Source organism: Sparus aurata, chromosome 4 (assembly GCF_900880675.1).
Source record: "Sparus aurata chromosome 4, fSpaAur1.1, whole genome shotgun sequence".
Lineage (NCBI taxonomy): Eukaryota > Metazoa > Chordata > Actinopteri > Spariformes > Sparidae > Sparus > Sparus aurata.
Window position 1 is genome coordinate 10,640,618 of NC_044190.1, and position 115,669 is coordinate 10,756,286.

At 40.1% G+C, this 115,669-nt stretch overlaps 3 protein-coding genes across 6 annotated transcripts; 1 reads left to right on the forward strand and 2 right to left on the reverse strand.

The window, feature by feature from the left end:
- Positions 1-20,150: 20,150 nt before the first annotated feature.
- Positions 20,151-21,606, forward strand: LOC115579981 (high choriolytic enzyme 1-like). Its single transcript, XM_030413768.1, has one exon. The coding sequence runs from the start codon at positions 20,347-20,349 to the stop codon at positions 21,148-21,150; it is 804 nt and encodes a 267-aa protein (XP_030269628.1). The 5' UTR covers positions 20,151-20,346; the 3' UTR covers positions 21,151-21,606.
- A 3,513-nt stretch (positions 21,607-25,119) lies between these two features.
- Positions 25,120-67,860, reverse strand: mctp2b (multiple C2 domains, transmembrane 2b). 3 transcript variants are annotated; one of them, XM_030415271.1, is made up of 23 exons: positions 67,729-67,860; positions 55,199-55,768; positions 51,785-51,838; positions 50,317-50,434; positions 48,249-48,391; positions 47,696-47,772; positions 46,766-46,880; positions 46,560-46,592; positions 43,953-44,123; positions 42,050-42,180; positions 41,053-41,239; positions 39,675-39,768; positions 39,479-39,581; positions 39,229-39,331; positions 38,935-39,036; positions 38,259-38,333; positions 36,897-37,016; positions 32,763-32,876; positions 30,213-30,254; positions 27,936-28,045; positions 27,679-27,788; positions 27,079-27,176; positions 25,120-26,142 (listed from the first exon to the last, which is right to left on the reverse strand). In XM_030415271.1, the coding sequence occupies exons 2-23, from the start codon at positions 55,724-55,726 to the stop codon at positions 26,095-26,097; spliced, it is 2,676 nt and encodes an 891-aa protein (XP_030271131.1). In that variant the 5' UTR covers positions 55,727-55,768; positions 67,729-67,860; the 3' UTR covers positions 25,120-26,094. The 3 variants fall into 3 exon arrangements, with proteins under 3 accessions (XP_030271131.1, XP_030271133.1, XP_030271132.1); XM_030415273.1 differs by lacking the exon at positions 51,785-51,838; XM_030415272.1 differs by lacking the exon at positions 46,560-46,592.
- Positions 67,861-70,146: 2,286 nt separating this feature from the next.
- Positions 70,147-114,347, reverse strand: LOC115580894 (myocyte-specific enhancer factor 2A-like). 2 transcript variants are annotated; one of them, XM_030415626.1, is made up of 12 exons: positions 114,229-114,347; positions 107,379-107,494; positions 91,783-92,191; positions 91,054-91,241; positions 86,953-87,156; positions 79,072-79,206; positions 78,421-78,628; positions 78,057-78,110; positions 76,966-77,126; positions 73,070-73,184; positions 72,590-72,692; positions 71,373-71,697 (listed from the first exon to the last, which is right to left on the reverse strand). In XM_030415626.1, exons 4-12 carry the CDS (start codon positions 91,105-91,107, stop codon positions 71,373-71,375), a joined length of 1,359 nt encoding a protein of 452 aa, XP_030271486.1. In that variant the 5' UTR covers positions 91,108-91,241; positions 91,783-92,191; positions 107,379-107,494; positions 114,229-114,347. The 2 variants fall into 2 exon arrangements, with proteins under 2 accessions (XP_030271485.1, XP_030271486.1); XM_030415625.1 differs by lacking the exon at positions 91,783-92,191 and having other exon boundaries at positions 70,147-71,697.
- Positions 114,348-115,669: the final 1,322 nt, after the last annotated feature.

The following is a 115,669-nucleotide window of genomic DNA, read 5'->3' on the forward strand; positions in this document are numbered from 1 at the left end:
CCACTGTGTTTCTGTAAATGAGGTGAGGTTATCTATCTATCTATCTATCTATCTATCTGTCTGTCTATCTATCTATCTATCTATCTATCTATCTATCTATCTATCTGTCTATCTATCTGTCTATCTATCTATCTATCTATCTATCTATCTATCTATCTGTCTGTCTGTCTGTCTGTCTGTCTGTCTATCTATCTATCTATCTATCTATCTATCTATCTATCTATCTATCTGTCTGTCTGTCTATCTATCTATCTATCTATCTATCTATCTATCTATCTATCTGTCTATCTGTCTATCTATCTATCTATCTATCTGTCTATCTATCTGTCTATCTGTCTATCTATCTATCTATCTGTCTATCTATCTGTCTATCTGTCTATCTGTCTATCTATCTATCTGTCTATCTGTCTGTCTATCTGTGAAGCTATCTGGCTGGCTTTTCTTCTCTTTTCTTTTCTCAGGACAAGCTCTTTTCTCCCTCCTTTATTTCTCTTCCTTCCCTGTCCCCAAATTGCCCTTTTAATCCTGTTCGTTGTGTCTGACTGACATCACGCCACTCCGGCTCCTGGCTCTGATGTCTTCAAGCTGACGGTGTGAATCAAGAGGTTCCTCTGGCTCCTCTCCGTCACCTTTAACCTCCGGGGCTGCCCTTTCCCTGACACCGGCTCAAGAGACGGGGGATATGATGGTGGCGAGCTGCTGACGAGCTGCAGCCTCAAGCCGTCAAACTGGTTTGATTTAATAAAACTTCAGGGGGATTGTAAATGGCAGAGCAGTTGTCTTTAAAGGAACATCCATTTCAAATGCTATTTGAATTTTACTGTTTTAAACTTGGCTTTTTGTTTTGGGTCATTTTGTGAATAATGCACATTTAACACTACGGCAGACTCAGCCACAGCGAGTGCCACGCCTCAGCGAGCCCATCTGATGCTCATGGAAACAAATTCTTAAAAGCAGTGAATGTGGGAGGAAGCCTGCCTGTCTGCCGAGGAGCCCCCTCGCAAAACATTTCAGCGACCAAGGAGGGGAGAGAGAAAAAACGCACCAATCAACTCAAGGACTGTACAAAGAGCGGTCTGCGGTTGCTAAGAGACAGATGCAGAATAACCTCCATGAGAAACCTGACCATGACCCTTCCTCCTCCTCCTCCTCCTCCTCCTCCTCCTCCTACCCAATTACTACAGAACATTAAAGCCCACCTCTCTCACATTAAAGCTGAAAGGCAGTGAGGTGGAGGGGGGCGGGGTTTGTTTTAGTAGTGGTAAGAAGCTGCACAGAAGACTTAGGATTACTCCCGAAAGCAAAAACAAACCGATTTCATTCCTTTTTTGCACGAGAGAATGAATCTGGCCTGGTCGAAGCAGACATGATGCGTTGACGTTGGTGCGTTTTAAGCAGGCGGGCGGAGGGGCGGAGCTTGGGATGGATAAGAAGGAGGCGGGGGCGGGCAGAGGGAATCTGTCAGTGGGATGAGAGGATGAAGATTTGACAGAGAGGTGACAGAGAGTTCAGTTTGTACGAGGCCTGTCGATTAGTGCGTTTGTGGCTGACAGGTGGAATCCCAGGGGCGCGTCTGTCACTGCTTCCTCTGCCAGGCCCAGCCGCACCACCACCATAGCAGACACCCATGGGCGGGGATATGCTACAGACGCAGAGGCACCTCATTGGCTCCTGCGCCGGCAACCCGGCCTCCCAGTCAGAGCCTAGATTAAAGCTTTATTGTGCACAGAAAGCAGGGCGAAAGTCATGTTAATCCCCATTTAATACAACGCTATCAGTGATCTGTTTTTACAACATGATCGAAACAGGCTTTCTGGTACAGCTTTTAATCTGACATGTGAAATAGTATTTTTTGTTTGTTTGTTGCAGCAGCACACGTGACTCTGAAAAGCACAGTGGTAAGACGGCCTCTGCTGTTGCTACGAGCCATTAAGATGCAAATCTTCCTTTTTGAAAAGTTTTGAAAAGCTTTTTTCTCTTTTCCTGGATTTATTTATTTATTTTATGAAAAGGCAACTGGGGCAAAAGGGAAAATCACACTGCGATGAAGAGAATCATGCCAACATTTAAATCAGACATGATAGCAAATTCAGATCAGACCAGAGACACAAGTAGGCCACGTGAAGTCTCTGTGGGTGTAGTAAATATCAAAGTAGCACATCAAATGTCACTCACTCAAAATGTCCAAGATACAGTCAGACCGTCAGCGTGTGACTGATCAGAGCTGTCAGCACAGAGAGCTCACTGATTTAAAACTGAACCAACTCTACATGGAAAGAAGTTTCTGGAATAATCACTATGACTGTATGAGTTGTTGTTCGTGTGATGGTGGAAGGAACCAGGTGCATGTATTCAACTTCTACACAGTGTGGAGATACTTGTATCTGAATATTTCATACTTCTCCATCAAGGTCCAAAAGGGTGATATTACACCTCTTACACGCCACATTTGTCTGACAGCTTTAGTTACTAGTTGATTTTCAAATGAAAGTTTTACAAAGAACACTCTTCCACTTCCACCTCCTTCAGGCTTGTGACTCTGTACGAGCAGCAGCGGCCTCCAGTCTGAGGAAATATCACTAAACTACACTTAAAGGAGCTGCAGTGCGGACCTTTTAACATGTTTGTCATTCTCAGTGAACCTTGTCACATTTAACAGTGATTGAATGTAAAGTACTGTAATTCACTACAATTCTGAGGTACTTTCATTGAGTATTTCCATTTTCTGCTACTTTATACTTCAACTCAACTACATTTTGAAGACAAATATTGGACTTTTTACTTCATTTATTTGATCATTAACTAGTTTCTCAGCAGAACGATCACATCAAAACCAAAGTAGCACATCTTCAAATGTATTTATTTTGTAGGCAACCGGGCTAAAAAAGCAATGATTCAGAAAATCAGAAAAATGCTGAATATCAGATCTGATAATCAGGCCAATAATTGATCGACCCAGATTAAACAGTATAAACACATACTGAATATATACTTTCCTTTCACACATAGTTTTGATACTTGACTGCATTTGAAATGTAATACCTTTCAGTAATTTACTCAAGTACTACTTGTGTTTCATGCAGAGTTCAAAATGATCTTTAAAGAAGTCCAAAACACAATAAAGATCAGACCTTTGATTTTTATTCTCTCTTGCTCGGCTGACCCTCTCACAACCCCTCAGACTTATCACCGGGTTCTCCGAATGTGCCTGACCCCAATGTTGGGAACCTATAGACTAACCTAAATCTATATGTGCAATAAAGTGATGACAGCTGGCTCCACCTCGACCAGCCACATCAGTTTAATGCTTCATGTGGATTAATGCGTCAGTATAAACAATCTAACAGTGCAATATACATATAATATGTAAAATAATATCTATATAGACATAATAATCCCTCAGTCACAGGGACAATAGTGATTCAGACAGAGTGAGAGGGTTCAGGGGCGAAATTATCTTTATTACTACCAGATCTAATACAGTCCTTCAGCGTTATGTGGTGTACTGAATTCAGCTGTACATGGTTAACATTCATAGAGAAAAAAAACACAAGAAAAACGTAATGTTTGAAATGATTAAATAATCACACACTGAGTCAGAAATTACCTAAATGTTGACCATTTGCATGTGATGCCTATGAATGTTTAAAACTAACATCTTATATCTTATAATATCTCATAATATCTTATAATATCTTATATCAGCTATATATATTCTGTAAATTGCCATTCTGACAAAACCCTGCCTTTTTCTTTCACACAGATTCCATCAGCCGGGTTAAACGATGTCCTTTTATGTGCTTTTCTGTTTTTGTCTCATGGACCTCGGGAAGACAGAAAGTCAATTGATGTTATAAGAATAAACCTCAGATATCTGGAGGGATTGTTGAAACTATGAAATGAGCATCTCATTGACAGGGGACGATGATGCATGTGGACGTCTGTGGGCAATCATTGCACAGCCGATCACTAGTGTACTTGTTCCCCATGTGTTTGTCGTTGCCTTTTGTGCAACATTGTTCTCAACAAAGACGGATAGACTTTGATTTCCTTCTTAGCACTTCTTAATCATCAGTGATCATTCACGGGTCACAGGAATATTGTCCTTGTGCTGTGACCTTTGACCTCCTGATCTCATGACTACTGCTTGTTTGTTGTCTTGCTGATGGTGGATATTGGGTCACAGCGGATCAGGGAATCACTGAAATTCCTCAAGATCTACTCGAGTTACGTAAAAGTTGTCAGTTTGTGTTAGTTTGCTCTCTTTTTCCTGAGCTATGCCTCGGAGACATGTGGGGTGGGGGATGGGACACATGGAGCCCCAAGCAGCCAGCTGAAAACATGTTGATCTTTAGGCCACAGGTCATTTATATGTCTAAAACTACACAGAACAGACAGAGCTTGAATTTACTAAATAAAAACAGAGACAATTTCTTGACAAAAAAGTTCCAAAGCCTCCATCAAAGGCTTTATAAAAAAAAAGTTAATAGACACAATACAACAATGAATCCGACTCACTCTTTTGAATTTTGATCATGAAGGATTCCCACTGTTCTATTTTGACTTTCCCTCTGATTTACCTTTTTGCGAGACAAACAGTCAGCATGGTCAAAAATGAATTATGGCACAATGCACCTTTCACAGCAAGTCATTCACATCAAGTCATTCTCGCAGAGCATCAATCACCCGAGATTTTTATGAGTCATACTTCCCAATTTTATCATCACTTAAATGTGTCTGAAAAGTCTCATTTGAATGGAGAAGTTTTCAGGGTCGGACTAGATGAACAAAGTCTGTTGAATGTAGACAAAACTTTTAATCAATCACAAACATTGTTTGTATTAAGTTATTGCTGGTTTCCAAGGGGATGATCCTGTATTTTCCTTCTTTGACACATGCGTGTCTTCCTACTGAATGTACTACCAGACACTTTTAACTTGTTAAGGAACAGCGTCAATGCCAATATATGACCTGTTAAAAGTTTTCTACTTTTATGGGATTGATAAGTCATACACTTAAAACTACTTTTTATGGCAGAGTGTTGATGATGAAGGAGAGAAGCTGCTCTATAGTCTGGAGCTACAGCACTAGAACAAAGATTACTTTGCCATATTGAAACAAATTGAACTTCCTGGTAGCTGCTTTGCTGGCACTATATTAACCACCGTTACTAAATATTACATTTTTTGTTCATTCAATGTTAGTTAATAGTTATTTCCCTTATTTATTCATTTATTTATTGAGCTATTGTAAAGGTTTAGAGACATAAATACAGCTTTGTAATGCCTATCCAGATAATGCTTATAGATGAACCATACAGTGTGAATTAAAGGTCCCATATTATACTGTTTTTCATCAATTTCGCACAGCTGTCAGAGGTCCAACAACACTGTATTTGAAATGCCTTGCCCCAAACCCATCTGTGGTCCTGAATTTCAGCTGTCTAAAAGTCGCTCTACTGAGCTCTACTGAGAGCAGGCTGTTTCTGTGCCTGCACCTTTAAATGCTAATGAGCCGGTCTGTCAACGCCTGCTACACGCCCCTCTCAGGGAGAGGATGCCTCTTAAGTTAGCGGTAGCATGCCCTAATGTTTACGGTGAATGTAATGCTATGGCATCAGTATCGAGGCAAAGCCAGCTTTGTACTGACCCTCGTTACTGAAGCAGTCCGATGTAAAGTGGTTAGCACACACAAACAAACTTACACGTCCGCAGCCGGCCCGTTGTCATTAAATATGAAACGCAACCACTGTCTCTTCTGTTGTTCTGTAACTGGGACAGAATATAGGCACTGATGTTGATTTTTACAACCAACAACAGAGTAATTTGCGTGTCTAGCTCTGAGAGACGACATTGCAAAACACTGCTAGCTTACCGCTGGACACACCGAACGTCACCACGGGGATGAACGCCCCCCTCTCGGATATCTCCTATCATCGCACAGAGGAGGACGGCCTATTAAAAACGTTACGTAACGAAAGGAGCTGAATCTGAACAGCCTGTAGGAGCGCCGTTTTACCAGTGGGTGGGCTGCAGAGACCATGCAGGAATCAGAAATCAGAATCAGAAATACTTTAATAATCCCAGGGGGATTTGCAGGACTTGTTTGCGTGTTTTTCATAGTATGGGACCTTTTAACATTTACAAAGTTTGATAAAAAACAGTTTAGCAACTTTACAATAAACGATTGCTTAATAAATGGTGTGTAAAGCCTTTCATTGTTAACAGTCAAGTAACAAGAACTGAAGTTTAAATGTACTATTCATAATATGTTTATATCTGAAGTACACAGTATTTTTTAACATTTACAAAGTATTATAAAACATCAGTTGCAACTTTACAATAAAGAATTGTTTCATCATTTGTTCACATGATGATGGTTATTACAAAGATTAACTGCAGCTTTAAGGTGTCAGCACATAAACAGTTACATGTCTATCGAAGTTTATCAGCATACCTTTTAATATAAGAAGCAGTGTGAAATGTAATAAAATGCTCATGCCTTTATAAAAAATTTTGAACAACTGAGTATAAGCCAAACCTGCCTACATGATTCTGGTTTTCTCCAGTAAATCTTAAGTCATCCCTTGACATGTAGAGAGGTTTCACCACTAATGACCATACTGATATCAGACTGTTATTGGGGTAAGCGGGTATTTTTTTACACAATTATTTGTGTATTTTAAGGGGAAATTTCTGTTTATTGCAGCCTGAAAAGGGATTGTAACATGGGAGGAAAATCAACAGAAAACTCAAACTTTGCATCTCCAGATGTGTCTGAGTGCAAACTCAGGCTTCAGCTACTGAGCTGACTTGTTGCCACATTGGTTTACAGACATTACATTATTTTGGTATTTAGAGTGCTGTCGGCTTGATCTTATTTAACATAAAGCAAAGGACAAATGAAATACTTTTAGGTTTATAACTGTAAAAGCAGGTGGAGGTCAGGGTTGTTGTCTGCAACATTAAAACACTGAATTGATAGATAGTATTTAAAGTAGTCTCTGAGTGGCTATGTCTCACATTTATCTTTAGTTAGCACAAAGGAATACTTCAAATGTAAATACAACTTATGCTATTGACAAAAAGTCCCGACCATTCTGCAATGTCAAACAAATGGAGGAAGTGAATCTTAATCCAAAAACTAGCTGTTTTGCATTTGGTTGCGTGCAGAGAGTCCCTCCATTTGGATGTGTTATGTAATGGGAGGCTGTAATCTGTTATATAATAACAGAGTAAGTGAAATGCACTGTACTTAAATTGGTGGGTCCCAGGATTTGTCTTTATCTCACAGCCAGAATTGTTTGCTCTCTCTAACATCTGTAGGATACCGAAAACTAAAGTTAAAATGAAATATTGCTTACACAAGCTTGAATTAACCCTTCCCTGTGTGGTTGTAGCTTCCAGGGCAGCAGAGGACACGGGGTGAGATATGGGTCACAGATGTTTTTACACAATCCACACAATGTTGCTGCTATCAATTAAAGGCAAACATGCCCCCAAAACAAAATTCATTGTCAGGAAAAACAAGTTGTAAAAGGCTAAAAGAGAAATATTTTTTTCCACCCACTGCTCCGTGCGTTAGACCCTCACAGACCTCGTTCTGTTCTTCTCTGTGTATGAAGGACTGAACCTTCCAGAAACAGAAATAAAGAAATGTATAAATGGTTCAAAACATTTAATATGTCATTGAACACACACAAAATGTAATAAATGAAGGCACTGAATATTTTTCATGAGAGCGGAAAAATGGCCTTAAAGTGAAACTCTCACCACAACATGAAACTTTGCTTGTAGTATCACTAACCCTTTACTAAAAAGAAGGTTTTTGGACAACTCACGTTAGCAATAGCACCTCCGGCGTCCGCCGTCACCGTCCACCATTACTCTCCTCTTGTTGGGTCGTACTCTCTTTAGTAAACTCTGTGTAAACAAACATTGGGCCTCATTCATGAACCGTTCTTACGAACAAATTTGTTCTTAAGTCCCACTTACGAAGATTTTACGAAGATTGTGGCATTCATGAATTTTTTCTTATCTAGGATTTTTTCTTAGGCAAGAACAAATCCTACGAACACTCAGGAGTACTCTTACGCACATTTCAGTGCCGAAATGTTGGCATGGTTGTGTTTTCTTCTCTTGTGTAGTTCAATAAAATGCAATATTACAGTGATAATTCTGTCATATTTATTCATTTATTTATTCATTTCATATTTTTGGTAATTTACAAAGAATTTAAATTCTAAAATAAATTAAATGTGCCAATGATTTAAGATAAATCAAGTAAATTGGAAACATGCCATCAATTAGTAACCCCCCCACCCTATTTATACGTGGCATTTCTCCATCCAACGCCCGCAAAACAATGGCATATATATTGCTCCTGCGGCTTTCATCAATGTAAGAACACAGCTGCGAACAATTCTGAGGCTTACGAACGAGTTGGTGAATCTGACGTAGGGTTTTCTTAAGGAACCTCTTAAGAACACCTTAAGAAAGAATCTAAGAAGATTCTTAAGAAGATATTGGTGAATGAGGCCCAGTGTTCTTAATGCTCGTGTTCATGTGTAGAGACCCTGGTGACACTACGAGCAAAGTTTCATGTTGTGTCGAGCCTTCTTACTGTTTTAAACATAGAGATTTTGATGCTAGCGTAGAAGTGCCCGCAGCACCCCATTGAAAATTAGCTTGCCCGAAAACGAAACTAGAGTAAATCTTAAAAGTGCCTCTTTCGTAGTAATTATGTTTTTACACGAAGGTTTGACTCATATTCAATCACAAATAAAGTCTTGGTTGCTTTCTGGTGAGAGTTTCACTTTAAAAAACAGAATATGACAAAGTTGGCTCAATGCAGTTGGATGTTGTGGTTCACAGCTGTCGATCAAAAGACTGAAATATGTTGTCAGAGAACCTGATTTAATACTAGCTTAGACTAGACGTACTTTTTGCTCTTGTTTAAGTTTTGCTTAAGTTTTGATTTGGCTCGCAAGATGTTTCTAGTGGAAATAAAAATAAAATAATTAATAAAATGAAAAATGTAATATGGTTTGCTGTGTATGCTTCTTGTGGGGTAAAATATGCTCTTTAAATCCCTAATTATTAATTATTTTTTCATAATCCGAGCACAACAGGCAGAGCAACACTTTCATATGCAGGAAGTCAGTCAATTTAGGGAACATGTGATTTTAGTACTACAGAAGCCCAGAGAGGCAAATGAAAAAAATATATATATTATTATTTTTTCAGACATTTCTTAAATCATAAACTCAAAAAAGAAAAAATATTTAGATAACAGAAAAATGATCACCATTTTTAAGAAAAAAAAATGTAAGGGCTTCTGTATACACGTTTGGTTGTCCCCATTGTTGATATATTTGCCATCATTTTTGGGATTAACCTTTTACTCTTCAAACTATCCAAAATGAATGAAACATGCTCATTACATTTCCAATGTCCAAAACTGATATTTAGTTTGCCATTCCACATATATCATATCATCAAAACTGCTCCAGTAATGGCTTAATCCATTTTTTATTAATCAATAGATTCATTGTTGTTGGTTAAATGTTTTAAGTTACTTTTATTCTAACATGGCTGTAAAAAAAGTTGCAGATCATTACTGGAATCACTTCGTATGAATAACTGTAATTATATGTGAAACCCGTCATTTAACAGTTCATCGACACTGACACGTTTTTGTTTTAGGATTTGCAACATGAAGATGAAGTGAGTGAGAAGAGAGTCCTGATTTTGTGTCTTACACAAGAGAGAAAAAAAGGAGGTGAGAGGAGAAGGAAGAGAAGCTCTCACACTGCAGATGGTCTGTCAGCTCCATTCAAACAGCAAAATACAAACCGGTGCTGTTTCTTTCACCTGCATGCTGCTCTGATGATGAAATTTTGACTTCATCATCCACAGAAACTTCATGAATAAATATCTCTTTTCACACTGAGTCAGTGGGGAGAGGTCATTTCTTCCTCATCTCACTGAATCACATTCTGTCATACACGGTTTGAACCGTTTGGTGTTCTCGCTGTTTCTCTCTGCTGAAGATATTTTTGGCTCTCGAACGTGGCGAACACAGTGCTGCACAGAGAAAGAGGGAGAGGGAGAGAGAGTGATGGCTGTCAGAGGGAGAGAGAGAATCACAGAACTCCCCCGGCAGGCACTGTGTGAGATCTGGGGCCCTGGGGCCCTTTGGATGGCTCACGCTGAATGGGTGCCCTGGCGAGGTGACCAGGCTCATTGAGAACAGGTTACGAGGGGAAGGGAATGCTTTTGCTCCACGTTTGGCCCCCTGACCCACTGTCCAACGTCTGCCTTGGCAGCTTTGAAACCCAACATATTTATTTGCGACGCTCTGAAGAGAGAGGGTGGAGCGGCTGTCAGAATAAAGTCATCGTCCTGCTGACAGCTTCATCTGCTGTTGAAGGGCAGCTATGACAGGCGCACAATGTCGCTGCGCCGGCCAGCCCTGGGCGAAGGACTGTCATATGTGGACACGCTGGGAATCTAGCAACCATCTCCCCTTCCCTCCCCTCTCCCAAGCTCCCTTGATACGCCAGAATTATTTCTTTGGCCCTGTTAGAAATGTTTTTCATCTCCGTGTACAAGGATGTCAACTGGGTAACATATGGGAACCCTCCACCGCTCAGCATCAGTGTTTGCTTTTGTTAGTTTTCTCATTGTGTGTTATTGTGTGAGAGAGAAAAGAGAAACGCATCTATAAGCTATATTTAAAATCTACATACGAATGCATGTAACTAAATACATAAAAAATATGATTGTATCTGTTGCTGATGCACCAGTGTACCTTTACTTATATATTTGTTTTTTGATCCTCATATAAGAAATCAACTATAATAAAATGAGTCTCTCACACTGACCAGATAACAACATGCTGTGAGTCTACAGACATCAGATGAGCAGGTCTGTACATTCTGGCTGCTCTGCTGAGGGACCGGCTGTAAAACGTTCCCATGATGTCTCCTCTGCACACAAAGACACAGAATATCATAATCACGCGTTAGTTTAGAGTTTAATATCTGGAGGATTATTCACTAGGAATACCATATTCTTTTATAAAATATATCTTATATGTTCTCACAGATTAGATGAGATGCTCTTTTTTTGCCTTCCAGTTTAAGTAGGTTGATTGATGACTCAGAACAAAATGAGACTTATAACTGGACATGTAACTGACAAGGACAAATTAATCACATTATTCAGGGTTTATATGTAAATGCTGGTGACCTGTGTGAAGCAGAGCTGTGAAACACAACTGAAGTTTGGGGGAAAAAGTCGAATCAATTCTGATCGGCTTCTGAAAGATGGAAAAAGGACTTCTTACCGGGAATGATTGTGGTTTGTTAATGAGCAGAACTACAATGTTTGTTATAGGTTCTTTATTATTGATTGTAATTGTAATGAGAGTGGACACCAGACGTTTCTATCTGTCACTCCAAAACTGCATCACGACATCACTGCATTTTCCAGAACACATCCCAGATCCAAATCTCTTATTATGTTCTGCAAACACTTTCATTTACACTTTGGTCACCCATTAGTAAACATATTATAATAACCTCATTAATAAATGTGACATTTATAGTTAAATGTATGTTTACAATACTTTGTAAATGTTCAATAAATACTATGTAGTTCATCAATAAACATTATTTAGATGGCCAGTATAAAGCTGTAACTGATGATTTAGAAACATTTACATTTGATGATAATAAAACACTTCATTATTTATGAAATAACTATGAACCACACTTTAATTAACTATACATTTTCCATTTAATAATGATGGTTTTATAAAGTGTGAACAAGCATATTAGAAAGTAATATTCCACATTACATCTGTGCCATTAAAGGGGCACCATGTAGTTTTGGAGATGTAAATATGTAGATATTAACAATATTAATGAGTTAATAATACCAGCTCAGAAATATGTTTTTTTTTCTCCATAAATGAATAAACAAGCTGTTGTCAGAGGAAAATAAGGTTCCCAGAACACTGTTTGGGGCTAGAAAGGTGGCTGGGTCCGCCAGATATAAACAAAGTAAAACAGTATAACACTGTGTACATTTGTGTCTGTTGTTTTGTTCCTCCAAGTACATTTACAAAATACTTGAAGCATCATTTATTTCTCTTTCCCACTAAAACACCCAGTTGTTACTCCTTTGTTCCCCATCGGCACGCTTTCTTGACACGTCCTTCATTTAACCACCACTAAGAATTAATCAGTATATTTGTGCCTGTTTCATTACATTACAAAATTTCACCATCCGAGGCCGTAATATAGTTACAAAAATAAAATGAGTACATGCTGTGATAAAAATGATCAGTGACAACATGGTAAGGTAACGATGTATAAGCAGAGATCTAAAATGACGTCCTGTGCAGGTAATTGCATTAGCGATGCTCTGGGTGGTGAAACAGCAGCACTGCGACCAGCTGGCGTCATGCTAATATGCACGGGGCACCCAGCATCCTCTCCTATCAATAAGCCATTATCTGAGCCGTGCCACTGACGGGCATCCTGCAGCCCTCTCTGCAGCTCAGACAAAGAGGATGGAGCAGGTTTTAGTGCTGGAATGCTGCCCATGTATGAGAAGTTGCTCATGCCACGGCGCAGCAGGGGTACAACGGCCCACACCAATGGGTGTTTCGATTAAAAATTAGCACTGTATTTAAAAAAATATATAATTTCCACTTAGGATTGGGGCACTGAAAAGAATCTTAAATGCAGACACACTCATCTGAGTGGCCTTCAACAACACCAGGCCACCGGTCTCACTGCTTTAAGCCTCTCGGGCTCCTCTGTCCTCCTGGTGCGGCCATATGCTGAAGTACTTCTATCAACAAAATTTCAGTAAAATTTCAGTTTGTATTTATAGTAAATAAATTAACGCTACAATTGAACAAACAAGGTAGTACAAAGTACAATGCTCTGTTGTAAAAATCAAAAACATGTTATTTAGCATTAACTATGAAATGGTATAGAATATTTTGATTTCACCAAATACTACAATTGTTTTGATGAGAATATAGTACAATTGTTATCATAATGTTATTTTAGATCAACATTATTAAATGCAGGAAAAGAAAAAGAAATAAAACAAGTCCCCATCTACTTCAGTTGTTTAGGATAAGCTGCAACGCTGTTTTCTGTTAAAAATCCAGAAATGTTTTGTGGACTACCAAACTTCACCTAAATTGACATCGGGATGGGGGTGAGGAGATAATTACTGAAATTGTATTTTTTCAGTGAACTTGTCCTTTAAGCTCTGAAGTTACCCCGCAACAATAGAGCTCATTCAACACTGTGTCACACTGCAGTACAAGTTAAGACAGGGTCTACTTTTTTGCGAGGCGAGACAGTGTGTCCTCTATATTGCTGCAATGCTACCGGATAACAGTCGGTCCAACCTAAGAGAGAAATAACAAATGGAAGCTGAACTCTACATACTGCCATAAAATAGCTGGAAAAGAAAAAAACCCCAAAGAGTCAACTGTGTCCAAACTCTTTGTGGCATTAATCGCCCCCCGTACCCCTCCCGGAATTTCACCACTGAGTCTCTCAGCACCGTCTCCACCATCAGCTCGAATTACCGTCCACCTCTAATTGATATGAACAATAACAGAAGAAAGCTTGTTAATGGTGAACATAATTGTCCCAGACAAAAGGCCAAACACTGCAAATCACACTTTACAGCAGGAGCGAGCAGAAGGCGACGTCTGGGCTGCAGCCAGTGAGCGGGGAGAGATATTTCACTGCAGATATCCATCTACCACCTGAATCACATTTCATTACTGGGTCACCCATTACAACAGAACGGGGGAGTCCAAAAGCTCCACTTTCACAGCCTGATACTCAACATGGCATTGTGTCTGTTGGTAGATTTAATGTTCAGTGTACATGACATAGGCAACATAGTGATTTGTGTGTATGAGGAATAAAGGCAGTGTTTAAAGCATGTGTAGTAAAGTATCTGCCCAATGAAACGTTTTAATTCAATATAGAGACAGAAAGAACGTCTGAAAATCAGGAGAGGCAGACTACAAGGAAGCTTCATCACTGTCCACTTATTTTTAAGGATCTCCCATGGAGCCTCTACCAGTGTGTGCGCTGGCGTATCCCATTAGGTACATTGCATTGAACACTACAAGAAACAACTGCAGCCTGTTGGAGATGTTAAATGAGGTGGACAAGGCTTAAATCCTCCACTGCGTTGATAACTGGCTCACCACTCTCCCTCTTTTCTAACACGCTGCTGTGAGGAGAGGAGGAGGGTTAACTATCAGCTATAATGTGTAACTGAAGATCAGCTTCCCCCTCCGGCTCCGCTCCTCACACACCCACCTCCCCTTCTCCTCCTGCTGCACCCCCACCTCCCTCCTCCCTCATCCCTCCTCCTCCCCAGCCCTCCCTCCCTCCCCTCCCCTCCCTGCATCCCCTGCTGCTGTTGTTGGGGTGGTCTCTGCTTCTGCTGTCACCAAGCCGCTGGTCTTTCAGCCATCCTGCTCCCTTCTTTTTTTTCTCTTTTTTTTTTTTTTGCCGCTCTCTTAGGCGTCACAAGATTACTGAAGCAGTGCTGACATCTCTATCAGGCTGACCTAACACTCTGCCCTTTTCCTCCCTCCTCCCTCCAGCTCCTCTCCTCCTCCTGCACTCCAGGATCCATCACACTCTGGCTTGAGATGCTCAGTGCTACACATTACACACAAAAAAAAGAAAAAGAAAAAAAGAGGGGAAAACAAAAACACAGACAATACGGCAAAAAAAAAAAAAATATATACAAGTTTTTCCTCTCCAGCAGACAGCACATGAAAATAAACACTTTCCTGCTTCCAGCACTTGACAGTAATTTAGATAAGCTCGCTCTAAGTCTCTCTTTCTCAGCTCAGAGAGACATTTCCAGGAGGCATTTCCAGGGCATCCCAGTGCTTTACTCAGCTAACATATTATCTACTATGTAGCTACGATGTGTTTAAATCCAGACGGGGACATTTAACTCATATCATGCTCATTAAGAAAATGAATTTTCAAAAGAGGGATTAAATTACCACCAATTCATCTCTTATTCGACTGTCACTGAACAGAATATATTCTTGATAATGTTTTCTTTATAGCTCATGGCAATATTGGCCTGTCACTTAATTTGAATTATCTCATCATCCATTGGATAGTTTGTCATTAAATGTTATTAAGATATTCATGTCCAAACAACATGAATCCTACTTTAGGTGATTAGCTCATTTTTCCGAGAGCTCCATTATTTTGCTTTGTCTTGCTGCCCTGTCCAAAAGGATGTCAGTAATGTACTTTGCTAAAATGTCCTCAACGTATGCTGCTTTCTTTTGACCGGATGATTATGATAAACTTTACAATAATCAGTCATTTTGTAGTGAAATTAAATGTTTGACCTCTGCAACTTTCAGATCTTGTAAACCCACGAGGGTTTGGCACATTACCTGCGTGACGCAAAGATAAAAGAAATCATGAAGTGTTGTGTGATACGATCATGAAGCTGACAAGTGTGAAATGTCTCAACAACTTTTTGGATGGATTGTCCTGAAATTTGGTTTACACATTCAGGCCCTAGTCAGGAGAAATACTAATAACACTGTTGATGCTAAACCATGCATACTAAAGATGTTGGACATGGCCAACATTTAATCTGTACCTCAGTAGGTAGGGCGGGTCGTCTAGTGATCAGAAGGTCACTGGTTCGACTCCCGGCTGCTCCCAGCTGCATGTCGAAGTGTCCTTGAGCAAGATGCTGAACCCCAAATTGCTCCTGATGAGCGGGTGGCGCCTTGCATGGCAGCGTCCACCATCAGTGTATGAATGTGCGCGTGAATGGGTGAATGTGGCATGAATTATAAAGCGCTTTGAGCGATCAGTAGACTGGAAAAGCGCTATAAAAATGCAAGACAAACGTCACCTATTGTTGCTAAAGCTAGCAAACAATGTTAATATTGCTGATGCTAACTAGCTAACATTAGAGCAATACAGTATGCACCCAGCATTCAGCCACTCTTACTCTTTTTTCCACAAACTGGCAACTACCAAGATTGTGGATACCAGCGGTGGTATAATATTGGCGATTAAACCTCGTTAGGAGCTGCAACCAACTGTTAGAATTCTTACACTGAGAAAAACAAAACCCTCATTTTGGACCTGACAAACATTTTAAAATTACTGATAAAAAAATCAATGTCATAAGTGTAAAGAAATTATTTTATTCTGCACCTTTCTACAAGCTCTCTTGATGTATTTTAATTCTTTTATTTGTCTAAATAAAAATGTTATCGATGACCTTTAAATATTAGAATGCAAGATTGCCCCGGCAGCGTACCTCAGGATAGTACTCTCTGTTTCTGGGAGAATTTTAAACTCATGTTCTTTCAATGGAAATTGGATTATGATATAAACAGAAAGCTCAAGGTACCCTGTGGAGTTTTTGACCATCAGTAGCATTGTTGGGTAACATCATTCTTTCTTTCTTTCCCTGTTTTTTTAATATAAGGCTACGTGGGAGCCAGGAATGAGTCCTAAAGCCTGGTAATCATAACGAGTAATAATAAAGTCTGTGGTTTACACAAGCTGAGGAGATTTCCACATTCTGTCCTACTAACTGAAATACTTCAGTTCAAAGCCCACGTTTGGATTGTGAAGCATTTATGTGTCTTAACAAAGGTGGTTGCTAACACGACTACAGAGGCTGATGAACGTTGCCACTCTGGTATGCCGAACACACTCGTCCGTCTTTAACTTGTCGAACTGTAACTTCACAACTTGTAGACTGATTCATTTACAGTTGAGTGCATGTAATACAGTGCAGCGACATTATGCGACTTCAATGACCGCTATTCGTCTTTTTCTTTAAAAAAAATCATCAAAGTGATGTTCATCTGTCAGGATTGACCAAAACAAAGAGTTTATTCTCAGCAATAATCCACATTCCAGCCAGGGCAGTGCTGACTTCCAAGTTAGACTAAGAAATAAGTCGTCTCTGCAGCACTCTGCTCCTACTACTGGTTTCACTGATCACAGTTTGCAGCAATAATACAGTGAAAAAAATCAAATGTAGAACAACAGTACACTCACCATGGTAGTGACGACGAAAACATTTTGCAATTTGATATTTTACAAAAAGGGTTTTGCAAATATGTTTTGAAGAAGGGATTTTTCCAACACATCTGTTAGGCCTGAAGGATTTTGGTGAGTGTGTATATAAACAGTAACTTTCTGCACTAGAAATCTTCACAGACCACCTTTACGAGCCACAGCACAACTGTGTTTCAGGGTCTGCTGGCATTAAATGTGATGCTGAACGCGGCTTCAAAAAGAGAAGAGGAGTTGTGAGAATTACTTTTGGGAGTCTTGCACGCATTTTGACAATATGGCTTACCCTCAGACCACCAGTGTGCCAAAGTGAAATAGATATAGGGGCAGATGTAAAGCTGTTTACAGATCAGATTCTCTGCTCGGTGTTGAATCAAAGAGCGTGCCTTGTGATTTCATGCAGAGGATGAAAACATTCATGAAGCCCGAGCGACGCCTACCCAGCACGAGTGAGGCTGTTTTCTGTTTGGCTACATGAAATAGAAACAATGCCACGTATGTGTCCTTCAGTCTTGTTCTGTGTCCCTTTCAGCACACCCTCAGTGTTAATGATGAACAGTCTGAACGGTCCACCAAGGACAACAGCACAGTCCACTACACTGTTGCGTCCCTCACTGTGGCTTCAAAAGCTGTAAAACTGCACTTGTGCTGTGAGAGTGCACACGCACAGAAACACAAAAAATACTGAAATGTACAAACGTGAATCCATAGATCTGCATCTGTCTGTGTGTCTGTGTGTCTGTCACACACACACAAACACACACACACACACACACACACACACACACACACACACACACACTGACATATACATATATCTTTACATAATATATATTCAGTGGGGCAGCATGCACCGTATCCCTGTGGGAGCCCGGAGCAGCAGCTGTTCAGCCGTCTCTGACACCGATCTGAATCAGGCCAAACACAAGGTCTGCATTTACAACTGCTGTATGTGTTGAACATGTAATCGTAGAGCGATGAGAGCGATGTGCGAAGTCTTTTGGTCCTGATGTCGTGCATTGTTCTGCACCTTGTACATCAGCATGTATGGCTCCATTCTCCGCTGTCAGGACGGCTCAGCTCTGGCTTGAGAAAAACAAATTCCTGTAATTTTATTGTTCCGGCCGAATGAAGTGATTCTAATTCTGGTCTTTTCAGACATATGACCAGTTTCTCTTTTCATAAGTTATATTGAATTTCCCCGCGCTGAATGCTGCCTTTGCTCGCCGCCTGCATTCATCCAATCACCCCCCAGTGTTAGCTTTTGAGATTTGTGAGGGGAATGATTTTCATCTGCAAACAAACTGCTGTTCTTGATAGAATTCCTCCGCCGGTCCGGCCTGAGTGTTGTTATTAAGCAACCTAAAATGACACAGTCTGCAGGGGGGCCTGCCAGTGGAAAGATGCTGTCCATTAGCTGTCAACAATGACCACTGGGTCTACCCTCCCATGGGACTGGCAAGCAAGGCATCGTCTCATCCTGAGTCTGGCTGAGAGATCACACAGGCCCCATTGTCTCAAGCAGCCTGGGGTCTTATTGTAGCAGCGTCTCTGGGAAAGGACGAGCCTTCACGTCCGTGGCCTGTTAAAGAATGGGCTTTCTCCGAGCTCAGGCCATGAAAACTGTAAGGGATGAATCTGGGAGAACACAGAGAGGCTACGGAGTAGATTTGGAATAGGGGCACCCCTCCTTAGACGAGTTTGAGTCCCCATCCAGACCTCCCTCTCCCTCTCCCAGTGCTGACCTCCCTTCTCCACCTCTGTTTAATAATGCCTGGGCCTTGGTCATTATTTTGGGCAGATGGAGACGGGGGCAGGCAGTGAAAGGAGCTGGTGTCACTCCTGAGGAGAGGATGGTAGGGATGACAGAGAAGAAAAAGCGAATCAGAGAAAAGATCAAAAGCAGAAGCTCGCCTTTCACTCGCCTGAAAGCGCTAAAGAGGATAAGGAACGATCGGGCCTGGGGTCTCCTGTCCTCTCTGGCAATTAGACTCAGCTGATGGAGAGAAAGGCGTGAATGGCAGGGTTCAAGGCCCTCTCTAGGACTCACACAACGGGAAGGAGTTTTTTCCCCGACGCCTCCTTTATCTTCCTCTCCTTTCAGAGTGTCAGAAATGCAGCTGAAATATCTCTCCAAAAAGACAGCACAATCCCCAATGCCAAACCTTAATCACGGTGGCTGATGAGATTGGGGGGGAGGGGGGCATTCGAGAGAAAACACACATTCTTTTCACAATTCATCTTTACACTTTATATGAGGCCAGGATTCAAGGGAGGTGTAGTAGGTTTATATGTGATAATTAAATTGAACAAATTAAAGTCTATATTTTCACCAGACAACAGCGCACATCTCGTCCCAGGCTCATAGTTAGATTCCAGTGAAGTTGAATGTGTTTTAAAATGCATTACAGAATGAGTCTGAGCTGAAAAGAAAAAAAAACATTTATTTGACTTTGCCAGTTATGTTGTAAACAAAGAAACATAAAGAGAAGAAGAGAAGAAGTAGAAACATTCGTCAAACTGCAAAAAAAAAAAAAGAAAAATGAATGCCTGCATGCATCAGTAAACTGATGTTGCTGGTGTACCTCTGAGTGTCCATCATGGTTCTCTACAATAGCTCTGACTGTTTCATACAATTTAGTATTCATTTTTTTGACTAGAGAGCCTTCTCGGGCACGGCAACAGCAACACGTCCCACAGGAACCTATTAACATCCTCTACATATGCAAGAGTTTCAAAAGGCCGTCTATCATCCTCACAGAGGGACACGCAGCTTTTGCTACAACTTTAACAGCTTGTCATAAAAGGCGCTCAGGGGATTTCAATTACGCAGGTCATCGGAGAGTGAAGAAGCGGTATTTGGGTCACACAAATTTAATTTCAACATATAGTCTTTTGGTAAAGGTTTCTGGAAAAATGAAACCAGCCAGGTTTAGTGTGTCTAAGGAGCAGTGTGGCTCAAAATGTGCAGAGATAACTCTGGTGGATTAGAGATGTTTAAAAAGTAGGTTTGTCAGTGGAGTCCTCCCCTCAGAGGTTTATTTAGGCCTAGCAGTGAGGACCCCAACCCATAATCCTCCTGCAGACACACCTGTAGAGGAGAGTATAAAGAGCCTGGACTGAAGTGAGTCCCACATCAAGCTTCACAGAGTCTCTCCACAGCAGCTCTCCTCTGAAGCTCCACAGCCTCCAGACCGACCCTGAAGATGACTCCCTCTGCCAGCCTGCTGCTGCTGCTCCTGCTCGGCCTCTGTCAGGCACATCCTCTCCAGGAGGAAGGAGGCCAAGGAGAAGAAGAAGAAGAAGAAGAAGTCCCAGACACCATGGACATGACCAGCAGGATTCTGACCTCCAACAACGCCACCGATGAGATGCTGCTGGAAGGAGACCTGCTGGCTCCCAAGACCAGAAACGCCATGACGTGCTGGTCCCAGAGCTGCCTGTGGAGGAAAGCTTCCAACGGCTACGTGATGATCCCCTTCACCATGAGCGGTGCGTTCACCAGCTGGGAGAGGCAGAAGATCGACAGAGGAATGAAGGCCTTCCACAGCAGCACCTGCATCCGCTTCGTCCCCCGTCAGAACGAGTACGACTACATCAGCGTGGAGAACAGAGGTGGATGTTTCTCCGCTCTGGGCAGAACTGGAGGCAGACAGGTGCTCTCTCTCAACAAGCAGGGCTGCCTCTACCACGGCATCATCCAGCACGAGATCAACCACGCTCTGGGCTTCCAGCACGAACAGACCAGGAGCGACCGCGACTACTACGTCAGGATCAACTGGCAGAACATCGACCCCAACATGGCCTACAACTTCTACAAGAAGAACACCAACAACCTCAACACCCCCTACGACTACTCCTCCATCATGCACTATGGAAGAACAGCCTTCTCCATCCAGCACGGCAGGGACTCCATCACCCCCATCCCCAACGCCAACGTGCAGATCGGCCAGAGGCAGGGCATGTCCTACTGGGACATCATGAGGATCAACCTGCTCTACGGATGCTGATAATAACGCTTCTGATCCAGTTCTCATTTAGGAAAACAAGTGTCTGTTACACTGTCTTTAATATAAGCAGACAGCAAAACATACTGTTAGATTGAGTCAATGAATATGTGTAAACCTGATGAAAACTGATACTGTCTGTAATAAAATGTAAGCATGCGATACATTTATCTATCTGTCTCTTCTTATAGAACATGTGTTAATTATGCGTATGTTACTAACATCTGGAAAGTAGAAGAGCCATACGATTAAATGATTATATTCCCATTGAAGTTGGCTACGGGCTTAACCAGCAGTTCTCCTGCTCGGTCACTGAAAGTCTCAGGTGCTCAGACTCTTTGGGTGCACAGTGCAGCAATGCAGAAGATCTTTTTTTGCTTTGTGCACAACGGAGAACTCCCACCGAAATGAACGGAGCTCTGCCTCAGTTGAATTTTCTAGCTCTCAGAATACCCCTGTGGCTCATTCTTCCGTCTGAGATCTCTGTTGTTGTTCAAAAACTAATAAAACACATCACTGAGCCGCAATGTTGTAGAAGGCTCCTTGAACATGGACACTGTAGTTTATTTTACTTCAGTCCCACAGAGGCATACACTGTCCCAATGCAAGGTCAGTGATTTGCCAATTGTGAATACCCTCTACCTTCATCTTTCTGTTTTTACAAAATAGAAATCAGAATTGGAGATAAAAAATATATCCCCACATAGTGTAGTGTCAGCCTTAAAACCTGAACTTAGCTAGCACTGGCGACATGGTTGAAATAGCTAGCACGCAGATATGGATAGCCTAAATGGCTAAATAGATAGCTTAAAGTAATGTACTGAGTAGATATCTGAACTACCTAAAAATTATCAATGTTTACTAGTCAGCTAAAAGTAGAGATACATTGTTGTAATAGCTTGAAGTCAGAGACTAGATTAATGGTAGAATAGGGTTGTTAGCTAAAAGCAGTGACAGGCTAAATAGTAGCAATATTTAGCTAAAAGTCATCGATAACTGATGATAAATGGTTAAATAAATGTAGCTAAACTATTAGTTCGCAAAAGCAGTGACAGGCTAAGTGGTAGTTATAGTTATAATTATAGCTAAAAGTCAAAGATTATTAGTTGAATAATTTGCCTAAAGTGATGATAAAATGTTCAAATAAAAAAAACTTACCCTACAAACTAGTGATAAATGGTAAAAATGCTAAATAGTTGAAACAGAAATTAAAAGCAGGCCTAATCGATGGATATATGGTTGAAATGAGTAGCCAACAATGATGCATAAATCATTTAGCAAAAAGTCATAGATTAGCCTAATGGTTGCAAGATGTGACCAAACCAAAGCAGTTCAGGAAAATAAAATGTTGTGTTGTGTGCTTACAGTATATATTTTTATAACCACTGTATTAATTCCAACTGTACACATTTGCTTCAGAAATACTGCATCTTCAGGACCAGACGCATTTATCCAGAGCTGAAAATACCCCCAAATAAATGTGACTGCCTGTAGGTATTTAGGTCTTCTCCTGTTTGAGTAATGTTTTCCACAAACTACAGAGCCCAGCTGGAAATGATCAGACCAGCTTTCAAAAACTGACAGCTTCAGTAAATTATTTTGAGACAGTGCCACAGGCAATTTGGGACGTTTTATAATAACTAAAAAAGACATTTTTACAAGAGTTATCCTATAAGATAAAAAGAATAAATATTTAGATGTTTTTTTTCTTCACTCTAGTGCTGAAGTTTCAAAGAGAAAGTAAAACAAAACTCGAAGCAAAGGCCCAGTTAATACCAGTGCGGTGGTCTGTAATAAAAATCACTTTGCATGTCCCCTGTCAATCAGAGCTGTCGGCTGGTTTGGCCTCGGGCTCTTCTGGATCAGGGGCTTTGATGTTGGCTTGCTCCGGGACAACACAGTCGCCCCACAGCCTCTGGGCAGCGGCCCAGCTCGTACACACTGCGCCTGTGATTTACCTGGACCCAGACTCCCTGAAGGATTGTTAACACTATGGGGAGTGGTGGAGGGGCATGTGAACCGTCCACATGGCCAGAATCAAGCTCATTAGTGGAAGAAATGATTGTTGAATGAGGATAAAACAATTGTGAGAGGTCCAACATTCTCCAAAATAAGACTCACGACATAAAGGTTGATCACAGATAAGCTGCTGCTGCAGGACTGTTGACAACACATTTAGTTGACTAACACTTTTAATGGAATAGTCTGAAATTTTTGGCTCCATTCTTGCAGGCAGTTAGAGGAGAAGATCACTCTCATTCCACCCATTGCTCTGAAAAACCCTACTTCATTAAAACCCATTAGCAGTTTCACAGTTTCTAGCGAGAGGTTAACAGCACTGACGGTAATGATAATGACTCTCCTTAACTGAACAATTTGACGATAATTAACATCTCTTGTGATGAGCGGTGATATTTGGAAACAGGAAGACGTGAACAGATACCATCCTATCCTTGTGCGAGCAAATTGAAAACTCTGCTCCTCAACGCAATCTTGACAGTGTTTTGATTGGAACCAATCAGCTTCCAGTGTGAAGGTTAACATGTTCTGTACTCTTTGTCCATGAAATACAGCATACAATCATACTTGGAGTTCAGCGCCCATACAGTTTCTCCCCGCAGCCGGAGTTTGAAGGTGAAGTGCCATAGAAATAGACACAAAATGAGCGTGCTGTCAGTGTGGAAACACCTTCCTGCTTCCTTTTCTCAATGGTAATGTTTTATTCTGTGAACCAGTTAAACACTATGTTGCCTGTTAGACTCCTCCATCCCATCTCCACACTCAAACAATCTATAGTTATTAATGTCTTAATACAAACTGTTGATGGTTAATAATGGACATTCACACCCTCTGCAGCACCACAGTCTGCACACACACCCACACACACACACACACACACACACAGCTGAACAGGTCCGATATTGAATTATAACAAGTCTTTTGAGACCGATCAGACGCTGTATTTGTGCCTCATCAGAATGCATGTGCCACATCACATTAGTCCCCACGTGTGAACCGTGATTTTACTTGGTAATTTGAAGGGTCTTGCCGCCCTATACATATTCATGCTATCCTATAAGTGTCAGATTGAGATGTCCTTCCAGTGTCCTTGACAGCAGGTTATTAATATTGATACCAAAGTCAACATTATAACTAGATGAAGAGATATACAGGTCATCGTCTGCCACATTCTCCTCATCCTCGGTCCTCAAGACGATTAGACAAATCATCCAATTATTCCATATGGTGGAGCGTTGTATGTGCAGGACGTAACGTGTGTGCTGCACTGAGCGCTTAAAGGCTGTTTGGTTTATTTCTCCAGAGGTGGTGTTTTTCTATCTATTTGACTGACAATGCTGACATCTTAAGTATCTAATCAGTTAAATCTTCAAATTCTTTCACTGCATTTCATACAAAAGTGATGGGATTTTTATTGCATTTCATGAGAGCAGTTTTCCTCTAATTTTACTCACTTCTCATTTAAAAAGCTGCTGACTGAGAGCCCACGCGCTCTGACTTAAAAGCCATAAATCCCAGGGTATTACTCTGAACGCCAACATCTTAACTACTCCGATTCTCCAATCCCTAAATTGGTGCGGCTGTTGTTGCTTGTGGCTGGTTTTAAAATCCTCCTCCTGCTCCTGAGCAGTGTGCAACCCGGTACCGGAGGTTTGTCTGGCTGCTGTGCTTGATAGGATGCTGGCTGCAGGCAACTCGTCACAGCAGCTGAGAGGAGGTCGCAGAGGTCCTCCTGCTCGTGGCGACGCCCAAGGGCCATCAACACAGCAGGGATCCCGGGTGCCGGCGAGGTCTCACACAGCCTTGCCTCGCTTCATGAAAGCCTAATGAAGAGAGGGGCTCTGAAACTGTGCTGTTAGACGCCCACAATCCTGCAGCACGGGAGCACAGAGAGGATGAGCACGGCGTGCAGGGGAATTCAAAGAGATGCAGCACAGAGCTGAGACACAGAGGTGTGTGATTGTGTGCATTTATTACTGTTAGAAATGAGACACAAAGTCTTCATCTGTGATTGTCATCAATAAATAGATTTATGAGTACAGATCTGACCCCACTCCACTCCCCGGTACAGTGCATCCTCTATGTAGGATGAATGAAATAAAAACTAAAATGTAGGCACTTCTGATTGCTTGTACAAGTCCACATTGTCGCATTTGAGTGAAATCAGTCATTCAGTATGTTTGCACGTAGCTCTTTATCCATTTCAAAGCTAAATATAGGAAACAAAGGAAGTTCATGCATAATTTGCTTTTGTGATATGCTGCTGTAGAAGAAGATATGAAAGGCTGTACTTGGAAAAGAAACTGATACCTGACATTCATCATTATATTCAAATCCAAAAAGACCTTGCGCATAAAAATAGAAGTTTTTTCTATTATGACTCATACTTATTAAACTTACCCATTTCACAAATGGTGGATAATCCATTTCTGTATTAAAGTCTTCACATATGTTAATGTAAATTGTGTAAAAATATACATATACATGTTACATACCAAACCTAATATATTCAGTAGAATACAAAATGACACTACAGCAGGTTTCAGGAGGACACAACCTGGGGCAGGAATATAAAACAAAGCAGCTTCTAATTAATGAGAATAAACTGTACATACAATAAAACAACAACAATCTTTGGAAATATGACAAATTGTTCCAGAAGTGTACAGACAGACGTCTGTTACGAAATGTGGTGAAGTCATCTCTGCAGGATGCTCAGTATGAACGTCTTTGGTTGAGCAGACTTTAGATGTGAGGTGAGTGGTAAGGAACTGCACATCAGCACAGCAAACTGAAATTCAAACCTACCACTCACCATAAGACCAACAAAAAGTGAGACTCTTCAGCTCGTCTGGAAACAGTCTTTAGGAAGGAAGGAGCCCACAAACAGCAGCATCAGGTCCAGCTTACATACCGTCCTCTTACATTCTATGAGATTTTCTTCTTCCTGCTGCCTTTGATCTCACTGTACTGGACCTGTTGAAGAAACAAGAACAAAGTGTGAAGCTGCTGGTCTTTTTACCACCGGTGCACTACTTTTTACTCATCTCTTTATTCAAGTACTATTGAAGATCAAATAACATTCACGCCGATACATGTGTGCAATGAAGTACATTCACCACTGAGCAAATGGCCATCGTCGTCGTATAGAGAAAGAAAGAGTTGTCAGCACAGAAACCAGAGTTTCAACGTCACTAAATCCAGAGGCCCACGGGCATCGAAGGGGGAGAGGGAAGAGGCAAATGGGGTCAAACAGCTTGGAGAGAAAAGGACAGAGAGGGTGAGAAGGAGAGGCGACGTCGAGTGGAAAGAGAGAAGACAGGAAGGAGAGAAGGAGTGGAGGAACAGGAGAGGTCGGTCCACACTGAACACAGACGGAAAAGGAGGAGGGAGGTGAAAATAATAGTCTTGCTCATTTAAAAGTTCATACTCAAAAAATGTGTTCATGGACACGAGGCTGCCAACATCAATGCAAAATCCTGCAACCTTGATGATTCTTTTATAGAAATACTGTGGTTACTGTTACTATGAGTAAATGTAAATGACTCTATGAAACCAGCGACATTTCCTAACTTATTTTGTCTTGTTTTGGCGCAGTGAGATGCTGTGTGCTGACTGATATTTTGCTCCTGCTGAGGCTGGTGAGTTCATCCAGGAGACACCAGCCGCAGCAGCGTCTCCTGCCTCAGCCTGGGAACAGCCTGCGCTGCAAAGCTGCTAAGCAGCAGACCTCCACCAGGGATGTATCATGACCAAAACACAACAGAAATTATACGGGGCTACATAATTATACAGATGAAGCTAATTATACAGACAAGAGTGCTGAATGCCTGGGAGTTGTTTTAGTAAAATACAAAGCTAGCGGGCTCTGGGATTTTGGGCTTCCTGGCCGGCTGATCCAGTGGGGCTTACCTTCTGCACATCTGAAGGCACCCTCGTCAGGAAATCAAGCACCTCATTGTTGTCAATGCTGTATGGGTTCCGTAATTTCTTCGTGAATTTATTGATACCTAAAACAGAAATTCACACCAACATATCATTAGCGGTATTCTCTGGTGGCTGCGCTCTTTGTTTCCACACAAACAAATACCTGCAGAGGAGACGCATGCTGACCAAGAAATACAGCCTGGAGTACAGCCTTTTGTTCAGTTTATTGTTTTACTGTCAGCTTCCAGGCTGGAAGAGCTGCAACATTTTACACTCAAGTCATTCAGACAATAATCTTTTAACAACAGGACATGCTTCAATTCACACATCACTGACATTATAAGCATGTTAAATTATAGCAGATAAAGTGGAAGAAGTTGCAGCAGCTGGGAAGTAGTGGAGCACAGCACTCCTGTGACCTTGTAAATCTCGTGGATAATAGAGAGACGCTAAGAAAGGAAATACAAAGAGTGGAATCGTTTGATGGACAGGGACTTAACAGGGCGATGAGGCACTCAGCTAAAATGGAGGCAAACTGACACAAACATAACACAGTTTACATAATAAACAGCGTTAGAGACTCACCCCATATTAAAACTATGTAGCGTACAGGAATGTAGTATGTTAGGATTGTTGCGATGGCAAAAACCAGGAAAGCCAGACCGGACAGGAACGGCACCGACCAGTTGAAAGTGCTGACAAACCAAGATCACAGAACATCAGTACAAGTCACGACGACAGTTCAAATAATTTGATTAAATCTTCAGGACAAAGTACAACTTTATCAATGTGTTAATTGTAATCCACTTAATAATAGCATCAGATGGATGTTTAATTCTCACTTTTTAATTCTCTCCCCAAAACAGGCGATCTCATCCAGCAGGTTCTGAAGGGTAATGATGGTATCTTGGACCATGTGGATTTTCTCCATCAGCCCTCTTCTCTCCGACTCCTGCAGCAGAAAAAAAAAAGAACAGAAAAACTATTTCAGGATGACTTACCAAAATAAGTTAAGAGCTGGTGGGGAATTTTATCTGAGAGGAAAGTAAATCATTTTCAGCAGCTAATAGGAGAAGAATTTCATGTACTAATTTAAAAAATAAAAACTGCCTTAATGAATCTAATAAAATGTGGTTTGTACTGGTTGGAAATGATGGTTGCTATTATAGCGAGTGACAGGCTGTCAGACATGCAGCTCATTAAATTACTCTCAACACTCAAAAGTACCACCATCCCATCATAGATAATACAGATTAAACCCAGATTGGAAAAGAAGATGAGACTCTCATTCATACAACTATAAACAATAAGAGGGTCACCAAATCCAAAACATTTTAGCTTTACTCTTTCTTTGGATAAATGTTATTTGCCCTTTGTTAAATGCTGTGTGTGTGTGTGTGTGTGTGTGTGTGTGTGTGTGTGTGTGTGTGTGTGTGTGTGTGTGTGTGTCCTTGTGTGTGTCCTCGTGTGGCTTATCGTCAACCATTTTACACATTTTAATGAAAAGTTAAACGTCCTATTAGGAACTTTTAGTTTATGAAACGGTCTCAGTCTAATACTGATGTCTCTGTATAATCTCAACAAGAAAACAACACCATTAGCAACAAAACTGACTACATCTTTGTTGCTTTTCTTATAAAAATGCCCATCATTGGGTTTTTTATGGCAGAGCGTTGAGATAAATTGAAGAGTCTCACAAGCTGCTCTGTAGTCTGTTCCACCGTCCTCATCTTTTGTCCAATCAGAATCAAGCAACCACAATCAACAAAAATGAAAGTAGCTTTAAATTAGAAAACAAAAACATTAAATGTATTACATTACAGCAGAGCTACTATTGAGCCGAGTACAAAAATGTTTACGCTTATTTTTACCCCTTTGTACCCTTAAAACATTTATAAAAGAACTCTGAAAATGTGTCGACTCAACTAAACAACCACAGATCTTTTTAAGCTTTATCTGGGTGGCATACCTGAAACATCCCAAGGCCACAGGTTTAATCCCACACAGATTTATTATAATGACTATCCAAGTGTCTCTGAGAAAGACACCAGGCAGGTACTTTAAGAGAAAGTGGCTTTCTGAAGAGAAAGCTCTTCAGAATGGGACTGGACTTCACATTATGAAAGAGACGGGGTAACATTCTCAGGCTCGTCCAGATCCCTGGAGGAACGGACGGCTTTAAAGTAAACAGAGGAGACCAGACTCTCTGAAGTTCTCTGAAGGGAGAGCCAGACTCCAGACAGAGGCTTGGCCACATGTCCACATCAAACACAAGGAGACTGAAGAGAGGATGGGTTATAGTGGGACTGTTTATTGGCCAAAGTCGTGGTCTTCGTCACTATTTGATATATGCTGCTTACGCTTGGAAACGCTGACTGATTGCTGGCTCAGGGCCATCCAGACGTTGGGGACAAGCCTGGGAAAAAGAGCTGCAGAGGGGATCAAACCTGGGAGAGTCCAGATGCACAGTGACTACCGGCCTCAAAAAACCACATGCAAGACAATTTAAGTTCTCCTTAGTCGAATATCCATTATGCTCTAAACCACTTCAGCCATTTCAGGGTCATGTTCCCGCTAGAACCAGTGTGGGCACTACTTCACATCAGGCAGACACAGGCCATTCAAAAGGTCCACAATAAACTGCTGTCGTCCTGAAGACATATTGCAGCGGCTAAAAGCATTGTAACACTTTCAACACAAACTTTCAGAATGAGCTCTGAAAGAGGCATGTCTAAGTGCTGTCATTAGTTCCATATTGATGGTATTATATGGTGTGTTAAGCTCAGGGACTTTCCCAAATGGAGCACAACCCTCTTCCCCACCCCTCTATTAGCATATGAATGTGTTGTGACATGTGGGAGCGGGCTGGTGAGGTCTTCATTAAGCCCAAATGTCTTTTGGTAACCACAAGTTTACAAAAAGATACAAGTCGTGGTTGGCAGGAATCAAAATGCATTAGAAGACTTAGTGCTGAGTAAAGAGCTTAACAACAGAAAATCGTAGATCATCTTTGTCAACATGTAGGCTAACTTCTTTTCTATTCATCAGCATATAGAAATACTGATACTCAGTCAGCAATGAGCTGAAAAACAAAACAAAAAAACACCACAGGTACAAACCTTCTCATCGTCCTCATCCTCGTCTGCCAGATCCATGCTGGCCTGTAAAAAGAGGTGAGATCTGAGTGAGTCTTTATGTTATAAACGTTGTCTCATTTTGCCACTGGGACTCTGCCTGAACTCCAGTGTGCTCATTGGGTCGTCATCTAACAAAGTGCAGGGATCAGCGGTGACCCTGAGGTCAGCCTCTAAAACCACTCAGCGCTGCAGGACAGATGACTGACAGGCCATGTTGGCCCGTTCATAACAAGCCGAGGCAACTGAAGATCTATACCAGAATACGTTAAAGCATCAGTAATCAATATTACTTGTATGTAAAAGGAGTTCCTTAAAGTGACAAACCCACTGAGAATTGTCCCTCCTCTGCTCCAATAAGCACTTGCAAACATGTACTGTTTTGGTTCACTGTCACTGCTCTCACAGTTGTTTTTCATCTATTTTCAGCAAAAAGGACACTAAAAACCCAGATAACACTATGTGCTCAGCACCAAACAAAGAAAAAGTTAGCAAATAGCTTGTTAAAGTTGATCATTTAGTAATCAAACTAACTTTTTGTGTAGGAGTTTGCTGATAATAGAAAACACAGCTGAAAAGAAGACTTAATAGGGCCGAGCAATAGAGCATTATTATATCATTATATGAGACTAAATATCATTTTAGTTCTGAACTTTCCAGACTTCCCAAACGTGTTTTCATACTTACCTTTACCCACTTTACCCAATTACCTTCACATTACTTACTGCTTTATTATTTGGGAATGTACTCATACAATATTGAGGTATTTGGTAAAAATTATCATGAAGGTAATACTGAAATATATATTTTGTACGCCACATAGCCAAATGATATATATATATATATATATATGTTATTTTAAAGCCTTATTGATCAGCCCCAAAAGTGAATATTGAATATAGACAGCTCCAAATGAATGATAATGCTGCTCAGAAACTGCAGGAAGCCGTTTTATTGGACGTTCACCAAATCATGTTAAAGAGGGATGCGTGGTCACGTCCACCGCTTGGTCCTGCTGCCCCACATAGCCTCAAATCTGTAACATTTAAATATAAAAAATCGAAGGCCCTTAAAAACCTTTTTATGTCAGTCCTTCCTTTATGTTTTTAATTCTTTAAGCCCCAAGCCAATTTTCTAGGCCTCTGCTCGAAAATTGAATATCCATAATAAAATGAGTATATCTCTGCAACCACAAGGTTTATTTGACTACTTCGAAGTTTGATGTTTAGTTGTTTTTTTGAGTAGTGTTTGGGCTGTGTTTGGGTCATATAAACATGTTTTTTACACGCTGTAGCCCAGCTCCTGCTGTTTAATTTAATATCAAATATGACTATATTCTTTCATAATCAGTGCAGTAGTGGCTCTGTGGTTGTTCTGCATACTTTAAAGACCTTGGGGTTTGAACAGTTAATTTCCCGGTTTGCAGTGAGTAGCACATCAACTCTTAATATATAATACCTACCATTATTTTCTCCACAAACTTTATTTATGGTTATTTCTTATTCCGCTCTTGATATTTAATCATAAACTTAAGTTTTATTCTCCAGTCACTTGCCAGGCATAAAAAAGGGTTTCAGTGTCACATTATGGAGCCGTGTAAATCTGGTTGTGTTATTTTAAATTGTCTGATGTGTTTTACTATAAAGTATATTCACTAACATGCTTGTAGAGCTAAAACCATTATTCAATTCATGGTTTTATTGACTGTCAAATATAACCGCTAACTTTTTTGATAATTGATTGATGGTTTAAGTGATTTTGTATCATTGTAAATTGAATATCTTTGTGTGTTGGACAGTTGGAAGACATGCCTCGGACTCAGACACTCGAACTACTAAATGGCCATTTGTTAAAAAACAATTTACTGACAATTAATTAACTGACAAAAAACACTGACAATATGGTAAGTTTCTACATGGTTTTAAATCAGCACTGATTTCACATTATAATTAAGTACATTGTCGTCTGAAGGGTGTTCTGTGTATGTAATTTGCTATAACCTACAGTCTGTGTTAAACTACCATTACTGCAGCCAGTAAATACAGCTGCTACTCCACACTGAGCACAGAGCACATACTTTTTTCTGTGAAACAGTTGTCACAGTAGGAAAAAAACTGTGCGAATTGTGACCTTTTCAGATCAGAAGCCTTAAATCTTTCCTTAATTTGGCCAGTCACAACAAGAAGAGGGCAACAGACCAATTACAGTGATGAAGAGGCAGGATTCAGGACAAAAACTAGAAGCAGACTGAAAAAAATTAAGCCATGTTAGTGAGGGACAAGCACAGCAAATTATCTGTGGCTATTATCATATGCTGCATTAAGGCTATTCAGTGAGTTTTCTATGCTTATTTATCATGTGTTATTTTATTATTATGTATTATGTAGCTAGGTGCAGCTGGTTGCTATGGAAACAAACCAGCTTTTACAAAATGTGGCTGAGATAGCCGTTCTGTATTTTGTAGAGTGTGAATAGGAGCCAGCAGGTCACTGGGCTGAGGGAGAAGGAAGAAGGAAGGAGCTGCTCTGGACTCACCACATCCTGACTGACACGACCGCGGCGGATCTGGAAGTAGTTCCACGAGATGAGCAGGACCAGGAAGAAGGGCAGCATGTAAAACTCCCAGTACCACACTGTCACCATGAACACCTGCAGGCAGAGGGACACAGAGATACTGATTATATGAGCAGTGGTCAAGCTGATGAAGGCTAGCCTGCCTTTATCAAAGCCTTGTTTCCTACATACAGTTCTTCTGCATACGCCATGCGGGGCGACCACTCTGCTCAACTGGACTGAATCTCCCTCCATCCCCTGCATATGCATTGACATTAACCACATAAGTATAATTGCTCTGCCTCTCTCATCTTGAGTACATTAAAGCCGGCTGTGTGATTTACTGCAGCCACAGGGAGCCTGTGTGTGAATATGTCATTAAGATCCATAATGGCACTTGTGATGCACATTACATCCTTGCGTGGTCCAGGTAAAAAGGATGAGCGGATAAAGAAATATGGCTCATGATGTCTCAGTTGGACCGGCTAAACGGAAGTATAAAATAATCCTGTCAGAGAAGCAGCGCCGGCCAATATGGCAGCGAGCCACAAGGCGTGGGGACGGGTTTACAGGTTTTTATATGCTAATAAAAATAGAAGTGAACATCTGGTAAAGACATCACTCTCCTCTGAGGCACCAACTGACATAAAAGATGACAGAACCCCCATTCCTCCCCACCCCAACAGCTTTAATGTGCAAAAAGCCAAGCATGCTCTTGTCTGTGTTATCACAAGCCAAAACAGGGCCTGGGAGAGGAGATGAAACCAATTCCTCACTGAAAGGGTTATGTTTTATTAGTGAGGACTTTGTAATGACTGGGAGAGCCGAGACGGGGAGAAAGCCAAGTCACGCTTTGGTGGAAATGTATACTCGGCCATAAAGATTGTGATAATTACAGCCCATTTCAGCTTGAGAGGCATTACACAGTCTTCGACAGCAAAAAGGGGCTCTGGAAATACAATCCAGATCAGAGAGGGAGAAAAAAATGAAAGGCTACCTAATGTTAGAGGAGCTACTGAACTGGAGGGGCGCACATTTTCAGAATGCAGCAGGATTTCCACACAAATGCTCGGAGAAGGGTTTACATTGCAGAGCGGCAATCCAACAGCACAGAAACCACTGACTTCGTTTACTCTGTTCATTGTTTAAAAAAGTGATGTAATTGTGTAACTTTGCTGAACAGCAGCTCCTGCGGTCGCAAGTTACAATAATAGAATAATGCTGAATGCTAACAATGTAGTTTAACAGTCGCACAAGTGGAGAACAGTCATGAAGTCCATGGACCATAAAATCTACACAAAGTGTAACGGCTAACATTAGCCATCATAAGCTAAAGGTTACATGTAGCAACAAAACCACTCAATGTGCTGATTGAGCAATGATGCTTTTTGTTGCTTTTGAATTTATATTTTTGGTTGATACAGGGAGAATGATTCAGTTCTTTACATTATGTTTGTATTCTGACAGAATGTTTGCTGGCCCCATTTTGTTGTTGTTGTTGATGACGTGTCCCTCAGCTAACAGTAACATGAAACTGCACAACTCTTTGAGCAATGTGAAGATCGAGGAGTTGTTACTTTAATAAAACAAGACTTTCCATAATGTTGGTCCAGCCATTAGGTCCAATTTAAACTGCAAGATGTTTTTAGCAAAAAAATAAAGTAATCAAAAATTACATTAAGAGTTATAATAACATTTGTGCTGTTTTATTTTTGCAAGGTAAAATCCTATTTAAATATGTATTGTATGATCCCTAATAATAAATGATTTTTCACAGGCTGAGCACAGTGGGCAGAGAACACTTTGCACAAGAAATATCATTTTATTCTATTAGGCACTGATGTCAGCATTTACTCATTTTATCTCTGTTGTGTTTTTGTATTTTATTCTGATGTTATATTTTTTTAAACATTCTCTGGCACAAGAATTTCCTTCTGGTTTAATAAAGGTCTATCTGATCTTATGCATCTTAACAATACAATTCCATACAAAATGTGTTTGTTGTTGTTTTTTTCAAATTATATAGACAAGGGTTGTACAATCCTACATGGTTACTAAGGATTGGAAAATAAAGATTCTAAATAAAAAGATTAAATAAAAAAACTGAAACACTCCTTATAAGTTGATTGTGATAGATTTCTATTACCCAGATAAATGGGAGTTAGAATAACCCTCACATTAGTGACTCGGAAAAGCTTGATTATATACAGCTGGTTTTTGATTTGTTGTTTCACAGATATGATATCCTTCTAAAATTGAGGAGCGGTTAGTGATGCATGGATTGGTGACCAACTAAAACACACTAAACACCAACTTAAACAAATTCAAATTCCCTCTTGTGCTACTAACATGACTGTGCATTTTGTATTTCGTCCCACACTTTACATTTCAGTCGGTGTTATATGATCTGCCATGATCACTGAAGGCAATTAGTATTGGACAGTGAATTATTCTCAGAAGCCTCCTTTCAAGGTAGAGGAGTTCAAAGCCGTCGCTGCCGATGAAGAACTGTCACATAAAGGAAAGGAAAAAACATTTCCGCAAAGGGTCACATATTGTATATTTCATTTATAGTAAAAATAGTTGCTGACTCTGATTTCTTCTCTTGTGGGAGTGATGCTTTGGTATCTGGCATTATTTTTATTTTTTTAACTTTATTTCTAAGCAAGCCACCTTGTATAACTGGCAACCCCTCCTGTGTTCTTGGGGCGGTGTGGGATAGAACATTTGAGTGGATTTGAAAATAGGCAGTTTTACAGTACTCATGTTGTACATCAAAATAAAAACTTGCAAGTCATAAATAAGTTTAACAAGTCTCACCACCTCTTACAAAAAGGTGCAGGAGGGTGTATGGCAGTCGGCAGACTGTTTGGTAGATGGTCGCTCTATCCTGTTCTGCAGAGTGAAGCTTTGAATCACTCCTCTCATGTGGACATATTAAGCAGGCATTTATTTCTTCTCACTGAGGCTTGAAAAGGCGGCGAGCATTAGTGTGAAAACATGAGTACAGATGGTACTGTCTTTCAAACACTGAGATGCAGTGGGAGGATGTGCGTATGTGTGTTGAGAGCTTGTTCATGCTTGTATGATTTGTGCTGAAGTGTGTGCGTCAGAACTGTCAGGCAAAACAGCAATATTATCCCTAATAATTAACACAAGGAGGTATTCTTCAGAAAAAAAACGACAATCCAACGGAAGCGTACCATCACGAGGACCTGAGCATTTACTCTTCAATATTTTCAGTGCAAGCAGTTTCAGATGAAAGTGCACTGACCCCTGACTACATCTTGGACAACACACTCTTTGGGTTGTGAATCACGAGATTAAACGCAGGACTCAAAACTAAAGAGTGGTTTCTGCTCAGATAACAGCTCTGTGCTGCAGCTCCAATTTCACAGCAAATTGAACAAACAGCACCATTGGCTGGAGTACAGTATCTCTTTAGCAGTCTCTTGAGAATTTCCTTGGACACTGAGCAAAACTTTAGTGCCATCTACAGGAAACCAGCGGCAAAAACAAAAAGAACTTTATATGACCTCGCTTGCCTGCATAGTTAATGCGCAACTTGCTGTGTGCCATTTCAATCGAGCAAGATCTGGGAGAGAGTAACGTCAAAAAGATCAGCCCCCACTCCACTTTGCAGTTTAAAGACGAGTCTGAGAGGCTTCTCCTGTGTTTCTGTCTTCACACTTGCTTTACACTTGTATTCAACAATGGCCGGATGAAGAACAAGCCTTATCTCTGAAGAGCCTTTTAATTGGACTTCTGTCTGCATAATGGGGTCTAAATCAAACCGAGCACAGATTGGACAGAGGGTTAATGAGTTGTCAGGGAAGTAGAACAAAAATAGACTCTATCTCGACTCCACTGGGATTCTACTCTCTCCAGCTGAGGCTTAACTCTGCATTCGCGAGACACGCAGCACTGAATGCGTCCACTCCAACACAGAGCCGGGGCCAAGCCTGCGTTTCTGCTGAGCCCAACAGCGCATTGATTAAAATTCTCGCTGGGAGAGTTCAAGTAGGGGCTGGCCAGACTGCGGTTGTCTTCCGCAGCTCGGAGGGAAAACACAGGGAAATGCAGATAGCGTGTTGATAAGCAGTTAAAGCACTTCACCAGGAAGGCTAGCAGGCTCCTCTGAACGCTCTCCCACTGGAAGCAGCTTTTGATGTACTGCAGAGTCGACATGATAGCCCTGTACAGTGTCTGAACACGCAGCACGTTCCTGGCCAGAGCCTGAAACAAACACATTACAAACATAAGAAGCACATTAATATCAGAGTAGTTAAAATATGGACAAACATGCTCTAAAATGTTCTCATTGTATACAGGTTGAATTCTGAAAGACTTTCATTCGACCCAAACAGGAAACGACCAGTCAGCTAGTGAATTAGTGAGAGTAGCTGGTATGTTTTGGAATGAGCCAAGTGCGGTCAGGGGGCAAAAAATGTCAGTAATCTGACCTGATTTTGTCAAGCGAGACTTTCAACATTAAAACAGAAGGAAACCGTGCACGTTACGATCCCAGTCGTCAGTGTGTAAGCCAATTTTGGCGTACGAGAGCATTGTATTGTCTAACAACAATGGGTCTTTGTGGGAAGTACAGACAGTCAGGCACCCTGTCTCGCACCCTGTCTTGCACACTGTATATCAAACTAATGTAGCAGAAGAGTGGACAAGAACTCAGTCACAGTTGGGGTCAATTAAAACTCGATTCAACTAATTCAGGCGAGGCAAAGGCTTTGCTTTTGAGGTCGATGCTTTCGAGAGAAAAGCAACAACTGAAAAACTGCTCATGTTGAGTTCATAAAGAGCTAATTGATGGTAAACACTGCAACATGTGTACAACTTCTCTTCTGCCTCTCTCTCTCTCTTAGCTTCTTTTCTTGGAAATTTAAATCATCCATGCATCAGAGGAAAAATGATCAAAGTGCAGTGACCTCTGACCCCTGCCCTCTTTACTGACAGTTGCTTGTAACATTTAATGTTATGGTGTTTAATCATCATTCATTTTTGTTTAATCTGCCAATATTTTCTTGATTAAACAATTATTATAATAAGATCAGTTCCAGCCTCTCCGGAGCCTCAAAGGACAAGCGGCTATATAAAATGGATGTCTGGGTGGGATTATTGCTTTAAAAATGTCAATAGAAAATTTGAACCAAAAAAAAAAAAAAATCATAATATCCTCAGTCTTCACATAGACAGTTTTGTCCTACCAACCCAAAGACAGTCAGTATCTAACAGGCAGGTAAAGCAGCAAATCTGCTGATTCATTTTCTGTCTGTTAACTAAATCATTTTTGTACTCATTAATTTAGCTCTGATGGAGATGAAGGGTATTCCACCGGTCATACGTAAGGCGATGTTGCTATAACTACAATTCAAATTGTATGTAGCATGTGTGTCACAAAGGGTTTTTTGATTAATACAAAAAGACCCTGGATTATACTGCAAAAGAGTCAAAACTGTGTCAAACCTTTTTGGAAAATTTGGGGTTATCCTCCATGAATCTTCTCTCCCTCGGTTGGAAGGTTTTTATACTCGCTCGCACCTGAGAGGAAAAACAAGTCATGAGGACACGAGAAGCAGCGCCCAATATCTATATCAATAAACGTAATTTTCTTTATGCACTATGGCCTTTTGTACACATAAACAACATTTTAGGTAACTGAAAAAAATAGATGAAAATATAGAGAAACTCTGTTATTAGTATTTACAGCTGGATGGGTTTAAACTGAGATTTCGATGTTGCTTTCACTCCTGATTGGGTATTTGAGTTTGTACGTTGACAAAATGGATACATAGTAACATAGTCTTTGTTTAAAGAGACACAATGCTTCAGTACCAGCCCTGCTACCTGTAACATTTATAATAGAAACTGAAAGTAAGGATAACTAAATATTGTATCATAACACATTTTATTACAAACTAATGAACCAACCTCAGAGGATACAACCACAGCGGCACACGCGTGCCCAGTGTACAGTAATGGCCATGCGATATTGGTTTTCAAGTAATATTACTGTGATGAGAGATTTGTAAAGGAATGCTAAAATGCTAAAAGATCGTTTTTGTACCCGTGTACGTGTGGACTAGGCCTTCCATTGCCATCATGCACTCATCTCCTCTTTGCAGGCTTAACTTTTACTTACGGGGTTAAAAATAACCTCCAGCTCCAGAGTGATGCTCCCTTTCGACAGCCCACCTAAGTCTTCCTTCTTGAGCGGGTAGGTGATCTGCTGTCCCCTGCGGATCTGCAGGACAGAAAGGGCATCAGGTGCTGAACTCATCCATGAACCTGACCATCAGTCATGCTGGATTACATTTTAGCAAGTCTTCAACCCCCTGCTGGAGTGTTATCGCCTTCTTCACTTTAATTTAGACACAGAGTGTAAATAGATGAGTCTATTGTCTGCATGACAGACTCTGAGTGAGGTAGTGTGTACCGAGAGCAGGGGAATGGCAACTTTTCCCAGGAAGTCTGGCGCCTTGTCTCCATCCTCATCAAAGACATTCACCACCAGAACATCATGAATGTCTTTGACAGGGCTGCAGAGACAAACACAGAGGTTAGATACTCACAAATCAGCCCCAAAAATGACTAAACTGCATGTCCCAGTATGTTGTCATACAGCATACAATATGTGGTTCAACATACATAATGTTACATAAATTAGAAAAAAGAGTCAAGCTGACAGTGTAAAGACTTTGTTCCACTCCGGGTGGAGGCTCTTGTAGATGGTGTGGGTCTGCAGTCTGTCGTTCCCCAGCTCCAACACGCAGAAGGGATCACTCTTTCCTGTAACACGATGTTAAAACACTTTCACACTGGGCTCGCTCTTTCAAGTGTGACAGAATGAAGAAAGAACTTAAATCCAAATGTGTGAGGTACCGTTCAAATCCGCAGCCAGCAGATCTGCAGCCTTGATTACTTTGACTTGAAGGAAACCAACATCACGGAGGTTTTTCAGGGACCTTTTCAAACTCTGCAGGGACGGTTAGCAGACAGGAATGGCATGAAGATATGGAGAGATTTCAATAAGAAAACAGTCAGAGAACACCCACTACCATCGAAGAGCGAAACAATCTAAATCTAAATAATGACCTCTTCATGGAGGTCGTGTCTTCAACAGTATCTGTTTGCTTGTTGGTTCGTCTGCAGGATTACACTAAAACTACTGAAGGGATTTCCACAACACCTGGATGGAGGATGGGTCTCAGCCTGGAAAAGACCCCATTAACTTTTCGTATAGATCCAGATAAATGGACAGATCGAGGATTTCGAACATTGTGAGATTTTTTCCACATTTTCGTTAATTTCTGAGGAAATAATCTGGGGTATTTAGGTGGCTGGTATCCATGAGTAAGTACAAAAGGGGAATTGTGAGCCTTGGTGGAGGTATACACCCTACTAACAGCCATTCATGTCTGTTTTTAAGATGGCTGTGGATCTGCATCAAGACACAGTTAGTGACAGGCTATAACGGGGCACATGAGACGTTTACTTTTACAGCAGAAGAGTAAAAAGATTTTTAAAATGCCCAAACATGTTCCATCTCACGCTGAACAACAAACTTGACTTGACTGCTGCATGCTATCTTCTCTCTCGTTATATTCTTCATAAAAAAAAAAGAAACAGACGACCAGATTGGTGGTGGAGCAGCAGCTGACTCTGTGTGCCTCTCATTTCTGTATTTTTTCAAAAGAACTTGCCAACAAGTCCGTGCTTGCGATAGTATTGCCACCGAAATTCACTAATGTAGCTTTGACGGTTAATCCAACCATGATAGATTACTCATTTTAAGTTTCAAGCCACTGAAAGTTTTTCTTCCAAGTTTTTTGCATGATAAGTATTCAATGATAATGATAATACTGTGATAACAGGATGGATGGATCTAAAAACTTACATTTTGCTTTAGAAAATTGCTGTTGGTAAAACTTTATTGATTTTCAGGTGGACTAAACATGAAAAGGGAGTTAGACTGTAAAGCAATAGTATCTCCTGCACTGTCCCTCTCTGTACATCATCAAGTATGTCAAAATGATATGATAAATAATCTTCATACTTAGCCTGCTGTAATGGGCTTTTAATTGCATAATTTATCAAACTTCAGACTGAAATCTCTCCATCACCCGCTGCTTTTATATTTCATAATTAAGTTTAAGGGTTGACTGATAACTACTAATGAAAGTGTTAAATATACTGACACGTCAATTTGACGTGATGCATCCATACAGTACAGACAGAATACAGCAGTACGGGTACTGACGTAGTTCTCCAGCTGGTTCTTTTTCTCATGTGGTTCGTCGAGTGGTGCGGCACAGAGGTCAGAGATGGAGACGCCACTGCATGTGTTCACTGTAAGCAGGAAGACCAGGCGTCCTCTCCCCTGGTCCAGGGAGTGTGTGCACAGCTGCCTCTGATTGACAGGGACCCTGGACAGGTCAACTTCACACCTGTGCAAACAAACACATGCATACAAAGGATTTCACAAACTGTGTGCTAATGCAGGCAAGCACATGCAGGTATACAGTTGCAGTCATGCAAATGTAAAATGTACACACATCGCACAAAGACAAAAGCATCCGCACATACGGACGTAAGAGCAAGTATACTAGATCAGTTTCTAACAAACATTTTCACTGTAAATGAATCTTTTTATTATTTTCTGATCAACAGAGCGGTTGTTTGGTTTATTAAATGTAAGAACATGGTGAAAAATGTCAATCAGTGTTTCCCAAAGCCTGAGATGATTTTTCCACAACCATTTACAGTCATAGGAGAAAAGAAAAACATAAAATATTCAAATTTAAGTAGCTGGAATCAGAGAATGATCAAAATAGTTGACAAGAAATGTAAGAGTTGACAAATAATTCTTATTTTTTGTTAAACTGAATCTTTGCAGCTTGTATACGCATGCACGCACACGACCATGCATGGACATCTTTAAAATAGAACAACAATTTGAAGGCCGTATACTGAACAACTGACGGTTCACTTAAACACTTACAAGAACCGTTTCTTCACCTGACTGTACACACACACCTCTCACTGGGCTGACATTGGTGTTCGCTTTCAAATTGTTAGGAAAAAAAAATCCAGGCTGCTTTTCTCGAAATCTCCACTGAAAGTCAGTTTTTTCCTCTCTGGGTTCAGGTGTTTTGCAGCAAGGCGAATAATTTGTTTGAGACTCGTTCACACACTGGCTTTGAAGGGCAAGTACACACACACACATACAAATACACAGGTTCTGAATGTAGACTCACGTCCCCAAACACTCCTCGTTCCTGCGTCCTTCCTTGGACCAGAGCTCCACCTCCAGCATGTTATGACCGTCCAAGAACTGGTTCAGAGTGAACCTCTCTCTCCACTGAGGTTTGGAGACTTTGCAGTGATTCTGAATCGGGAACGAGGATAGAAAATGAACATTGAAAATACTTGATAAGAACTGAGGAGAATACTTAGAAATTCATGTTTGTGTATGGACACTGAGAGTAGCAAATTCAGATGACAGAAAACATTAACACCCTAAACATCGTGGCTCACATATATATTTCCCTCTAACCTGCATTCATCACCATTATCTTATAAATAATCTGCCACCAACAAAAAATTTACAAAATTCAAACCTTGTTTTCCATTTTCAGTGTTTACATTAGCACATTTTTCTTTAAATAACCAGAAAACCAGAAAACCCAGAACAAATAAAACTTAAATTAATGGCAAACAGCTTCAACACTGTCACATTGTGAACATCGACATAAGGCCAGCGATCATCATTACATACAGCACTTTGAGGTGCACAGTAGTGTGCCTTCATGGGAGGTTTTATGGGGTTTATTATTTCATTGCTAAATGAGCCGACATGAGTGGCCATATTCCCCCGAACATTTGCCTCATTTGCCTCTCTCGATGGTGCGTTTGTGACCTGCTCCATTCTCACATCACCAGGAAGAACTAACTAGATGTGTTTTTGACCAGGACTCACTGGTTGTCTCTCACATTTGACTAAAAACTGAAGGTGATCAAGCCGTCAGTGGTGGCTCCAAAAGTGTGGAACAATGTTCTTATATCCTTACACTCTCTGGTCTCTGTTGACGCCTTTAAAAGGCAGATAAGGACTCATTTATTCAAACTGGCTTTTGCTTTGAAAAGATTTTACATCTGAGAGATGTTTTTCAAGGCTGTTGCTACTTATCTTTAATTGTTTGTATCTTTTAATGTTTTTATATTTACCAGTGTTTACTCTTGTGAGGCACTTTGTGACCTTATGAAGGGCTCCAAACTTTAATTACTTTTTTATTTTTCCTGTCGAGTCACAATGGTCATTATCTTTTCTGTCAGTCAAATGTCTTAACCTTTTATAACATGTTTGTGGTTATTTCAATGGAACTTCACAGCTATTTTTTAGAAAATTAACCAATATGCAATATGTCTAGGTTTTTTTTTTTTTTTTTAGCATTTGTTGAATTTAATTTTCCAACAGACACGTGTGTGAACTGTTTGTTGTTTAAGCAGCTTCAGGAATCAGTGTTAGAAATTTCCATCACACATGAAGGAATAAAAAGCGATTACTGTCACTTTGAAGCTGCATATAGGGAAAGAAAAAGAAAAGAAGAAACGCTGTTTATTAGATCGTAGCTTTGATGTGTGATGGGTGATGCTGCAAAATAGCGAGATAATCATCAATGACAGTCGCCTCAGAGCCAGCAGCGCAAGAAAGAGAGCATCACTGTAGACATCGTGCAGCTGCCAGGATGAGCAGCGATTACAGCTACATCCTAGTTATCCATCCATAAGGACATTAGGGCCTCACATTTGTATTTCCAGATAGATTATAGTACTGCTGTATTAATTATAAGTCACTCTGGACATTTGAAATAAATAATTTCTAGTTTTAGAGATACACTTTTAGTATTTTGCAAAAGACACTTGCAAAAGGAGAGGTGATATGAGAAGAAAACAGAGGAAATACATGAGAATAGGGATTAAAGAAAGGGGTTAAATTATCATTATCATTTTAAAAGGTTCAGATTGAGGTGAAGAAGAAAAAGGGAGCAGGGGAAGGAGTGGAGGGGAGACGAGGAATTAAGAGTAACAAAGACAGTTCAAGAGGAAGAGGAGGAGGGGAGTGCAGGAGATGAAAAGCATTAGTCCTCCATCCAGTACCTTGCTTTTGTATGTCTGCTCTCCCAGTCTGAAGCGAACAAAGAGCTGACCTCCCTGAGAGTCCAGCGGCAGCTCCTGACCCTCGACCAGAGTCACTGACACAACAGAGGTCCACAGCTGACTTTTCCTCAGTGACTCCGACAGACGAAAGCTCTGAGAAATGCCTCCCGCCTGCAGGAGAGGGATTTGAAACAAAGGAGAGGGGTAAGGGGGGAAACACAGCTTTGGAATACAAATAGAAAACTTGCATGCAGTATTTAGAGATTTAATTCTTCAAGTCAAATTCTTTTTACATCTTTACCTATTATCTCCCTTTTCCAACATACATGCTTCGAGCTGATACAGAAAATACATTAAACAAAACAGAACCATGGCCAGAGGGGGATTTTACTTAAATACTGTCATGTATACTCAATGATATAAAGCTTAAATAAGATGGCAACAAGCACTAAATCAGTGCTGTGGATATTATAAAACGCATGATTGCAAGATGGCTGAATGTGACCATATTATCTCTCTTGTTCAGTGAAAAGAGACTGAAATTGTTCAATTAATTTCACTGAGAGATTAGGTAAAGCCTGCAGTAGCTACAATGCAGAGCAGTGCCTCTCTTCCATATATAATAGGGAGCCATACGCTCAGATAATTAGCTGAGCTTACATGAAGACACAGCGCTGTAGGGAGATACATTTAACCCAGATTCAATTAATGTAGACGAAGCTGTCACTGACGTCCTGTCTGACTCCGCACTGCTGCATGCATGGGCGCAAAATCCTGTCTTAATTAACAGGCTGCACAGAAAGCACTGGGCAGAGAACAGTAAGTATCTGCAGCAACAGGGGAACGTGCACTCAGCTGCCCCTGTTTCAGGTACACCCACTCAGTAATGCAAACAACCTCCAGACACAGAATCATGTGGAACTCCAGACAAATACAAAAGTTTTTTTTTTGACTAATCGTAGGAGTGAGCAAAGATGCCAGATGTGGTGGTTCAAGCATCTCAGAGAGAGTTGCCCAACTCATGCACTACGGAGGAGAGAGTGTACAGAAAATGACATGATAAGCACAAAAAAAGCATGCATGCAGCAGCTGATCTGTGTATAAACATTCTGCCAGAGAGAGGTCAGAACACAATGATCAGACTCTTTTAATAGACAAAGCTTGAATAGCATTTTTTGTTTTTGTTATTGCCGACAACTCGACTGAATAAACCCCCCCAAAAAACTCAAAGTCTGTACTCTGTGGTTCCAACTAATAACAAAAATATTTCTATTTTGAATAAATGGGGGGGCAATTATACGTTTAATTGTAAGGAGCTATTAAGAAATAACACATTCTTCCTCTTATAAATGAAAAGTTTAATTTGTAGCAATGAAAAGCAGCGTTGTACTCGATTGTTTTGCTACTGCAACATTAAAGGGCTGGTAGACCGATATCTGATAAATATTACTATTAGAACCTTAACAAGACTGTGTTCTTGGGGCTGATCTTGATATTACCAAAGAAAAAGATTCTGATATAGATTTCTGCCAAATACACCAACAGTTGTTGCAACAGTTCCTCAAATGTGGTTATGAAACAGTCATGACAAAGATATAAAAGGAAGGCAGGATATTTTACGGTTCAGCGGTAAACGTTATTGTCTAAACAGTGCAGCAGCGCACTGAACCGTGAACACTGAAGTAACACTTTATTCAGCATTAAATACTTAGTCCTACTTTAAAAGGCAAAATAATATTCAACAAAATGATTTGTAACAACAAGACAATGAATGTGGGACCAGTTCAGAATAGACTACAGTGCCCAAATCTATTGAGTTTACAGGTTTCAGATAAAAGTTGTGCTCTATAACACAGGAGAACAAGGTTGTTCAAGCTTGTTGCAGATGCGTACATTACAGCACAACATAACCATGACCTTGATGACTGAGAACCTTCATCAACATGTTTAAAGCCGTTACTCTGCTCATCCTCCTGACCTTTTCAGGGACGTATTTTAATACACCAACAGTAAGTTAGTAAAATCAATTATTGTTGGTTTTGGTCTTTTTGTGAGATTTACTGACAATATGGAGAATTTACTTCATCAGCAGACTTATCCTATAAAGTAACCTGAGGCCACAAATAGTCAAATCATGTTGTGTAGAGTCGGCAGTGAAGAAAGGACTCAAAAACTGGGCAAAAAGCGTATATTAGGTTACATTAGGTATCAGGTAGGTGTTCCTAATGATTTGTCAGATTTTATTCCTAATTAGGACAAACAATTTACTTTTAAAAGAATGTGGTGATGTGCTGCCCTCTTGTGGAGTGAGAGAAACCTAAGTACAGGTAACACTAGTGATCTTAACACAGTGTTGGTGTACCAGCAGACGCTGCAGCGGTTGGATTACTCTGAACTGTGGTGAAGGCGACCGTACCCTGAGCATGATGGGATGTCACACAGACTCATTAATCTAGAGTTAATGAAGGATCTATATTTCCCTTCCTACATTTCACTATATTTTTTAATCTGACTTTGATCCATTCTCTTGCTTACATCTTATAGATATCTGACCAAAGTAAATGTTACTTGGTGTCTGCTCAGTGTGTTCCCTCCATCATGTCTTACCCTAACACTTCGTTTTCGTATTTGGGGCCACCGCTGCCAACAGGAGCATGCATGTTAGGTGCAAAACAAAACACTGTGGTTAGTAGGACAAAGACAGAAACAATGGATGAGAACATAAATGTGTAATAAATACTGTACATGCATCACAAGAAACCCTACTGTGGGATAACATGCGGTACACAGACACATATGGGAGTTTGCCATACAGGGCCTTTTTTGCTGTCTCCGTCTCTGCGTGTCAAACTCATGTCCACCAGCACGACCCCCATGTCCTCCTCCAGGCTATTTGGGTCGTCCAAAGCCAAAGACAGCTCGTTGACTCTGAAAAAAGAAAAAGAAAAGCAAATATCAGCTTCAATCGTGAAGTTTAAACAGGTCGAGGTCAGAGATTTGTCATTCGACATTTGTTTTCTGAGGGTCTGACAGATGAATACCAGGACAGGAAAGCAGAACAACAAATATCTGCTTCTCAAAATAATGACTTGGTTATCTGTGATTTTTGCTTGTGAGATTCTAGTTTTTTTAGACTGAGAATAGAACTATTTGAATCTTTGATTGATGCGTCATGGGTCACAATATAATAGTTTATTTTCATTGTATTCTATTTTATTTGTAAACTTCTGCATTATTCATGTCTACGACTAGGATTCTCTCACATTTCACCTTACTTATCTATTTAAAAAAATAAAAAATGTGCATGATAATTGTTGGAGAGGGAGTCGGAGAGCAAGAACTGGTTTACTGTAGTTGTAATGGAGCAAACTTTCCTCTTAGTAACTCCTTGATTCGAACAGCTGTACATGAGAGATAAACTGGCCAGGTTGATAATCAGCCAATAAGGCACAAGAAATGTCTGTAGAGAAATACCAAAGATGTGTGTGATAAAATCATGAGGTGTGTCCCCATTACACAGTGTGTCCACCAGAGAGCACTGATGAGTTAAATGTCCAACTGCAAACCATCCAGATCAGTACATATAATGCCCACAATTCTTTAAAAGAAGAAGAAGAAGAAGAAGAAGAGCTCTTTGAAAGATACAACACAATACATTGTCATCAGCTTCAGACCTATCAAACATCAGTATCTGTACTTGTCCCATAAATATTCAAGCTGCCTCCAACACATTCTGCACTCACTTGTCAAACTCCAGATCACACAGGGTGACACTGGTGGAGCCCATGAAGTCATCCGTTGTCAGATCGCGGTCGTAGACCTGTTTCATGTCAAACATCAGCAGACAGTTGACACAGAGGGCATCACGGACACACTGTCCACTGTCTGTGGAGCTCACACACCATTATCAGTTATTTGTTTCTGTGTATGGAGTGCAGGAAGTGATCAGCTGTGGGTTTACATAAAAACATCACAATAAAAGGTTTCATAGTTGACTTAATTCACTGATGAATGTTCAGCTTGAGGGGTAAGGGGCTGAAACAACAGCTGGCTTGAAGTGAAATGCTGTGGTAGCAAACTCAGGTAAATAAACATTTAATTCATGTGTGGACTGAGTGCAAACACCAAAACACACCACACCACTAAGCTAACACATTAAAGCCGTTACTGCAGTGCTCCTCCTTCCTTTAATCAACCCAACAATCACACTGTCCCAAGATTAAATGATGACACACTAAATATAAAATAACAATAAACTTTCCAGGAAAATAACTTATTGAACTCATAGTGAGTCACCTTGATGAACAGTTTCTGGTTCAGGTCCTTCACAGGCAGGGAGAAGGTCTCGTTCCATGTGGGGTTGAGGTCTTTATAAACCACTTTGCTTTTGTAGAATGTTTTCCCATCCAATTTGAATTTCACATACGGGTCGCTGGTGCCTGAAAATGATACACAACATGAATCATTGTAGTTTAGATCAGTAACTGTCACATCTGGCAGACGTTCCTTACAGGGATCAGACCGGCGGGGGTTCCAGTACACACAGCTGCTGATAGAGACACTTTCTGCTACTCAGACTCAACACAACATGTTACACAGGTGTTAACTGAGCCTGATAACAAGGTGAGGGGATTAATCAGACTTGAATTAAGTGGTAGTCGATATATTTTGAAGCGGTGACAGGACTTTTGTTTTGTCTCCATCCTAAAGCAGAGCTGACTCATTGTGACTGAATACTAACGACACTCCCCTGAATCTCATGTCCAGACTAGGTTTCTAGATAACCATTCACCCTTGTCTCTTAATTTCTAGGGAAACTCGCCGGTTTCCAGCAAGAGTGAGGTCTGCTCAAAGTGTCATCTCTCATGTGTGTGAACAGAGGAAGTGGTTTTTTCCCCCGCAGCCGATGAGACCGCAGCTTCCTGAATTAAAAGCCAATCAGATTTCGGCTTTGAGCGTGGAAAGTGGCAGCAGCTGACAACTTTCTTTATGTCTGTCTAGTTATGTTAATGCTATCCTGTGACCACTATTTCACATGTGCATGGAACAGGTGAGGGTGATTGTAAAGACGACTGAATTCCTTTGATACTATCTGTTGTTTCAGTGTTTTTTACCCTTTAATATCTCATATTTGATGCTGTTATGTGAAATAATTTTCACTCCAAGGTAGACGAGGTACAGTTTGTAAATCCTATCCATTATGTCAGTTGACCAGCTGAGGGCAGCAGGCTACACAAGACAGTTTGGAGACCATCAGCTTCTCAGGATACACATCCTGTTTTTTGCTTTAATAACAGAGGCATTACATTACAACGCTTTTACACAATAAACCAGTACTGTCAATCAGAATACAGCTGTCAACATATGCTACGCCTGCAGTGTTCATAGTCTGAACCAACAGAAGAAATTAAGGATTGTTTACGTGCTGCTTTTAAAAGACAATAATGCAGTGAAACCAAATCCTCCCGCCTCTTGTTACTCCGCTTTCTTTCCCTGCATTATCTGAACCCACAGCCTGGTTGTGTAAATATGAGGCAACAAGAGAGGGAATATCTAATCCAAGCACATGCCCAGAATGAAAGGCCTGGCGTCATGAATGCTGGGTGTGGCTCAGACAGGTTCCAATATGTTGTGAGGAATCCTGCTCTGGCTGTCTGTGGTGTCCATGGAATCAATAACACAGTGTGTAACCAAACATACGCTTCTGGCCGTCTCACCAAGGCTAAACACACAAACCGAGGACGGTCCAACATAAAACACACACGGGCAGAGGACACAGCTTTACGTGAGCACGCTCTTCTGGGCACAAATGCTCTTTAAGTTGAGGTGAGTTCAGAAAACTAAACACAGATAAGAACAGATGAGATTTGACACTTCCTCAGCAACCTCTGTGTGAAGTCACACAGCACATTAAAGATTATAAATGAAAATGAGTGTGCGAAGAATAAATAAGTATTAATAGAAGCACTTACTCACTGGGACAGAAACGCACACGCACATGTTAAATGATGACATAGGTGACAAACTGTTAAACCATGTGTCAGAAGTAACAGGAATATAAGACCTACACTACACCAGAACACAGTATATACTACAGAGGACATAGTGATCTAAATAACACGGCATGAAAGCAGCTTCAGTTACACTCTATGCATTATTAGCCGTAGAGCTCATTAAACACTTAGGCAGAAAAAATTGTATGGACAGAAAAAGTTGAGCAACAAGCCGCAAAGAACTAGAAACTCTCACCACATGATTTTATGGTCTATTGTTTACATGTGGAATGACATACATCCTTATTTACACTTCCTTTTTGTCCTGCAGTATCAGGCACTGTGTGTTGCATTGCAGGCGAGGTTCTTACCACAGCGGTCTCTGATGACCAGATTGCGTCCTTCCTTCAGGTTGATGGTGAGCAGGAAAGACCTCAGAGAAGGTCTGGAGTTCTCTGCCACAGCGGAGGTCTCGTGTCCCATCTCACTCTGTACATACACATCAACACGTCATCAGTATCTAATGTAATACTGCTGTAGCACATCTGGTCACATCTGGACTTTCTGAGCATCTGAAACTCTTTATAACAACCATCACTAATAAATGGTTAATCTATGGTTGGTTCAACTTTAGTTCATAGTTCAGTCATAGTAAGTTATTAACAGCAGCAAATTAAAAAAGAAATAATTATTCAAGAAATGGTTAATAAAGCATTTCATTGTTTGTTAACAATAGCTATTAACTAAAACATATTTAACAATAAATCTACCATATATTAATTAGTTATTATTGTTTTTATAGATACCACATTATGCCACCACATAAACATGTTTTTTTATTCCAAAATTACATTGAAAATCAAAAACTTTTGTAAGATTTTCATTTAAAAAAACAAGATAATTTTTTTTTTCCAGACCTTTGATGCTACTTTTCTGTATCTGATAGCTTTAGTGCCGGTGTGTGTCAGCACCACATCTGTTGACTAAATAATGAGAGGCTACTCGGGGTAAAACAACTAAGCCGTCATCAGGGGCATTCTAATCGTGCGCCTGTTTATTATAACAATAACAATGATCTAAAATCACTTGTTGTGTCCACATTGTCCCAATTCCAACACAATCTACTCCTCAAAAAAGAAAGCCGTGGGGGGTCTTCTCAAGATCGTGACATGTGACAGAAAAAGGTTTGTTCTACTTTCATTGTCATTTCAAAGTCGCATGCTGGTCACATACTGGAATCTACTTATTATGTCTCTTACTCCTAATGTTGGATTCTTTTTTGTTGCGTGTTGACCATTTGACAGTGATGATGTTTTTTGATTGAATACAAAAAGCACAGTCTGTGGAAGGCTTTCTGCTGTTGTATGACGTCTATGCTTTGTGTCAAAGCGATGAATTATTTAATCACTATGAAGCCTCTCCTCCAAACCAAGCATCTTTGAGAGAATAAACCCCGGCGGCCTGGAATCATCCTACTCAGCTTCCCAACCATGACCTGCCTAAAAGCCATGATAAAAGACAAAAAGACACTGATTGCTGGACCACACACATTGCCTACTGTCCCATCATGACCTGAACACAACACAATAATCTGGACTTAAACCTCGACACGAGTGTGTGTCAGCTAAAGCACAATGCTGCTTTCTGCATGACACTTAAACACAAAACACGATCACAGCCACTTGACAGAAACATTCATTTAAACCACAGACGAAAGCACCACCTTCACCCACCTTTTCATCATGGTAACATGGTAAATGATATCAAAATGACATCGGTTCAACAACACTGAACCCCCATACCAACAATTAAATGCCCAAATTGTATGGCAGCACTTACATTTTGGGTGTCCTCGTCATTTAACACGTGACCGTTGAAATCATGATTATCATACTGCGGAGGCAAACATAAATGCATTCAAAAATCTATCATGTGAAACTGAAGAGAAGGAGCAAAGTCCCATTATGAAAAGAGGAAACGCTCCAGCCTGCTGATCAGTTAAAGGTTCAGGAACTGATCTCTCTTTGGTATTTCTACCACCGGCACAAATCCTCTGAGCATTTATTAAAAATTCCTGCATCCTGGGGACTGAACAGCATTAAACCACAGGACATGCACTGGTTCTGGAAAAGAGAAATCTGCCCTCTTTCTGCCCTATTGTCCACATCAAAGTATCCACAACTCTTAGCCTTTACCTCATTGTAGACTTTAAACCACGAGGGACTTTAATTGAATCTTCTTTTGGATCCTAATGTACAATGTGGACTGGTCACATGACAGGGAGACAGTGCATCTGCTTTTTTGGCAATAAAATGCACATTTACAAAAGACAGTGTTTAACAAATAAAGTCAACAAGGGTGATTTTCTGGTTTGTTGTGTGCCATATGTTGTTACGCGACTGTGACCGGATTAACCTGCTCTGCAGCCACAGGGAGAAAAGGAACTGCAGCGCCCCTGTTAACCCCCCTGTTCCACAATGTGACCATACACTGACCACTGTGTACTGTACACTGAGGTCGACTCTATTTGACTGGACTAGCCTGCAGTATTTCTATGGTGTGAAAGCACTGGTTGTTAAGCTGTTAAACATAGTGTTATTCAGGAATATAGAGCAGTATCAACTAATATAAGATTTATAAAAAGAGATTTTGAGTCACCAGCCTAGCTAGACACATGACAACCTCAGCATGATAACATGCTCTTGATGGCGATGCTAATGAGCTGATGTTAAGCAGGTAAAATGATGATGACGATGATGAGTATGTCAACATTAGAGCTGAACCTGATGACAATGTCGGCAGTTTCAAGGAGATTGATCATAAATCAGAATATCCAAAAGAAAAAAAATACAAATTTGACCTGATAAAAGGATGTAGCCTAAGTCAAAAGGTTGAGGGGCACCATAGTGCTTACAATTGATCCGGAGAAAGACATGAATGTGTGCACAAATTCCACAGCAATCAGTACTTCAGTTAACTCATTCAATCTGGTAGATTTTAGAATATTTCACTGGGCAAGTGATGATGGTTTAAATTTCACTTCCTTTAATTTTGGTAAAATACTCTCGTAGATTGTTGACATAACTTGAGAGCTTACTATGAGGGTGTGGTGCACCATCACAAGACAACACTCACTATCTGCTGTTGTTGTTTATCAGCATTTTTATCTCTGAAGAGTCGATGTGTCAATGTCGCCTCGTGCCCTCCCCAAATCATCATCAACAATGAAACCAGATAAAACATATTTGAGGGATTAACAAAAAAAACATTGTTAGAGGAAAAATAATTCAAAATTTAAATGAATTCTCGCAATTTCAAATTAACTCAGTTATTCTTTAATCAATGTAAGGAAAGCTGGAACCTGAAGACACATTGAAACTCAGCAGCAGCAGCGTTCATCTGAAGAGAAAGCAACTGCTCTGACAGCAGCTGAGTGGAATGTAATGTAGGTGGAGATTACATGGAAGCATCATTTTCTTTGTTCACAGTATTATCCACTGAAGAAGGTATTCACTGAACTATGAGCCTCATGTCAAATGTTCCACTGTGAGAGCAAACATGACTGTCAAAAGACAGACAGGACTATGATTCCACGTGTCTCTAGACTTTGTTCTGTATGTACACAAAGGTAATATTACATCACAGAAGGTATACAGACCCTGACGTCCAATCCAGTTTTATCTCATGATATGGGAAATGTACACTACTGTGATTTTTATTTAAAGACAGCAAATACTGTTCATATAACTAATTGTTTGGAAGAGCTTTCAACTGACCGAAGAAGTTTTATTATACTGCAAACGTAAAGTTCACCTCAAATGGATTTCCTGCCACTGATCCATGTCTTTGAATCTATTTCTTATGTCATGTATGTACTATGTTCTATGTATGTATTTTTCCTTTTATAACAATATGTCTGCCAGTTTTTTTTCCTTTCTGCTGTACTCAGGTCTCTCTTGCTAAAGAGATCCTAATCTCAAGTAGATTATCCGATCAAATAAAGGTGTATCGAGGTTTTATGTCTCAGTGTGGGAGTTATTGCTTCTGCATTAGTTTGGGTCCACTATGAGGAGTGCATTAGCAACTTGACTTGTAAAAGAATCCAGAAAATACATTCGAGGAGTAAATACATTTCTTTTTTACTTTATTGACAGTGATATGTTGTGGTTTCTCTCTTGTGACAACTGTACTTACTGTAAGTCGCTTACGACAAAAGCGTCTGCTAAATGTCCTAAATGTAAATGTACATGTACATTCTCAAGAATTCTCTACTGTCACACCAACAATGAACACATTTTATACAAGTTTATAGAGCTGCTCAGTGATGCAACATTTATAGAATTACTAAATCTGGTATAATACAGCTGTTTGTAAATCTTTGATTACTGCTCACTCACAAACAGCCTAATAACTACATCCTATCCAAAACAGAGAAATTTAAGAAGTGCACTAATAAATAAAAATGTAAAGTGCAATTGGAAATATCATGTCTTTTCTTACGCAAATATAAAATATATTTCTTAGGCAGGACAAAACTGTGTCCATCTTTGTCTTTGAAGCATAAAACTGTGTGTGTGCAAGACTTTCATTTAAAGGATGAAAAATATGTCCACAAAAAGATAAAGTAATATCAGTAACTCACCAAAATATCAGATGGCATATTTTAAATATAACCTTCAAAAAGAGCCTAATGTCTTAATGATCTTTTGTTTTACTCTTCACAGTTCAGTTAATTATCTATTATTCTCTGAGACTTCGGTGCACCAAGTAGCGAATGTGACCATGCCATCGTGGCACGCACATTCATTTCACATCCTTGTCCCTGTTTGAAGTGTCACAATGCCTTGGCAGTATAAAAACACTCACACAGTTTAGAGTTTGCCAAGTGTTTCTGTGGACTATTGGTTTTGGAAGTTCCTCCAATTACAGCTTCATCACAGCTCCTCCAAGTTAAACTTTGAACATCCTGTGTAAATACACCAGACACCTGACACCCGCCAACTTACAATAAACCAGCCAATTCTTTACATGTACTTTATCTCTTTGCCTGAGTTACAAACTAAATACAATAAAACGTATTCTACTGTCATGCTCACTGTTAATGATTCTACGATATTATTATCTAAGTAGGAAGCCAATAATCAGACAATGAAGACGTTTAACCTTGATTACATTATATAAAGCCCTTTGCTTGTGTTTGGAAGAGTGATGTGTCCTTTTCTTTGGACTGATGGTCAAATGTAGTGTTGTTACCTGTGAGCTGTCCTGGGAGGCGTCCACAGAGGGAGGCTCTGGGCTGTAGACGGTGATCATCTCAGGCAGGGCCAGCTCCTCAGCCTCCATGCCCCCGGCCGGTCGGTAGATCCTCTCCGGGGAACTCTTCTCCTCCTCACACAGACTGTTGAAAGACTCCTGGGAGGAAGCCCAGTCTGTGCTGTCCACAGGCACACTCAGTCTGTGTTCACTCCTCCCAGATCCTCCATCGACAGCTTCCATCCTCAGGCCACTCCCCCCTCCTGCCAGGCGTCTATCAGGCTTGACAAGTGGTGAGGAGGGGCTGCTGTAGCTGGGGGCATTGTACTGTTGGAGCGGCGGGCTGGAACAGACGTGAGAATACTCGTGCCTCATGTACCTTATGTCGGGCACCGAGGAGCTCATCCGATGGTCCATGGTGTGTTCTAGATGGACGGGAGACTTGCTGGAGCTCTTCTTGCTTCGCAGGAGGTGCGGCATCATCTTCTGGCGGAGATTCCGCAGCACGCCCGGCTTCTTGGAGTCCATGATTGATTTAGACTGTGTCTAAGATCTGGACATCACCGACAGCTGGAGTAAAAAAGAGACGCAAAGAGGACTCAGTTACTACCAACAGCTATCAGCGACAGTGAGCTGCAAATATTTAATGTCTCATTCTCACAATTCCAGACATTCACAACTGGTCGGGTAGTTCTCATTCTGACTAAAACCGTCTTCTGTTGCCAGGATGTAATAATTATAAACAAGCAAGGAAGCTTTTTCCCCCCTAACCAAGCAGCTTGCTCGGCTCAAACTTGCTTGGCGCTGTTCCGCTGCAATGGTCATGTTGTTTTGGGAGACGCTGACTTTTGACCTATTCAGAGGAAACCAAACTCTGCTAACTTCAGATTGAACATAACAACAGCCACAAAGAAACAGTCACACATTTTGGGAAATACACTTGTCCACTTTGGTTAAAAGTTAGATCAGAAGATCGATACTTTCATCAAGTACTTTAATGCTTTTTACGTCATTCCTAGAACATGTGATCAACCACAATGACCTTCATTCTCAGGGGGAGTCAGCTCTCACAGTGTATGCACAGGAAATATCTCCACCTGTTCTCAATAAGGTGCAGGTGCTTCAATGACAAATGCTTCAAAAGTGTTATATCTGAAAATGTGACCTCAGCTGTAATGTCAGAAACTACTGCATATAAACAGAAATCACATTATCAGCTCTTGGAATAGAATCAAAGGAGGGGAGAAGAACTCTTAAATGCATAAATAAAATAATAAATAATTATTGTACTTGTTACGACTGCACTATGTACTACCTGGGAGAAGAACAACTATAGAGATAAAGAGCATGCAACCAGCTGATTTTGTAATTAATAACTGTATTAACTTTGATAATGTCACCAGGTCTAATCTATAAGAATTAAGATAACAGAGCATGACATTTTTACTAGGAAAAGCAAAGGTGTCACTAATATTGTGTATCGTGTCTCGATAACTGCAGAGTGAGGCTGCGTGCACAACAATGTTGAAACTCTGTTACTGTACACATGTGCTTTTCCTACTGTTTCATTTCAAAACATTATCATATAAATTGCAGACGACTGTCCCTTTGTATCAAGCATGAAAGGAAAAGCCGAATATTTATTAATATTTATTTGTTTATATTGACTCATCAGTTGATCTGCTGCAGGATCTATAAACAGGAGATAAAATACTCAACAAGCAACACAAAACACAATCCAATCTAACCTTTCAATCTATCAAGGCTGCGAATGCCTGAACATTATCTGCATCTTTCACATGTGACTTTAGATTGTAGTGGCAATCTAACCACAAAACTGCCACTTCAGGGAATGTGAAGTCATTTCCAACGAGTTGTCGTGCAAAAGATGAGGTCTGCCATGACGTATGCGTTTTACCGTTTATTAAATGCCGAGAAAAACTATTTACAGAAAATCGTCTGTGTTGAATGACTAAACTGAAACAAACGTGTAAAAATGAAGGAAAACCAAAAACACTAACGTTATGATGTAACAGAAAACATCTCGGACGAACACACACGCACACAAACAAACGGTTGAAAAACTCTGTGGCCTCCGAGATCCTGATTCCCCTCTACCTGTTCACGCATCATAATTGGCTACAACAAAGATAACTCAATCAATATGAGAGCAGCAACAACAGACCATGTACTGTACACTTATTCCACATAAGCCAATATGTAGACACACACACAAGAAATGACACGCCGAGGAGGACGGCCGTAACACCCTGAACGCCACAGCCAGGCATGTGTTGTACTGTCGGTGTAGTGATCACACATCACAACATGCTCTGTAATTCTGTAGAAACTGGCTGGTGAACATGAATGGGACAATGTGTGTCTGACACAATGACAACAATTTTTCTCCAGAGATGACTTTGAGTACGGATGTTAGTTTATGACTTTTGGTTGAGTAATGTAAACTTAAAGCTCCTCCCACCTGCTCGTGTAATCATTCAGCGTCATCACATCGTCTTTGAAGGTGTTGCAAATGGTATTTACACTAATGCAGTACATCATGCTGACTTGTGTATGCACTAAAGCCTTTGTTTTGATTCATAATAGTAATTTACACTGGCAACACTACTATAATGACAAAACATGGAGGAAAAACTAGAGACTTACCCTTTATTATGCATTGTATTATAGGATCTAGGGCTAAAAAACTACATTCATACAAGGTATGTGCTCTGGCTGGACTGCTATTTAAGATTTAATCATAATGTGAGTGTTGCCTTATTTGGCCATCCACAACTCTGACCCGGGCTGACAGAGGATGCAGTTTATACAGTGCCATTAAACTGCTATGCTTTATACAAGGGCTGCCAGAGTGGAGCCCGCTGGCCTGAGCTGGCCCACAAGAAGGTTTGATTTGGCCTTCTTAGTGGAACAATTATCTAAAGATTTGTAATATGAAATGCTGTTCATGCAGTTTTATAATTTTTTGTAAGGGAAAAATGCTCTTCAGGGATCAACCAACGTTTTTCTCTGGGTCGAAACCAACACTTTTTATTAGTAATCAAGGAGATCAATGACTGATATCTAGACCCAGTGGACATTTGTAGTAAAAATTTAGTCATACAGCATATGCAGCAACACGTGCGCGGCGCTCAGCTAACATAGACCTGAAAAGGATCCATAGACATGTGACATCATGAAGACATCATACCAGCATTTTAATACAGTTGTAATGTCTCATGTACCACAGCAGCGATACAGACACCAGCTGACCTCTCGATTCTCACTCTCTCTATGCAGATGTGCTTAACACACCGAACACAGCCGTGTTATATTCATCTTTTAATAAAAATCCAAACATCAGCCCTCGTCGATGTTGTGTACATTTTATACTCTCTCCCACTCCCTCATTATCAAAAGCCAAGCAGATAATCAGTCCATCCCTAGTAGAGTGATTAACGTAAATCAGTAGCTCATGAGAACTTGGGTTAGGGTTAGGATCCAATACAATAGGTGTTTGCTTTCGGCTCATGATTAAGTTTCCGTGTGGGCACCCCTGCATTATAGTGTGCAGCTATTCTGTTCCCCTCCTCTTGATTTAATCACCAGTCATCAAATACACGGTGTGATTGAGGACTAATCTCGTTTTTGGAGTGCAGCCACTGCTTAATGGCGTGTCCTGAGGCTGTGTATGTGTTTGTGGCTGAGTCATCTGTTATGCAATGTAGCTTGCCTACTGCACAGTCACTCTTATTCTTTAAAACATGATCTCCATTTCAAAATCAAATGAACAAACCATCAGTAGACAAAGCAGAGGGGCATGTTGTGATGCGCCACTAATGCTTTAAGCTGTCATCTCTCTGAACGATCTCTGCATGTCAAACAGCAGCAGTACCTGCCCAGAGGAGCTGCTGCTGCTGCTGCTGCTGCTGCTGCTGCTGCTGCTGACAGAACCTGAATTTGTAGAACCTGATTTTCATAGTCCTCTAAGCCTCTTAGCAGTGGCCTTAGACCTTGTATTGTGTTTAACTACGTCTGATGACCTGCCTTGTTATCAGCTGCAGAGGGGAAGTGCAGGAAGACGGGGGAGGAGACAGACCAAGGCACAAGACCGGAGCGGGTGTTAACAGAACCCATGTCAAAGGGTGAAATTGAAAATACAGGTTGAGACTACAGACCAAGCATTTTAAAAAGTTACACTTAATTTCACATGTTGATAATAGAATATTTTCAGTAATATTTAGAACTCAAATGTTCAATCAGCATATTAGTATGAACAGGTACGTGTGAGCTGAAGTGGTTCGTCCAGCAATGAGTCAGTCCACAACCTCTTTCCACTACACCTTGTTTGGAGAAAAAGAGTGAACCAATGACTGAGATATCTGTAGCCCAGATTCATAATTCTCTAGCCTGACCCAAATACAAGGATTAGATGGTGGATGACTGAAAGAGAGAGAGACAGCAGAGGAAAAGGATGATGTCCTCTGAAAGGCCTGACTGTGGTCTGACTGCAGGTCTGTCTATTAGTCAAGTGAATCTATCATGAGCGACCAGTGTTTCCTGTTTCAACATGATCTGTGTTGAAATGGTCACAATATGACTAAAACTTGAAAGTCACGGTGAAATGAAATCCTGTGTCTTTGTGTCATTTACTCTGGTTACTGTACTGTAAAGGCTGAACATGTCTCGTTTCTTTTACTGCAAAACATTCATTTAGTTTTACTATTTTGGTGACTCATCTTGGGGCTGGTTGCATGAAACATCCAATGAAATGTGATTCTGAGTTAAACAAAGCATAAAAATGTGTTTGAGCAGAACAATTTTGTGTGTATTTAATATTTCAGCCGGGAAAAACTTTACCATTTCCAAACCATGTATTCAAGGTCTGACTTTATTCATTTGATACGTGTCCTTCTGAACTAACAACTCAACAGGTGGTGAAACTGCTGTATCTCTCTACTACTGCTGCACTGTATCTGCCAAACCACACCTGCTTTTGTTAAATTCCAGTCACATCTGACTAATTTCATTATAATGCTTCTTGTAAGTAAACCTGACCACACCCCGTTACAGAAGCTAGAGACACTCAACTTCACTTTCTCTTTATATCCACTGTGTGTAAAATGTCATGATTAAAGCATCTTGGAAATTACTCTGATTACACGTGATTTTGTTTGTGGAACAAAATCAGGGAAGTTAATGTTTTGCTTCCAGCTCATTTATCTTTTAGCGCTCTGAGGGCCAGACACACCAAGCCGACATCAAAGGAGGGAGCGCAGAGGGAGACGAGATCACGTCTGATAAAAGTGTTGCAAATGGCACGAGGGAATAGGCGGAGGTGAAACACAAGAAATTACATAAAACTGCTGAAATGGGCTTTTCCTTACTTACTCCATTTTTTTGCAATGATTCATTTAGCTACACAGACAGCCACAGTGACAACATACTATGTCAGTTGAAAAGCTGCAGAAAAAGTGAGTAAGTAATCTTTATTTATATAGCACTTTTCACAGATAGAAATCACAAAGTGCTTCACAAATAAAATACAACAAATAAAAGTAATGGCAAATAAAACACAATAAAAAGGAGAGGAGAACAATAAAAAAGCAACAAACAAACAGCAACAAGAGAGGAATCCTTCAGCTCTAAAACACTAGTTCAAACTGTACGCCCGCTCAAATAAAATCCTCTTTAGGTGCTTTTTAAAAGAATCGACTGAGTTCAAGCAGCGTGCAGAGAGAGGCAAGTCATTCCATAGCCGAGGTGCAACTGCTTGAAAAGATCAGTCCCCTCTAGTCTTAAAATGAGTGTGAGGGACCACGAGCAGCATTTGGCCTGATGACCTGAGACTACGGGAGGGAGTGTGGAGCTGGATCAGGTCAGAGATGTAACGGGGGGCTTGTCCATGCAGGGCTCTAAAAGTAAGGACTAAAATGTTAAAATGGGTTCTAAAATGAACTGGCAACCAGTGGAGCGAGGCTAAAACCGGGGTGATGTGTGCCCTTTTACTTGTGTGAGTTAAAAGTCTTGCAGCAGCATTCTGAACGGTTTGGAGACGTTCCAGCACCTTCTTATTAAAACATGAGAAAAGGCTGTTACAATAGTCCAGGCGAGACGAAATAAAAGCATGCACAATCATCTCCAGTTCAGGCCTAGATACAATTGTTCTTATTTTTGAGATGTTCCGCAGTTGGAAGAAACAGTTTCTGATCAGTTTTTTGGAGTGATGCTCCAAAGACATTGCTGGATCAAACTCCCAGATTCCTAAGGTTCTGTTTGACTGATGAACCTGGGGCACCAATGTGCTGCTTTATTAAAGGAACACTGCCTTCAGTGGCAATAATTACAATTTCAGTCTTTTCCGAATTTAACTGTAAATAGTTATCATTTAACCGCTCCTTAATACAGTTGAGGCAAGTTAATAAGGAGGTCAATTTGTCAAATTCAGACATTTTAAAGGAGCAGTACAGCTGGATGTCATCAGTGTACAGATGGTAAGACACATTGCTGAACTGTCTAATTAATTGGGGGGGGGGGGTTGTGTACAGTTTGGGTCATCATAATGTAATATTTTTACTTATGTCATAGGCTACTTAGGGAATTTAGGGAATGCTCTCACACAGCCATCGTGAACTCTCATGCATGGGCTTGGAATGAAGATTCATGTTGTAAAGAAATATTTTTATTATTTGTTTCAAGAGAGGAGTTATCCAAGTCAGAGTCCTGCACGGGTGAAAAATAATGTACTGTGTCGGACACAGATGCGGATCGGGTCCGACGCCTGAAGAGGCGGGTCGGGTTTTACGATTGCCATTTTCAAGGCGTCACTTATCATCAGTCATTATTAGCGACACAAATGATAAGCATTTATATTTCATATGAGCTCATTAATGTGTGCTTGCGCCCTCCCAGAACTCCCATTCCCCACGCTGGCTTACTTTCACTTTTAAAAATTGCGTCCGTCCAATTTTCCTTCGGACGTCAGTATCAATTTATAGCGGGTCGGCTCGGGTACGAATGTAATTTGTGCTACTGTCGGACAACGGGTCGGATGCGGTTATAAGTATGGCGGGTTCGGGTGGGTTTGCAAAATAAGACCCGTGCAGGACTCTGCTCTAATCCTCTAGCTAATTATCAAGCTAAATATCCAACATGCTAGTTAACGTCAAATACTGCGGTGGAAGACGACGGTAAAATATTTCCGTTCTCTAACACTAGATTTATTTATGCCTGCATTTTTAAGGTGTGGCGGCTTTTATTTTGCCGTGGCGGTGCGCCACAGTCAATTTCATGTAGAGGAAACCCTGGCCCAAGACTGAACCCTGAGGGACTCCACATAACAATTCAGTAGTGTCTGACATGACTTGGTTTGCATAAAGACTGAAGCTTCTGCCAGAGAGGTAGGAAGTAAACCTGTTTATCAAAATATTATGATCAACACTAGCAAACGCGGCCGAAAGGTCTAATAGCACCAGGACTGTGCATTCACCTGAGTCTGCTGCCATCTAAATGTCATTTGATACTTTAAGAAGTGCTGTTTCTGTCGAGTGGTTCTTACGGGAGCCAGACTGAAATTGATCATAGAGGTCATTTTTATCTAAAAAAGCAATAAGTTGTTCAGCCACAAAAAAGGCCAACAAGTGGCATGGGAGGTGTATACACGGACAATTCTAAAGGCACAGACGCTCACCGACGGACAGTGTTGGTCTACGGCTGGCTGTTGGCCAGTGTCTGGGCCCTGAGTCGCATAAAAGGCTGCTGGGGTTTCTGCCGAGGGCATTCTTGCTGCCAGTGTCTTTTTTGGTACTACCACTGGAGCTGCAAACTGTTTAAATCTACAAATACTGGCTTCAGTGGATCAACTGACAATTAAGCGGTTGCCCATTGTGACAAACCCACAAAAAGTTATCACCAAATCCAAGCCATTCCTTTCAGAGCTATGGAGTGTTTTAACATCTTCCAGCTCATCGTTTCTGTTTCAGCTGCTAGAGAAGCAAAAAAGCTCACTGTGCACAAGCTGCTGGCAACAACTGCACATAGCACTACAGTAACAAGAATTCATTACATTTTGAAAAAAAGTGCAAACTGTTTCTCCACAGAAAGATCAAGCTTGAAACACCCAACCTCATTACTCCAGAGACTATAAATCTACATTTCTATTGTTACTGCATTCATGACTGTGTTATACTTGACCTGGTTATCCAGAGAAAGAGCCCTGCGGTGAGCATCAGTCAGTCTGAAAACTGGAGACTGGAATGTCTTTCACCTGCCATTGCTGTGGCACTGGTCATGGCAGACGAACCAGTTCACCTGCATGGGCAGATCGCCTGCATCCCTTTTGTTGTCATCCCAGTTCATTGTTGGGTGTTTAACTACACAGACTTATGACAGAGCATCTCACAATCAACTTCTATTCTAGAATGAACAACTTTATAGGAGGCTGACAGAAATAAGGTCAGATATAAAGGAAATAAGAAGTAACCCATGCTGTATATGTCTATGGCTCCAGAAAGACCATGAAAAGGAAAATCAAATGAAGAAAAATGTTTTTATATTTTGGAAGAACTTGACAATGTGCATGCTTGCTACCCAACATCTACAGGAGTTATACTCAAACACTCTCTGAACTGCACTGCTTGATGGAACTGAGCTTTTTCTTACTGCACTCAACATCAATAATTAGCTCTGAAAAGTCACAATTACCTTCAAAGTCCAGTTATGATCCACCACATCAGTGAAAGGGATTTACAGAGAGCATCATGGGAGCTCAAAATGATGATAACAATGACCATGTGCACAGTACTACTCAAGTGTCACTAAGCAGGACAAAGCACCATTGATTTGACTATAAGACAACTGCGCTGTAAATAACGTGTGGTCCATTGCTCATAAACAAGGCAATGTGTAACCATGTAACCGAGGCATACAACCGCGTGGCCACACAGCTGAATGGGCCATGACATTCATTTCAACTGGCAGTCAAGTTAGTGGGGTCAGCCAGACTTAACCTGGACTAAACAAATGTAATTTAACTCAACTGACTGCACAGCTGGCCAGGTATGGTCACATTCCAATCTCTTCATGGGAAGAAATACACTTTCATTAGAGCTTTCTTTAAAAGAAAAATATAGTTTCTGTGCATGTTTAAAAGGCAAATTAAGTCCCTTTTACAGTTTAAACCTGGTGCAAGCCCAATCTGTGGACACATGAAGGCTGAAGGCACAAAGCCAGCCGAGTTCAAGGAGGCCCTGCAGACGACCTTGTCCAGTATCACCTCCATCACATTTTTTGTCATCTGTCTGGCTTTCTTACGTAAAGACAAATTCAGAGAGATGGCCAAGAAAAACACGATTTGTCTCCTTCCAGATCACGATAAAAAACAAGCAACCAAAAGGGCAGAGGTCGAAAAAACAGATGATAAACAATACCAGAAAAAATACAACATTACCAAGACCATAAATGCTAAATAAGTGCTTGTTGATAATAGAGAGTGACTGGTAACTAAAACTAAACAATATGGGAGCACGTCTCTTTAGTAACAAAACATTAAAAAAATCACAAAATACTTTTACTAATATGACATACATCAAATGTGAATACAAATCTGATGATTTTAATAATAACACAAAGTACAGTGTCACACAAAGCGGGTACACTTTCATAGAATAATTAATTAAGGCTGGGCAATATGTTGATATTAGATCAGTGTTATACCTAATGATACATTATCTTTTATTTGATATCACTGTATCTGGACATTGTATACAGTGTATACAGTGTATACAGTGATACAGTGCACGTGTAAAAGCTGCTTACAGCAAAGTGCAGCAACGTACCAGATTCTTCTACTTGTGCTAACACTTGCCTTTAGCCACCTAGTTGTTGTATCCACATTACAGATGATTATTCATCAAAATCTCACTGTGTTAATATTTTGTGACAATAATCACTAACACAACGTTTGTGCACCTGTGGATCAACAGGTGCACACCTTGTTGACCAAAGGTCAACAAAATCCAAACAAGAACTCCTGCACACTGTCCTCGGAGCTTGTTATTAGGAAAAATGTGATAACACAGTTTCAGCACACAGTTCTTTATCAGGTTATTTTACAAGACAAAAGGAGAGACGATCTTTAATAGGTAGGATGACCCACCTGCACCAATCAGGTCATACTAGCTCCAACCTAATTCATATCACAATAATCATGTGGTGTAACTCTGTATAGTGTGACTTGATTGGTCCATGTGAGTAATCCAACTTATTCAGGTCCGTCTCTCCTTTGGTCTTATAAAATGATAATGAAAACAACTGTGTAACAAAACACTGCTGTTCACTTGTTCCTAATTACATGCAAAGAAGACAGTTTGGAGTTTCTTGTTGTGGCAGTGCCAATAGTCATCCCAACAATATTGTTGCAAGAACAATATCAATGTGTTCGGTCAGAAGTATTCTGATATGTGATGATTTCATCCAGTCCTAGCATTTATTTAGTGTTTCTGAGGAGATATCAACATTTAGATATACACTCTGTGTCCCGATACAACCTTGAATATTGCAGTATTACTGAAAGGCCATATCTCCCAGGCCAACAATTAATTGTTTAAGTCTGTGTTGTTAAATAGCAATGACTGAACATTGATATCTCATGATTTCACTAATATACAATGTTCAACGATGACTAACAGGAAAAAGTACATGCAGACTTGTGCTGCCTAACATGGGTAGGCTATAATGACTGGGAGTATATGTATAAAATACACCTGTTCATAACTGGCTAATAAATGCTCTATTCAGGCAGGTTTTCCTTCTCGTGATGTTTCTCCACTATCCATAGATTTCTTATGAGGAGAGCCGTAACAGTATGAGTGGGGTCAAGTTGTGTCAGAGTCCAGTGAGGAATGTAACAGTAGTAAAATAACATGCTAATAGTCAACTTTTGTAACCATAAATTATGCAAATTAATTTGTTTTAATAGGCACTGCAGCAGGCTGAGGTATGTACTGATGACTATAAGACAATCATGCGTATACAGTTTTCTACTGTCAGTCTGAAATGAGGTCACCACCGTTTAAACAATACAAAAGACACAGACTTTACGTAACGCCGGACAGAATACAAATAAGGGATGATAGCGTTTTAAAATGATACTGGGTTAATCCCTTGTTGAACATTAAAGCCCTTTTGCAGGCCGGGTCCTCTAAACTGCAGAGATCTGAGTGATGAAGATGTAATGAAAACACATTTTTAAAAATATCAAAAAATTAAGACCACAGTAATTGTCACTCGGACAGCAGATTCCAGATATTCATTAACTGTACATCATAAGGAAACATGCTCATTTTTAAATACCTACTGCACAGTTATCTTCCCATATTAATGTCTGTTTTATAAGCTATTAAAACGGTAACAGTCACAATGACTTGATATGGCTTTTATGTTATTTCTCAGTTGTTGGGCCAAGTTGTGCAACTGCCTGAGACTCCTGTCTGAACAAGAAATGAGGTTATTTCCCGAAACTACTTCACAGTTTGATATGGGGCAAACCTAAAGCTTACTGCGGTAAACACACAACAAAAAGCTAAAATTACTGATGCATGAAGGAAAGTGCAGTGGCAGTGAACCTCTAACTTTAGCAACAGATCAAGTGGTCACAAGCTTTTGCATGCTGCCACAACACAACAAACCCCAAGCCAACAATATGCTGAAAGTCCTGTTCATCTCAGGCTCTGAGTGTGATCTTAACAGGTTTAAAGTGGCATCAAGGTTACTGACAGTGCCCTATTTAACTCATGCCATCAATATTGGTGTATAATAATTATATAACAAACGCTACTTCTCCAAAGTCATGCATGAAGTCATAAAAAACAAAAAAAAACAGAGCAGTAACACACTCCACCCTCTGTGTGAAGAGACTGTCTAAAAGTGACCGACTGCTACATCAGATAAAGGCACAGCAACCTCCTAATAATGAAGCCAAATGTCATCATCTCGTTTAAATGAACAGTATAATCGTATTATTGTCTATCAAGTCCTTCACAGTGGCCACCACACACACACACACACACACACTCCAACTGTTTAAAAATGACACAAGACTTGAGCAACAGTGGCAACTTCTGTGTCCTGGAGTGTGCACAGACTGTTTGAGCAGAGGACTGATGGGTGAACAACACCCGACAGCAATTCTACTGGAACAAGTTCTGTCTGTTTGCCAAACTCGACATGGGATTTTTTTTATTTCTATATATCGTGCTGCACAGAGAATGAACTGCCAGGTGTGTTTTAGGAGTTGACCTAGCCTCCATCCACACACATGTAGACAACATGTATGATGAGATATTCCCACGGAGTTAAAAGTAACCGTGAGCGGCTCAGACCTGTCAGCAGTCCGCCAGAGGAAATGTTTCCGGGCAGGAAGGAGGCTCACCTGACCAGCCCCACCTCACAGACCCCCGCAGGTAACTGAGCTAAACTTTCGTCACGTCCTTCTTCTCCTACAGAAAAAGAAAAGATGAGTTATTGTTTACCTTTCTCCCGCTGCTGAAAACCTCCGACGCTTGTTTCTCCTTCACCTCATGGCTGCTGAGCGCCAGCAGCAGCTCAGAACATCGACCGTGTGAAGTTGATCCTCAGACGAGACTTCCTCCTCTCAGCGAGCATCATGAAGGCACGCACACAGAGCCGCTTCTAGCAGAGGACTTTCACAATAAAAGCCCAGCCGGCCAGCGCGTGCGCCAAATAAAACCCACGAAAAGTCCAGAAAATGTACATATTTTACAAAAGTACATCTTTAAGAAGTTTATGTACTTGTAGGCTTTAATGGGGCTATTTGAAAAAAATGTAAAACATGTTTTAGTTGACACATTTTTTTGTAGTTAAATAGCGTAAACTCATGTTTAGAAAATATAACTACCATCATTTTATGGTTTCAATCAAATGTGTTTAGTACGTTTGTTCAACTCAACACTAATGCCTTTAATTTATTTTTAAAAAAAAGCTAAATTTCCGGTTTAGGTTATCACTGCAGCTAGCTTTACCGTAATGAGAGATCGGTATGTCCGATAGACGTTTGTTTGCCAAATCTCACAGTAAATCTCACCCGGCTATGTTGTGTTTTGAGTTATTTAATTCCGGTCACAGCCAGAACGATAATTGAAATACACTTTCCCCATCTGATACACTCACATTAAGGCGGGGAATCTGGTTTTCAGTCTAATGTGCACTTTGGACGACACAGATTTATGACTCAAACGTTTTATTGGCCTACACACAATGTTGCAGGTCCAGTGATGTGTAGCTGCAGCTGAGCAGCGGCTACCTGTGCACTTATACCTGAAGTTAATTTAACAGACACAATTCTAATCACATTGTGCTCCAAAAAGTGAGTCAGCTGTGTAATCGTGCAAATCTATTATGTGTGTGTGGATATTTTGACCCCATTAACATGTCCACCAGAATTATTTACAAAAAAGAAAAAGCTTTTATTTGCTATACTTGTTGTTAGAGCAGTCTTTTGTGGCTCACATAAACCTAATCCTAAATCTAACAGCTGTTTGTTCACATAATTTCCATCAACCTTGGTAAATTTAATCCCTCCACCCTGTAATTCTCCACCTCATTGTACAGGGTGAGCGAGAGTGAGACCTTGATCTATGTTGTATTATCTTTATCTGAATTTAAATTCTGTTGCACCACACCAGCATACAAACTCTTCATACAATTACTGTGGTAAGTTATTGTATTTTGTACCTTTTTAAAGAGCTGGTAATTTGACTAAAAGTATGAAGTTAATCAACAAAGTGACCCTGACATTACATATTTTTCCATTAGCATTTATGTTCTGCCCACTAACTGCATTTATAACTGCCATTACCAGCAACCTCTACACACTAATATCTTTTCACACTATAGATCGTCATCAGCCATCTGTTCCTCAACTGCCTCCGCTTCATTCATAGTTTACCTCCTGCCTCATACTCATTTAATTCTTGTGTGAGTTCTCTACCACATGCCACAGTTTATGTTTGCTCTGCTGTATACAGAATAAATGTGACTGAGTGAGTGCATCCTCTGTGAACTACATAGTTCCTGTCTTCTTGCAGAAGGCTATTACAGTCTAATTATCATAATAGCCCTTCCAGTACATTGGTGTGCTACCAGTGTCGGCCTTATTTTTAAACTTCCACTGTTAACAATTTTGTTTTTTTCCATTTCCTGTCTCATTCCAACATTCCCATGAACCAAACACCATGACGTCACTTGCAGTTGTGTTTTGACCGTTACTGTATCTTACTTATGCATCTGTCATATCCAGATACAAGACATTTTTTATGAGGCTGGTATCATTCAAATGCAACATTGCTTTTGGATTATTCTGATGACAGTGTATAATCCCAACATGTTTTCTTTCTTCTTTAAACGGCGTGCAAACTCTTTAGTTTCTTTGCTTTTAAGACCCCAACTGATATGTTTCCCCTCCACGCTACTGAATCACTCAGTGGAACCCCTGTGGTTACCTTGCAGCTTTTGCATCCGTCACCACATGTTTCATTTTCTCCACGAGTCATTTCTCAGCTCAGTAACACAACCGTTGAGTAAATTCCCATCACCAGCCTCATAAGACCTACTTTCTTCAACCTTTCACTCAAAAACTCTTCAAATTTAAACTGATTCACTGACCTGCAATCAGTCTTGTGTGTATTTATACATCGTTATCTGTGGTAGGCTAAGATTTATGAGTACAGTTTTTAATAATTAAAAAAATGCAGTAACTCAGAAGAATATACCTTCTAACCTTGTAAATATTCAACAGGGTAACTTCTGTTAAAATTTCATTGCCTGTCAGCTTCCTGAAATCTAATTCCTTCATTGTGCCTTCAAACACACACTAGAGGAAGTAACCTGATGTACAAACGCACAACCACACACACAATATAAGTACAACATTTGTAGTTATCAGGTGTGTATTTTTCTGTAGGTAATGTAACCGTATGTGAGTTTCCCTATGCACTTTATAAAGCAGATTTCATCTCATCCCACATGAGCCCCTCGATTCTCTTCCTAATCAGTTTGACCAGATTTATCCCTGCTGGGGATATCAAGCAAAATCAGAATTCCTTTTCATCTCTATCAGCAGCTTTGTCTTAATTTCTGAAAGGCTCAATGTTTTCATATTTTAAAAGACCTGGTTTTAAGACTGTGCAACAAAGCGTCCTTCACAAAACAGATAGTATAGTGCTTTGCAATTCTGGTAATCATCCACAAAAATATCCTTCTGTTAAATCTGGTGGAGGTGTCATGTTTTACCCAGGCAGATACAACAGATCAACAATATATAGTTACACCAAAAGTGATATATATTAAAGATAGTATATACAAAACATTAACGACATACTTCTGTAGTACATACAGAACAAGTGTCCATGGCTTTCAGTTTGAAATCTTGATGAAATATTGTCATATTCTGTGCACAATATAAAAACACACACAAACAACATAAGAACAGCATACTGCTTTGGCTGATATAAATAAGTGTTTTTCTAAAGAGGAAGGGCAGGGATGATGTGGAGGGAGTATTGCTTTCATGTTGGACTCATTCAATGTTTCAAACCCTGAGAAGATCAGAAATGAAATGGGTGACACCCAGTGGGAGACATGCAGAAGCACTTCACATCTGTACACATCTGTACTAACCGAATCATGAAGACAGAAAACTGACAGACAACATTCATATCACCTTTTCATTCTGCTGTGCACTGTACTACATCCCACTGGGTAAGAACATGACAGATTGTACTGCAATTGGACCCACATTTTCAGTCTGTTATGTTTACATGATACATATTTTGAAAGGATGGCGTGTTGTGTTTAAGTACCACTGAAGATCGTCAACAGCCATCTGTTCTACATCCTCAACTGCCTCCACTTCATTCATAGTTTGGAGGCATATTTTGAAAGGATGGCGTGTTGTGTTTAAGTACCACTGAAGATTGTCTGAAGGGTGATGAGATGAATCTGACTGATTTTCAACCCTTTTTCAAAAGTCTGACCAACAAATAAAACAACTAGAAGTATCTTAATTAAAAATAACACATCAATAAAACATTTCATTTGCATAACAGTGTCCTTCCTGTGTTTGCCCTGGTATCGTGTCATCATGTGACCGCGGGCTTTATGTCACCCAGCTGTCCATTCGCATTCGTTTGACCGTTGGACTCTCTGACCGAGTCACGGGGAGCAGATGGAAGTCCGGCCGCTGCTGCTCCTCCCGGTCGCTGCCACCCTCGTGGGAGCTGCAGGAGGAGCTGATGCTGTCTGCAGGGGACCTCCCCATCTCTACTCTGATGGATGAGGAGGTGGAGGAGTGATGGTGAGGAGGAGGAGGGGCATGAGCCTGGGTTATGTATCCTGATTGGCTGAGGTGGTCACGGGGCGGGGAGATTGGCTCAGCTTTGATGTTGATGTTGTGGTTAGTGTTGATGGAGAGATTGGCTGACCTACAGAGAAAGAGTCAGAGCAGGAGAGTGTTTACGGTCTTTGACTGTGGAGTGAAGGCGCCACCTAGTGGTGAAACTTAACAGGTCCGCACACAGAGAAGATGGTTTCTCTGTGGTTGGCTAATACTGAAACCTGTCCTGTGGTAGAGTAAAAGTACATTTACTCAAGTACTGATATAAAGTACTTATTTCAGCTACTTGTACTTTACCTGAGCTTTTTCATTTTATGATACTTTATGATTCCAAGTTTATACCATTAAAAGGCACATATTGGACTTTTTAATCCAATTAATTTATTGGAGAAATTATGAGTCAAACTCACATTTTAAATATAAAACACACTGTATAATGAGATCATAAAGCATGATCTATTTTAGAGATTTAATAATACATTTAGTGGAAATTACCTTCATAATCATGGTTTCATTAGTGTATAATCACCTGAAACTAAGAATGATTGTGTTTTCATTATTTTTTAGCCTTTTAGATCCACAGAGTCCAACAGTCTACAGGTCCTCCTCCACAAAGTCTGCAATGTTGCCCTGCAATGTTTCTACAGTAGCCCAGAACAGACAAACCAAACAATGGTTCTAGTGACGGCTTTTGGGTTTTTGCTTTTAGCGACCACTGTAGGGGAAGGTGAAATAAGGGGTATTCAGTTGGTCCAATCTGCCACTTAATCCTACACTGTCAAGTTGTTTATTTACTTCGTTCTTTATGGTAATTAAAACGAAATATTACCAATTCTGAAAAACCCCCCTGTTCCGTACACTCTACATCTCAGGTGCTTTTTAAAGTAGCGTACATAAATATGTTAACTACAAAAAATGAACAATGGTAAAACCTGTGATCACTCATGAAGACAAATAAGTTAGGAAAGTCAGATATTTACCCAAGTGAGCTCAGCTGGTGTTGCTGCCATGCTGTCATGGAGCCCAAGGAGGAGCCTGCAGGGGAGCTGAAGCCCGACAGCTCTGCACTGTTCAGGGAGTAATCTGACGAAGAGAGATGACATCATAGCACACAAAAAGCATTAGACTGGGACATGGAGTCAACTTCAATATCATGCTATAAAGCTTCTTCTTTGCTCACATACCCCAGAATGCTGGTCTGAGGATGCATAAATATTGGCATTGGGTGATCATTTTGGATGAAAATAATCAGATTTATAGATACTGATGATCCTTTTTATATCTTCTACATCTGTGTATTATTTCAAAACATATATAGATCAGATATAGCCTTTCGCACACAAAATGTCCATCAATGCTGCAAAAAAGGAACATTTCACTGTCTATTTTAGCCATATTGGTTCCTCAAGGATTATGCTAATGACAGCGCTGCAGGACGAACCCAAATAATCATCAGGTACCGTTATTGTAGGCGGAGTAGACCAGACTCTGGTGAGGCAGACTGGGTGTGGTGATGGAGACCACTGGGGTGGACAGAGGCTGGCTGGACTGACTGCTGCTCAGCCTCTGGTTACTCTGAAAAGAAATAAAAACATATACAGTCATTCTTTAGTTCATTCTTTAAATTTTCATCTAAATCCATCCCATTTGTTGGTTTTCTGTGCTTGTTTTCTGTGCTTGTTATTTCTCTGGAAGCCCGCACAGAGAAATACAAGCAGTGAATAATCTGTGAAATTAAGAAGCTTCTCAATCTGGAACTCAAGTCTTTTCCTTTCTAAAACTATTCCAAAGCAGTGACCCCATGGTTGGGCCTCCAAACAACCTGTCCTAAATCCTCAGACCAGTCATACTGGACACCTGAACATAACTTGTGATGCCCCATTTCAACCACATGGTGTCAGTATAAATATACGTTTCCATGGAGTATTTCAACAGAGAGCACAAATTGTCTCTTGAAAACACTTAACAGTTGATGGATGTTTGAAAGTCAGTGTCAGTGTCTTCAGTTCATCTCTCAACAACATGTGTTAATGTGTTAATACCTTTTTAAAGCAAAGATCAATCATCGGTCAGTATTTCAAAACATTGAAGGCCAAGTTTGTAAAACAATTCTTGAAATTAAAGTAGTTTGTGAGATTTTAGTGTCTTGCACTTAAACTGGCAGCAGTCTTGCACAATCAGGCCTACTGCTACAACCTACGTGCCAGTTGACATGAGTGACAGTTTTAACAATTAATTAGAAAACCACTTAAAACCAGCAGGCCAATAATTCTTCCAGTTTGTTTGGCACACTTTATATCTGCCTGGTAATCAAAACTCTGTAACTTGACACAATTCTAACAGTAATTAAATGTTTGGTGTTGTTCCTCTCTGGGTGTTGGCATTCCAGCTTGATATTGTCAGCAATGACATCACCCTGAATGAAGTCATCCAATGCTAAATGTGCACACACACTTACACACACCCACACACACACAAAAGACACAAAGACTCATGCAGACGTTGGGTTAACCAACCAATCCAGGCCAGGAGCTAAAATGTCATCAGCACTAACATCGCATAGTGTTTCCTTCCTCTTTTCCTGTGTTATCTGTACTGAGTTGCAGCCAACAGAGAAAAGCAGACCTGCTCAGTTCTTCATTGATATTTCTTTAAAGAAACTAAATGACCAAAATTAAAAAAATCTGCAATCTCAAAGAGCTGTTTTTGGCTGTTTGTCCAAATCTCACAGCGCACACTCAGATGCACACACATGCACAGAGGAGGAAGTGAAAGGCAGTTTATAAGTAATCAAACGGATGAGTTGCTGTCTGACCACGACTCAACATCTATTGCTGTAGTGAGTGAAAAGCAGAAACATGTCGTCATCTGGGCAGCTACCATCTGCTGGTTTAAACATGGTGGAAATATCAACATTCTATTGCTTATGGTTTTGTTGCATGCTTCAGCTGCATGCCACTGTCAACACACAAAAGCTGGCATTTTACGCTCAGACCACTGAACAAGAACATGTGAACTGCAAACTGCAAACATAACGACAAAAAGTGTCATCCAGTAATCAGCAAATACCATGTCAGGAACTTTTAACTGAACATCCTTCACCTGCTGATTTTCTGGTCTCCAATGTTCAACGAGGGAAAAAAACATCTCAGATTGACTAGACTAGTGGGGCATTATAGTGATGAACTCATTTCTGCAGAAGCAGTGCTGACTTCTACAGGATCACCTGTCATTTGGCATAAAGTGCTTTCAATATGTAGTTCATTTCTAACTTGTCTGCAAATTCTCAATATAGTCAGAAAATCCTCTCCTTATTCACAGAAAACTGTAAATTAGGGTTTTTGTTGTTGTTTTTTGGAATACTTTGGAATAATATCCAAAATAATTAAACAACATTTCCTCGATGGCTGCACTTCCACATGTGTGTCTATAACAAGAGCAATATGTAACGTTAACCTTTATTTAAATGGAACACTACAAAATCTACTGGGTCCCAAAACAGCTGAATAGTGCAGCCGCCTGGTCACCATTAAAAACATGGGGGAAAACGCCTCAGTTTCCATTGTTTGCTACTCGTTATATCATCGTTATACAGCATAGTGTTGGCGGGGAGAGCAACAGCAAGAGAGCAGAGCAAATCAATAACTTGAGTTACCCAGCACAGATGCTGACTGTACAATCTGAAGGAAAGACAGACTGGAAAAGCTCTGAAGACTCCCTCTACACTCTGCTGAGCACGGAGTCACTTCGCCAAACCACAATCTCTGTTATCATGCATCTAATCACCCAAACCTCTCATACTGTTCACTTGCCGGGGGTCCTACTTGTGCCAAAATTTGAGATGTGAGTAGTATGTTACAGCATATTTCTGCATTTGAGTTATAGTGATGCTGTGCCTAAATCTGACTTGAGCTTCTACAGAGAACCTACTTGACTTAGCTAAAGGCCTCGAGGTACTTCACATGGAAGTCTTCCACAGTATAAAAGACACAAGACATCCCTGTGATTACCAGTGGTGACCTCAACCTTTGCTGGCTTCACAGTCTAACAAGACACTTTTTTTAAATGCCACAGCTAGAGTCATAAAAATAGAAGATCTCTTTTGTGTTAATGGTTAGAAGAGATTCCACTCCAGTGCTGTGAGCATTATATTAAGCAACATCAGTTATCATGTTGTTTTGTTATTGTTGTGATTAAGTGTTTCCTTCATAACAACACATTATACATAATTACTCAAATTAGAGGAAAGAGAGCAGGAAAGCAAGCCTTTTTTGGCAGGGCAGAATTGTTGACTGATAAAATAAATTGAATATAAGCATCACAGTGATGGTTTCTAGAGGAGATTCTCAGCAACTAGTGCAACCATTTCATGGGCAGGTCTCTCTCTTGTTAGATCCTGTCTTATAACACACGGACACTGGCTTTTGACACACATATTGTCAGTTTGTTATTATTATGGTAGGAATGTGCTCAAACTTTCATACACACATATGAAATGCATTCAATTTGTTTGTAAGGCCTTAAAGATGCACACAGTGCATTGTTGTGAGAAACAATGAGCGTAAACAAAAATCTTAGTTTACATTAAAAACATAACAGTGCATGAAGAGAAATGCTGGTTATGTCATTGATAATCCATGCCAGGAAGACAATTCTTTAGTTAGAAAAGCCATTCTTTGCAAGTATTGATGTGTGTGTGAGTCTCCTCCTCTTCAAAGGAACAAGGATTTCATGGATTTCAAGGATTGCAAACTCACCAACCATCTGGCCCAGATGGTGTCAAACAAATTGTTCTGAAAAACTGCTGACCAACTCTGTGATAAGCTGCATCATCTATTTACCCTGAACTTGTCTGCTCTGGTTCCTAATAAAGTCAGGCATCGAAAGCTATATGGCCTTTTGTGTCGTGCAAAAGCAGCTAAGAAGTGCAAAAATGTAAAAATAAGAATTTTAGAGCTGCAATGATTCATCTATTAATAATCAACTATTATATAGCAACTTTTTTGAAAAAATCAGTTAATTGTTTTTTTTTAGAATTTTCTAAGTAAAACATTTAAATAATTTCTTGTTCTTTTACTCCTATATGACGAAAAAAAAAAAAAAACTTCAGGCTGTGGATATTTAAGGACGTCATCTTTGGCTTTGGGAAACAATAATTGACATTTTTCACCCTTTTCTGATATTTTATCGACCAAACAACTGATCAATTAATCGAGAAAATAATCAAAAGATTAATTTAAAATGAAAATAATTGTTAGTTGGAGACCTAAACAATTTCAGAAGCTTGTTCTTAGGCAGTGGCTGTGCATCTGCCAGTTTCTTCTCATGTTGTTCTTTACCACACACACAAACTTACAAGTGCTTGCATCATTCCTTTGGACTGAGGCACGACCACTCGGAGGTCTGTCTTTCGGCTGTTGGGGACCAGGCTGTTCCCAGGAGGTGGAAGAGGAGGAGACTTGGGCGGTATGATCTTCCCCAAGCTGCCTCCACCAGGTGAGCCCACATAACCGTTCACTGAACACAGAAATGTAGAAATACAAAGATATTTGAGATCTGATCTTATGGAAATCCTAACTTCCCCCTAAGAGCTGACAGGCCGGTCGACTGACTGCTGACGAACATCAGGTGTCCTACATGGACCGAGAGTCCCATATGTGCCATCTTGTCAAATAAACATTTTGCCAGGGATATTCTGAGAGCCTTTTACAGACTTTCCTTTTCAGTGGAAAGCACAACGTACCTGAATGCAGAAGTATCTGAAGATTTGGAACGTGTGTTAAAAACAGGGGGGAGGTTATGAGGTTAGAGTGGAGAAAGTACAGCTATATATTATACAAGAGATAATAATGAATAATTGATCTTTTCTTGCTCTTGACATTACATAATGGCAATGTTCATCTGAGACATCCTGTTCTGGGAAGGAAAGCACGAAGCTGACAGGGAGGATAGTCTGCAAGGAGGACAGTTTGCAGAGATGGTTTTCCAACCTGGAATATGGTTCCCACAAGGGGTCACAAAATAAATGTGAGAGCTGAGCTGATTATAAGGACATGAAAGAGGCAAACATAGAATTGTCTTCAGTTTACTCTCTTTTTTGGCCTTTTCTGATTAAAACTTTTCAATAACCACTCACTTCTTCTGGCTTGTAAAAATTGAAAAATGAAGATAAGCCATCAAAAAAAGTGAGACTACTTCTTGTTTTTTTTTTTGGGAGAGGATACATATCATTACTACATGTGGTTTATTCTTCTTCAAAAAAAAATATTAACCTTATTTGAACTCTCGAATAACAATTTCTCTATGAATAATTGTGTTAAGTTTACATTCATTTGAATTACACATTTATTTACTTATGGTGATGTTGCGGCTCAAAGGTTAAGTTTTGGCCTTTAGAACAAGAGGATCTGTCAGAGTGTGTTTGTGTGACTCCTGAGAGATACATACCGACTGGTCCAGACCCATTTTGTAGAGCCAGATCAGAACTGCCCTGCAGGCCACCTGAGGATAAACACAAAAAAATAGAAACATACATACAGATTGTTTTTGACTTGTTTTTCAACCAGTTTTTGTTCTGTGGCCACTGACATGTAGCAGACGTCACTGGTTTTGCTGGTTTTTGTTTTCTCCTATTTGCTTGTTTTTGTGACACAGTTGCTGTTCCTCCCATAATTTTAAGTTCCATATATACAAAAGGTGAATCTCTACATTTACAAGCACAAGGTGTTGTGTTTCACTGACTGTTATCAAAGAGCTAGACAAAAAAGATTTCTATCAGCTTTCCCCCTGGAACACACACACGTGGACACACCTGTGTTTCCAGTGCTGGTAGATCTTTGAGGAGAGTTTATGTTTCTGTGAAGGTGTGTGTGAGGTGAGGAGAGGATCCCACTGTCGGCCAGAGCTGCTGTGGCTGCAGCTAGAGCTTGTGATGTCGCTCCTCCTCCTCCTGCACCGGAGCTGTACGACATACCGCCTGGTGCAACATGCATGAAGTTCTGCTGTGGAAGGCCTGTGGACTGGAGAGAAAGTGACAGATAGAGATTGATGAATACCAGAATACAATATCTATAATAATTTTTGTCTTTTTGTTTGCCCTGTTGTGTTCTTCTGTCCGTGTTTGTCTAAACAGGTACCTCAACAAAACATATGATCATCAACTGACTGACTGAGCCACACATGTTGGGCCACAGAAGCAAAAATGCAGGGAAGAAAAATCCCAAACAATATGATTTCAGAGCCAGTAGGGAGGATGCCAAAGAAATAACAATGCTGGGCAACTTTTTGTTCCAGTCCCTGCTGAGCAAATGTGGCTGGGAAAATCCAATGGGTTAGAGTCTTTTGACACACTAAATACATTATAAAATAAGGCCTTTATTTGGCAATTTAATTGCACATTGGGTATTGGTGTAACTGTCTTCATGTGAAGAATTACGGTGCAATTGTCTACAATGCAACTTACAATTTTATGACTCTTCATCATGTTGTCAAACTCCTCATTGATTTTCTTGTACTTCTCCTCAGTATTGGGGGTGAGGACGTAGGAGGAATCAGCATCAGGGCTGTCGCAGCCTCTGTGCTCCTTCTTGTTCAGGGCCTGTAGGTGAAATAAACACAGCATTAAGTTTAGAGAGCCAATTTTTAGAAATTGTTTTTGATGAAAAAAGACCACAAAGTCTAAAATATAAAAAAAACTATTACAGCACACCCAGCTTCAAAACACACAAGTCCAGAAACCAGACACAAATACAGATAAAATAAAATGAACAAACATCAAAGCAACAAAATAGCATAAGTTCTTTAAAATGTAAAAATAGTCCAGCTGAGACTGATGAGTTTAACCTTAAACACATTAATAATAACATTTTCCATGTCACAGGCTGAGGTATAGCAGAACACAGGATGTGTATGGTTCTGGTTGCTCACTATCTAATATATGGTTTAAGAGCAGGAAGGACAGCCAACAACTGACAAGACCAGAGACCAGATCTGATTTGAAGAGGTTCACAGTATACAGACACTTCCCCAACACTGAGGCCATATTTACATTTCTGCAAGTCTGTCCCGGTGAGTCCTTTACACTTATTCTGAACACAAGCGAGGAAGATTAAGAAAAACACACTGCACTTTGCATCTAATGCATTAATCTCTTTGCATAAACATCAAAGAAGGCGTTAGTGTTTAGTTTATTACATATCATTTATGCTTTTCTACTTTTTTAAATTAATTAATTAATTGTTTGTAAGTCGTTTCCATCCGTTCATTGGAGTTGTTTTGTTTTTCGATTGGTTTTACATGTGCCTATTATTGGTTTAATTCAAATGTTTTAAGCTTTTAAATATCTGAATGTCTCTCTAGAAAATTAATTGAAAAAACAGTCACAGAACAAAAGACTGAAACAGCAAGTTTTCAGTTTGTACCTTATTCTAACAAAACATCTGTAAAATGTAAGGCTTGCTTTCTCAGTTTACTCTGAGTCTAGGAGTCAATCCCCTCTCTGGTTAACTGTACCAACACAGTAATAAAGAGACCTTAAACTACATGAGGTCAGACTTACAATCACGTTACGTCTAAACAGGGTTTTTAAGCAAGACACTAAACCATCTAGCAGATTATTCTCTGGGAGATACTGATCTGAGGATAGTCCAATTCAATATTTGTGAACGACTCCACTGACTAACTCAATGTTTAATAATTCTACTTTGAGAAATGCATTCATGTTTTGCATGAAAGGCAGCCTAGCCGCTGCATTCATGCTTTAGCCAAATATCATCTGTCTATACAGAGCGTGCATTATTCTGTTCTTGAGTGTCTGACAGTTTGTTTCTCTTTATGAGCGGTGAAGTAGCGTGACAGACAGTAAACTGGTCTGAGTAGTGATGAGATTAACAGTAGTCTTCCTCCAGAGACACACGGGTCCACATCACTGACTTACTCATCTATATTCACACAAGCCTTTTAAACACATTGGACTGGAGCAGGCAGATATCTTATATCAAGACTGAAACAACTTTTAATTTGGTTGGGTGTTTTTGGTGTCAGGATAATCTGGCATCTGTCGAATGCATCCCAGAACACACTGTCAAATACATCATATATAATAAAAAACATAACTCCCATTATAAATTATAATGATGGTAAGTGAAGACTTGGCATTGTTCAGGTGGTTTAGAAAGACTAGCTTTAGATAATGTGTTTAGATCATGGACAGATGAATTGATGGATGTTAATTTACAGCACCTGGACCTGGAAAGGAGTCATTGTGAAGAATCAGATCATACCGACATCATGTGAGCCTGGATGATGACATCACTTCTCTGGTATCCATCATCTCATCTCTGCTCCTCATTATATTACACGTCATGGCATGAAGAGGACAGACTGACGGACGAACAAAGCAGCCAGCTGACTGTCTGTCCACCACATGTCCTCTACATTCCCAGACACTGGTAGTTACTAGGAGCTTTAAACACACGCTCACAAGTCTATTTTCACCACAGGCCTGAAGCTGCAATTTAACAACTGGTGACCACTTAAGAAATCACACGCTCAATTCCTGCTCAACACAATGACTGACTGTTTCCAAACTCCAGTAAACATGAAGATGCCAGTTTAAATTTCCAGCTTGTTTGATGACCCTATGTTTGACAGGTTTGCCACTTTGTCTAATTATGGGATGACACACAATGCTATATCATGTAAGAGACAATGCAGCAGTGCCAGCAATTATGTGTTATTAGTCAAAATGACAGGTGGCTGGACATTTTTCTTTAGATACGCTGGTAAAAAACAAACAAATGATGAATTGAGAGGAATGACTGATGACCAAGAAGAAACTGGCTAACTGACAGTTCTGGGTTTTCAGGTGTGATATTGAAGTTGGCAATTTCTGGGGAAAGGTAGTTGATTGTTGAGACTTCTTCCCAATTCGTCAAATACAGATGCCTCTGGGTAGAGTAACTAAAAACCTGGGAATGAGACTCAACAATCACCTTTCTCCAAAACATGTCAACTTCACCTTTACCTTATTATTTCTATTGCTTATTTTGCCATCTTCCTTCTTTTCCACCACTAGCAGCTGTAATGGGATTTGGGGCTTCCTTCCTGTGTGTGTGTTTGTGTGTGTGTGTGTGTGTGTGTGTGTGTGTGTATTCAGACACATGGTAAAGTACATTCTTGTAACAAACTTTAGCTCTATCATCAGCAACATTAGTTTGGAAAAATACTGAACATTAATTTTAGCTTTCATATGCCAATGTCATTAGAGATAAGAGCATTTGGTGATTTAAAAGAAGGCTGTACTGTTTAACATTAATTACTAATTCCTCACAATTGTCCTGTGAGAGTGAAGGCCTTTCTCCTGCCACATCAAATTAATGCATCAAGCATCAGTTTTTAAACACGTACTGTGAGGAGGTACTGTGATATACAAACTGCATTAAGATAACACACACACGCCTGCTATCACAGGAATGAGTCTGTGTGATCCTGTAAAATACCTGCATGTCAAGGTATAAATCAAAATCAAATCAAGTTTATTTATATAGCCCAAAATCACAATCACATTGCCTCAATGGGCTTTACAATCTGTACAGTGAACAACATCCTCTGTCCTTAGACCCTCGATTCGAGTGAGGAAAAACTTCACATGTTGATGGAAAAAAAACCTTTTAACAGGGTAAAAAAAAAACAATGGAAGAAACCTCAGGAAGAGCCACAGAGGAGGGCAAAAGATGTCGCGTGTACGGAAAAGAGCAACAATCACAGTTTACAAGTTACATTAACTGAAAGTCTGATACAAGTTAGGTCAAGGTACATGTAAGCCCTGTGAGTACATCAAACAATATTAGAGTAGGTTGGCACAACTCCAGAGCAAAATGCAGCATTCAAGCAATCATATTCAACGTATAATGACTCATTCTTCAGTCATTACTAATGCTGTGACGATAAATGAGCCACATTATGATGAATGGAACGTTATCATTTGCTCAGGATCAGGAGTTTGTTACTCTTCAATCACTCTCTGAATCAGATGTAAACTCTGCTTGACCTTACTGACAGCTATTCAATCATGTGATCACTCCAGCTCCTTCTTTTAATGGTTCACACCACTCTCTGGTAGCTTTACAGTTTATCTTTATGGGGTGACAGTTCCAGCTATGAAAGAGGGTTCTGTCTTCAGAGAATGGACAGTGGACAGTTTAAGGGCACAGAGAGACACAGAGAAGACCCAGGAGAGGTGGGTCTAGTGGGACTGGGTCCAAGATGCAGCGGGCTATATGTGGCTCCACAGACGCTGATTTAGACCACTACATCATGTCTGGGCACTGCTGACTATCTTAAAGTGTCTGTTAGAGGATCTGAGGGTGTGTGTCTGCTTATCATCTCAAATGTCAAAGTCGGCTTTAGTGGATCTCCAGAGGCATGTGGATCGTTGTCACCATCAGGCACAAGCTGCTATGATAAGCATCTTAACATGTGAGGGTGATGTCTTGTTGCTGTTGGGGCTGCTTCAAAAAGATAAAATAAGGCCCCCTCTTTCCCTGGAGAGAGTCTTTTCCAGTTGGGAGATTGCCCTATAGGCTAAGAATAGGGCAGTGTTTGAGATGTGATATGACACATCCCTGGCAGCTTCAGCTCACATACTTTCAAAGGCCAGTTTTTTATGAAGCATCCTGTCACACCTGACTTGAACAAAACTAAATCAACTGCTCGGCTGTATGCCATAGTGTCAGTTATCAGTGTATTGTAGTTTACCTTTCCTGTTCCCATTCATTTCTAGGTCCTGCAGGCTGAAATTACTGCACTGCATACCTTGGACAGTTGCCTTGTTTTTGCTGAAATTAAACTCTGCTGCACACAAACCTGTCTTATTATTATGACAAAGGTAATCTGTCAGTGAAATTCGCTGACCAGTCAGAGTTTTGTATTTTAAGCTGCCAAACCACCATCATTCAAAAAAAGAATTGGTCTTCCTGGCTTCCACCTTCATGTTAGGATGACATCACACTTATATCTCCTCCATAGTGAAACAGATGTGTAGATTGTAACAAAAAGATCTATAGTTTGAAGCAAACTAAAACTAAAAATATTCAGCTTTGGTATGACATCAGTATTTATGAACTGTAATTCATGTCTGAATTTGGATCAGAGTGTTGAGGTTATAACTCTTTTCTGTGTGTCTTGACAGTGTCTTTATGTGTAATTACAACAACTTGGATCATGAAAGTAAGCTGGCTAGTGCTAATTAACTCCTCGTTTTATATGATGTGGAAAAATCACAACACTGCGCAGGAAGTAACATGAACCAGTGCCAACAATGGCTAGCTGAGCATAGCAGCTTCCCCTACCTGCATGGAAGCTAGGAAGTCCATCTTGCTATTTTTGTCTTTATGAGTGGAATACAAAGTTAACAACACAAAGGGTACTGCCAAATGTTGAATGTGGTAAAGTGACAGAAAGGAACAGTTTGACATGTTTCTTGAGTACATACATTAATAGCAGATTTAAGTTTCGAATCTGCTCTCCCCCATTGACTGAATACAACCAGCCCAGAGATAAAGCCACTGTAGAGCACTTTGACGGAGAAATGTGTGACTCTACTTGAGGGAGAGGAATTCAGGAGTGCCCAAAAAATCCTAAATTTTATTCAGAGGTACTTGTTTGAAAAAATAGCTACCAGAGGCGTCTTAAAAGATGCCAAATCTAGCCAGTAGCCTGTTAGCTTAGCTTGGCACAAATTAAAACTTCGAACAAGGGTACAGCCTACAGTAGCTAGCCTGACTCTGTCCAAAATGTAACAAAATCTACCTTCCAGCACCTCTAAAACCCATTCACACTTTACATCCTGCGGATTCTAATAGTTTTATGGGAGTTATGTGCTGGAGTTATGGCTGGGACTAAACAGACATGAGATATGTGTTAATATTCTCATCTAACTCGCAGCTAGTACGTGACTTAACGTATTTCCCCAAATATCGAATTATTTCTTTTCTTTACAACATAAATTGTGGACAGCTAACTCTATGGGGGCTTACTAAAAAGGTTGAACAATGCTCTGAACACACTTTCAAGCTATACAGTATGACAATTCTCTGGAACACAACACGACAGTAGCTATGGTGCAGTGATGCCATAGGAACAGACCATTTACTGTTTGTACAATATGCCCAAAAATGTATTTATCCTGCGCTGAAAAAGAGTTCAATTCATCTCAACTCATTTCAACTTTAAAGGATATTTACAATATCAAACTAAGTACAGAGACAGAGTCTGTGCTGGGTATGTTAATACTCATAAACACACTGTGTGACAAAGAACGTGTCTTTGTATAATTGTGGTAGAGAGATACTCATCAGCAAACATGCTCCATCCAGAAACAACAATGAATCCAAAGAAGCATTACGCCGGTCCATCCTGACATGGAAAGTCTGTTGCAGCCACTGGGGTATAATTTTACAAGTAGTCAAATTTTACGCTTTAATGTTGCAAATTGTCCGACCGATATGTAAAGATCAACCTCTCACTTTTCAGGCGTTGTTTTAACTAGCTTCGCAGTCTGCGTGACATTTGCGGGAAAAAACAAATAAGGGAGCAATACAGGCAAATCAAGCCTGGCTATGGCATATAGAGCTTACACAGGTGTGTATGTAGAATAGACAGGATTACACTATCTAGAATCATGATGGTCACTATTAATGATGCATATAAACAGATTCTACCACTACTATTGGATGAAATGAGCATTCAACAGTTGTACTCTTCAGTGAAGCTTTACTGTTTCCCAATCATGTTCCTGTTCATTCAGGCTGAATTAAATCATTGGATGGGCTTATCAGGGGCCTGTGTGAGCCACAGACATCAGAAATTCATTTTGTCAGCGCATGATGTTAAGAGACTTTCAACAAATATAACAAAAAATCCTCTAAAAATAAATCAAAATGCCAAGCTTTAAGAGAGAAGGAGCTGGAAAACGCTGCTGGGGGAGAAGGATGTCTAGAATACCCTGCTTTGCCTGCTGCCATCTCGACCCAACAAAGAGAGGGAAAAAATGGATGGATAGATGGACACTGTGAGAAGAGGAAAGAAAGCTGGAAACATGCCTGAACTCTCCTGAAACAAACTTGAACACACTGATTTTAACTTCTGTAAGGAAAATAAACACAGTTACTTTTGGAAGTTGAGCCTTTTCTTTTCAGTTGGTTTAATTTGGTAAAGCACCACTGTGTGTGTGTGTGTGAGTGAGTGTGTGTGTGTGTGTGTGTGAGTGAGTGTGTGTGTGTGAGTGAGTGTGTGTGTGTGTGTGTGTGTGCGTGCGGAGGCAGTAAATTCAGGCCCTCAGCAAGGCAAACACACATTAGAAGCTTACATAAACAGAAAGAACGTGAGTCACGATGACCATTCATTTTTAATGGCAGCAGCAGTGAGTACATGCTGCTAGAGACAGGACAGTGCTGCTCAGGGACCATGATGCAACAGCACCAGTGTCAGCACCCTGATGACAAAGCCAGCAGGACCCCCACAAAGCAGCTGTATCATATCACCAAAAGCATCTCTTTCTCCAGCGGGTCAGCCTCGATTGCTGTTTATTAATGCTCATAATAAACAGTCACACAGATGATTTGCAATGGTAGGAAACCTTGCAGCAGTCACTACTTAGTGTTTGTCAATTTTCTGCAAATTTGAGCCATAACAATCTCAGTCCATTTTGTGTCAGCACTCGAATATTTTGACATATGTCACTTCCTGAGTAGACAAAAATAGATATACTGACATGGCAGATGTTGCACATTGCAGTTATTTCCAGTGTTAATGTTTGTGTTTTCACCTACTCAACACACAAGCCCAGCATGTTTAGTCATTAAAATGAAGAAAACATCAGACTGCAATTATTTCCTTCCTCAATCCTCTAACTGAAAGCAAACAGAATCAGAGCCTTCAGAAGAAATACTGAAGGATTTTCAACTCTGATGGGAAAACCAAGAGTCATGTTTTACATTGTCAAGGTATATCTTACTCTCTACTTCTTGTTGGTTCTCTGTATGTTGCTCTGTGGATGGAAAAATGTCCTTGACAAACAATCACATGACAAAAAACATCAAATATTATATCTTTTCCACTATTTTGGGAATGCAAAACAGACTGTCAGGCATTCTCACATTACTCTGTGCAACAGCACCACAGGTTTCACCACCCACTAAAATTAAAGAGGAAAAAGAAAGTTCACATTTCCCTAAAACACAGACGGTACATAAATAAGTTTGAATGTCAAAGCTACCTGATGCCAACACTCCGTCTGTAGATCACTACCTGATCTACAGATGGAGATCACCATTTCACTCACCTCTACAATGTCAGAGTTGGTTCTGCTCTCGTGTGGCTCGTTGTACTCGGTGTATTTCAGAAGAACTTTGTCCATGTCAGTGCTGGCATACTGGAACAGCTTGTTGGAGCTGTTGAAGATGATGAGGGCAATTTCACAGTCACACAGAACGCTCAACTCATAGGCCTTCTTCATCAGACCAAACTTCCTCTTCATGAAAGTCACCTAGAAAGACAGACACTAAGGATCAATTTTGTTTTATTCAGAATTCCCCTCCTGACGTCAATGGATGAGGGATGAACTACAAAGAGAATTTGGCTCTGAAAAGTTGAGAATCTAGGAGCTCTGTATATTCAGTCCTTGTTCAAAAACACGCTCAGGGGTGCAGCCAGTGTCGTGTTATAAGAAGGTCGCCGGTTCGATTCCCCTGGTCTGCATGTCGCATTGTCCTTGGGCAAACTGCTCCTGATGTGCTGGTGGGCACCTTGCATGGCAGCCACTGCCATCAGTGTATGAATGTATGTATGAATTACTGCAAGTTGCCTTGGACAAAAGTGTCTGCTAAATGCCCTAAATGTAAATTTAAATCTTTCATAACATACTCATCATCCAAAATCGTACAAACCATCCAATGGCAGCAGGACAGGTAACCCATTGTGCATTCAGCTGCAGCCTAAGGGATATGGAGTGCTTTGTTAAGGTGTGGTGCAATAATAGAGATAATAACAATCATTGGCTGTCTTATTTCAGGTATTTAGGGCCTGCTCTTACCCAGAGAACCTTAAAACAGCATTAGCACGAGCTACAGACACATCAAATACACAGTCAGTCCCTGACAGAAGTCATCTAGTCTGGAGAGACAAAATTCGATGTCACACAGGAAGGAGCTCAGGAGGAGGTGGAAGGAGGAAGGTTCTCATAGAAGTTCAGACACTGAACTCTTAAAAGTGGGTGACGGTAACCTGTAAACTGGCTTCTACTGGAAAGCCTCTGATTGAATGAGTGGGAAACATGGGTGGGAAACATGGGTGGGGAAGGCAACTGAGTAATGTTGTACCTCCCTTAATGATAACTATCAAGGTGTTCAGCCTTAAAAGTCCATTTGCTGACACAAACCTTCAATAGAGATATCTCACAAAAACAAAAATCAAGAATACAGTGTTATATTGTACCGTAAAATCTAAGATGACAACAATCACTATTGAAACCTCCATGTTCCCCTACATCATAAAATGCACCTCTAGCATAAGGCTCAAATGAAATGTTTGGAGTGGAGCATTTTCAGCTTGCATTAAACCCACACACTACCCACAGGTCATACATGGATCATCCTCTCTCATCCCTGTTTCTGGTGTGCAGCTAACTCCCTGCACTGAGTCACTGTGTTTGTCTTGCTACATCTTCCTTCTACATGGCTTCTGGGATCTTGACTCATGTCTTCAGATATCTAGAGGCTGCTTGTGACACTATCTCCTCCTTCACACACCTCAACGATTTCCCGCAATGCAAAGTATCAGGTGTATTGGCCCTTGTCAGCCTGCTCAGTGCTCTCGCATTTCTTTTTCTGTTGCCTGAACAGCAGTTCAGGTTTTTGCTCAAAGGCACAGCATCACAGGTTTTTAATGAAAGGATGTATTATTTATTTAATATTAACATGAAATATAAATACTAACAGGGACTAGATTTGCTCCAGTAAACAAATTCTTTATTAGCTATTTACAGACAGGTGGAGGCAGAACACAGTCAGTTGCGACCTAAGTCGATACATATATTCCATCCACAGTTTACTGACAAAAAGCAGTTTTCTCAGTTTTCATTTTCTCTCAAAGGTAATGAGTTGGGGTTTTGCCAAAAGTTGCAAGTCACTGAGGGTAAGTCTAAATTATCCAATTCACATGGATAAGGGGTGTGGAAGTGCAGGAATCTCCTTATCAGACTGACAGGCTATTTAAGCAAGCATGTGTGCATTTCAGAGAGATATTTAATCTGTTCTGTATGGAGAAAAAAAACACTGCTCTCCCATACTTTACTACTCCTCTTGCTCTTACTTACATCTTATTACTTTCCATAGCACATCCTCACCATCACTGGGAATTCACTGGTCACAGAATTATCACCTCAATCTGCTGTAACTTCTGCCGTAACCTTACCAGAAATGATGCTTCCTTCAATGTGGGCATCACTCGAAGTCAGTTTACTGACATATGGAGATTGAAAACCATAACCATCTTGAGTCAAAGCGAGTCAGTCGTTAGTTGCTCTCCACTTCCAGCCACACTTGGAGGCTCTTACCCAGGGAACTGAAGGGAGTACCATAATATGCATGATAGCACTGTTGCTTTTAAATAATGAATACCACAGAAAGCCAGATAGAGACAGGCATGCGCTGTTAACAAGTGACTTAGTCTCCTATTTAGCCATAAAAATATATCATTTCATAATTTAATCTTAAAATTTCCCCAATTGGAAAGATATAATGTCATATTTTATCTGCAGTGCTGTTTAATTTGTTTTTAAAATGTCTGAAAAGCAAAGTATCCTCAGCCAAGATGTTTGAGTTCCTGCAACCTCACATGTTCCAGTTAGGGAGCACAAACTGCATCAGATGGCCAACCAAGTTCATGTTCAACCAAGCTGAACATCTGAACTAATGCCAGAAACATTCTGAGCAGTAGTAGCCACTGAATAAATGTTGCATCTCATTACAGTAACTAGATTAGATGATAGTGGTAAAGTGGACGCCACAGTTCTCACTGTGATTCCAAGGGCAGTTTACGGTTTTGTTTTGTTTTTTATTTTTTAGAGTGACCTTAAATGATTTTTACAATTATATTCATTATTTCTGAAGCAGGACTTGCAAATACATTTCTATGATTTCTGTTCTTTTAGATATTTAACTGCTGGTGCATCTTTCTATGACTCCAGTGTCATTACCATCATTACCAGTGTATTCTGCATAGTGCAATAGAGTGAATGATTGAAAAAAAGAGCAAAACCGGCCAAAAAACTTGACAGATAAAATGAGAATACAAACCAGCTTCCCAAAATAGTACAAGAACCTAAATATACAACAGGCTCCAGTGATGCAAACCCGACAGCTAAAGCAGTGTCTATCTAAAAATGCTCTGGCCAAGACAACCAAACATCAAATATAAACATCATCCCAGATATTTATTTTCCAGCCACATCCCTATTTCCAGAGCTTGCGCCTTCCGTCCAGACAGACTGGTATTTGTTGTGCTGTTGGGGGTGATATATATAGAGGAGACAGACAGAGAGGGATTCCAGTGGGCAGCAGTGTGGCTGCGCAAGGAGACGGTGAGGAGAGAAGGCCACTGTGTGTCCCTAACACTGACCCACCCTGCTAATGACAGGGTGCCGTCCGGACCTAGCTAACCCCAAATTACTGCCCTCGCCACCAGCTGTGACCACTGCACTCTCAAAAGTAAAATGACTAAGAGGAATCTTTCAGAGTTCTTTGGATTGAAACCATAGAGGATCCACTGAAGGCTCCTTGAGGGATTCCTTCGTAAAGTGTTCATGAACCTTTCAATACCTGCATAATATTTGGTCTTTCTGTAGGAAAATGTTTAAGGTTTTCAACTTCAACTTGATCTTTTAGATCACAATGAAACCCTACTTGTTAGAGTAGGCTGTTGGTAGTATGCAGGAGCCAAGCATCAACATAACAGATATCATGAAAACCAAACACAACAACCCAAAAAAAAAAAAAAGAAAAACACCTCCAGATGTTATTTAGCATGGCAGTGATAAACAACATGCTCTTCTATGGATTTATATTATGACATTGAACACTGAGGAAATATTCAATATTGTAGTGTCAGGGAGAAGTAACTACACAGTACAGAAGTTTATGTGCACAGGACGTCTTTTAACCAAAGGATTTTGTGCAGAAAACAAGACAGAATTCTTCTATAAATATTTACTCCTTATCCCAAGATCACCTTATTCTGACACTTTTTACAGTACCAACATCAACGAAATGGGTATCGAGTCAACAATACTGGATGAGTTACAATGCTGTACTCTAAGGGGCTTTAATATCAATACAACAAAATCGCTGAGATGTAAAATTAGATGACAGAAGAAGAAGACACCAACCTGACGGTTCCGCTCGTCTACAATTCGGGTGATCTGGATCTTCTTCCTCCCCATTGCCAAAACAACTTCCTCTGACAGCCAAAGAAGAATTTCAGCGGGTTCCAGGTAGTTCAGTGTTCAAAAGTCAGTCCTTAATACATGGCGCCACTGTCAGCTCTGTTACTCCAGTATCAGTTTGGCATGATTTGCTGAAAAAGAGACAGATAATGTTTCAACTTAATCCAAATGTTATTCAGCCATTTCAAGTATGAACAGCAAAACAAACAATCTATATTCAGCAAAGGCATTCAAAACTTGCACAAACAGTGCAGTGTCATACAGTGCACCAAGACAGAAGGTTATATCAAGAAATCCAAGTCAGAACTTGTTGAATGATACATCTATCAATGGAGTTTTCTGGAGACATTTTTGAACCATTTTTTGAAATGATGACGAAACTTTCTGTGCTCCCAACTGTAACACAATTTTCTTTGTCACTTGTCAAAATCTCGGGGATCCTGCCATGAGTCTTCAAGCTTTCTTTTCTAGTGTCCTCCTCAGTTTAGTATTAACATTCAGCTGCACTGTAATCTTTGTCACTGCCAATTCCAATCCACTGCCTTTTTGCACCTTACTGCACAGACCTTCACCAGGAGTGCATACAGTGCTCCAAGGTTCACTGACCAACCAGCAATGAGGACTCGAGATCACACTAACTGAGAAAGACAGAGAGAATTAAAGCATATCTACCTCACTGCACACATCCAAACTATCTTCGACCGCAACGCTACTCCGTGTGCACCAACATCCAGCCCGTAGTCTTGAGAGTCTTCAGTGAACTTGCCTTTGCTCTCCCACTTTCTCCTCTGCCCACCTGCCTAGCTTTGTCCCTCCCCTCCTCAGCCTCAGTGTTTCTGAGCCCTGCCTTCCTTCAGAGCTCCTTAGCTCTCTCCTAATCTCATCTGATCTGGGAGGAGGCAGAGAGTGAGGCGAAGCCAGGCTTTATCCTAACCCTCTATGGATTACTGCAGCATGTGGATCCCAGAACTGAGCCACCATAACCCCCACTGTAGACCCAGTTCACAGGGTTGGGGCACGGACAAGTGCATTTGTCATGCACCAGTGAAAATGTATTGGTGATTATTTGTTCCAACGACCTCTGCAATTAAGGAAAGATAATATTAGTCACCTAAATGACCCAGACAACAGATAAACGAAGGACAAATAAATTAAACAGAAAAGGCTTTGTTGATTTAAAATGCTTTAAAAACATTTCTAAAGTCTTTTAACAGTATTGTGGAGGTTCCAATTTAAAAAAACACTGTCACCCTTCGATTGCATAATTGGGTTTTTGCCATCCTGAACATTTGAGTTAAGTAAAGATAATTGCACATTGATTTGCAAGACACTGCACGCTGTCCTCTAACCTATCCCCAGTCAGTTCAGATTACACACTGTAAAAGACAAAGAATATTTGTATATTTGGGATTTAAACATCACAAGGATTTGTCTGTTTTACAATCTATATGATCTGATGGCAAGACAATAATACTTTCAATAGAGAAAAAGAATCATTTCTACCAATCTCCTAAGCAGCTTTTTTTCACGAGAAAAGGGGCAACAAACGTTTCTTTCAGCATGTGTTCTTAAGTTGATAATTCAGTTTAATTGCTATGTTAGATTGCTAGGTTTGGGTCAGCTAAATCCCAGAGGCAGTGTTAAGTCACTTTATAGTGGTCTGATCTAGGTAGATCTTAGACCCAAGTGCTTGAAAGCGGAAGGATCTTTGTAGCACTTTAGCAGCATTATTCATAGGGCCAATATTGTCTGCGACAACTTCCACGAATCTCACAATCGATTTGATCACTGCGCGCTGCTACCAGCCTTAAACTTATTGCTAGCTAGCTCTCACGTTAGCTCTCTCGCGTCGCTGTGGTCGTTGGTCCGAGCACGTAAAACACTGCCAAACAACTGAAAAAAGTGTTGGATTCATGCGCGGCTGTCAGCTGGCAGCAGCGTGCGGTGATACGAATCGAGAGAAAATAGCACCAAGCGATTATGAGGTCTGACTTTTTTGTGATGCATATGTATCACTCTTTTGAAAACATTTGTTTTGAGAAGAAAAAGGCTTTATTTTCATGACCCCAGAGAACTTGCCGGACTACTTTCGTCAGCACCAAAACCGGGCAAGAACTCGGCGCACAGGACACTGTCGGGGGTAGGTCAGTGTTGATGCACGACACTGCTGACGGGGATGCCATAACTATTCATATCAAAAAACACGAACTATCCCTTTAAGGGTTAAAAATTAGTATAAGATAAATGTTGTTTCCAGGCGTAAGATTTGCCCTGATACATGGTTGTAGTTCTGATTAAGGATCATTGTCACTGAAAATATATTTAGTGTCCTGTGAGTGTTGTTATGTTGGTAAGAGAGAGAATCTAAAATACACAATAAACACTGCTTATAATTTTCTCCCTTTGTGACAATAAATCTTTGTCTCAGGCTGCCAAGTCTGTGGAGCAACAACCAAGCCTGTTCTACATTTCATGTGTTTAACAGACAAGATGTCCTGATCAATATAGATGTAATATGTTACTGTGGGAGAAACTCTATCTGGCAGATGTAAAAATCAATACAACCACCAGGATGAGCCAACAAGCTGCAGCAACCAGAACTCACACAAACATGTACAGGGGTAAGCTAGACATTGTCATTTAATTGCATTACTCTTACCTAATCTACTACAATGAGCAGCACAGCTCAAAAACATTTTTCTGATAATTTAGCACAGAATCCACTTGACTCTTAGTTTATTTTTGAAAAGTTACCCTCTGGCAATCAAATGGATTCGTAGCATGCAGAATAAAACTACTGGTCATACAGTTTCACACTGAATTCAAGATCCTGAATCACAACCTACGTGTGAGTACCATACTGCATGAATCTGTACGATTCCCACATGAATTTCCTTTGATCAGAATGAGGTGTATGTTCATGGTATCTTTGCTCTTCAGTTTGTAAAATAGTAACACTTTTGAATAATAATATTAATTCTTCATTTATTTTCTGGATATTTAGCATTTTGTAATATAAATTATTTACATCTTTTAATAATTTCCAATGGCCTGAAAAATTGCCACTTTTCTAATCTATACTTGCTTTGACCTTCTCAACACCTCTCTTTAACTTCGAATCCCCCTTCCCCTCCAAGGATGTATCTTTAACAAGAAGTGCTAAGCCCCCCGAGCAAACCTCCTCACTGCCAAATGCTCTTCTTTTTATCTCACATATAAAATCCAATTCCTGTGGATCAAAGCGTGACCATGCTTTGTGAGGCTGTGAAACATACTTTTCCAAGGTTGGATTGCACAGGATTTTATATCCATTATGCTGATACATTAGCAGAATGTCACTTACCATTGTTTAGTTATAAGTTGCCTAGGGTTTTCCATCTATCATTTTCCAACAATAAAAGTATACTGAATGCTGTACAGTTTTATGCAGCAAAACAAAAAATATTTTCTTCTGTTTGCTGAAACCGGAATTCAGATTGCCACTATACAACAGCTGTCAACAAATTCACTTTTCCTCCTCTCTACAATTTGTAAAGTTACTATGCACAGCAAGCTATTCCTGGCACGAATGGAAGGCACGACAGGCTTAAAAAAAAATGGTGACATTTTGGACAAAACATGTTTTTTTTAAGCTTTCTTGCTGAGAGTTCGATTCGATCATACCACTTGCATACTTTTACTGTATGCATCTGTAATCTCAAATGTAAAATAGAGCTATGATGGCCAGGTTAGTTAAGATTATCATAAAGGCTGGAAACAAAAGGGGAACCAGCTAGCCCAGCTCTGACCAAAGGTAATAACATCAATTGTCATTTTCATTTTACACTACATATATTAAACCAATGAGATATAACATGTAAAATAGTGATCTTAAGATGCACTTGTAGGCCGATTTGTTTGTGAGGCTAAACTAAGCTAACCATTTGCTACTCTTGGCAAGAAAGCAATAGATCATATTCACGTGGCAGCCATTTTCGGCTGACAATAACACTCAGAGTGGGAAGCCCAAGTGCTGACATAAAGGTGTGCTGCTGTGTTCCAGGTTGCAAGTCGCGTAAAGGGTTTCAGATTGATCAGCAAGAAAAAAGATTATGGATAATAAAAATCTGGAGGGAGATCAGGCCAGTTTTCAAGGTAAAATAACAAATACGATAACCCATTAGATGACATTAGCATTCCACAGTTTCTTAGCTAACATCTGGATAGTTCTTAGGAAATGTGAAGTGTACTGAGTGGGAGTTTCAAACAGGCTTTTGCTGAATAATGCTATGGTTCCCTAAAAGAAATCCTTCAATAATTGAAGATTAAACCAGCAATGAACAACATCCCAGTCAATCAAAAACATTTTGGAATTACTAGGACATTCAACAACTCTCAAAATCTCTGCTAGCTCTGTCATTAAAAGTGTAAATACAGATCTAAGATTAACAAATATGAGCAACTTTAATGGTTACCAGTGGTCTTCATTGTGTTCTTGTCAACACAAATATGGTGGGAAGTTTTTGAAGCTTGGACAAGTTATCAGACCCTGACTTAAAATCACCACATGATCAAGCAGAACAAAAATGTAATCATTACCACAGAATAGATATCCATATCCATATTTTGAGTTCAAAACAAGTTCACTGTATGAAGGTGAATGTAACTGCACCAACGCTACTGCTTTGTGGTAGCATTTTTACGTCACCCACAAGGACTCGTTTACGGCACCAGCTCGGGAGTAAACAGAGGCAAAGCGGCATGGCGAAGACAGAGGAGAGCGCAATGGAAGACAAAAATAACATTACTAGTAATGTTACATCGGATGCGGATACAGAAGCAGAACCCCAAGAAGCCGAGCCGAAAAGGGGGAACCGGAATTCCATCGTTTGGCTTTGGTTTGGGTTTAAAAAGTCAGACACCAACCAGACAACATGAATCTGCAAAACATGCCACCAACAAGTTGTTACAAGCGACTCCAACACATCTAAATGTTTCTATTATGCAGTCCTGCAAAAAGTCACGATTAAAAGGAGAAAGTGCCATTCATTTGCCTTTCATTCACATGGTTATCAAAAATAGTGCTGAGATGTGATTGATTTGAATATATGTATATATATTAGGGCCGGGACTTTAACGCGTTAATTACGATTAATTAATTACACAAAAAATAACGCGTTAACAAAATTAACGCATTTTAATCGCACTAATTTTTGCACTGCGGAACGTTTCTCACTGGATGAGTTTCAGGGGTACCGATTATACTGGAGCACCAACTAACGTTCATGCATAGTGTTCATGCAGTGTTGGGCAGTAACGTGGCTACAAGTAACGCCGCGTTACTAGTTTAACTACATTTCTCAGTAGCGTGGTGGTAGCGTCGCTACTTTCTGAATGAAATAGCTTTTCAGTAGCTTTGCTCTTTTATTGACCAAGTAGCGCGGTAGCATCCACACAAGCTACATTTTTATGAACACCTCTGAAGTTCAGCGCAGCGGAGCTTTCTGTTGCGGTCTGAAATGAAAGGATAAGTCGGTGATGCCACCGCCACACATGGCCGTGTATGTGGAGCCAACAGAAGCACTGCCATATGACAGTGACACCACAGACTAATCCTTGCCTACAACGTGTCTGCCGGACAGACAGGTTAGCTTGAGTGAGTTACGTTACTTGATGGAAAGATGGCAGAGGGTGAGGAGGACGGAGACGAGTTGATCCCGAGGGATGCAAAAGACAAACTTGAATAATAAACAAATACAGTAACAGAGAAACATTACTCTGAATTATTACTTTTGTAATTTTTAACCAGCACAGGGTACAGCAAAAATGTAATTTCTACAAAACCAAAGTATGGTGATTAGTCGAAATGATTAGCTTAAAATGTATGTAGATATAGCTGCTACTACAGAGTGGGCTTAATAAAAATTCCACTGTTGAAACTGCCAGTTATATGAGACACTGGTTGATGGATAGAGTACTTATTAATCTCAAAGGGAAATTAAAGTGTTACAGCCACTTGACATAAATCAAAATCCAAAAACAATGAGGTAGGTAAAAGAAACAAATACAATTAAAGGCTGAATTATATACAATAATTAAATAGACTAACTCAAATATCAAATATAAATTATAAAGCTGAAACTAGAAGACTAGAGAACCTTAACGAAAACTACAACTATAAACTGAAAAAAAACAAAAAACAATGTTTTGTTGCTTAAGCTTCTGTATTCAGTCATTATTCAATGGTATACTAAAATCCATGTGAAAAAAATTGCTTCTCAATGTTCTCAGGTCAAATATTTATATGCGATTAATTTCGATTAATTAATTACAAAGCCTCTGATTAATTCGATAAATTTTTTTGATCGAGTCCCGGCCCTAATATATATATATATATATATATATATATATATATACACATATATATATATATATATATATATATACATATATATATATACACACACACACACATACAAAAGAAAAAATACTATATCGGGATATAAAATTAGCTATATCAAGGTATAAAAAATGTTCCATTTCGCACAGCACTACCACAGAATGATGACAGCATACTGGACATAACACAGAGTAAAACTCCTCCACACTGGTAACATCCTGATAGCTATGATAAACTACTTCCTGTTTCATGACCTGTCAGACAACGAGGGAAATAAAATGAATTCCCCCTCCCAAACACCTCCTCCCACATCTTTCTCATTAAGTGCAGAGTGCAAACTGTAGAATAAGCTTTTGCTTCTACACAACACAAACAAGCAACTGACACGTGTGTAGTATTTAAAAGAAATGTTCAACATCTTGAGAGGATCATTACAGTTCCATCATATCACTATACATCATTTTAATTAAATTTATATTAAATTTAATTCTACTTAAAAGCACTTACTTTTCTATTCCATCACAATAACATTCAATAGGCAAACCAGCCTCACAGATTATGCACTTAAAAGGGCAGGCAAATTAAAGATGAACAGAGACACTGACCGTGTGGTCCTTTTTCATGTCAACACCACACAAAATAGATTCATTATTTATTTTAATTTTTACAGTGACAGTGGAGGACACTGGAACACAGTGGTAACTGTGCCTAAATAGGCATATTAATGATGCAGTTTAACAGAATTAGACAATTACAATTATAAACCAAAGAAATGGTTTAATTGAACTCAAGTGACCTGCTATAACCTAGCCTGAACTCCTGCATAGACTTTAACTGAGTGCTGCTGCTTAAGCGTAATCAAATGCATCAAGAGAGATGCCTGCAGAGGCGATTGTCATTAGGCGTTGCATCTTTGCCTCGGGAAGTCAACTCCTTGTTTTAATTTTACCCTTAACCTGTGCTCTGCTGCTACGGCGGAGTCCGGTACTACCAGCGCCACAGTCAGAGTTTTAAAGTCCTGTAAGCACTCGCTTCATTGGGAGGAAATCCCACAGCATGCACTCAATGACCTCCAATCTCTTCAACGTATTGCCAGCGCCCAGATTTGAGGGGGTGGGGCTAGGTGCTAATGCAGGTGGTGTTCATGTGGTTAATGACAGTGGTGCAGGTGAATTACTACGTTAAAGTGTTATAATCTGTCAAATTTCAGATCTTTCCATCATTGTTAGAAAATCAGTCAATGATGGAAAATATTCAGTTAAAGCAGCCTCTGCATCTATCCCCCAAATGTGTGTAAACATTTTATCATTTGGCATCCAGTTTGCCAGAGAACATGGCAGGGCGCCTCCAACACTGGCCGTTGACCCTAAAAAACCCACAAAAGGGGTCAACTTTAATGTGAATAGCAAACAAAGGTTCTAACATCATCATGAGCATTAATTAACACACCGTCCTTTAATGTCTTCTTTTGTAATGAATAAACAAATTTGGAGCCGCAGAAGGTTAATCATGCTGGGTCTTAACAGCACCAGGTTGTTTTCAGTACAAAGCAGCACAGAGTAATTGGCAACCCTTTCATCCCTCCTCCTCATTAAAGACCATGGGTTCATCTCTAATTGTGTTGACCTCACTATGACCTCTGCTACAGTCACTCCAACAGTGAATCAATGATGCTTCCAGCTGATGCTACCCAGCATGCACCACTAGGTAACACCCTAATCTTCTGCAACCAGTAGAATAAAGTAACCACTGTCTCCATTATGTGGAAGAGTGAACATAATTTTGGTTGGGCCATTTTTAGAGATTCATGGCCATTTGTTGGAGGATGAAAGAGTTTCTGTTTCATCACTGTTTGCAGAAGTGTTAAGGACTGATGACACAGATCACATTCCTTATTCATGCCTTTGCCATCCCTGCAGCTTTGCCTACCTCCATGCTTTTCCTCTCCCCCTTTTTAGCTCAATCTTGTCCTTCTTCCTCCAGCAGCTTATTTGCATCATATCCATCAGGAGGGAGGGAGAGAGGTTCTCTTGCTCTTGCTCAAAGGCATAACTAGGCGGACTGATAGAAGATTCATCCCCCCGCCGGCAAGCCTGGACATTCTTTGAAGTTCTCATAAATGGAGTTTTTATAAAGTTTCTTGGGGGAACTCATACATGGTAAACAGTCAGGCTTCGTGGTGGACCTGCTCCCTGAGGGAGGTGAAGTGAGATCAGCAGGCTTGTTTACTGGCTGAAGTGTTTAACACTTCCCTGTTTATAGTAGCATTCAATGAGTCGAGCCTCCCCACATGCCCAGATGTGAATAGGAGTTTTCTTTGATGTTGGGAAAACGAATGACAATTTATGTAAAAACATAACAGACTTGCAGCTACTTAAAAGAATGAACGATGAAATTTGCATTTTCTTATGCAAATGTTGCCAGGCACAATACACAGTCCTGAATAAGCAGTGGTTAACTCTCACGTTAAGACCAGCAACAACAGCTGCGAATGATTCTCCTTGTAAATGTGCCCAATGAGAAAACCTGAGCGCCAGTAAAGTCAATCGTAAAATGTTCCACTTTGCCCTTTTCTGTGGTTTACTGAGGCAGGAACATGCCTTTCCCTAGCAAGACAGGAGCAAGGAAACCAAGTGCTGCTACTGTTGTCTGCTGCCAAGCACGGCAGCAGCACAGGCAGTGATTAATTCATCACCCACAGTGAGACAGGCTAGCCACTGGTATCATGCAGCCTGAATATCGACGCTTGCCTTCGCTGCTTGGCAGGTCACTGAGCTAATGAGTTTTTGCCTGAAATGTAATAATTAAACTCTTCTCCCTCCACCAGCAGCCCAGCCATTTAATGCCAGGCTGAAGGCCAGGCAGATTAGCTAGCATAAACTGTCATCTGCCACACCACCCGACTCCCAATGTCATTTAGCTGCAAGCTGAGATGCTGTGTTACTGTGTCAAGTATGAGTTACTAAAGGAGGGTATAAAAAAGTATGCAAGTGTGTATATACATATATAAGTTATGGCATGATAACAAGACATTACAATAATGATTTATCAATGATGATAATCAATGAGTGAATTTCCCACTCAACAAGCCCATAGCTTCAGGGCTGTGTTCACTCACTCTCTATTCTTCAGCATGCCGCACTGTTACTCACAATCTCCCAGCCTAGTAAAAACTCCAAGACAGCAGTCTGCTCATTTAATTACCGTCCCACTGTGATGTCATTTCATTATTGTGTTTCTTTTATGAAAGTGGCAGAGGGATAAGATTTTCCTGTCTCAACACAGAGACACTGATGTCATGCCTGCAACACAGATTGAAACACAAGCTGCCTGTAAAATATGACTACGCCTCCATACTCACGGTTCCTTTCATAAAATACATTAATTGGCCTTCAGCTGAATACTAACACGTGCGTTTTTATATTCTCTGCTATGTTCACGTTTCCCTGCAAGCTATCAGATGTGATACTGAGGTTAGGTAATCTTAGACTGAGGTGCAGTGGAATTATCTTGGCTAAATATCTAATTTCCAAATTGTAATCATGCAGCATACAGTATAATATGTATAACAAAAGAGATTTCATGTCAGGATCACCAAACACACTCATATATGTAGAATGAACTCTACCAGGTTTCAAGCCCATTTAGAATTTGGCTTTCAAGTAACCCTGACCAAGAAACTGATACCAACCAATCTTACTGATCCAGAGACTAAACAGCATATTTATTTGCAAAGATAAACTTAAGAAATAAGATATGAATATTATTCCAGAATCAATCAGTGACCAACATAATTTTATCAACCAATAAAAATACAATGGAAAATGAAGAAACACTCAGTTTTGACACACAAAAGACACAATGTTCCCCTATGAGCGGGAACAACAGAGCGAGATTAATCAAATTTGTTATATATGTCTATTGTACTTGCATTTCCCTTAGTGTTCTGAAAAACCTTGATGAGTAAATCTTGGCAGTATGAACTTCCAAAGTGAGAGATGCTGTTTCTGCAGCCCCTAGTTCCAAACATAAATGTCCTTTATTTATTCCGTCCATATTTTGTGACTCGCAGTTGGAGCACTCCTACAGCGTTCTGAAGCAGCAGTGCAAAAACATTAACAGCTGGGAAAATGTCTTGTTTTTTTGGTAAAAAACAAAAGGTAAAATATCCTCTTTACATAAAAAAGAGATGTTGAGAACTTAAGTACAACTCACACTCAAGAAAAATCCAATTACATGGCTTCAAGTTATTGTATGTAATTTCCTGATTTTCTTTGAATTGCCACAAGGGGGAACCGGCATCTTTTCAGTAATTGTATCCCCCCCCAAAATAAGTTAAATTGGATGTATGGGAGATACTGTGGATATCAATATGAAAATCAGAAGATGAGGTGCTCAACTGCAGAACCTGCCAGAGAACGATGTCTGCCCTGTGGACCAACACCTCGGCATTATTTTGGGAGTTGCAACTATTTTGCCAAGGATAATCATGACATGATATTTTAATATCGTCCTATGCCTAGCTGTTACATTAACCAGAAGAGTTGTGCCTCTATGATGAATAATACTGAAATTATGGATAAAAGACAACTTAAAACAGAAATACAGAATTGGGAAAACATTAACTTAAAGGGATATTCCAGTGTAAATTTAATCCATGGTCTAACACACCGTGAAACTGTGTTAGACTCCCTCTCGAGAGATCAAGTTCGCAGACCGCTAATTTACAGAGTTTTATCAACCTCAGAAACGACCACACGACAACAATACACTGCAGTAAATGGATCAAAATATAAACCGCCACCAAAAAGCCACAAATAATGCTCAGAACAGCACCAAACTTCAGCAACAGTACAAATAGGGTCTCGGCATCTAACCTCCGCTAGCTTAGCTGGATTTCTACTGAAAAGCTGACTAAATTTATTAAAAATATACTACTGTATGAAGACATGATGAAGTCAAAATATTTTTGATGTACTTTACTGTATTGTACGGTACAGTATTGAGGAAATATGTTTGTCATCTCAATTAATTTAAGGTAATTTCTATTTAATTTGTGTACATTTTAGTCATTTACATTAAAAACACACTGTTTTTGGTAGTACAATAAGAGTAAATCGGGATCCCCAAAAATTTAAATGGAAAAAACGGAATTCCCAAAAATTAAAACGGAAAAAAACGGAATTAGGGAAAAAATAAAACAGAATTTGGGAAAAAATAAAACGGATTTTATAGGGCCCTATATGTGTCTTACCTGCCAGTTTATAACAGTTATTATCAAGAGCAGACAGGGGAAAGAACGGAATTGAGCATTTCTAACCGCACTCAGTAATCGTCGTGTCGGGACTTCCCCGACCCGGAAGCTGATGGAGGAGAGCTGAAATCTGTTTTTAGCTTCACAATAGAAATCCAGCTAAGCTAGCGGAGGTTAGATGGCCCGGACTATGTGCTGAGACCCGATTTGTACTGTTGCTGAAGTTTGGTGCTGTTCTGAGCATTATTTGTGGCTTTTTGGTGGCGGTTTATATTTGGATCCATTTACTGCAGTGTATTGTTGTCGTGCGGTCGTTTCTGAGGTTGATAAAACTCCGTAAATTAGCGGTCTGCTAACTCGATCTCTCGAGACGGAGTCTAACACAGTTTCACGGTGATTTAGACCATGGATTAAATTTACACCGGAATATCCCTTTAAGCAGAGATTCCTCCCACTGCATAACTATATCACTGGGGTAAAAAAAAATCTTGTTTGTTTATTGTTTCAAAATGAAACAGATCTATTCAGCTTGAGTTCTACTTCTCATTTTCTACCCCAGTCATGTGTGGAACCCTACAATGTCTCTTTGCCCCACCCCCCAGGGGGTCCAAGCCCCACAGTTCAGAGAAACACTGCTCTGCTGGACTCCAAGGGAACAGTAGTTTGGAACATCCATCTTGAGAAAAAACCTGTCTTGACAACAACGCTGAGGCTCAGGGTGATGGAAACTATAATATCAACAGAGTCAGAAAGTAAAGCACTCTCCAAACACACACTATAGTCATAAAAACACCACATACACAATATACAGTATACACTGTTGCTCTGCACAGCTCTATGCTCACTGCAGATGAGTTTGCAGATCCACATGCATTCATCACTGAGAAGTATCTCTAGCCTCTAGTCTAATCTTTTGATCTACTGAATTATGTTATAATGAATTCTTTAACATTTATGTTTGTTCCTGCTCTCATTGAAATTCTGTGCTTTCAGCAAAGTAATATCATCCTTTTAATGTTGTGAAGAGATGGTAAGTAGATCTGAGGCCTCTATCCTGAGGGTCCTTCATGCAATCTCGTATTCCTCCCACCCCTAACCCACCCTACACACACACGCACACGCTCCAACACTACCAGCTCTCTCTAAGATTACTGGGTAAACAGTGAACTCTTTTCAAGTCAGTGTTCGGGACAAATAGAGTTCAGTTGGAGCCATCATGCAAATCTTTTCACTTGCCTTCATCCTGTATCTCACAACACTGGTGTATACACAAGTGTCAAAAATGGCTCCTTTCCAAGTGGCATTTCCTGTATGTTTGCCACTAAAGCATTTTAGGTGGTGTGTGAGTAGATTATAGAGACAAGTAACTGACACAGTCTTCAAAGCAAACATTTCAAATGGTTGAACATTCATATGCTGTGGAGCTACTTCTGACATTTGAGTTTGATACTCAAGATAACCATGTCTCCTGATCAACAAAGGAGTATGAAATGAGTGCTTACATTGTGTAAACCAGAGCACACTCCTGTTAAGTTGGGCAGAAAGACTGACGTGCAAGTTAGTGCTCAGAACATACTGTGCATGCAGACGAACAGTGTTGGGCTGCTGGAACAGTATGATACATTTCTAGCGACATGATTTCCAAAACCGCCACTGTTTACTCATTTAATCGATTACTTATGGTCTTAAACTAAGGCTGGGCAATATATCAATACCATATTGTTTTTACATGAGACTATACAGTATACAGTCTTAGATGCTGGATATTGTTATACCACGATTTGGCATAAGTATTGTTTTTTCCTGGTTTTAGAGCAAACCTCTCGCCAAAATGCAACGTAGGTTTTTTTTGTGAATGAGTCAAACCTTTGTGTAAAAGCATAATTACAACAAAGAGGCACTTATACTATATACACTTATAGACACTATCATCAAAATCGCTATTTTTAAGAGAGTTTTTGGACAACTCATGTTAGCAGATGTTTCCTCCGCTCGCTGCCGTCCTGGCAGGCAAGAAGTATCGATCTCCTAATGCAATGTAAGTTGGACGAGAGGTCGACCGCTCCTAAAGCTTAGTTCCACATAAATGCACGGATAATTCGTTGTTTTGTCGTTAGCGAAAAAACTGTATTGACCTTTGAAAAGTAACTTGAGATACATCGCGTGGATAGTTGTTGCTGGAAGACAGTAGCGGTACACCTTAACTTTCCTCAAAGTTACGTTGCATTCGGAGATCGATACTTCTCGGCTGCCATGACTACTGGGAGTGGAACAAGCTACTGCTAAAGTGAGTTGTTAAAAAAACTTTCTTTTTAGTAAAGTCTGTGTACATAAACAATGTTTTCAATGCTCATGTTCATGTGTGATACCACAAGCAAAGTTTCTTGTTGTGTCGAGCCTTCTTACTGTTTTAAAAATAGCAATTTTGATGCTGGCATAAAAGTGCCCGTAGCACTCCCATTGAAAATGAGCTTGCCCAAAAACAAAACTAAGGTAAATCTTAAAAGTGCCTCTTTCATCGCAATTATGCTTTTACGCGAAGGTTTGACTCATATACATTCACATAAAAAGCCTAGGTTGCTTTTTGGCGCGAGTTTTGCTTTAAAGGCTGCATTATTGTAAAGTGATGTAATTTTCTGAACTTACCAAGCTTTTACCTATTCATTATATCCACATTAATGATGATTTGTCAAAGATCTCAAGTACCAAGTTATCCCTAGAATATTGTTGCAACATCCATATTGAGATACTTGATCAAAACTATTGTGATATATATATGATTCTGTAGCCCTGTCTTAACATTTATGAAGTGCTTTTCAGAACCTTCTATAATGTTATGATGCAACAATGTTTATCATGTATCTCAATATCGCCAAAGATATTGGATTATATTTTAAGACAACAAGACATGTTCAACCATCTAACCTCATTATAATGTAAACTTCCTTTCCATTTCTTTCAGAATGTGTGAGCAGCTGGTACAACTCGTATCTCCTGCAAACTGACTCGAGACTATTCTGTGGAGGACTTATAAAGCTAAAATATGTGCACAACTGTGTGCATTTTGCTGAATTTCTGGCATGAAAAAATATTACAGCTGGGATCAGCTATGCCACCTGGGACTGGGGTGTATAATTGCTGAAAGCTGCGTGTGAGATCACACTGGGTGCTTCTGTGGGAAATTTAACATCAGCCTGAATCACAGGGCTACAGCGAGGCAAGCTGACTTCAAATTGTAGTCACAGAATTGGTTCCACTTATTATTACTGACATAAGGAATTCTTACTGACTTAGAGCAATGCTCAAATTTTCAATAAACAAATAATCTGAGTCCCATCAAATCAATTTAATAGAACAACAACCAAAGAAAACTAACAAAGCAATCAAGCAATCAAGCAAATCAAGCACAACTCTTTCAGACGTGTTTCTCTAGACGACAACTAGTGTGAAAATAACACTACCGCACTTGAGATATGTGAAGTTGTACAAAATCGTTATAATGTCAAAATTGAGCATATGAAGCCAGTAGTTAGATTCAGCCAGAACTACTTTTAGGCTAATATTATATGTGAGGAAATTTGAGGTGTCCTACTACCTGATCATGGGGATGCTGCAGTAGTTCTAAATATAAGATCGTTAAACAGACATTTTCATTTTTCCTTAATCTAAGTTTTCAGTAGTTTTTTAAGTTTAACAGATTCTTGAACACAACCTTTGGAGGTTGCTGATATAACCTAGCACTCAACTCAGCAAGGAGTGATAGGGTCCCCATGTACAGCCAGCATTAATGAGGTGCTGGCACCATTTAGAACAGTGTCAGGACTCTGAGCAGACCCAAACCACTCTCTGGTCTGGACCCTGTCTCTGCAAATCAACACTGAGTTTAATTAAGCCAAGCCACGCTGCCATTGACCCAACATTACTGTTGAAGTTGGCAGGGCCAAGGGAAACCTATTTACTGAGAGCAACAAAGCCAGTTTTATATGTCTGCAGGAAAGTAGATTGCAAGGCTAATATTTGGAAATTGTTTTATTTGATTTCTGTATTTATTGAGTGTAATTTCTGAGCTCCTCTGCGGCATTTTTAGCATCAAATGTGCGGGTGTGTGGCCCAGCGGTCAGACGGCAGGCAGCCAGAGGTTTGGCTGGCTGGGAAGGACCAGCTCAGGCCTGATTACTAGGGGGACCCCCCAACACAGGAAGAGCTCTAAAGTCCAATAGATTAGGAGCCTTTCCATAAACCACAGGGAAAGGAGAGGAGAGGAGAGGAGAGGAGACTCCTAAACACAGTAAACATGATTTCATTTTTACTTGTATTTAAAGATACACATAACACTCATTTTATATTTCCCCTGACCCATCAGCACTGTCTGCAAGTAATTTGAATCTGGAGATTCATGGTTGCAAATGCATTAATACTGAACAAAAAATCTAAGGTTTTATACCACTTAACCCAAATGAATGGCTTTAATTATCAGTCACAGTTGTCCCAAGGAAATGATACGGCCTAAGTATAGCCAGAGAAGGAGGACCCATAAATAAGGCTGTTTTGACAATGAAACCTGCATTAGAGTTATCAAGAGCTGTTGCAACAAATCTATGAAAGAAAAAAATAAGAAGAGCTATCAGATATTACCTGAAAGTGCTGGTGTGTCTTCTGGCAGGAGGAACTCACTTCAACTTCAAACTTGGAGGATGGATACAGCTGAGATGATATTATAGGCAGCAATTTCTTTCCGAAGCTCTTAGATTCTGAAAGAAAACAAAAAAAATCCTAGTACCTTAATTTCATACTTTTTGTTTTACAGTAGAATAGAAAATTGGGGCTGGTGAAATTTGAAATTCAAATTGTGGCTCCAACTGTCATGTTTGTTTTCCATTTTTACTCTTGAACCATGTCAAAATCAAGTAAAATACAATGAATACAAGGTGTTCCTGATGTGAAAGTTGTTTTCAAAGCCCCATTTCACCCCCATCTCACTGACATGCCACTTTCTTTGTGACTGTGATTTTATTGGCCTGCCTATAATAGTGTAACGGGATATATGTGACATGAAATTATAAAAATGATCCACTTTGTAAGATTTAGAGTTTTTACAGTGTTGGCGCCAAAGTGGGAAGGTAAATGCTCCAGTTCTCTTATCTTGGAGATACATCAGTAGTAATTTAACTCTTAAGAGTACTTCTTCTCCCATTGAGAACACACTGCTTTTCTCTTAAAATTAGTAACATGACATGTAAGTGTGCACTCAAATGTTTGTGTGAAGACAATCTGTGATGACTATTACTATGTAATGAAACCATCAGTGAAAATACAAGAATCACATTTCCAAAACAGGTCTGATGTCTGTAAAATCACATCAAATAGAAGAGGATTTTCCATGTGGCTCATAAAAACTTTAGCAAGAAGATTTAAGTGCCATATACCAAACTAAAATGAGCTTGTGCTGTTCCATAATCACATCAGTCTTGATGTTAGCATCAGCACAGACAGGTCACAAGCACACAACAAGCCTCCACAGCAACAACAGTCAGCTAAAGCTCTCATCTTCTTTGCTGTGTGAGATACAGCATGTCACTGGTTCAGCCTGGCATCGCCACAGCTAATCACAGCGGATAAGAAATGCATTAGTCCACACAGGAGCAGGCTGCATTAGCTTGGGCCAAAGCAGGCCACGTAATTGACTAGAAAAACTAAGTCAGTCAGTCAGTCAGTCAGTCACAGAGGACTTGAAATAGCCTCTCAATGAAACACACACACACATACACAGTGCAGCCTCTATTTCTTCAGCGTGTGGTGCAAAGAGAGAAGCCTGTCCCTCAGAAGTGTTGCTATTTCTATTTACCACAAGGCCCCACATATTCTATCATTAGGGAACCTAGGAGGGGAAGGGAAATACCACTGGGGAACACATGGACTCCATACAGACATACTAAGAAACCTAACTGACAGGCTGGACTGCCATGTTACTGGTAACAGGTTCTATTTCCACAATATCTACTCGTTAATCATAAAAAAGTACCACAAAAGTTATATTATTCTAACTTTTTTTTTTACCTTCTTGATTTACAATCAATCTACGATCATCATATTTACAGTTATGAATACCCAGGATTTGTTGAACCTTTCATAGGAAAATACCAGTGTTAAATTACAGTGTTTTTTGGCGTGTTGTTAGACTGGCTCGGTCAAGACTGGCACAGTTACTTTAGGTGAACCCGTCTCCTGCCTTAATAGTTCACAATGCAAATCATATCTGTTTAAACCACAGCCACTACACAGGAGGTGATGTATTTTCTACCGCTTTATTTAGATGCATAACGCATGAAATGTATGCGGTACGTCTTTATTACCTTGCATGTATTTTAACTTTGGCAATGGTGAATACTATACGCTAAGATGGCACAATCACATCACTTGTACCAGATGTAAAGAAGAAGCAAACATCTGAGGCAATCAAAAAACAAAAAGAGGGAGATAAGGGACTCGCCTTTTCATGGTGGAAAAAATGAAAATGTAAGCACAAAAAAACAACCAACATGACATCAACTGACAATAATTACTTCTAATACTGAGGTAATATGCTAAAAAAAACTCTCAGCCCTCTCAGTAACAACTAGAGGTTGACAGACTAATACATTGGCGCCAATTGGAACTTTTACAAACAACTGCTGTTGGCTGAACTTTGCTCTGATAGTTGCCGATGGCTGCACAGCGTCCACCGACCACACAGAGGAGTTCACCATTTTTCATGGAGGATATGCTGAGTCAATCATCATGATTTGAGGGCGATTTCTCCTAAAAATATATAAATCTTTTTAATTGTTAAATCTTTGCCAGACCTCTCTCATCTGACCCGATTTCAGTTTATCTAGTCTCGAATATATAATGTAACCCCAGCACCTTGTCCACAATAGGGACAGGGCACTGATGGCAGCCAGGCAGGCAGGCAGGAACACAAACTATTCTGTCAATGTTATGTTACTTCATACTGTTCTTGTGGCGAACTCTCTTCCAAATATTTCAGCCATAACTATCCATCCATTCATGAAATTAAATCACACACTTTACGATCCTCCTTACCCCGGGAATATGCATTAGTGAGATAATAAGAGTGGCATTTAATAATGTAACAGGACACGCAACAGAAGTAATCCTGGCCAGTTCAGCCACAGAACAGCACACTGTCCATTGTAAGTGGAACAGATTCCAACAATGTAATCCATTAAAATCACACATTTCCTTAAATTCAAACAGACAGCTCCTGCTATCTTTTCAACTAAAATTAAAGACTGTGTACTGCACATCTCTACAGTTACTCTGTTTTACTAATGTTACAAAGCCTGAGTTTCACTGTAACTTATCAGTGAGAGGATAGGAGGGACTAGGGGAGTGAGAGTGGGTCCTAATGTTCATTTCAACAGTTCTAATAAAGTTAATGTCCAAGATTATTCAATGTTGTCAGTGATACAGTGAAAAGAAATAAAAACATTTAAAATACCAATCAAGATAACTATGTTGTACCTGTTAAGATTTCACCAATAAAGTCGGCTATCGGTTTTCTCCTTCTCCAAACTATCGTATTTGTATCAGCCTTTAAAAATCTACTATTGGGCATCCTCTATTAACTAAAATGCCATATAACAGAACCAACCCAGTCACAAAATGGTATCAAATCTATACTCTATGCAATCACATTTCTCAAGCAAAAAAAAAAGTGCATTTGATTAAATAGGCATGGTTCTAAGAAAAGTTTCCATCCAGATTACATTACAACTCAGTGAAGTTTATTTGTCATTCTCATGAAACAATATCAAACAGCCAACCTTTGTAGCGTATGATTTTGTGAGCTTTGGAGGGCGGCCTGTTCCATCTTGACGGATGGACTACTACGTCTATTAATGCATGCTTCAAATATTTTCCACTATTTCACCACATGCTCACATTCATGTAAATGGTTTGTGCTTGTAAAGTTATACAGAGATGACCAATGGTTGGATCCCTTTGCCTCACATCCTTCTGTGAATAGGCTGTCCTAACAATCAAGGGAAGATGGAAGTTATGTTCCTTGAAATTTAAACATTATGAAACATACCTTAATCAGATTTACCAGGTTTTGGAGTAATCTGAACAATATGTGTATGTACCCATCATGTCCGAGATTGTGCAATGAGCAATTCTCAGTGAAATGCACAATAATATACAGTATGTCATGTACCTTAAAGAATTTACAGTGCATGGCACAGAAAGTTAATCTGATCAAGCCAATGTGACTTGGCAACCATTAAAGTTTAATGCATATTCAAACCTAACAACACAATTAATCCAGGACTACTAAATTATCTAGATAGTTATAAAGTCATCTACTGTATCAGAGGACAGAAGGCTGAGAGAACATTAGCTTGTAGGCCATTAAGTCTTTAGTGGAACCAAGTCCTCCAGCAATATTATCTACCACTCAGCAAAATAAATGCTAATATGTGCTGAAACTTATTTGTGACATCTCCAAACAAATGAAAAGATAGTATTAGTTTATAAACAAGGGATTGAAATGTCTTTGGCCACTTGGGGGCATGGCCCATTCATCAGAAATTAATACCGGTATCGAGCATTGCTGCAACTCACAGATATGTGATATATTCACAGATAGGTTTAGGTTTTTCTTATGGTCTGGATAGGTTTAGGCACAAAAACCACTTGGTGGTGTTTTGTCTTAAAATGTTTTGGTTACCACAAACAAGGCTTGAGATGTCCTGAGGTCTCGTCAATCACAGCCAGGTTATCCACACTCGAAATTGTTGAAATGCAGTAAAACCACAGTCACTGGGGTGGCAGCCTTCCCACCTATAACTCCTCAACCATCCCCTCCAGGTCCCATCATGACCCTAGGTCATAAACATGAGAACTTGATATGGTATGTTTTGTACAAATGTTGATGTTGATGCTCGTGTCAGCATGCTAACATGCTCAGACTGTTGCTAAATTCATAATCACAAGATGGCAGAGAAACTTGAATATGTTATTCAATTAAATTAAGAAGGTCTTAAGCAATAAAATGCTTATCTTCAGGTTGTTTCTTTTATTTGGGGGTCATGGTAGAATAGGTTTACATACTTGAATTTTCAAAAACACAATATTTTTTAAATGGTACATTGCTGCAGCATTCCTTTACACACTATGTCTCGAACTCTCTATTTTAGCTACAGAGTGAGACATCTTGCCTCTGTTCAATCTTTGGTGAGAGTATCATATTATCCTACTAAATGGACAGGATGTAGCCAATCAGAGTCAGTGGGGTTGGTAATGCTGAGCAAGGTAGTGTGATCTAAAATAATGCTGCTATGGCAGTAGCAACATAATTTACGGAAGTAAAGGTCCGACTACAACAATGCTAAATAACACAATAAACGAGAGGCAAAAACCCTGACAGCATAATATGACCTCTTTAAGTAAATAATCTAAAGCCAAAACATTTAACATACAGTAAGTTTTCCACGAGTCCAATGAGTGAACCCTGGATGTGTTGCTGGCTCACAAGAGAAACCAATTATCCCTAAGCTATTGAAATAATAATTTAGCTAAACTCTAAAGGAAGAGAATCATCAACACACTACACTGTGCTGCAAACAAAAAGAATATTTATCCTCCAGACTTGACAGTGTCCAGATATCTAAGACTGCTAAGAGATAACTGCCTGGAGATGGGAGACCTCTTTCATGCATATGCTCCCTGTGGTCTAAGCAGTCTGACAGGGTGACAGTGTAACCATGACCTGATTACCTGTCCCCTGAAGCCTGTAATCACTAAAGCTAGCAGACAGGCACTGTCAGTCCGCTGACAGGGAGGATAATTGAAGGTGATGCTACATGCTGCTAGCCCCGCTAATGAAATATGAAAACAAAGAGCAGGGACAAAACAGCAGGGCACCAAAAAGGTCTGAGCTCCAGAGCAGCTAAGTTTTTGTCTATTGACCTGACACATCACACGATGGTCTGACGAATTATGATCTGTGAATTAAATTCCCTTACAAGCATACACAATAGCTTTTTAAACAATGGGGGTTTTCCATAGACATTCCCACTAAGTCTGAGATTTTTCATTTTACTCATGTTCATCAAAGACAAAACGGTGCTGTAATATTAGTTTAGTGATCAAATGCAGTGTCCTTCTGCTGGCTGCACAGTTACAGCATAGGCTATTAAAAAAAACATTAATCCTGCATCAGTGATGTCACCCATAACCTTCTGAAGGCACTTCTTTCAGAGTGGATTTGGGTTTATCAGCTAACAACGACAGCCCGAGATACTTGTCAGTCAACAGCAAACAACAGCCCCCCCAAAAAATATCTCTCAAACATGACTGTTTGAATTCAATTGTATGAGACCAACCCCATGGGGGAAAAAAGTTTGAGAACATCTTCCATGTCTGAACTAAGACCTGTGAGGCTGGGAGGGAGCATTCTTCAAGAAGCCATGCCAACTTAGACCATCTTCATGCTGCCTTTAAATACAGCTCTGTGAAAGAAGAAGATGCTCTGTGGGCCATCAAGTTATTGAATCATACTGGAGGTTAAGATTCAGACATGATGAAACTACTTTTGGCTTGAGTCACAAAGTGTATTGGAACCTCTGTTCAATCACTCCTCAGTTCCTGCCCCCAATGCTAAACGCTTAACTCAATGAGTTAGCTCGACAGGCCTTATAAACAAACATTTGTAATTAGGCCACAGGTGATTGAGTTGGTGTTTTCAAAGTTACAGCAGTAACTTAGATAGGCCCAGTTCACATAGGCCTAACTCTGTGTTCGCCTGTTAGGCATACAATAAGTTTTGGTGGACCAACAGCTAGTGTAAGACAGTTACCTAAATGTGTAATTATTTAATGCTATACGTGATCACTGTACTATGACATTACTGCAAGGACTTTCATTATGACTGAGCTGCTCAACTGTAATGCACTTTTCGATAAGACCGTGTTTTTTTTAGCTGGTTCCCTCTTGGAGTATATCATGGAAATAACTTGCTACACTTTGTTGTTTTTGAGCCAGAAAGTTACATTACATTCAGAAAGACTAGATGTTGTTGAAATATCCCAAGGAGAAAACGCTACAAACTAGCTAGCTTAACACAGCTTAAAACAGCTAACTAGTTAAACAGCGCTGCAGACTCAAAGTTTATCAAGCTCCCTATTAAAGCGCTTCGACTTATCACAACATGTACAGTAAACGTACTGTACTCACATGTATGCTACTAAGCCTCGAAATCATACCAAAAACAAACCATTGGGCGGTGTAACATCCAGCTGTACAGGGAGTTTGCTGTCATGATTCTGGGTTGTTTGGGAAAGTAACGGACCAGCGTGAAGACTACAGCAACACTATGAAGCGCTACGTGTGTGGCTCCGCTCCCTCTCAGCCTCACAGCAGAGAAGATAAACAGTAAACACACTTTCTCACACATTCAGACGGATGACTTGGCTCTACTTACCCTTCAGCCCTCCAGGTGCTTCAATAAACACGGGTAGTTTTCAGTCAAAGAGTCTCCAGCAGACACTCACGGACGGACTGACTCTCTCTCTCGGCCGTTGTGTTTGACAAACTGACAAACTCCGAGCGGCGCGAGCTTTAGCTCCTCCCACCACAGTGTCTGCGCGCGCGTGTGTTTGGTTGGTCGCTCGAGCAGTGTGCGTGTGATGACAGGCGTGCATGCAGGTGTGTTTACATGTGTTATAGTGTAGTAAGAGATGTATGCCCGTTTTTACAGTTATTGACTAAATATAGCTGCTTGTATGTTTTAAATGTGTTTAATCATTTTAAATAATTAATGGTAAACCTAGAATGTGTTGATAACAGACTTTGGATACAGCACAGTGTGTCAGCACAAACACAAGCCCAGTATAATAACTGATCCATTGATATTATGTTCTGCTCTGGCCTGAGGGAGGAAGAAGGAAGCTTGTGACTGAAAGGTCACAGGTTCAAGTGTGCTGGGAGCATCCAATCCTCCTTCCCTCCCTCAATAACACTGCTGATAATATATCTGGAAATGGAGAAAGACTTCATGCTGAAGTCACAAGCCATTTTTGTGCTTTGATTCATTTGATGGTTGATGTTATGTGTGACTACTGTATGTCACATGGAATGAAAATAATATATGAAAGGCAACATTTTCACATTGCTTCAGGACAGAAGTAATTAGTGTCCAGGAAGTTGCACAATGTGCAAGGAAACATTATAAACCCTAAAAGTGCCAGTACAGGGTGCCCTTCCACAGAAAAAAATGCCATATAATCTGCCCTACATGCTATTAAAGTAGTTATGCAGTGTGCCTCTAATTGTTTAATGGTTTAATGGTGTGTTTTTATCACAGATGTCAGATATGTGACTCAAGTTATTTGGTCTCAAGCAAGTCCAAAGTACTTTCTTCTTAGGCAAGTCAGGTCCTTAGTTAAGGCAAGTTAATTCCCAAGTCAGCCCTACACTAAAATAAAATTCACTTTTTATAGAGAGATTTATATATATGAGATGTTAGTACCTGTCCAAAAAAATGTGTATGTGTGACAGATAATTGAATTTGTGTTATAATTATTAATATTAAAGGTTAAACAGAAATTTTAATCAGAAGAGAAAGATCTTCATTGCCTGAACAATGTTTTTTTGCCCAGGAAAAAGTCTCTTTGTTGTAATGACTGAATAAACTGAATAAACAAACTAACCATAAAGGAAAGAACAATCTAATACTGTTACTTTGATTATATTTGGCGGACCCTGCCACCTTTCTCGCTTCAAACAGTGTTCTGAACATCTTATTTCCTCTGACAACAGCGTTGTTTATTCAGTTAAGTTTGTAATAATACCTCAGTAATGTTGTAAATAGTAAAATTTTTAGTTTGAATTTATTTGCCAAAAGTACATAGTGCCCCTTTAAG

Excerpts from the sequence above, each read along its gene's own strand:
- mctp2b (XM_030415271.1), bottom strand. The coding sequence starts at position 55,726 with ATGGACTCCAAGAAGCCGGGCGTGCTGCGGAATCTCCGCCAGAAGATG. Across the intron at positions 42,181-43,952 it reads AGCAGACATACAAAAGCAAG|AATCACTGCAAAGTCTCCAA; the intron begins GTACTGGATGGA and ends TTCCCGATTCAG. Across the intron at positions 28,046-30,212 it reads AGGATGAGGACGATGAGAAG|GAGTCGGAGAGAAGAGGGCT; the intron begins GTTTGTACCTGT and ends TTTCTGCTGCAG.
- LOC115579981 (XM_030413768.1), top strand. The coding sequence starts at position 20,347 with ATGACTCCCTCTGCCAGCCTGCTGCTGCTGCTCCTGCTCGGCCTCTGT.
- LOC115580894 (XM_030415625.1), bottom strand. The coding sequence starts at position 91,107 with ATGGGGAGGAAGAAGATCCAGATCACCCGAATTGTAGACGAGCGGAAC. Across the intron at positions 87,157-91,053 it reads TAGACGAGCGGAACCGTCAG|GTGACTTTCATGAAGAGGAA; the intron begins GTTGGTGTCTTC and ends CTGTCTTTCTAG. Across the intron at positions 79,207-86,952 it reads CCAACTCTGACATTGTAGAG|GCCCTGAACAAGAAGGAGCA; the intron begins GTGAGTGAAATG and ends TTTCACCTACAG.